The sequence below is a fragment of the Ictidomys tridecemlineatus genome, chromosome X (genome assembly GCF_052094955.1).
Source record: "Ictidomys tridecemlineatus isolate mIctTri1 chromosome X, mIctTri1.hap1, whole genome shotgun sequence".
Taxonomy (NCBI): Eukaryota; Metazoa; Chordata; class Mammalia; order Rodentia; family Sciuridae; genus Ictidomys; species Ictidomys tridecemlineatus.
In genome coordinates, this window is record NC_135493.1 from 4,926,413 (window position 1) to 5,070,591 (window position 144,179).

Below are 144,179 nucleotides of genomic sequence, written 5' to 3' on the forward strand. Positions count from 1 at the left end.
AATCAACAAATGGGACTCACTTAAACTGAAAAGTTTTTTCTCAGCAAGAGAAACAATAAGAGAGGTAAATAGGGAGCCTACATCATGGAAACAAATTTTTACTCCTCACACTTCAGATAGAGCCCTAATATCCAGAGTATACAAAGAACTCAAAAAATTAAACAATAAGATAACAACCCAATCAACAAATGGGCCAAGGACCTGAACAGACACTTCTCAGAGGAGGACATACAATCAATCAACAAGTACATGAAAAATGCTCACCATCTCTAGCAGTCAGAGAAATGAAAATTAAAACCACCCTAAGATACCATCTCACTCCAGTAAGATTGGTAGCCATTATGAAGTCAAACAACAACAAGTGCTGGCGAGGATGTGGGGAAAAGGGTACACTTGTATATTTCTGATGGGACTGCAAATTGGTGTGGCCAATTTGGAAAGCAGTATGGAGATTTATTGGAAAGCTGGGAATGGAACCACCATTTGCCCCAGCTATTCCCCTTCTTGGTCTATTCCCTAAAGACCTAAAAAGAGCAAACTACAGGGACACTGCTACATCGATGTTCATAGCAGCACAATTTACAATAGCTAGACTGTGGAACCAACCCAGATGCCCTTCAATAGATGAATGGATAAAAAAAATGTGGCATTTATACACAATGGAGTATTACTCTGCACTAAAAAATGACAAAATCATGGAATTTGCAGGGAAATGGATGGCACTAGAGCAGATTATGCTAAGTGAAGCTAGCCAATCCCTAAAAAACAAATGCCAAATGTCATCTTTGATATAAGGACAGCAACTAAGAACAGAATAGGGAGGAAGAGCATGAGAAGAAGATCACCATTAAACAGGGTCGAGAGGTGGGAGGGAAAGAGAGAGAGAAGGGAAATTGCATGGTAAAGGAAGGAGACCCTCATTGTTATACAAAATTACATATAAGAGGAAGTGAGGGGAAAGGGGAAAAAAACAAGAGAGAGAAATGAATTACAGTAGATGGGGTAGAGAGAGAAGATGTGAGGAGAGGGGAGGGGAGGGGAGGGGGATAGTAGAGGATAGGAAGGGCAGCAGAATACAACAGACACTAGAATGGCAATATGTAAAAAAGTGGATGTGGAACCGATGTGATTCTGCAATCTGTATACGGGGTAAAAATGGGAGTTCATAATCTGCTTGAATCAAATGTATGAAATATGATATGTCAAGAGCTTTGTAATGTTTGAACAACTAATAATAAAAAAAACAAAAAAGAAGACATTGCTCTGGGGCTGGGGTTGTGGCTCAGAGGTAGAATGCTCACCTACCATGCATGGGCCACTGGGTTGGATCCTCAGTACCACATAACAATAAAATGAAGATGTTGTTTCCACCTATAACTATAAAATAAATATTTTTTTAAAAAAAGACTGTGCTCTGAAAAAATAACTCTCACCCTAAACATAAGGAATTGTTACAGGAAATTTAAGCGTATTGTGCATGGAGGGTAGACACAACTAGGCTGACTCAAAACTCTGTGCTAAACACCTAGCAGAAAGAAGTATGTAGTACCTGTTTCTAGGTCTAAGAATTATTTACCTCCATCTCTAACATCCTACATAAGATGCTTGCCTTAAAAAAAATCAAGACATACAAAGTGTTAAGAAAAATCACAATCCCAAGAAACAAAGTAATTGTCAGAACAAGAATCTGATATGACACAGACCTATAAGGCAAGGGCTTTTAAATGATTATGATTAACATGCTAAAGGCTCCCATAAAAGTTTAAAATCATTCAAGATCATCAGATAAATGAAGCAGTGAAATGAAAAACCTAAGAAAGAACTAAATGAATATGCTACAAGTGGGAAAAATACATAGCAGAAATATCTAATACCTTTAACAAGGTCACAAGTAGTCTCAAAACTAATGAAGAGACGGGAATGGTGGCACTTTCCTAGCAAGTTAGGAATCTGGGGCAGAAAGATCAAAAATTTGAGACCAACATGGGTAACTTATCAAGACACTATCTCAGAAAAAAAATTAAAACTCTAAAAAGGGATGGGATATGGTTCAATCCCCAATATAAAACAAACAAAAAACAGCCAAAGAAAGGATCAGTAAACATGAAGATAGGTCAACATAAATTACTAATATTGAACCACAAAAGAGAAAATTAAAAAACTGAAAAGAGTTCTAATATAACCCAGACTAATATAAGTTTAATTAAATTCCAGAAAGAAGAAGGGATGGAAGAGAATTTATTTTATTTTATTGCTTTTTAATTTATGAAGGCATGAGAATGTCTCAAAATTAATTCATACACACTATACCATAGCTACAAGCAGTTCAGAGCTTCCAATAAACCATTCCTAGGCACATTATATTCAAACTGATGAAAACAAAACATACAAAAAAATCTTGAACGCAGCCTATATTAGTTGGTTTTGCATCACTACAATGAAATACCTGAGACAGACTAACTTTATAAAGTAAAGAGGTTTATTTAGCTCACAGTTTGGAGATTTAAGAGTTTAGTTCTGACATCTACTCAGTCCTGGTGGGGGGCCTACTGGCTATATTACAGTATTATGGAGGTAATTGGAGGTACATGTATGGAAACAAGAAATTTCTTGACAAACAGGAAGTTAGAGAGTTTAGTGGGACCAGGCTCAGGTGTTTTATAACAACACTCTTGTGAGAATGTTATGATTGAATATCAAATGTCCTTCCAAAGAACATGTGTTGAATGGTTGGTTCCCAATGCAGCAATGGTTAGAGATAGAGCCCTTGGGAGGTGATTGGATCATGAGGGCTCTAATTTCATCAATGGGATAGTCTACCAATTCATAACAACAGCTATTGGGAGATTGTGGAAACTTTGGTAGGCAAGGTCTAGTTGGAGGAAGTGGGTCATTGGGAGTATACCTTCAAAGAGTATATTTTGATACTGTCTCTCCTTATTCTCTTTTTAAAAAGTATTTTAATTGGTGCATTATAATTATACTTAATAGTGGGATTCATTATGTCATATTTTCACATGCATATGACATAATTTGACCAATATTGTTCCCTAGTTTCTTTCTTTTCTCTCTCCTCTTCCCTTCCCCCATCCACATGTTCTTTGTGCTACACACCTAGCAGAAAAAAGTATGTAGTACCTGTTTATAGGTCTACTCTACTGATCTCATTATTCTTTTAGTGCATTATAATTATTTATACAGATACATACACACACATATTTATATATATATATATATATATATATATACATACATATACATATATATGTAGGATTCATTGAAGTATGGTCATACATGGACATAACTTGGTATATTTTATAACTCATTACTTGCCCATGCCCTCCCATCCTCCCTCCCTTTAAATCACCTTCCTCTAGTCTTGTGGTCTATCTTCTATTTTGGTGAGATTCCCTTTTGTATTTCTTCTTTATTTCTGTCTTTAGCTTCCATGGATAGAGAAAACATTGACATTCTGAGTCTGGCTTATTTTACTTATCGTGTTGTTCTCCAGCCCCATACATTTACCAACAAATGACAAAATTTATTCTTTTGTATATCTGGGTAAAAATCCATTGTGTATACACATTTTTAATTCATTTTTCTGTGTATGGACAACTAGGTTAGTTCCATAACTTGGCTATTGTGAATTGTGCTGCTATAAACATGGGTATGCATGTATCACTTTAGTATGCTGATTTAAGATAATTTGGAAAAATACCAAGAAGTAGGATAGCTGCATCAGATAGAGACTTCACTTCTATACACATACAGATAGATAAATAGATATAGATAGATAGATAGAGATATAGATAGATGATAGATAGATAGATAATTATTTTGGCACTAGGGTTTGAACCTAGAGGTGCTTATCCACTGAGCCACATCCCCTGCCCTTTCCTTCTATTTATTCTATTTATCTATATAGATAGATGATAGATAGATATAGATAGATAGATAGATAGATAGATAGAGATATATAGAGATAGATAATTTTTTTTGGCACTGGGGATTGAAGCTAGAGGTGCTTAGCCATGAGCCACATCCCCTGCCCTTTCCTTATTTTTAAATTTTTAGACAGGGTCTCACTATGTATCTTAGGGCCTAAGTTGCTAAGGTGGGCCTCAAATTGGGATCTTCCTGCCACAGCCTCCTATGTCCCTGAGATTACAGGCATGTGCCACCATGCCTGGCTTCCTACCTAACATTTGGAGGAATCTCCGTACTTCTTTCCAAAGTGGTTGTACCAATTTGAAGTCCCACCAGAATGTGTAAAGGTACCTTTCCCCTCACATTGTTACCAGCAATTATTATTTGTAACCTTGATGATTTCCATTCTAACTGGAATGAGATGAAATAATTTTATGTTTCCATGATTTCTAAGGGTGTTAAACATGTTTTTTTTTCATATATTTGTTGGCCATTTGTATTTCTTCTTTGGAGAAATGTCTTTTTTTAGTTCAGTTGCCCATTGATTGTGTTGCTTATTCGTATTAATTTTTTGAGTTATTTATATATTCTGGATATTAACCCCTTATTGGAAGATTATGTTCTCCCATTCTGTAGTCTCTCTCCATGCTCTTATTAATTTTTTGTGCAGAAGCTCTCTAATTTGATGCCATTCCTATTTGTATCCCCTTTATTTCCTTCTCTTGCCTGATTGCTCTGATTCTTTGCTTTATTTCTTGAGCTTTATGGGTCTAGTTAAAGAAGTCAGTACCTGTGCCAATATGTTGGAGTGTTGGCCCTATGTTTTCTTCTAGCAGATGCAGTATTTCTGGTTTAACTCCTAATTCTGGTCTTGAGCCACTTTGAGTTGACTTTTGTGCAGAGTGAGAGAAAGGAATCTAGTTTTATTTTTCTACATATGGATATCTAGTTTTCCAACACATTTGTTAAAAGACTGTCTGTTCTCCAACATATATTTTTTTCAAGTAACAGATGACTATAAGACACAGTTTGTCTCTGTTTTCTATTCTATTCCATTGGTCTTTGTAACTGTTTTTATGCCAATGTCAAACTACTGTTGGTACTATACCCCTGTAGTATAGTTTGAGATCAGGTATTGTGATGCCTCCAGTATCACTCTTATTGCTTAGGATTCTGACCAGTTTCACTTTGGCTATGCTGGGTCTGTTGTTCTTCTATATGAATTTTATTTTTTTCTAGCTCTGTGAAGAATGTTATTTGTATTTTGATGGAATTTACATTTGCCTGATTTCTTTCTTAGCAGAGTCATAATTGGAGTACAGGAAAGCTATTAATTTTCATGTTAATCTTGTAATCTATGTTTTAACTACTTTGCTGAGTTCATTTATCAGCTCTAGAAGTCTCTTGGTAGAGTATTTTGAGTCTCCAAGATACAGGATCGTGTCATCAGCAAAGATAATTTGGCATGTTATTTTCCTATTTGTATCCCTTTTATTTCCTTCTCTTACCTGATTGCTCTGGCTAGAGTTTCAACAAATATATTGAATAGATATGGTAAGAGTAAGCATTCCTGACTTGTTCCTGATTTTAGAAGAAATGCTTTCAGTTTTTCTCCATTCAGCATGATGCTGGCTTTGAGTTTGGCATATATTTCCTTTTTGATATTGAGATAAGTTCCACAAATCCCTAGCTTCTTCAGTGTTTTTAATATAAATAGGTGATGGATTTGGTTAATGGCCTTTTATTATTTTTCCAATTTTTAATTTCCAGATTATAGTTATACATGAAGGTAAGATTTTTTTGTTACATATTCATACATGCACACAATATAATTTGGCCAATATCACTCCCAAGCACTTCCCTCCCTATCCCTTGCTCTCATTTCCTGGTCCCTTTCCTCTACATTTGGGCAAAAGTAGCAAACTAGAAGTGATCAGAAGGAGGTCAAAGCAGTGTTCTATTGAGTACTGGTTACTTGGTTGTATTAACTTTGTGAATATTTATTAATCTATTCACTTAATACTTGTGCATTTTTTTGTTTGAAATCATATTTCCCTTTAAAATGTTTTAAAAGTGGTCTATGTGGACTTAATTTTCTTTTCTTTTTAAAATTCAAGTTTACTCATACTGACTCCAGGGAGGAGAGTGTGAATTATATATGAAACTTTTGTTTTTGATTAGACAGAAAGAAACTTTTGATCACCTGCACTATCATAAATAATGCCAGATAAATAAAATACCTACATTTTATTTCCATTTTATAGATGAGGTATTTTATTTCCATTTTATAGATGAGGAAGACCCATGGACAAGAAGATGACAGTTTCAATTATGATTCTGTGATTCCAGCAATTCCAGACTGAAAAAATGAGGGTACATCAAAGAGAGTAAGGTCTCTACAGAGCACATATTCCAACCCCTTTGTGTTAAAAAAGGGGAAAATGTGTCCCAGATGGGAAAGGGATTAGTTCAAGATTGACCATTTATTGAAAGAAAAAGGACTAAAACTCCAGTCTCCTGAGTGCCATCCAGTGTACAATGCACAGTGACAGTAATTAACAGACAAACCATCAAAATACTTTATGGAATAGAAGGAAAACACTAAATTGGGACTTGGAATGCCTAGAATCTGTCCCAGTTTCGCCAAGTAAGCTTGACTTCCCCTCTCAGGATTTTAATTTCCCCACCTGTGAAATATGAGGTGACAATAATAAAACCAAAAGGAGGTGGCAAATCTCGGATTCAAGACAGAGGCAAAGACAGGTTTTATGCGGGCTGAAGCTTATAATATCTGGGACCCTCTTTAAGAATATGAAATTACCAAAATAAAATTGGGAACAAAATAGATATTCACTTAAAATGAGAGAAGAAATATAAGGGACTGGGGTTGTAGCTATGTTATAGTACTTACCTGCTATGTGGGAGGCCCTGGGGTCAATTCTCAGCACCACATACAAATAAATAAAATAAAGGTCCATCAACAACTAAAAAATTGTGGTATAAAGGTGTATTAAGAATTGTAATGCAAAAAAATCAATAAGAGAGCTCATGTATAATGGCATAAAAATTAAAAAAATAAAAAGGAAAAGAAATATAAGAGAATATACATTTGAAAAAGTTAACAAATGTTAGCAACATTTCAAAACAAGAAAGAATAACATATAATGGCATATCTTCATTAATTAACTGTAATGTTATTTCTATTCTTCTTGTTTGTTATAGCTGGAAACTCAGAGGACTCAGCATTTATTACATTTATTTATTTATTACAGCAAAGTAGTCAGGGCACACAGCAGGATTATAAGGGGAAAAGGCACAGGTCGAGTCTGGAGGAATAACATGTAGACCTTCTTATGCTACCTCCTTCCCCTGAGAGACCACCCAGATAATACTTTTTTCTTGGCAACAAAAATGCAGTGATGTGTGCAATTTTTCTGCACAGAGCAGTCCAAACTTAGTGCTTACAATTTATATTGGGGGCTAGTCACATAGGCACCCTCAGCTTAACATGTGACAAAATTCCACTTTCAGAAGGAAAGTGGTGGTTCAGCATAAACTATGTTGTTTGTGCAAACATCTAAGCAAGCAAAACCAGTCTTAGTTGATTGGGGACATTCTGAGAGCCAAGTTCCCAGAAAACAGCAGAGAGCCAAGATTATAAGCAGGTTTTTCTAAGGTCAATAGCCTCAGGCCTGTTAGATTGACTATTTTCTGTACACTATTCAATGTTTCTAGCTACAACTTCAGGAATTCTGAAAAACGCCATTTCACACAACCACCAGCCAAATATTAAAGTAAATGTACAGGGTATTTATAGTTGCATATACAGCACACTATATTCCTGAGAGGATATATTTTGTTTGGCAATGAAAACTGAATTCTCCATTTCCAACATCATGCATCTGATTGATGCCTAGATTTTTCCACAGACTAGTTTCTGGCCCTATATCTTGTGAACTTTGATTCTTCCACTGCCAACATACCTTTGGTACAAAGTTATGTCAGACACAGTGACATCACAATATGTACTCCAGCTCTGCATCTCTTGTCCTGACACTGAATATGGTTGGCACAGCAAGTATTCCTAGGAGCTATTCCAATCTGGGGCAACTAGCTATAACTTGAAAATGTTCAGAATTAGTTGGGAGTCCCTGAAATATATCTTTCCAAATTCAAACTCAATGTACTCCAACTTAATGTTCCCTTAGTTAGAGTCCCCAAATGTCATTGCATTGCTACGCAGCATGAAAGCAAGAGTGATGGAGACAGGAGAGTGGAAGTGTCCTGAACTGTTTGAGTGAAAAATCTTTTGTAGGAAATGGGATTTAGTTCAATGGTAATGTGCTTCCCTAGCCTTCATGAAGTCCTGAGTTCAATCCCTAGCAACACGCATGATAGACACATACGTACATACACAGACAGTCAGACAGAGACTGACTATATTCAGTTGACTGTGCATTTGCATCTGCTCCAGAGAAACAATATGAAGGCCAAAACTACAAAGCTGTCTTTACTTCATGATTGAGGTGGGAAATCTAACATGAGGTTCTTTGGACAATGGGTAAATAGCAGGAGGAAATAGTTTCAGAGGAGGTGGGCTTCTTGGACCAAGCTAGAGTGAAGCTTTTCTGGGAAGACAGAAATTGAATTGAGCAATCCAGGAATCAAAGAAATATGTAAGACAGACAGCCTCCTAATTTTGTCGAGACTGAAGTCCTGAACTGCACAGTCACAAACAGCATCCAATGTCTCCTGAGCTTGAGAGGGCTTTTGTGTACTATGTTCCAACATCCGTCATCATCATCACCTAAAGGGCAAATTGCCATGTTTGTGGTGAAAAAGACTAATTAAGTCCTGCCTCAGTCACTTACTGTGCAAGCAAAAACAAATCACCTCCCCTCTCTGAATCTCAGCTTCCTCATTTCTTTTTTTTTCTTTTCTTGGGATTAGGCCAGAAGTCATTTCTCTTTCAAGTAATTTTATTTATTTATTTTTTTTTAGAGAGAAAGAGAGAGAGAATTTTTAATATTTATTTTTTAGTTCTCAGCGGACACAACATCTTTTTTTGTATGTGGTGCTGAGGATCGAACCCGGGCCACACGAATGCCAGGCGAGCGCGCTACCGCTTGAGCCACATCCCCAACCTCTTCCTCATTTCTAAAGGGGAGATAATGATAATGTGGCTTCAGAGTCTGGGGAGAAATCAGTATGAAACTAGGATGAGAAAAAGAACCAGCAAAGGTATTCTTTCTGAGCCAGAACATGACACAAGAACTTAAGAACATGCTGTAAACTTCAAGTCCCTGAAGAAATGTTAGCTTTGATTTACCACAGAGCAGACAACAGTGCAGAATCTCATACAGCTACCTATATACAGGTGGAGTGCTCAGAAAACATTCACTCTCACTGACTTTCTTTCCTTTATTACAAGCAGTTCAAAGCTGTGGTCTTGTTGATATTTTCAGGGGAAAATTGGCAGTACTATTATGGAATTAATTTGATATGATTAAGATTAATACTACAAGTAGAAAGTACACTAAAATGTAACTTTGCTAGAAAGGGACCAGTAAAGGGGGATAAAGGGACAAGAGTAAACATCAAAATTTCTAAATGAGAGGGATGATACCAAGGGTTGATCTGCTGACTACAGATGATACTTGCACACCATACAGTTCCCCTACCAATCCTGCCCCAGCCGTGCTTTATCCTAGGAGGAAAATGAATAGGGGAGGAATTAGCAGCAAAATAAAGAGGTGTATGGATTTTAAAATCATATGGCAATGGACTATTTATGGAAGAAAATTGGCAGTACTATTGTGGAATTAATTTGATACAATCAAGAATAATACTGCAAGTAGAAAGTACTCTGAAAAGCAACTTTGCTATAAAGGGAGCAGTAAAGGGAGACAATTCTATTCCACAGAAGCAAGTGACAAACTGGTTGATGAAAACTTTGGCTCCCCAGTCATTCTGGAGAATTTATCAGCATTGTCTCTAAAGTGGATGGATAAAATATGCTGGACTCAGCAGTTCCCAACTGTGGTACTAGAGATAAAAGGATGTAGTACTAGGGATTAAGGATGGTTCCTTGGGACAGTTGTGCAATGCAACACACCTTCAATCTCCTTCCAGATTTGGATTCTCCTCTCAATCTACACAGCACTATTCATAATTAACTAAATAAGTTGACTCTATTGGGTGTCATCATAAATTTTATTTTTTGAAATATACACTTTTTTGATTCAAGTGCACCAGCCCTTCCTTGAATCTGAGGGAGATGTGGACCAGCTCATGGACAAGCAACACAATTCAAACTCCTCAATCTCTTTGTACTGGTAATAGAAGTTGAACTGATCACTGAGGTAGAAAGCAAGGGAATAGAAAACAAGATGTGTAGCAAAGTGGTTTGGACCTAGGACAAGCCCCACACCTCAGGCTTGCAGAATTAGAGTGTACATACTCTCTTACCAACTGTTTGGCAGCTCTACAGACTGGGTTGGCCAATCCTGAGTTTAAATCCCAGTTCCCCCTGCCAGCCAACTGTGAGAACTCAGCCAATTCCCTTGACCACCGAGCTTTCAGTTTCCTCATCTGTCAAATGAATGTAATGGCACTTATCTCAACATTATGATTCAAGGACCAAAATAGATAAGATGTGGAAAACACTTTTGCTCCCACTTCCTTCACTTGATTACCCTTCTTTTATACTTCTGATCTTCTGTCCTCCCAGGCCAAAGTTGACTTCTGAGGAATAAACTGCTGTAGCACCACCTTCAAAATACTGCCCATTCTTCAGTGCACAGCTCAGAGCCAGGTTCCCTCTGAAGGCTTCCTGATCTCCCTATGAGATAGATCTTGGTCTCTTCTGAGGCCTTATAGCACCTCACAGATAACGCTTTCAGTGGACAGCGTCTAATCATACCTCAAATAAGAGTAACTGACATACTTACCTTTCCTACTCCAAACAGTACACAATAAACTCCAGTCATAGTCTGTCTTATTCATGTGGCAAGTCTAATGTGGTGTGGTTAGAATTCTGATGACTGCCATCATCAGTCAACATCTCTGGAAGAGGCAGAGTCTTACAGTACAAAGGTGAACTGAGCAGGATCCTTGTACTGAGAGATGCTAGTCAAGTTAGGCTAACAGGGTACACACACACACACACATTCAAAAATCCAAAATCACCTGAGGTAGCCTTGCACAAAAGGAGTGTTATAGTCAGCTTTTTTCACTGCTGTGAATAAATGACCTGTAGAGGAGGAATAGTTAATTTGAAGGCTCAGGGTTTCAGAGGTCTCGATCCATAGACAGCTGGCTCATTCCTTAGGGCTCTAGTTGAGACAGGAATGACATGGTGGAAGAGTGTGGCAGAGAGAAGTGGCTTATGTGGTGATCTGGAAGCAGAGAAAGAGTCCAATCACCAGGTACAAATATATAATCAAAGCCACACCCCAACTCCCATCTCCTTTAGCCACACCCTACCTGCCTCCACTTACCACTCAGCTAATCTCTATCAGGGGATTAAATCACCGATTGGGTTAAGACTCTTACAACCCAATCACTTCTCCTCTGAACCTTCTTGCACTGTCTCATATGTGAGCTTTTGAGGGACACCTCATATCCAAACCATAACAAGGAGCAACTACTCACAGGTTTCAGAAAACACTCAGGAAGAAGGAGCCCTCACTGAAGCTTGGGGGTCCAAAGTCCAAATCATTTCTCCTGAATATAAACTGGATCTCCAGAAACAGGAGCATCCCAAGGAAGCTGACCAAGGATCAAGGAATTTCCTATCAAAGCCATTCAGGATGGAGAACTTTGCCTGTTTCAGGAACTAGGCTAAAAGCTTCTTGATGGAGGATGATTTTGCCCCCAGGGAGTCACTTGGCATTGTCTGATACTACTTTGGGCTTTCATAATTTTCATAAAGTGCCACCTTTATCCAGTGAGAAGAGACTAGGAGTGCTGCTAAACATCCCATAATGCACAGGACAGAACCCACAAAAAAGAAAGATCTGGTCTCTTGAGAGTGCTAAGGTTGGGAAAACTTTCATAGAAATAGGAAATTCCCCCATTAACAATTTCTAATTACAATTAGTACATTTCACACCAGTAGCAGTTTCTTTCAATAATGTCTTATACCACTCAAGAAAGCAAGGAGTATTACCCAGAGTAGAAAAGTAGGGCTGAGTCTGGGACCTGTAACTATCCAACATAGCATGCTGTTAGAATAACTGGTTGGCAATTTGTGAGATCAAAACTGACAATTTGGTCAGGCGTGGTGGCACATGCCTGTAATCCCAGTGGCTCTGGAGGCTGAGACAGGAGGTTTGTGGGTTCAAAGCCAATCTCAGCAACAGCAAGGCACTAAGCAACTCAGTGAGACCCTGCCTCTAATTAAAATATAAAATAGAGCTGGGAATGTGGCTCAGTGATCAAGTGCCCCTGGGTTCAATCGCCAGTACCCCACCCCCCAAAAAACCCTCTCAATTTGCCCAAAGACACCACAGTTATAACTTTAACCCCTGCACACTTCAGAGGCTCGACAGTGATATGAAAGTTTATACCTGCACTCCTAAACAGATATTTCAAAGCAGTCTACTTACAGTGGTACACTTATCAATTAATCAAGCTTATAATTATGATAAACAAAAGTGCACACAAGGCAAATGTTAAAACTATTGTCAGGAGTGTAATAATTTGAGAAGAGTAAAACAGAATATCCATCTCCTTTCAAGTTATTTAACCTATTTGTATTCCATTAATCTAACAAATAGAGAAGATGAGCTAGAAAGCTAAAGTTCCCCAAGGAATTGTTAATGCACAAAGCCTGAACACCAAGAGTTTAGCAGGGGCTTTCATACCTTACTTTGCAATGAGAACCAATCAATGGAAACTGCTCCAAGCCTCATTTCTTGATTGTTTTCATCTGAGTTCATGCTTTATGAAGGTATCTTCAAGTAAGGGGAAAATTTGTTCCCCAAAGCACATTTGGTAATATCTGGAGGCATTTTTTGGTAGTTACAAGAAGGTAAGGGAAACTATGATTGGTATCTAGTGATTAGAGTACAGGGATGTTGCTCAATGTCCTACAATGCACAGGGCTACCCACACACACAGCAAAGGACGAGCTGTCAATGACCAGGGGCAAACACTAGCTAGTGTCCTTTCATGCACTATGTGTATCTCCTTCCCAAAGCTTTTCCTAAGCAGTATTCTTGATGGGTGCTACAACATTCCAAGGCCACCCTCCCTAATCATTGTCTTCACTCCCTACTCTCCTCCTTCAGAAGCAGCATGTCCAGAGACAGGGGGTTAGGGGCCCACATTGCCAAACCCCACCCGGCCCTAGACATGGCTTCAGCTCAGCCATGCAAGAAAAACCTGAACAAAACCAACTCCTTCATTTGGGCCATAAGCAGCAGCCACCCTGTTGCATAACTCAGGGCATCACACGGGGAAAACTGCCCCACAAGCCTTCTTTCTCCTGCCCTCCCTGGAATAATGTACAGAATTAGAGATCTCATGTCATCTCTCCAAATATCACTGCAAATTCAGGAAAAAGAATTAGAAGCCTCATCACAAGCCAAGAGAACAAGTAACCTCAAGTTTTCTCCAGAGTAAAGAGACACATGTTCAGATCAGTGAGGAAAGAAATACGCTGCAGGGATGAGCCTAGTCATCATAGAAGGCTGCTCCTGAGCCACAGAGGCTGCACCTCATCATCTCTGAACCTCTGCTGTCTACATACCCCTGGCCCACCAGAGGCACACAACATTTTGCCAGACAGTTGAGTGGCCAAATGAGATGATCAATTAATTTTCCTAGGAAGAAAACCAACAGCTTGCCAGTACATTGCTCATAGTGACACCCAAGTAAAGGCACTGATGGCAGTGATCAGCATACAGCTCACTCCTTTGCCCAGCCTTATAAGTTGGGCCCCATCCAGTTACATGGCCTCCTCTCCTATAGCCTCACTCTACAAATGGGTCTGCTCCAGCCAAAAACCCTCTTTAAGTCCCTGGGCTGTATCTAACCCTCTCAGGTTGCCGTCCCCAGGTCCCATTCAACAAAAACCTCTTAACTCAAGATGTAGCTAAAGCCAGGCACAGCTGTAATTCCGTGTACTCTAGAGAATGAGGTAGGATCACAAGTTTGAGACTGGCCAGGGCAAATTAGTGAGACCCTATATAAAAATCTAACTCAAAGGTCTGGAGATACACCTCAGTGTTAGAGGAACCTGAGGTAAAAGAGAGAGACAGAGTGTGAGAGAGCAAGAGTGAGAGAGTAAGAGAGAGGCTGACACTCGGCTGGAATATCGGCTCCTCTGGGAGACCTCTCCAGCACCTAACCCAGAGGTAGCCATTCTTTCCCTCTTAAGTATCTAACTAATGCTGCCTAGCTTCAGATTCCAGGATTCAAAGGTAAGCCTTAAAGATGACCCTAGCAGCCCTGGGGATAGCACAGAGATGAGTATATATATCCAGAGAGCCCCTGCTAGGACAGTACTGCTGACTTCACTCTGCCTTGTGTCATGATGCCATGCATGCAGACTGCCCTTAACAGCAGGCTGTGCTCACACCCCTGCTAACAGATCCGGAGATGCCCTGTGAGCAAATGCCCTGGAGACACATCCCTATGGGCACCCACATAGCCGTCTAAAGCAACAGAAACCAAAGCACCTCCCAGGAAGCCTGCTGCAGCGGGGCAGGGCATGGTTCTGCCTATGGGAAGATAGCAGCCGGGCCCTTCCTGGAGCTGCTCAACCCACACCTGCCCTCCAGAGCATCCACTGTGGGTGCTCATTCATCTAAACAGTCAGTATGGACTGCATGACCTACTGTGTGCCAGGTACCAGGAGGACCCAACAGGGTATGCCCCATGCAGGCCCCTGAACCGGGAATCCTGGCTCCACACCACCCTGTCACACTGGTCAGGACTGTCAAGTCAGGCCCAACCTGCTGTCCAACCCCGCTTCCTTCCTGTCCCTTCTGTGGGCGTTAGTCCCAATAAATCTGTGGCTCTGCTCGCTCCCTCGCATGCTCTGCTTCCTGGACCCAATGTGACACAGCTGGTTCTGGACTGCTGCAGGTGGTAATCTGGGGTCTTGGTGCAGGATCACCCAGTATCTGCCTAGCTGGTGATGAAGACCCCTCAACAGGCACGTAGGGAGTGTGCAGACAGACCCAGGCATAAGGGGGCAGCCCAGGTGCCAGACCTTTGGTGTTAGAATTTTACTGGGATGGCTACCTTGTGCAGAGGAACCTTCTAGCAGGTGAGGACACCTAGGCACGTGTAATGCATGGGAAGGCAACTGCCAAGACAATGGAAATGATCAGTGGCGATTACATTGTTGGATGACTCCCTGTGGATTAAGGAAGGCAGACGGCAGTTAACCTATGACTAAAAACTAAGCAGAAACACAAGCTTCTCCTCTAGGGTCATAAAGTAGCTCCCATGTCAGGCACAGTGAACTGCAGAAGTTGAATATCAAAAGCACACTTTGAAAAGGAGGCCGGCCTCCAAAGATGGCTGGATGTTCAACCAAGGCAACTCAGTCTTGCCAAGGGCAGAAGCACTGTGCACAGACCTGCCTGTCAAACACGGGGAGCAGGGACAAGCAGAAGATCCCAAATGTCAGACTCCCCAAATGTCTCTGAAACTTGTGAGCCTACAGTATGACTCACCCCGCCCCCACCTCACGCCATTCCCAAGGGAGTTATAGGAATCTTTTCCCCCACAGCAGACCTCCTTCCTAGGAGCTGTCCTCACTGTATCTGGCCGGCAGGAAGGGTGTCCAACCATCCCAGCTGGCTGTGGGGCCTGCAGTATTACAACCAGGAGAGGGCTCAGAATAGCAGGATGGGGCCAACCTGCTGCCACATGTCTGAGCAGAGTTAGGACAGTACAGCACAACACGGACAGGGCTGCTGGGCCTGATAAGGAAGACACAGAAGATACCTATAGATGAAGGAACAGCACACACCCCCACCAATGGCCAGTCGGAGTCCCTAGAGGATAGGACACTAAGGGAGCCTGACCAGGGGTTCTGAAAACTCAGATAAGCATTCCCTAATTAGACACATAACCTAAAGCCCTGGCAAGGCCCCTAGGATGCTGCAAACTCACTACTGGGATGGATCCTAGAAACCAGGAAACACCACTGTTCTAGGAAGAACAGCCTTGAAAAGCTAGCAGGGCCATGGCAGACAGTAAATAAAAGAAGGGAGACAAGGGTGAAAAGAGTGGGTCTGCTGGAACTGGACAGACAGGTGAAGCCAGAAGACTTCCCAGGGGAGTATGTGCCCCAGAGGGCTCAGAAGACACATCCTGTACCAAGAGGTTCAGGGATGTGCTGAAGAAAGGACACCAGCATCACTCAGAAGCTTGGCAGTTGCTCCTCTACAGGCCAACCCCAAGGGAGCCTCGTATAGAACAAGGCTCCCAGGGAAAAGCCCAATAGCCTGCCACCCTCTCCTCCTCCTCTTTCTTAGCCACAGCAGCAGCAGCGGGAATAGAGGTTGGGGCAGCATTGAACAACACTGAGCACACAGAAGCTGAGCTGAGGGCTACACATCCTCCACAGTTGAGAGCAATGGAGACCACCAGCACAAGCCAGCCTCCCTTAGAGCACAGCAAAATCACAACCAACACGGTACAGCTCAAGGTGGACACTCAAAGGGAGCAAGGGTGAGTGAGCAGGAGGCTGAGGGCAGCCATGCCAACAAACCACTCACCTTGCCTGCTCAGTTCCTGCCCCAGTCCAGCTTCCAGAACTGGAACACATTGAATAACATGGTGGCCAGGTCCCCAGGAAGGAAGCTGCGGTACCATGGCAAGTAGATGCTATGATGTTCCCCCAGCCCTGCCTGAAGGCAACAATGGCTATGTGCTGGGTCACTGAACAGCAGGGAAATGGGAATAACCAGAGAAGGCTCTTGCACACAGTGTCCCATGAGACACTCATATCTGGAGTCTCAATAAGCTCCATGGGAAAGGTGGCCTCAGTAAGAACTGCTGTGCTTACCTAACTAGACAGAGGATGTTGCTGGATCCAAAGTGGGATGATTCATTCCCTGAGGATTTGACTGCTGTGAGGTCTTGAACATGGAGGGGTGGAATTCACAATGGGCTGCAGAGCTACTGCCATATCGGGTCAATTTCCTGAGTAACCTTTCAGAATATGGGCGAACTCTTATCATAATAATAATAAAAAAAAAAGGAGGAGGAAAAACTGCAATACAGCATGTGCTCAATTGAATAACCAAACACTGTATAGGAGGAAAAAGCAAGAAAAATAAATGTTCCTGCCTCTCAGAAATGACCTCAGGACCGTTCTTTGCTTCTGATTCTCATACACGTTTCTGTACTTTCCAAAGTTGCTACAGTGAGTGTGGAGGCACATGTCAGCAGAATGGGTCTTCTGTAGAGAGCCCACTGATCCCAAAACTCCAGCCTAGGAACCATGGAGAGGAGTTGACAACTTGTCTTCTGGCATCACCCTCCAATCATGGAAACAAATAATCTGGATTTGTCACTAGGCCATGGCATGACATTCCAACCCTCCCCAGCTTTGGAGGGCACATCACATGGCTCAGTGCTTGTTTGCATAAAGACTGAACTATTAGGAGAGTAAAGAATAGAGTGTGTCAGGACCAGGCACAGTGCTACATGTCTGTAATCCAAGCTACTTGAAAGGCTGAGGCAAGAGGATCACAAGTCCAAGGCCAGCGTTAGTGAGACCTTGTCTCAAAATGACAAAAAAGGCTGGGGATGAAGGTCACTGGAAGAGCATCCCTGGGTTAAATATTCAGTACACTAAAAAAAAAGTATAGTCTGATTAAATTAAAAGCTGCTAATAATGTTTTGGCACCATAAATTCACAGAAACACACAAAGGTCATACTTGGCTCTTTACTATCTGCATCTGTTTTAGTTTGAATCTGGAATAGCCCTCAAAGGCTCCTGTGCTGAAGGCTTGGTCTGGAGAAGAAAGCAGAGCTTGTGGAGGAGACTCAATCCTGATCCCAGGAGTTGAGCAAAGCTCAGTGTTAGTGGGGAGTAGACGAGGAGAAGGTGCTTGAGAAGGAGCAGAGGAAGGAACCCCAAAAGGTTCCACATATCTGCAGGCTACTGCTGGCCTGGAGGCTCTGGAGCCCCTGCAAGAAAAACACAGTGGAAGGAGGAAGAGAGATGGGTCTGGGGAGGGGAGGGCACAACTGACCCGTGATGGCCAGAGAAGGTGGGAGTGAGTCCCCATCAGGATATGGTCCATGAGAGGAGACAGGGAGCCGCTGGTGAAGAGAATGTGATCAGGAGGTCAGACATCAGACCATTTCCAGGGCTGCCGTTGACTTTTTATGTGTAATGAAAATCAAGGTGGAAAAGCATCCTTGTCCTTTTCTCTGTGGCAGCCAAAGACCTCCCCACGCAAAACCTAGTGAGGCGATGCTTCCAAGGCCCCACTGCTGCAGCACAGAGCTGGACTTGCCGCTGCTACCTTGGGACTTCACCTCCTGATCAGACAACAGATCAGGCCTCTGCTGGGCACTCTTATGCCCAGGGAGATGGTGCATCAATCTGTGAACTGCACCCCACTTCTCAGCATATCCGAGAGCAAGGAACAGCCCAAAGAGTCAGAAACAGGAGCGCTTACATTATGTCCCCATGGAGTCCCCCACTAGCAGCCATATGCTATGAGAATACAGCTCCTTAGGCAAGTTCCAGCTCATCAAACAACAGGGCCTAAGAACAGGAATGGCACACATTCATGGGACCCTCACTTAGATTCCAAACAGCTCTGAGGAGATGCTGTGGTGCTGGGCAGGGGCTGGAGCGATTTGTGGAGGAAAGAGACCTGGAGGGGACACCACCTAGGTGGGAGTCCCATATGAACTTTAAAGCTCCTTGAGGCCTGAGGCCTCCCTCATGTGAACAAGGTACCCTCTCCCACTCATTTTGCCTCCAGCTTTCCTGTTTTCTTGAGCTTCTCCAGGAAAAGTGTAAGGACCTCTCACTGGGAGAGACCACACCTCTGTCCATCCAATGTTTACTAAGCAGCTACTATGCCCGGCACCCAGCTTACAGAAAGGAGTAAAAGCACCCTGGCCTTCCAGGAACTTAGAGATGCTGCTGTGGCCACAGACTCCGGGAGAGCAATTGCAGCTCTGGGTTACAAGGACCTAATGCTTGGAGCATGGGTCTACCAGAAATAGGATACTTGATTATGAAACAGTGAAGGTGAATTGAAAGTTGTGCTCTGGAGGATAGGTTGTCAGGATAAGAGGGGATGGACATTCTATTCTGTACGAACCATAGCTTCAAAGCAAGGAGTCCTGTGGCACAGGTTGGGTCAGGGACCAGGTACCCCAAAGCACACTTTGACTCTGGCCAGTGTTAGTCCAGAAGAGGGGAGAGAGCTCAGGCTGAAACTTGAGGCACCTGCACCCCAACAGGAGAAGGCTTGGCAGGTTTTCAGTAGGGGACTGATTTGCAAGGTAGAGAGTGAAGGGTACTGTGTGGAGGACCAACAGAAAACACACAACACAGGACTCTAGGCCAGTCAGGAAAATCAGGGAATAGCACAGACACCAGAGAATGTGGCCTGACCTCAGCAGGTAGCAAAGGGAACAAAGGAAGAGGAATCTGTCTTCTTACATGTAAGGTAGAGGCAGGGACCTAGAACTTGGCTCTCCAGTCCCTGGGCAGGACAGTGTAAGGAAGCATGGTGATCCTGAGGGAAGGCTGTGGTGTGAAAGAGGAAAAGCCAGGCTGGCACGAAGTTGGGATGTGGTTTTGGCAACTTAGGTCTGAGGGGCAGCAGCACATAGGGTGGTGCTATTCGGCTCCCTTCAAAACAAAAGATGGTTATTCCCTGCCTCACTGGCAGGAACCAACAATGCATCTAGGGGAAAGGAAAGCTATGGGGGTTCATCCCTGTGGTGCAAGCCTCAGCCCCGAATTCTGTGGACACAGGCAGGCGTCTCCCTTCTCCCAGTTGCCATTCCTCTGGAGTGCACCCTAAAGTACACACTCAGGGTTCGGTTAGGTCCATGAGGACCCTGGTTTGGCCATTTTCCCCTCTTGACTAAGCTTCCTCCTCAGTTCTGCCCTGTGCCTCTGGAAGCTCCTCCCACAGCTCTGTGGGCTCCTCCAGAGCTCCTCCCCCAACTTGACCACAGGTTCCCCCTCCCTGGTGCAGCACTGTCTTTCCCCAGCTCTCTCCAAAGATCTGCCTGCATCTCTGCACCAGCTCCTTCCAGAGTGCTTGAGCACTCAGCAACTCCCCCAATTCTTAGCCACAGTTCTGCCTATTCGCTATAATCAGCATCTCCTCAGCCACATCTGCCCCCAGTTCCGCCCTCCTTCCCCCAGTTCTGTGCTAGCGCCTAGCTCACCTTTCTCACAAGTCACCCTGTTCTTGCATAGTTACTTCTCCCCCAGCTCTTTCCTATAAAGACAACCTCAGAGACAGGTCAGGTGGCATCCACCTGTAATTCCAGTGGCTTGGGATCCTGAGGCAGGATGGCGAGTTCATCAGGCTCAGAAACCTAGTGAAGCCCTAAGCAACTCAGTGAGAACCTGTCTCCATATAAAATATTAAAAAGGAGGGGGGCTGGGGATGGGCTGGTTTCTGGCTCAGCGATAGAGTGCCCCTGGGTTCAATCCCTAATACCAAAAAAAAAAAAAAAAAAGAAAAAAGAAAGAAAACCGCAACTCTTTCCCATAAAACTCTGTGCTCTTCCCTTGCCCCTCCCACAAAGCTGCCCCCCATCCTGCTCCAGTAAGGGCTCATAGACCCACCCAGCTCTTCCCACACTCCCCGCCCCCCCCCAGAATTCCTAACCCAGCTCTCATACCTGTGCCCAGCTCCTCATAGCCATGCTCCTCATCTGAAATCTTACCACTCATAAGCCCTTCCCTAGTCCTCCCATAAATCCACCCCACTCTACTTGGGTTTCTCAACCCCACCCACAACTCCTGCATAGTAACTCACAGCCCTGCCCAGCTCCCAAGTTCCAACTCCTGCCCCTGAACGTAGCCCACAACTACTCCTACCTTTGCATTTGAGGCCAGACTCCCATGACACATTAAAACTCGGCCCCACCCCAATTCCTACCTGAGTAATAATAGCCCTACCCAGCTCCACATTTTTTGTTGTTGTTGTGTTTTGGTACCAGGGACTGAAATCAGAGGCACTCAATCACTGAGCCACATTCCCAGCCAAATTTTGCATTTTCAGAGACAGAGACTCACTGAGTTGCATAGCCCCTAGCTGTTGCTGGCTATGAAGTCGTGATCCTCTCAACTCAGCCTCCAGAGCCACTGGGATTTTGCACCCAGGCCAGCTCCAACACTTCTCCCTCAGCCCAGTCCCAACAGGAACTCAGGAACTGGGCACTCAGCCCCACCCAGCCGCCTCCTACAGAGGCCAGCTCCCAAACAGTACACAACTCCTTGAGCCCCGCCCAGCTCCTCCCACGCTATTTCATTACTCACAGCCCCGCCCCAACTTCTACCTTAGTCCACAGCTCCATCCTCAACTCCACCTCACTCCTTCGCACCACCCCTCCCAATTCCTCTCTCATTCCACGTAGCCCCGCCCAACTCTATCCGCAGACCTGCCTCCAACACCTGCTTCACTCCCCGCAGCCCCGCTGCCAACTCCCGCCCTACAACTCACCGTCCCGCCTGGCTTCTCCCACATCCGGTCCCCACCCCTACTCACCCCGCCCACCCTGCTCCACCTGCGGGCCCGCCTGGCTCCACCTGCAGCCCCAAACCCACCTCACTCCTTGCAGCCACGCCCCCAACAGCTACGTATTCCCCATAGGGCCCGCCCCAACTCCTACCTCCTTGCAGCCCTGGGCTCGGCTACAGGTTTCCCCACCCCCGCCCAGAACTCTCTCTCCTCACAGCCAAGCCCAACTCCACCCGCAGCCCCCCCTAACGCGCCCCCAACACTTACGTCACACCAAGCCCCGCCCCTACCTTTCTCATTCCTTACAGGCCCGCCACCAACTTCCACCTCACTCCTCACAGCCCTGCCCAAAACTTCTAGGTCTTGCAGCCTCGGGAAACTCCTCCTTGCAACCCTGCCCGGAACACCCACCCCACTGCTCTAGGCCCAGCACACCTCCACCCCCATCTCTTCCCGCAAACAGGCCCGCAACTCCTCCCTCACTCCTGAAAGCCCCGCTCCCAAATACCACCTCATTCTTGCAGGCCCGCCTCAACTCCTACCTCACTCCTTGCAGTCCCGCCAAGCTCCTGTGGACAAGCCCACCCAGAGCTCCTATCTCACTCCTTGCTGTCAGGCCCCCAGAGCCTAGGTCACTCATGGAAACACCGCCCCCAACTCCTACCTAAGCCCCGCCGAGCTCTTCTGGAGAAACCCGCCCACAGCCCCTCTCTCACTCCTCACAGCCCTGAACAGCTCCACCCGCAGCCCCGCCCAGCTCCTCCCACTGACACGCCTCCAACGCCTACGTCACTCCTCCCGCCACGCCCCCAACTCATCCTCATTCCTTACAGCCCCGCCCCAACTCCTACCTCACTCCCAGAAGCCTCGCTCAGCTACCCTGGCGGCCTCCCGCGCCCCCAGCTTATACCTCAGCAATGTCCCCCCTTCCTACCTCCATACTCAACCCGCTCAAAACTCCTACCTTAGCACTCTCTCATGGCTGGCCTTTCTCTAAGCTCCAACCCTCCCCGCAGCACCGTCCCTAACGTTCTCTGAGGCTGGCCTCATTCCAACCTTTCCTTTGACTCCCGTGGGTCCTTTTCTAACTCTACTCCCTCTTCCTGGTCACGGGACTGCAGAGCTCTGATCCTGGCGGGATGGGCCAGGGCGTCAGGGCCTAGGGAGTCCCAACAGCATTTTCTCCCTGCCGCTTGGGGAGGAAGTGCGTGCTGGCATAAGTGCATGACTACGTACGCGCGTGGCTCCCTATCCGTGGCACGTGGCTACAGGCGGTCGGCCTGATTGGCTGGGTACAAACAAGCGGCGAACCGACGTGAGTTGTACGTAATCACGTGTCGGCGTGCTTGCATGCGTGGGTGGGTGCGTGCGTGCCTGCCTGTGCTCCTGCTGGAAGGGACTTTGGGGGCTGGGCTAAGGCGCCAGCGTTAATGCCTGCGAGCCCCTGCCCACAACCTAAGGTGTCCCAGAGGCGGCAGCAGCGCAGCCCCAACACCGGCCCAGCGCTCTCCTGGGCCTCATCATCTCCTCACCAGCCGGCGGAGCCCTTCTCAGGGCTGGTGGCCTCTCCTGGGCCGCGGTGGACTGTGCGGTCTGATGGTCGCAGGTCGGAGTTGGACCAGTGCCAGTGAGTCCAGAGTCCTGAGACTGCCCGCGACCTAAGAGCCAGGATCACCCCTGCGGGCGCCTGTGTGCTCCTCGCTTCTCCTAAGGTGCCTCTGGACTGGGGTTTCCCTGGAAGTGGGACTCAAAACCCATGCATTGGAGCCCTGGTCAGCTCCTACTCCGACAGGCTTCACGCCCTATCTTGGGCCAAGTGCGTGTTTGTGATGTGCTTCTGCCAGCACACAGCTAGTGTGCTGCTCCACTGACACCTGCCCCACCTTACCTTGAGCTGTGGACTCCCTGAGACCCCAGGCGATGAGATGTTCAGCTCTGCACTGGGTCGCTGTGCCCTGTGAGGTCTGCCCAGAATTAAAGTGAGGGTGATGTGATTTGGGGCCTCCAAACCTTGGCCCCGAGACCATGTGAGGAGAGGTGCCAGTTTTCTGCTCTTGGATCCTGGGTCCTGGCCTAAGAGCAGGGCTCCTTTCCCAAACTGACTTCCCACCCACCTAACTGATACATCATGTGATCCTTGACCCAGAGGGGACTAGCCGCACTGTCGTGGGCATCGGTAGCAGACCCAGGCTCTGGTGAGGTGCACATGTGTGTTCCCCTTGAAACATGCCCTCCCAGATAGTCCTGGTCTTTGGTGCTCGCTGAGTAGGAAAGCCTTCTGGTGCCACTATACGGCATTGCTGTCTTATCCTTCACCTGCCCTCCTTATCTCCTGTCCTTGTGCAGGTGAAGAAGCTGAGACAAGCAGAATGGGGCTTCCCCCTCAAGCCCCAGGCAGGTACCCTCTGCAGCCCCAGGCAGGAGGGGGCTCAACCCCCTGATTTCCTTTAGTTGTCACTCGGGAGTCCACCCACGCAGGTCATGTTTCAGAGTTGTGGTTTTGTGGTGTCCATGAGGAAGGTGTCACCTCAGAAGCTGAGTGGTGGGAACTAGGCAGACCTTCACTCTGGTCACATATCTCAGTAGAGGAGATAGAAATGGCGAGGCCTGGTGAGAGGCATTCTGCCTTCCTCATAAGTCATGAGGATAGGGGATCCTTTGTCACCCATCAGCAGGATGATGATGCTGTGGGCTGTGTGTGGGACAGTGGCACCACTGGTTGGGTGAGTCTTTGTGGAAGGCCACTTGCTGGCCTATTTCAGCATCTTTGATGTGTATGCCAACAAGTTTGTGACAAAGAATATCAATTCTAGTGGCAGAAAGTGGGAAGCAGCTTCTAACTATCCATCAGTAGAGCAATGCGTGATTGTGTAAATTATGGGACCGCCAAGAGTGGGATGCCATCCAGAGGACGAATAATGACGCAGATCAAGAGGTACAGAGAAGGAAGAATGTGCTTGAAGTGCTATTGAATGGAAAGGTCTGGCCCTACTTTGTGGAGATGTATGGGTGGGGAACACCTCACACCTATCTATTATTTTGCCAAGATAGCCGTAAGAAAGTGCCACAAATTGGGTGACTTAAGGAACAGGAAGATATCCCCACACATTTCTGGAGGCTGGAATGTGAAACCAAAGTGTCAGGGGCCTCTGTGTCTTCTGTGGTCCCTTGGAGAATCTGCTCTATCCCTCTCCCAGCTTCTGGCTGTCGGTTGGCAATCTTCGGTGTTCCTTGACTTGAGGAAGCATCACCCCGATGTCTGCCTTCATCTTCTCATGGTGTTTTCCCTCTGTGTCTGCACACCTCTAAATTCCTCAGTTTTGTAAGGACACCATCTATACTGGATGTGGGCCACCCTAGACAGTTGAATTTTACTGGATTCCATTTGTAAAACATCCATCTTTATATTTATGGTTGTGGTTTGAGGTGCTGGGGGTAAAGCCCTTCAAGATAGGGTTTCTAAGGGGACACAGGGAAACCCTGAGGACCCAACAAAGGCCCTGGGGTAGGAACTGGCCCTGGGATGGAAGACAGGCCTGTGCAGCAGCAGCAGCAGGGAGGTGGATAAAGGGGAAAGAGGGCTGATGGCAGGGGCAAGGAACCAGATCAGGAGGGAGCTTGTGGGCCTGGTGAGAAGTGTCCATTCTGCCCTGGTTGGGCAGGAACCCTTGGAAGGTTTCAGCAGAGGAGTGCCATGATGTGGTTGCCCCTGAATTGGGGTCGCTCTGACTGCAGCTTGGATGCCAGAGAGCAGTGCCGCATGCTGAGCAGTGATGAGGATACTGCTTGAGAAGCCAGCAGGTGGTCGGAGATTGGACTGGGATGATGGCCATGTAGACCGACCATGGCATGGCATGAGATTGGGGATAGACTTTGGAGATACGGCCATGGGACATAGGTGGTGGATGAGGGAAAGAGAGGGAGGAAGGAGAGCTCTAGGTCTGGGGCAGAGATATGGTATAGGTGGTGACCCCACCTACAGATGTGGAAGGGAGGTGGATTTGGTGTGCAGGGGTTGGGTCCTCAGTCTGTTGGCCTGACCAGGAAAGGCTGAGGCCAAGAAAGTTTGGCCAGTGGGCCATGGAGTAGAGGGGCCAGCAAGCACTCTGGAAGCCAGGGAAGGAGTTGGAAAGGGGATGGTCAGCCAGACCTGGGCTGCTGAGGGTCATGTGAGGTGACGACAGAAGTAGCCAAACCCATATTCAGTGCCTGTGGGATACCAGATACCCAAAGGGGAGGGTTCATGTAGCGAGGGCTTGAGTTCGGTGAGGTGAGGAGGGAGATGTAGAGAGCTTTGCTGAGGTCTGTGCTGTGCAGAGTTATCGCGGAGGGAGACAGAAGCTAGAGGAACATCCTTCACGTGACGCAGCATGTGCGGGCAGAGGAGTCCTTTTGTGTCAGGGGGGAGTAGTTTTCCTGAGTGAGAGCACAGAGGCGAGGCCCAGGCCCTGGAGTGAGGTAGAGAAAGGATGACTTGTTAGGGGAAGCCCAGCCCTAGGAGGAGGAGGAAGGCAGAAGATCTGGCACAGAAAGGGAGGCTGTGGGTTGGTGGAGGAATGAGTGCCAGGCTTCTTTTGTCCTGACGGGGCCTTGTCTTTGGAGGGTGGGCGTGTTTCCTTAAAACCATAGGAGATACTTGGGGTGAAGTGGATGGGCTTGAAGAGGGTACAGGGAGGCACTAGGCAGAGTGGAGGGGGCAGCTCATGGGTGAAGGGCAGAGGCGCCAGAGGACAGGACCCCAGGCTTGATGTTGCTGCCGCTACCAAGAGTAGCCACCATTTGGGACTGTCCTACTAGGTGCTCCCAGCACCTGGCCTGCCCTCACAGCCCCAAGGAAACCGAGGCGGCATGACCTTCAAAGAGTGAGCTGAGGTTCTGCCATCAAGCCCTGGTGGCTGCCCTGATGAGGGCCTGGGCTTCTCACTGAGCATAGCACAGGCTTCCTGTGGAAGGGGTCCGTCGTCTCCTGAGGTACATGCGTAAAAAGGTGAGGGCCTCGTCAGGGAGTGCCTGAGGTCAGTCTGTTCCACTGTGGGCAGTTGCTTCATCTTTCAGCTCCTCCTCCTCTCAGCCATAGAGGGGGCCTAGCAAGTGCTACTGGGCCTGCTGGGTCATTTGAGGATTAAATTCCGTCTGAGCATTCCAGGGCCGGGCACACGGAAGGTGTATGCACACTGGGTAATTGTTCTTATTCTCAGGATTCCCTTGCCTTGGCTCAGGTGGGTGGGGAATGGGGCTCCAGGGGCATGGCACCCAAGTGGGTCTGGAGTAGATACTGACAGGCCACTTGACATCACAGGGAGTTCTGACACAGGAATCGATAAATGTTGGACACCCAGGAATCGTGCGCAGCAGCCTGCAGGGGTGGGAGCCAGACACTGAGGGACGGCAGTGCTTGTGGTGGCGTGGCCAGGTGCCGAGAGTGGTGTTGGGGCGATGTGGGCAGGCAGAAGAAGAGAGATCCAGGCCTGTTCCTCTGTGCCAAAGGCAGCCCACTCAGGGTGAAGCCCCATGTGGGCCAAAGGGGGCCTCCCTCCTCTGTTTTCACCTAGGACATGGTGACTCCGGTCATGCTACTGACCACACACTGCCCTGCCTGTGCCTTTCTCTAGCTGTTGCCATCCTGCTCCACGTGCTCGCCAAAGACTCCACAGGATGGAACCGAATCATCCAAACCCCAGCACCCTGCCTTGAGCCCATGGTGGAGCAGGGCCTCAGTGACTGTGTGGTGACAGGCAGAAGCAGCGAGCCCTCAAGGTCAGTGCGGTTTCAGGGCCCGGGGGAAGGACGGCTTTGCTGGCTGTGAGCCCAAAGGGAAGAAGATGAAGTTTTCCTGCCTGTCCTTCCGGCAGCCTTATGCCGGTTTTGTCTTGAATGGAGTCAAGACCCTGGAAACGCGGTGGCATCCTCTGCTGAAGAGCCACCAGAACTGCACCATTGCCATCCACATTGCTCAGAGGGACTGGGAAGACAGCTCCTGGAGGGAGCTGCTGGTGGAGAGGCTGCAGATGAGCCCTGGGCAGATCCAGGCCTTACTCTGGGAAGGGGAGAAGTTTGGCCGAGGAGTGATAGCTGGTAAGTGGGGGCATGCCGACCAGGGTCCAGAGAGCTCCAGATTTGCCCCCCAGATGGTACTCTGAGGTTCATGGCTTCTGTTCTGTTTTCCCTTGAACTGGTGGGCACGTTGGCTGCAGTTTCCCTGAGCAACACAGCTTTGGAGGAGCCGCAAGAGGCACTGGGCTGGGGGTCTGCGGGCCTGGCTGCACACAACCTTGGTAAATCACCTCCCTCCCCTGGGCTGCAGTTGCTATTTGTGATCTGAAAAGTGTCTGTCTGTGGCACGTGGCCACTGAGTGCGTGCCTCCAAGTCCAGAAGGGGCAGCACTGCATGCCCTTCCAGTTGAGTGGCCTCTAGAGTGAGGCTGCCTGCCCGGCTTCATGTGCCTGCCACACCCGTGATGTTCCCTGGGCGCGTGCCCAACCTCTCAGCTGTCCAGGTCCCGCGTTGGCACCTGCCACCTGGTGACCTCCTGAGGCGTCCCGTTGGCAGTGGTTACCCCCGCAGGCACGGTGCCCTTCTGATATGTAACTGCCACCTCAGCAGTCTTATGGGGCCCACCCATCCCTTGTGCATCCTCAGTGAGGACAAGGCTCTTTCCTATTCCTGTCACCCTGGATTTCATGAACAGAGTGTGGCAGGTCACCAGTGTTGAGTGAGAAAGACTCAACTTGCCTCTAGTCTTTTTAGTGATATTTTGGGCTCCCGCAGTGTGCCTTTCAATCACCCTGTCATCACACGGCCGGCCTTGGATGATGGAAGGGAAAGCCTTCTGTGTGTTTTCTCTTGGGCACAGGGCTCGTGGACATCGGAGAAACGTTGCAGTACCCGGAAAACTTAGCTCCCGACGAGGTTGTGGAACTGGAAAATCAAGCTGTTCTTACCAACCTGCGGCAGAAGTATTTGACAGTGGTTTCGAACCCCAGGTGGTTACTGGAGCCCGTACCCCAGAAAGGGGGGAAGGATGTGTTTGAGGTGGACATCCCGGAACATCTGATCCCCGTGGCACACAAGGTGTGACCGCTGTGGGCTCCAGAGAGGAAAGTTGTTGAGACACCCAGTAAATCACGAAACAGACCCATGAAAATCAGGTTAGGTGTGAATCGCCACAGCCCTCAGCACTGCTCGTGGACACAGATTGCTATGCTCACTAGAAGGGAACGGGGGAGGCGGACTTTCCCTGGGCAGTGCCTCCTTGGGCTCATTGAGATCCTGTGTGGTACCTTGACCTTCAGGGGACAGGCAAGGCCACCAGGAAATGTCTTGGCATTGCCCCTAATTTTGGTCCAGCTACTTTCTAGATTGTGCAAATAAATGTCCAGATGGTAACTGTTTAGTGCTTGGGGCACCCTTGTGGGTTTCCCCGGCTCTTTCTTTGAGTCAGAGCTCTGGGGTGCATGAAGAGCACCCAGGGGCATGGTGGGAAGTCTGGGACCTGGCACTGAATCCTGCTGGAGAATGACCAGCAGTTCATGGCCCAGTGCATCCCAGGTGAAGAGAACATTGGACTTGGAGCAGCCATCTGTTCCCTCTTGTCATTCTCACACTGTGGGAAAAGTGTCCCTGGGTTCTGCATGGATGTCATGCAGCTATTTCCTTCCCAAGCAGAGGATCCTAAATACTGCTGTGATTGAGTCAGGTCGACTCTTGTAGAGACACGTGTGCTGTTTATTTTGTAGCAATCTCTGGCGACTTTGTAGCACAGTCTGTAGTGGTAGTTATCTGTGGGGACCAGGGGCTCCCCCCACCCTCATGGAGACTGGCATGGCCTGACTCTTGTGAGGCAGGATATAGTACCGTCCATCCCCTCCCAGATGGGAGCCTGACTTTAGGCCTGCAAAGAGGCCCACTGTGTGTTGGGAGACTTCCTGGCAACTCCGGGGTGGGGTTGCCCTGTCAGGAAGGAATCTCCTGCGTTGACATACCTGAGTTGTGTGAGGCGATTCCCAGGTCAGGAGCCAGGCTCTTCTTTCTTCTGAGCAGCAGGCCATTCAGGGACCAGATCTTGCTGAGCTCACACTCACCATTGCCCAGCCAGGTCCTCCGCTGGGGGCGTGGAACAGCTGCTGCTTCCAAAGGAAAGGGGTTAGGGGAACCTAAGCAGCACCAGCCACCACATTGTGCAAGAGTAGCCCGGGAGGTTACAAAGAACAGGACTCGCGGCTCTTCTTTAGATCATTTATTGACCCCTTCAGAGTTTTGTTTTCCTCTGTCAAGACCAAAAGTGGGTTCAACATTAGAAAAGGTTGACTTTTATCACTGGTGCTGCGTGGGCTGAGTTCAAGGACCTGTGTTGTCCTTGAACTGCTCACAGAGTGCACATTTGTAATCTGAGGAGCCCTCCTGCACCTCCTCCTCATTGTCATCATCCTCCTCACCCTCGCCTTGGCCTTCACCTTCACCATCCTCCGGGGGCTCCCTTGGGGACATGGCTGAGAGGGCGGCCAGCAGGATGGAATAACAAGTGTTGTACAAAGACATGACTGAACAATAATCAGGGTAAGCCTGGGGGCTTCCGGGCACTTCCCCCTCGCCTTCCATTCCGGCAGTAGCTTGGGAGGAAGGTGTGCCGTCTTCATCCCCATCGGGGCCACTTGGCTCCTGCGGGAGCTGCTTTTCCAGGGGTTGTTCAGAGACACTGCTCATCGCCCACACCCCAGAGGGCATGAAGGGCTGTGTGCCTCTGGGCCCCTGGTCGTCCAGGGCTTCCCTCTGGGGCAGCACGTGCTCTGCCTTGACCTCATGGTGGAAGCGTGGGGAGCGTCTGGTAGGGACCAGCTTCTTTTTCTTGGCAGATGATGCGCCGCTCTCTCGCCCAGCCGGGTTCTTCAGTGGCCTTGGTATGCAGGTCCCACCCTGAGCAGAGCTTCTGGCTTCTCCTTTTTTACAGATGTTTTCCAGGAGCCCTGGCTTGTCCTTCTGGAAATTGGAGTTGCGGTAGATCTGAAACAAAAGGAAAAGTTTTAGCCTTCCTGGGGTAAAGGGTGCCTTGCTCCGCCCACCCCCACCCAGCATCCTAATGGACTTGGTTTGAAATGGAGGAAATCATTTTCAAGTTCCTGGCCAGCGTGGCTGCCCTTCCTGCGTGACCCCACTAAAGAAAATTCATAGATCAAGGGGGTCAAACACATGCTTGACAGTAACTGGCCTCTCGGCCCTTTTTTCCTTGCCTTCAGATTATCTCTAAAGGGTTGTTGTCGCTTAACATGAAATGCTGATTGTTCATCTTTCCATAGGTGATCTACCACACTAGACCAGTGATCCTTGGAAATGAGCCCTGTGCAGTGGGATTCATCTGGGGGCGCTAGGAAGGCATTCGAGAAACAGGTGACAGGAGTACTTTCTACTTTACCATCATTCTCTTCTTCCCCCGAGAGTAAGCTGATGCATCTTTTGGGCGGATCTTGCTGAATCCATAGAGGTTCAGCTGGCGAATGAAATTCTTCAGGCTGTCAGTTTCAAAAATCCTCTCTGCACCCCTCCGGCCAAGGACCTCTCTCTGGAAAAGGTCAGCCTCGATGACCATGATGTCTCCTTCGCCACCCCAGCACACAGACCTGAAGGTGTCATCCTCCACTATTGCCCAAAGCTTTCTGGGGAAGGAGAGCCTGAGAAGGTTCTCAGTGCCTTCCTCGCTGGTCACCGGCCGCCTAGGTTCTTCTGGTGGCTGGCTCCTACCTTCTGGTGGCTGGCTCCTACCTTCTGGCGGCTGGCTCGGTTCTTCTGGCGGCTGGCTCTCTCGGGAGCCGGGATCTTGGCTCAGGGCTCGGTCACCATACGGGTCCAAACCCTGTCCTGAATTCACCTTGGGATCAGGTGAAGGATGAGATAGGGGCTTGCTCGCTGGCTCTTTGCTGACCAGCGAGGCCACCTGGACTGCAGAGTGCTCTTTGACACACTCACTGGCCATGGCACTACACTATCAGGAGCATTTCCTACCCAAGACTGGTGTAGACTTCCTAGTGAGTCTAAAGTGCCTTCGTCCAGGGAAGAGGCTCTATAAATACAGTCCGAGAAGTTCTAGAGCCTCGTAGCAAGGCAACTAGGCACTGACATCACCGTCCTCTTTATTTGTCATGCGATGTCACAGAGCTGACAGGAAGCCAGGCTGGAGGGGGAGTGCTGGTGGAGGGGAGAGGAGGGGAGGGACAGCGGGCGGGGGGGGGGCAGCTTCCCTTTGCTCAAAGTGTACAAAGGTGTGGTTCACATTTCTAGAGAAGTCTCCCTTATGCTGACAGGCACATTGTGTCACCTGCCAGCCTCTCCCTAGAAGAGATGAGAAACCAAGACCCCATAGCGGCTCCACTCCCAGAGACAGAGGAGGCCTGTTGCAATCCTCTGTGATTTGCTCAAAGACCAGTCCCCAGTTAGTTTGAGCCTGGGTATTACTGAGCCAGGCCTGGTCATGTGGGCTGCTGGGTGACCATACCTCCGAGGTACGGTGGCCCAGCCTTTGGTGGGTAGCCCCCTGCTTTCCTCCCCCCTCCCCTGCCATCTCCTCCCTACTTGGTATCTTCCAACTGCTCCTGTGGGTTGCTAGGATCTTCTCCCATGGGCCCAAATAAGGAGTGTGTTTCATTGCCACTTGGTCAGGTTGTCCCAAACTAGGAGTAGAGCAGTGCCAAGCAGGGCGGGAGCGCCTCTAGTGTTGAAGGATCGGGTTCCTTCCCCCTGTTGTGTGGTTGGAGGGCAGCGTCTCAGCTGAGCTTGGGAGGCTCCTCTGGAGCTCGGCTTACTGCCAAGCGCAGATGACGACAAAACTGCCCTTAGTTTCCACTGCTCCCCCCCCCCCCCCCGCTGCCCTTCTCATTGCCCAACACGTGCACAATCTTGAGGCCTGGTCCACAGATGTTCCTAAGGAAAGTTGCTTCTCATTTAGCTAGACATGACAGAACCATCCCAAACAGGCACCTGACCACGTGTTTTTGAAGATTGCACCACTCTGAGCGTGTGGGTAGCAGTTAAAACCCCCAAAAGTCACCCTCCATGACAGATGAGGACACAAGGCTGGTTTTGGACATCCATGGGAGACAGTTTGTCCTTACAGTCACTGTACCGGGGGCAAGGGTTTACAGCGGAAGACACCTACCCCAGGCTGAGAGGCACTAGGGTCCTCATCCCAAAGGACGTGGTCCCCTTTGTCCTGTCCAAGGCTCAGCCCATTGTTTATGTGCGGAGCACAAAGAGGGATGGAAAGAAATGCTACCCAGGGGCCCTTTCAGTCCATGGGCTCTAATGCCTCATCATGTCCCTGTGTCTGGATTCAGTTCCCGTGGAGAAGATGCTTTCAAACAAAAAGCATTCACCCAAGGACTCAGTGTCACTCACACCTTAGCACGTGCACTTAGCGTCTGTACAATAAAATGGAGGTTGTGGGTCGTGTCAGTGAAGGAGGCTTCTGGAGTTTTCAGTTAAACTGCCACGGACCTTCATTAAATGCCAACGTCTCGTCTCTTAGGCAAATTCTCGTGACTAGGAATGATGATGGTCATTACAGCCTGTGATGGTCAGCGGAGTGTTATGACAGTGAAATGCTCCAGGCGGCTGGTCTATGAGGAGAAAAGCCCATATTTAGCCCCAGGTTCTGCCAGCTGCAGGCCTTGGACCCAAGTCTCTGGACCTCTGTTGAGGGTGGCACATCATGCCAGGAGCATATGTTGGAGCAAATTGTTGATGTCCCCAGCCCAGAATGAGAGACATGATGGGCCAGGGTCCCACAGTCCCCCTCCAGTGACCCAAAGACCTCCCAATGGTGCTGCACTGGGACTGAGCCTTTGACACACAGACCCTTGGGGGACATTTAACATCCAAACACTAGCGCTGGCTTCTGGAGGACTTGGCTGAGGACTCATAAAGGGATTGGGCCCTTGGGTGGGAGGGAGGTGAAAGTGAAGAACTGGACTGGGGAACCCACACCTCTGGCCTTCCACAAAGAGCCAGTGTTTATTTGATTTGATGTAGACACCCTGGTGTCCTGTGGCTTCTGTAGGACCCTTAGGTAACCATCACCTGTTTTAAGTCACAAAGTATCTGCTGGGATTAGCAGTGCAAGACACCAGGCTCCTCTTAGTCCTGAGGAGGAATCATCGCTCACACTGCTGGCTGCTCCTTGAGGAGCAGCATCCCTGCACTCCCCTCGGCAGTCTGGCCCACAGGTTCGGCTCCAGACCTTCAGCCACCACTCGGACAGTCTCTGGGCCTCAGCATGCCCAAGCCCCTTTCAGTGCTCCTAAGGCCCCCAGGCGCCAGACTGGGCACCGCTGGATCCCTGGTACTGTCCTCTGAGCTCCCTGCCCTTGCCCTGCCCATGCTGTCCTCTCATCTGGGAATGCCCTTCTCTACTCAGAGGGCACTCAGCTTTGTGAGCAGCTGCGTATTAGTGAAGACCTTTTGGCTGATATCACAGACAAAACTCGGGACTTGAATGGCCAAACACAAGTTTGTGTTTTGTGTACAAAATTCTTTTTTTTTTTTTGGTCCCAGGGATTGAACCCAGGGGCCCTTAAACACCAAACCACATCCCCAGCCCCCTTTTATTTTTTATATTTTATTAGAGACGAGTTCTCACTGAGTTGCTTAGGGCCTCGCTAAGTTGCTGAGGCTGGGTTTGAACCCTTGATCCTCCTGCCTCAGCCCCCTGAGTCACTGGGATGATAGGCGTGCACCCCCAGCTCTACTCTCAGGTGACCCAGGGATCCAGACTGCTTCCATCCTATGTTTTGTTATTGAAAGGAGGAAGAAAACATGGAAATGCATACTGGCTCTCAAATGCCAGGTGGGAGGGATGTAGAACTGGACTGGGGAAATGACCAAATGACACTGTCACTCTTGTCTCAATGGCAAGGAAATGTCACATGTCCCTTCCTATCTACGAGCCAGTGGACAGGAGTGTTGCCCCATGCCCAGGAAGGAGAGAGGATATGGCTGGGAACTTGAACTCTCTCCCCAAATCTGTTAGAGAGTAGGAGCTCAACCGGGAGCAAACACTGTCCTTGTTAGGCCACCACACTCATTTTTTTTTTGGAGCAGTTTCTGAGAAGACCAGATTTGCCTTGAAGTTTTAGGTGCCTGCTGTGGCTGATGACTTCAGTCCAACAGTATCCCATGGAATTGAAGAGGATCACGTCAAAGCTACCAGATAGGGTTCCCCTTCTTCACCCCACAGGACATTTCTGCACTTGCCTCTGCAATACCGTCCTCTCAGTAGGCTGAGGGTTACCCCTTTCGTTTGATGCAGGGTAAAATCTTAACCACTGAGCCTCTGCCACCCTCCACATGGCCATTCTTGCCTGAACACCTGGACAGGTCCATTAGTCACACTGAAGCCAGCATTTTCCTGTGAAGCCAGTGGCAGACAGGTGGTAAAAGGATGGTGAGTTGCTTTCTCTTTGTGTATATGTGATAAATTTTGAGCCAGCAGGTGGGCATGGGGGGTGCACACCCACAATCCTAGGGACATGGGAGGCTGAGGAAGGAGGACAGCGAGTTTGAGGCCAGCCTGGGAAATAATGAGACCCCGTCTCAGAATAAAATCAGACAAGGGCAAGGGATATAGCTCAGTGCTTGGCTAGTGTGAGTGAGTCCCTGGCCAGGGACTGAACAAATTTCAGCCAGCATCTCCACCAAGGAAGCACTTTCAGCTCCTAAGAGGATTCCAGGGTCTCCAGAGTTCAGATTCATTAGATGCTCGCTCCTGATCTGCACTTCCAGGGAGATGTTAGGTACTGACCACTTAAAGAAGCCCATCTGTTTGTGTTCACTTCCTAGACAAGTGTCAAACAAGAAGCTCACTAAAATCCCACTGCCAATATCCAAGTGGCCTCCAAGGGCCTCCCTCCACCCTCAGGGTTATATCTCAAAGACCAATGGACAGTGGGCCAAGTCAAAGTCTACGTGAAGTGCATTGGGAAATCAAAGAACACGCTAACTCCCTGGTAGGGATTGCTGGTGGGTCTAAGACCACCGTCCCTAGACAACTGTTCTGACCAAGGGGCTGTGGCTATCAGACAGGAGTCGGGTGAGATGTGGGAGAGCCAGGGGACTTCTGCAGGCAGTAAGAATGCTGTGGGTCACATGACACAGGCTCCAGAGGAGGCAGCAGGGAAGGGCTGGGTAGCAGTCCAGGTACCAGAGTTGGCACATGGGGGACAACAAGGGAAATGGTGACTGTAATGAGGGAAACTACTGGAACTGGGCAATCAGCTCCCAAGGAACCAACTGTAAAGAACCCCACCTTCTCTGGAATTGCTGTCATTTATGTACTAATTTAGGTACCAAGGATTGAATCCAGGGGTGCTTAACCATAGAGCCACAACCCCAGCCCATCTTATTTTATTTTCAGAGACAGGGTCTCACTAACTGGCTTAGAGCTTCGGGAAATTGCTGAGGCTGGCTTTGAACTAGCAATCCTCCTGCCTCAGCTCCGCAAGTCACTGAGATTTCAGACAGGCTTGTGCTAGGATTGCTTTTTAGTATTTTGGCCTCCCCTAGGGTCTTTCTTATGGGTCACCAGAGGGACATTATGCAGTGCTGAGAAACTATTACTAAGTCAGAAGTTCACCCTCAGCCTGGGAGTCCTGGGAAAACCGTGGGCTCAAGATGAATTCAGACCAAGGGTCTCTTTGCAGCCCCGTCACTAACCAGCTTCTCCTGTCAGAAGTCCCCCGCCAGTCAGCCTCCAGGTCTTCTTCTGCCCAGGGAGACTGATGAGACCTGTCCAGTAGGACAGGTTTTGGGACATGGGTACAGAATGGAAAGCTCCTGGGCTGGTGCCTGCCCTGGAAAGGAACGGTAGTGAGTGGCAGATAGCTGCAGTTCCTAATAGTCCTGGATCCCAGCCTCTACCACTCCGGGGCATCCTTGGCATTGGTTGTCACCAGCACACACTGGAAATTATGCAGCTTAGTTCGATATGGAATACCCCATCAGCCAAAGCGGAAGCTCCCTGACTCAAATTCAGTAAACATTTCCTCTGGGTGAACATATTGCAAAATGTGGGCGTAGAGGAGTCTTCCCCACTGGGAGAATGTTAGGATTTGAGTCAGGACTCACTCCTACCCTCCCAGACTCTGTTCCATCCAAACCACGATTTCCATTCATTCCATCGCCATGCAAAATCAACTGCTTGGTTACAATGGGTGCAGTTACACTGGTACCCTAATTAAAACACCACTTTACTGCAGAGTCAGCTCTGGCTCTCCCAACCAAGCAGAGGGGGTCCTGGCCAGGGACTTCTAGGCCTCACTTCTTTAGACATTCAGTCTTCTCTCTCTACAGATCCTTGCAGTTGATGGTAACTGAGCACCAAGCTCTCCTGTTGTGTTCAACCACACAGCACCTCTCACACCTGCCCCAGGTGGAGATTCTGCTCTGCTTCGTTCACCATCAAAGGGAACGACTCAGAGTAGTCTTCCATTCTCTCAGCCCTAAGACACACCATCTAAAGGTCTGGCCCTGGCCTCCATGCAGTGTCCTTGAAGTCCAACCCGCAGAAGGCACTGCCCCAAACTGCCTTGGCTGGCATAGGATATTGGCACTCGGCTGCTCTACACTGGAGGTCCACCTGCTCACCCTCCTTCACATGTTCTTTGGGTCTCTGGGGACACCTCACCCCGTCTTCCTGACATGGTTGCTGTATTAACATTCAACCATGGGATTCAGTCTGGCTAAGCCTACTGTCTGATTATTCTCACTACTCATTCTCTCTCTTTTAGAAGAGCAGAATTGCACGAATGTTCCATGAATCAATGAGGCAGTGAGGAGAGGGCCTTTTCATTAGCATAGAGCTTCTCCTCCATTCTCCAATACACACAAGCAAATCCAGGTGCACACCAACTTTCTTAAGGATACAGGGAAGACAGGTAATAAGGGAAGGCGAGCATTCACCTTTGATTTCTCTATCATTTATTCATTCTTTTTCATGACCACGTTCTTTTCCACATCCAGAAATTATCTTTTACACTCCCATGTGATCTTTGTTCAGGCCCCAAAAATAAAGAATGAGATGCTAATTAATGAAAGAAAAAGCAAAACACCAAAGTCCTAAACACTATGTTCACAGCAATAAATGAATGAGTATGGTCTTCATAACATCCCATTCAGAAGTAAATTAAACTTTCAATCAACAGGAACATTTGAAAAATTCCATAGGAAACAAAGTTCAATTTCCAAGTCGCACAAATACAGAAGCATCAACATGTTAGACAGCAAGATCTCTTCCACCTTCCCTGGCCCCTCACTACTTAGAAAGGTGACTTCTCTCTTCCAACACAGATTGAAAACTGGGCCCTATCTCACTTGGGGGGGTGTGGAAGCTTCGGGATGCGACCCTGCCGTGTTTCCTGGACCTGGGCCGTCCCCTGGGCACCCTAGTGGCCCTGGCTACATTTGATACTTTGGCACACTCTGCCTCATCTCTCAAAGCCTTTTCATACAGGAAAGGGTAGGACCTAGGGTCACTCCCATGGACCTGGGTCCAGTACTCCAGGACTTTCATCTTGCTGGTTTCAGCACGTGCTCTTGGACCCCAAAGGAACTCATAGCAAGCAGGATCACTCCCAGGCACCCGTCGATACTCCAGGTACTGTTCCTGCACCAAATCTTCAGTGATGAGCTTTCTAGGCTCCCCGTAGATGAAGTGTTCCCTCTCAGGATACACCCCCATCACACTCAGCATTTCCCAGACATCTTGCTCACAAGCACGGTCCCCCACCATGAAGATGATGCACAGGATGATTACCAGAAGGCCCGTCTTGGGCATGCTCTGGTCATCGCCCTGCATCCCATCATAGGTGAGGCCCAAAGCATTAACAACAGCATAGGAGTGGTTGGAGGGGTCCACCTCCTCAACATGAATACCAAAGACCAGGTGCATGCACTCAGAGGCCACACTGAAGACCACAGGGAAGTCCTCCTGGTTATTTTTGATGACGCTACTCAGCATTTCGGCCTTGGTGGTCAGCTCCTTCATTCGATACTTGAGAAGCAGGAACTGCACCAGGTCAGCCATCTTCTCATCCAATGGGTCTCCCAACAAGGACCTATGGCCTTTCAGGTTCTTCCAGGAGAACCGACCTTCTGCTTCTTGGCTGCTGGAGAGGTGGAAGAACGGGAGGCCCGGAGTGGGGGCCATGGCAACAGAGAGAGCGGAAGATCTCTCAGGCACCTGTGCACAAATCAGTGGCTCAGGACAAGGCACCTTGCTAAGGGTAGGTGTGGACCTGGAGGAGATGCAGGCAGAGGAGGACCCCTCCTCCTCAGGCCTGAGAACCTGCACACCATTGAGGCTTGGTGCCTCCCTTTGGGCCTTAGGTTCTCCTTTGTCCTTGTGGTGCTGGCGCTTCTGACCGTGAGAGGACATGGCTTTCCTTGGGCACAGCAGGCAAGACAGTGGGCAGGCGATCAGTCCTGGGAAAGAAAGGGATCCAGCCAACTGAGAACCACGCCCTTCTTGGTGCTCACAAGGGCCCAACCAGTCATCTGCTAAGGTGGTGATCTAGGGCTACTCAGGCTCCTGTCCTTAGGTGGGCCTGACTCCTTGAGAAACCGAGGCAGGAAGTGAAACAGCTTCTCAGGTGAAGCTGGCTTGCAGAGCACAAGGCCCCAGGGCTGACCTAGGCTTGTGGGCTAGGTACACTGTTCTGCTGAGTTGGGCCCTTGGCATACACTCCCAGCATGCACATCACCAGGACTCCCAGCTCTGCCTGGGCCTCATCTGCTCTGTGACTGGAGTGAAGACTGCAAGCACAACCCTGGACCCCTAACCATAACAGGAGGGACTGGTCCACCTCTGTGAGGCCTGCAGAAATCTCAGTTGGATGGTCTTATTAGTGGTCACTCTGTGCCCTCAAAACTCCCCTGGAAAAGCCTGGAGTCAAGCTCATGTTGACCTGAGGTGAACACTCTGAACAAACATCCACTTCTGTGAGACAGAATAAAGGCAGTGAGGGGCCAGGCGTGGTGGCACATGCCTATAATCCCAGGGGATGGGGAGTCTGAGACAAGAGGGTTGCAAGTTCAAAGCCAGCCTCAGAAAAATGAGGCACTAAGTAACTCAGGGAGACCGGGTCTCTTAATAAAATACAAAACAGGAGTGGGGGTGTGGCTCTGAGGTTGAGTGCCCCCGAGTTCGATCCCCCATACTCCCCACGAGAAAAGCAGCGAGGGGGCTCACGTCTGGTCACAACTGCCCAGTGGTGATGCTACTAGCTAGCCAAATTCATTGGGGTCCATGTGTCCTGGCGTGGAGAAACTGGATCAGTCCTAACCTTAAGGACCATCAAGGTGTGAGACTTGTTTCTCTCTCTCTGATGACCTGAGGCCACCTTCCTTAAAGCAAAGTCAATCTCTGCGAGACTCTGGGAAAGAAAGTGAGGGGAAGGGGAAGCCCATGGAGTGGTGGTCCTGGTTCTTCCCATGGCTGAAAGAAAGGTCACGTGGAGACTGTGTGTTCACGTGCAGATGTTCCCTTTGTCCCCACCTTGACTCCCGGCTGTGCCTGAGACCCTCTCTATGCTGATGTGAGCCCAGCCTCCTCTTACCAAGCCTTCACCTCGCGGAGACCAATGACACACACTGAAGAAGAGAGGGACCCTGACAGCCCCGCCTGGGCTTCCTGGGTTGAAGGCAGGCTCAGGGCAGATTTTTGAGGGGCGCCTGTCCACTCTGTGCTGGGGGTTCCCTTGATCCTCCCTTGGGGTGCTTACCTTAACCTTTGGGAGGCCCTGGCACCCCTGTCTGTGATAATAAGATGGAGTTCCCTGTGCTCATCTGAACCCACACTGTCCCATCACCACCCTCAACTTCCTGAGAGACCTAGATCTCTCAGGAGAAGGGAGCAGATGTCACAACCCATCACCCCTTTTAGGGGCTCTCCAGAGCTGACAGCCAGGCTTGCGCCCCATGGATCCTAGATTTGGTGCTGGGGGAGTTCCCCAAGTCCCGTAGTTTATGCATCTTGCTCATGCCCATGCCTGCCCTTGCTTACTGCCATACCACCTGACAGAAATTGATACCTTTAGACCAAAGCTCCATCTCCATGAACACGCCCCATTTTAGTGGTAGAAGTGACAGTACCACTTAGGGCCTCTCGTGGCTGACCACAGTGGAGAGGCAGACTATGTAGGGTTCCTTGTTTCAAAGCCGGGGATGCCTTCAGTCCTTATGAAGGGTCCATACCTTGGGTCTGGCAGGTCCTAGGATTCCTCTCTGTGCTAACCACATGTGGCTCCTCCTGCTGGGCTGTCATCACCTCTTGACCAAGGTCCCTACCCACATAAAACCTCTCAGCTGAACTAGGAGGCAGAAATGAGAGGGATTTGCTTCCAGTGACCCTGCATGGGGCCCCACAGGGTAGATTACAGGGGAAGCCAGGCTCTCTGAGGTCCCTTCCTTTGGGAGGTATGGCATTCAGTGCCTGTCACCAAAGTTCCTCACCTTGATTCCCGGCAGATGCTGGAATCCTCCCTCTGCTGACCAGCTGTGGCTCCTCTGCCGTCCTGACGAGCTCTCTCACACCAAGGCCTCACCTCCCTGATTTGGAGGAGACAGAAGTGAGGACAGCACATTTGGACACGGCTGCATGGGGTTTCCCCAGGTTAACAGACCAGCAGGTTCCAGGGGCCTCCTTTGTCTGGAGTGTCCTCAAGGTACTCATATTCACTCCTGACAGGGTCTGGGCCCTTTCCCCTCTGCTGACCTGTAGATACAACTTGCAGGCCAAGGCCACCGTCTCTTGGAAGGTCCAAAGGGGGAAGAAGGTGTGGGATCCCTTCCCCAAAGTCCCGCCTGTAGCCACCCCAGGCTGCCAGCAGGGGCAGTTTTCCCATGTGTGGATCTGGGCTGTTACTGAACTTCCCAGAAGCCCCTGAGATTCCTCCCTCTGCTGACCTGAGCACACACACTTCAATCATGGTCACTCATCCCTGACACCCAGGAAGCACAGGAAGGTGCTGCCTCTGGCCACCCTGCCCTGGCCTAGCAGGGTAGAGGTCCCCCTTTGATCTGGAGTCCAAGCCCCCCTCCTTCCGCCCTGAGTCCTCCCCTTGACTCCTGGCAGCAGCCCACTCCTCTCCTAAACTGAGTCCTCCTCCCTCAGATTCCAGAGTCAGAATGAAGGACAGGCTCAGTCTAAAAGCAGGGGCAGGACTAGGTGTCCTAGGGCACTCAGTCCTCCCTCATTTCTAACCCTGACTGCCAACAGGCCCTCCTTCTTCTACTGAGGCCCTCAGCTCCCTCAAACCCAGATGCCAAAGTCAGAAATCACAGTGCCTGTAAACCTGTCCCAGAAGTGAAAGCACAGTCTGAATCCCCATCCTCTGCGGACCTGAGCATGCTCAGTGAGACCAAGACTCTGACTCCAAGCCTTCCTTGAAGATGACTGAGAGGGGCTCACACCCACCATCTGTACCCATGTGCTGCAGAGCTGACCACACAGCAGATCAAGATAATTTTCTTGGAAGTATGCTTAATGAACTCGGAGGCACTCTATCCCTGAGCAACACCTCTGGCCCTTTACATCTTGTTTTTAAAATTCGAGAGAGAGGGCCTAACTGGCCCAGGGTGGCTTTGAACTTGCCATCCTCCAATCTGAGCCTCCCAAGTAACTGGGATTCCAGATGTGCACTCCACCCCATCCAGATATGGATCATTTGGATATGCTTTATGTTAGATATGGAAAATGAAAAACGTCAAGATAGTGTGGCCAGGGAAAGGGTTAAAAAATAGCCATACATTGCTAGCTTTCATCTCTTTCAAGACAAATCCTCTTCAGATGCTGGCTACTGGTGGGGAGAAAGTGTTCCATCAAACCTAGAAAGGTAGTCTCTGAGAAATACTCATCTCTTCCAACATAAATCCTCTCCAAGTGCTGGCCACCGACCTCCAAGCCCCAAACCCAAATTCCTGTCTTCCCAGACTGACACAGTCACAAAATCCCCTCTCTGTATAAACTATATAAGCCCAAACTCCTCCTTTGACCAGTGGCTCATTTTCCACCAGGAAAGTGGGTATACGGGAGATGCAATCATGTTTCTGAATAAAAGGCTGAAATGATCTGTGAAGTCTGCGCCAGGCCCAGAACTTTGTGCTAACACTTTAAGTGGGGCATTTTCAGTTCATACCAAGCATCTCACCTTGTCTTTTTCTTTTCTCTTGCAAGCAATGGCAAGGTCTCTTAACACTCAGCTACACCCACAGCCCAAACCTTGACCCCCAGCCCAGCCTGAGCCCTGTATGCTCCACCAATCTGGAGCACGGGCATCAAAACAAGGTCCTAAGCTCTGTCCAATCCCCCAAAGCAGATCTCAGTGAATATAAGAATGGGCCAAGTACATGGGGCCTCTTATTGCAGAGAACAGGGATGGGACATGACTCTTTGGGGCCACCCCTATGTCCCCTAGTACTCCTCAGCAAGGCCACAAGAAACTTAAAGAGACCCAACCTCAAAAAATGATAATGATAAGGGCTGGGATTGTGGCTCAGTGCTTAAGTGCCCTGGGTTCACTCCCCAGTACCAAGAGAAAACAAGAGTTCAGCCCACAGGGGAAAGGGCTGGGCACAGAGGCAGCTTGCTTCCTTTGGGCACCCTCCAACTGGGGTGGGGCCTCCTCCATTCATGCCAGCTAGCAACCTGTCACCCACTGTACCTTGGTACTTACAGTGCAGGCCTCAGGTCAGTTTGTGGGACTGACAGGATCCTCTGCAAAGGACCAGGCTGCCCTGCAATTCTGCCCCCCACCAGAGGGAGCTGCTCTGGCCACAGAGGTAGCCTGGGTGCTTTGCTGAGCCTCCTCCTGGGGCGGGGCCTCCTCCATCTTCCCTAAGCTCTCAAATGGTCTCTCAGGGACCCTGTACCCTCCATGCTGAACTAAGCCACTGGGTGAAACTCCCAGGGCCCCCTGTGGCAGAAGGGGTCCCCTGGAATTCTAGCACCCCAGCTCCTGGGTTGCGCTCGTAAGAAACCCGGCTGGTTCGGTCACCTTCTGTGTAACAGGGGCCTCCTCAGGACTGCTGCAGTGATGGGTTCCAGTGCTTCAAGCATGGGCTGTAAACCCCAAGGTCCCCTGTGGCTTCGCCCTCACTCTGAAATTCTTCCCCTCACTACAGGGAGCAGGGCTGGCCAAGATGGTTCCGGACCTTCCTCCTAGTGCGAGCCTTTTCCCTTCACCTTCATCCCTCACCTTGACCCTGATGGTTCCCAGACCTTGTCTGCTCCCTGCTGACCTAAGCCATGTACTTACCGAAAATCCCAGGGTCTTGTGCCATGGAACCTGTGGCTCTACAATTCTTTCCTCCCAGGGTTGGGCCAGGACAGTCAGACCTCAGCCCTCACCTCTGCACCAACGAATTGTGTGGCTCTGGCAAAAGGAGGACACTCCCAGGGTCCCTACAGAGAAGGAGTGCCCAGGAATGCTAGCCCCGCCCCCAGACCAAGGCCAGGAAGAGGGAGCCTGTGTGATTTGCACACTTTCAATTTAGGGAGGGGCCTCATCAGCCCACAGCTCCAGGGACCTCTACCACTTGGCTCAAGGATGCCCTGCAACGCCCTGCAGCACAAAGCTTAGCTCTACAAGTTGGACCGCCCCCCAACCCCCACAACTTCCGGGGAGGACAGCTGGCCAGAGGCAGCCTGGATGGTTTGGGGGCCTTGCTGCTCATTCCACCCCTGCTCTCACTGGACCACCAGCAACCCCAGGCCCAGTCCTCTCCAGTGACCCCAGCCAGCCCTGTGGCTCTGGCATGGGGCATAACTCCCTGTGCGCCCGCGCAGGACCCGCTGCCCTGGAATTCTGCCCACCCGAGGTGAAGCGCTCGCTGCTCACAGGGCCCACCGGGGTTTCCGGAACTTCTCTTGGAGGAGGGGTCTCCTCGGTCCAGAGCTCCAGGGCCTGCAACACGTGGCTCAAGCATGGGCTGCAAATCCCAGGGTCCCCTGCGGCGGAATGCTCCGCCCTGCAATTCCGCCCTCCTCCCCAGGGACTAGGGCTGGTTGCACTGGCAATCTGCACGGTTTGGGGACCCTCCTGCTGGGCTAGGGCCTCCCCAGTCCACCCTCAGCTCTCACCTGATCAGCGCCAGAGCTCAGGAACCATCCACTCTGCTCATCTGTATCTCCTGGCTCTTGCTTCCGGGTGTAACTCCCAGGGTCACCTGTGGCGGAAATGTTCGCCTGATTATTCTTAGAATTCTGCCCCCTTGCAGGAGGTGGTGGTGCAAGCCTGCAATCCTCCCATGATCCCAGGGGCTCTGGAGGCTAGGGCAGGAGGTTCGCAAGTTCAAAGCCAGCCTCTTCAACTTGGTGGTGCCAGAAGCAACTTAAGGAGACCCTGCCTCAAAATAAAATAGTAATAAGGGCTGGGATTGTGGCTCAGTGCTTAAGTGCCCTGGGTTCACTCCCCAGTACCAAGAGAAAACAAGAGTTCAGCCCACAGGGGAAAGGGCTGGGCACAGAGGCAGCTTGCTTGGTTTGGGCACCCTCCAACTAGGGTGGGGCCTTCTCCATTCATGCCAGCTAGCAACTTGTCACCCACTGTACCTTGGTACTTACAGTGCAGGCCTCAGGTCAGTTTGTGGGACTGACAGGATCCTCTGCAAAGGACCAGGCTGCCCTGCAATTCTGCCCCCCACCAGAGGGAGCTGCGCTGGCCACAGAGGTAGCCTGGGTGCTTTGCTGAGCCTCCTCCTGGGGCGGGGCCTCCTCCATCTTCCCTAAGCTCTCAAATGGTCTCTCAGGGACCCTGTACCCTCCATGCTGAACTGAGCCACTGGGTGAAACTCCCAGGGCCCCCTGTGGCAGAAGGGGTCCCCTGGAATTCTACCACCCCAGCTCCAGGGTTGCGCATGTGAGAAACCCGGCTGGTTCGGTCACTTTCTGTTTAAGGAGGGGCCTGTCACCTGGAACCTTGGTGGCCCTCTATGGTGTGGCCTTGTCAGTCCACCCTCATCTCTCACCTTGACCCCAATGGTTCCCAGAACCTGTCTCTCACTGCAGGCCTCAGGCCAAGGCTACAAATCCCAGGGTCCCTTGCATTAGATCGTTTCACCCTGGAATTCTTTCCCTCACTCTAAGATGCAGGGCTTAAAAAACCATTGCCAGGAAGTGTCTGACTCTCTATGGTGGGACCTCCTCAGACCACCCAGCTCTCACCTTGACACCCACAGGGCCCTGGCCCTGTCTGATCACTCAGCCAGTGGCTTTAACTCCCAGCATCCCTTGCGGTGAAAGAGGCTCCCTGGAATTCGGAACCCCCACCCAGTGAAGAGCCGGCCAAGGGAGTGGGGTGGTTTAGTCCCCTTGGTTTAGTCACCTTGTCCCCTTCTGCTAGGGCCATGTCCCTTCTTCTGACTCTGTGCCAGAACAAGGTCCTCACCTCCATCTGACACCCCCCAATGGAACTCAGTGGACGTCACTTAGGACCACCTGCCTGGGGCCTACCATGGTGAACAACAGGGGCACAACCTGATTCTTCAGGGCTCACCTTCCTTCCTCAGGCTCCTCACTTTGGTTCCTGGCAGAGTCTGGAGCCTTTCCTTGGCCCACTGACAGTCCCCTGCAGTGACAGTGAGGGTGGGGAGTGTCAGACTGACAGCTGGGCCTGCCTGCTTCTCCCAGGTCTGAGAGAAGGACTGGAGCCCCTGTCCCTGTCTGCAATGGCTTGCTCCAGGAGAGCCATGCCTTCCTGGGGGTCCCCTTTTTCAGCTTCCCTGTACTCCACAAACCTGACCTCCCAGAGGTTGACTAACACCACAAGCTGTAACTGTAAGCAGCAGCAAGCAATTTGGCCTACACTAGCTTTCTCTGAGTTGATAAGGACTAAATCCTGGGTCTCACACTGGCTCGGCACGTGCTCCATTACTGAGCTACATGCCCCAGTTCTGTGCTTTTTTTCTTCTTCTTCTTCTTCTTTATAGAGAAGGTCTCACAAAATTGCCCAGGCTGGGCTGGAACTTGTAGCTGGGATTACAGGGTTGTATTCCTGGGCCTGGCTAAGTCTTGATTATTTTGAAGTTATCAATCAATTCATAGTTCATGCAGTAGTTTTCATCTGTAATCTGTTCATTAGCAGCCGAGAATAGATACTGCATCTCTTGCAAATATATGAGTACTTTATAAATACCTCAAGTATACATGTAGGTTATACTGACATTTATCTGTAGATACTTAAACATGTATGCAGATGCATACATGCATGCATTATCTGTGTATACTATATACATTTTATGTGCACATATACACATATTTATGCATGTACATAAGCTATATATAATTACATGTGGTCGTTTTTTGCGTTTTAATTTTTTTTCCTAGAAAAGATAAACACAACCGGAGGGCTTTTTATGACAAACTATCAGTGTCAGGATGGCAGGGAAAGAAAGGCCAGAGGCAAGGGAAGCCAATAAAAAGTGGAATCATGTGGAACGGTCCACAGGGCCGTGCCCGGGTCCTTATGAGATGACTGTTCACTTTGGCATGCGAGTTTGTTGCCTGGCCTTCTGGCCTGCTCGCTCAGACACCCACACTCAGAGAGAGCTGGCCACACCTCAGAAACCTGCCAATGACAAACTCAGGACTTGACAGACAGACAGACTTATTAACTCAGCTCCTTGGCTCTGTGCTCAGGCGTCACTCGGCAGCCTCTCCTGCCTACGGAACAGGGATGCAGGAGCGGGGGCGTCACCTCAGGGCACGCTTTGGCATCACAGCAGTGAACTCCAAGCAGCCACTCACTCGTGTGCAGACTTGGTCCTCACCCACACAAGCATTTGTCCAGACATCCTTGGTCAACCTGGCCAAAGGCGCCCAGGGGCATGACAGTCCCCTTCTGCCACAGCTCAATGGCAGCACCCATTCTGCATTCTTGCTCCAACTGCCTATCATCTCAAGGATGGGAGGAGACTGGACGATGTTCCCTTTTGAGCTCAGCACTGGACAGGGCTCCAGAGAACTGAGTACGGACAGCTCAGTCGTCTGGATCCACGCTGAGGGTCTCTCCCATTTTCCCCACGCGATGCTCCAGGTCTCAGGCAGAAAATCCTGCTAGATCCAGAGCAAACAGGGTAGCCAGAGCGATGGAGGGCAACAAAGAGCCAGGAGCACACTGCGACCAGACTACATTCAAGAAGGGGGCAGGGGCATGCAGCGAGCTGTAGCCCAAGTCACATTCTAGGGGACACAGGGAGTCTGAAGGCTGCAGGCAGGCCTGTTGCCTGGTCCGAGTCCCTATGTGGAGACAGGAGGGTCCTGCCCTGCTGTGGCCCCTGTTCCTGAGCTGAGGCCAGGTTCCGTCTCAGTGCTGCAGTCCTGAGGAGCACCACGCTGGCCAGCCAGCCAGGCCACAGTCCTCAGCCCTCTGAGGCGTGCAGCAATGGTTCCACAGGAAGGCCCCAGGGAGCCAGCATTACTGGGACGAGGGAGCCAGGAGAGAGGGGCTGCATTCTTCTGGGAGATACTCAGGGAGGGCCACCAGGGCTCAGAAGGAGCTGTGGTCCAAACTACTGCAGAGCCCAAAGGGATGGGATTCATTTCTGGAAAATGACAACAGCTTTGTCCCTATTTTAAAAAGAGAAATTGGTGGTTCTTGCTTGGTTTTGTTTTCTTCCTCGCATTTTAAAAGGTGAAGGGGCTGGGAGATGGAGTCCCCTTCACACTGGTCCTATATAGGCACCAGAAGGCCCGGGCTGCTGCCAGGCCCTGCTCTCCTTGCCTGGCTCCCACCACAGAAGCCAGGGTGGGCAGGGAGGGCGGCCCTCCACTCCCCGATGACGCTGGTTCCTTCTCCCTTTAAGTCAGAGCCCGCGAAGAGAAGTCCAAAGACTAAAGTGCAGAGAATCCTGGGAGTGGGCAGCCTGGGACTAGGGCACTCCAAGGAAGAGGGAGGTGGTCAACCTGGAGCCACAGCTGCGGAACAAGCTCAGAGCCTGGTGACTCGAGCCTGCCAGCACAGTCTCCTTTTTCTCTCGGGCCCTGTTGACAATTTCTCTCTCTGGGAATGTCCACTATTAGCAGCTCCCCAGGGAGTCCTGGTCCCAAAGATGTGGCCCACGATGGGGGAACACTTGTCTGACCATCCCCGGTTGGTAGTGACCCAGCTTTGGGGAGGAGGGACACGTGGACAACCCTAAAGGCAGAATCTCTCCTGGGGAAGGTTTGCTGAGGATGGTCAGGGTCCTACTGGTGAGGCCTGTTGGGGAAGCAGGCCCTCTGGGTGTGAGAGGAGCTGCAGCGCTGGGGGAGGGGCTGTGGAGGAAGAGCCCAGCTGGCATCAGGGTTGTGTAGGCAGGGGGTGGCTGGAATTGGTTGATGGCCTCATACTCTGCAGGATAGGCTCCTTCTCCTCCATCTCAGACAGTAGCTCCAGAGCCTGCTCTTCTTCCTCTGTAGGGTAGTGGCGCAGAAGATTGGCTGCAGTGGCCAAGACTGAGGCTCCACCAGCTCCTGCCACCAGGTAGAAGCTAACTGCAAAGGTGACGTAGACCTGGGAGCCATGGTTCTTCTTATGTCGCTGCTGCTGGACCAGGATGAGTTCAGAAGCCCAGTAAGAAAATGGGATGCCCAATGAAGGTGGCACACTGCAGGACGGTGAGCATATGGGCGACGGCAGAGCCAGGTGTGATCTTCAGGGCTGGATGCTTGGGCCCAAAGACATCTAGAAGGAAGGCGGAGAGGCTGCACAGAATGCCCAGGAAGCAGAAGGCAGCAATGACCTGCAGGAGCAGCACTGTCTGGGGGTTCATGCAGGTCCGGGTGCACGTAGCCCAGTACGTTCAAGACCCCCAGCTCCTGGCCGGAACAGGTGCCTCCGTGGCTGTGCAACCAGGCGGGCTCGGCGAGGGCAGTGCACAGTGCCTTGATAGACAGGGCGCCAGGCAGGGCGGAGGCCAGGCTAAGCTCCGGCTGCTTGGGCAGAGCGCTGCCTCTTGGACTCCTCCTCTGGCACCCGCTGGGCTGCCCTGTGCCTCCATGGGCATACAGGACCGGGCCACCCACCATCGCTCTGCGGTCGCTGCTGATGGCCACCGACCTCCGCGGGGCTCGCAGAGCCTGCCTGTCCTGCTTGGCAGGCCTCAGGGCTGGAATGGTGCCGCTCGGGTCACGTCATGGGCTTCTTAGCTGCCCGGGGCCTTGCTATCCCAGGCCCCAATCCCACAACGCCCAGACCCACCCAGTCCGATCACATGTGCCTTTGATTAAAGAATATTCTTTATGTCAAGGTGTGGTGACTCACGTCTATAATCGCAGCAACTTGGGAGGTTGAGGCGGAAAATCCCGTGTTATAGGTCAGCCTCAGCAACTTAAGCCCTAAGCAGGTTAGTGCAAACCTGTCTCAAAATTTAAAATCATAAAAAGGGGTGGGGTAGGACTCCGTGGTTAAGTACCCTTGGGTTCAAACTCCAGTACCCTTCCCCTGAAAAAAAGCAGGGATACTTTTTGTGTTAATGATTCACCCTTACTATTCTATCTCTAGTGCATGCTTTCGATTCTGTTAAAATAATAACTGTTTTGAAATGCCAGTCGTCTTAGTCCACTTTTCTGCAGCTGTGACCAAGAGACCCAACAAGAACAATTAGAGGAGGAGAAATTTATGTTGGGGCTCACGGTTTCAGAGGTCTCACCCGGAGGCCGCCTGACTCCATTCCTTGGTGCTTGAGGTGAGACAGAACATCTCTGGTGGAGGAAAGCAGCTCAGACATGATGATCAGGAATCAGAAAGGGTTCTCCTCACCATGACAAAATATGAACTCCAAAGGCACGTCCCCAGTGACTTGCCTCTTCCATGACATCCACTCGGTTAATCCCTATTAGGGGATCGATTCACTGAGTGAGTTAAGGCTCTCATTACCCAGTCATTTCACCTCTGAACCTTCTCACATTGCCTCACACATGTGCTCTTGGGGGACATGTCACACGTAAACCATGACACCAGTCCTCCTGCAGTACAGAGATTTCCGGTGGTTACTAGCAGACACTCTGGATCCTTACTCTCTCCATTCTCTTTGTGTCCCTGGGTTCCTGGCACCTGTGGTGTGATGTACTGCCTCAGATTGTGCAGGGAACTTGCAGCAGCAGCAGCTTGGAAACTGTTCTCCCCCTCATCCTGTCATATGCCACCTATGCAGGTCACAGGCCCTCAGCAACCTCCCTGCTGCAAGCCCATCTCCAAACCACACATTCTTCAGTCTCCTCCAGGGCTTTCACATGTTTATTTCTTAAATGTTTTATCTACATCTATCTTTCTACACACACACACACACACACACACACACACACACACACACAGTTTTTCAGGGTTGATTTTGGAAGCACAAGGCAGTAGCCCATAATGGACTGTCATTTTGGCAACTACAGGTAAGGCACAAAATTATAAAGAACTTAAGTAAAATTGGGAATTTCCCATTATTCCGTAGCCCTCAGTGACTCTGGCGTATTGCACTGTTTAATTCACTCCTGTTTGGTTATGTTTTCATCAGTGCATTATAATTATACTTAGGAGCGGGGTTCTTTCTGACGTAACCTTACATGCCACTAACATAATTTTCTCGACTTCATTCCCCAGTACTTCCGCTTTCCCTCCCTTTCCCTCCAACTTCCCCTTCCTCTAGTGGTCTGGGAATGTAAGCCAGCAGAGGGAAGGACTGCACAGAGCCCTCCCTCCTGCAGGTGGAAGGAGGGGTTGCTGTCACCATGAGCACATGTAGATGGTTTCAGAACCCACATTAACCCCAGTGGTCTGCATAGTGTCTGAGTGCCTGTGACCTCTGTCCTAAGGTTAGATGGTGCCATCCTGACACCCTGATTTACTCAAGCCTCACCTATGCACCTCGCACCCGTGAGCAGGAAGGAGGAGTCACCAGTATTTAGGAAACTGGTGGGTAGGGTGGATGAAAGCTGGGGGCCTGGCATGCAGCGGGCATGAGCTTCAGCTACTGACAACAGCGGGCCTTGCCGGGATTGCTCCGGTCTCTGAGCAAAACTGCAGTTAGGAAATGGAAAGGCCATGGCCCCACAAGCGCTCCCCACCTGAAGTGGTCTGAGGAGCCCATTTTCCTTTCCTGGCTGTCCCTTTTCCAGCACAATCCTTGAGATGGACTCACAGACAAGTGAGGGTGAGTGACTGTGTAACTTTGCAGTCCCAGTTCATTCCACCTGTTCACCTGGGGAAGGTGTTGGAGGTGGGAATGTGCATGCAGGGGGCCTGCACCCAGGGGTTCCTGTGCAGCTAGCAATGAGTCTCATTCAGGTCCCAGGGATGCTTCTGACAGCCTCCTTCTGGGATGGTCTGGTCCTGAGCCCCCCTGGAGGAACTCAGGGGCGTCAGGGAAGCCAGTGGTGCTCGAGATGCTGTGGTGGTGCTCCAGGACAGCAGCTCAGACCTGGGTGGCTGAAGGGGTGCATTCCCCAAGCTTTATACAGGGCCCCTCTCGGCAGCTCAGTCCGGGACCTGGTCTGCATGAGGTCTGCCTGGCACTGTGTGGCCTGCCCTTCCCTGGCCTAAATTCCCAGCCTAAATTCTGTGAACCTGGGGCCAGTCTCTGCACCAGAGAACCTGACTTTGCTGGGGGCAGAGTGGAGTGTTTGGAAAAGTTTCAGGCTTGGCCTATAGTGAGCCCGGCCTGCCGTGCCGGTCAGTCGAGAGGGATTTGGTTCTTTGCAGGGCCTTTCTTCAGGAAGGTCCTCGGCAGCCCACATTAGTTTTCCTTCCTGTACAGGGAACATACTCACCGTCACAGAGCAGAAACTCAGTCACAGTACAGGTGAAGCAGGCTGGGTCAAAACCATCCACTTTTTTTTTTTTCTAAACATAAGGTTGGTTTTTGAATTTTACTGTAGAAATAAGAGACTATGGACCTAACGTGAAGAAATGCAGTTCAGAACTCAGAAACTCAAATGACTCTGCTACCCACGTCCGACCTGCATCAGGAGAACTGTTGCTTTCCCAGGTTGCACAGCTTGAGCTCTTTACCATCAAGAGCCTAAGCACTGCTCTGCAAAAGTTCCCCTGAGGGGCTCTGATTCTGTCCTCACAGTTATCTGCACTGTGGCGTATCCCCCATTTCATCCTCACCTTTGCCTCTCGAGTCTACCTGGAAAGTGGAGTCGTCATGAACAGTGTCTAGGGGCAGGGTGGGGAGAGGAGCAGTCGGGAGGGGAAGCAGATTGCATTCTGGGGGGCGCAGGGCCTCCCTCCCATGGAAGGCATGGTTGATATTTGAGGCTGGCTCTCTCTTTTCATGGGGTCTGTCTGGGGCCGTAGACGGATTCCAGCAGCAGTCCTGGAATCTGCCATGTTTCTATATAGATTGTCCATAAACAAGGGGCCCACGCGATTTAGGAAGAGGCGTTTCAGTGCCCACCTCCCCATGACATCAAGATCCGTGGGCATGGATAGCGTGGGTGGAGATGGGGAAAGTGGACCTGGTGAGAGTTAAGGAGTTCACAGAGGAGTGCCTCCTGGACACGTGCCCATGAGTGCCAGATGATAAGGGAGTGGCTGGAGATGGCCAGGCCGGGGGTTACAATGCCTGGTCTCGTCCATCCCCATTTTGCCTTTCTCTTAGCTGCTCTTCCCACCTCTCCCTGGCCTCTCTTGCATATGCTGTGGAGTTCAAAGCAAAGGACAGGGAAACCACTGGCTTCTGGGGTGTTGGTGTTCAGGCTCTCCCCACACTTGAGTTCACAGCATTTTGATGTCCTAACCCAAGGTTCTCTAGGGTAAGAATGTGTGTGTGCTTTGTGCCTGTGATCATTAAGGGAAATCACAAATGGAATAGACTCCCTGAGCACAGCATGTGTTTTCAGTTTGAGAGCCCCCAGGTGAACAGAAGATTCCTCCCAAGTGGAAATGTGACATTGTAGCACATGTGTGTGATGACCGGAAAGAAAGAAATGTCACCAGATCCAGCAGCTGGCATAAAGCCAAACATACATCCTGTAGGGCAGACCTGAGTGGGCTCCCTCTAATCAAAACCTGCAGGACTCCCTGGGAGTCTCGTACCTTCACTGTAATGATAAGGGTGCTGCAGTTCAGACCGACTCAAAGGGAGGCTTGACTTCCTCCCACCTATTTGAAGAAGATCCCTTTAAACAAAGCACACCACCGCCAAGGGAACCGCGTCAGCATGACCAGGAACCCAGTGTCAGTGTGAATGTCGGGCCGCAATGCCAGGTTTTCATACTTGCCAAGTATTTAAAGTGGGAAAGTTGTCATAAGCAAAATGGAGTCAGTCACCTGGGTCCACCCAAACCAAGGTGGGAGTGAATGAAGGAAGGGTTCTTACTCACCATGGCCAGAGACTAACTAACCATCACCAAAGACTCCCAGAACCTGGTGCTGGCTCAATGGTGACCACAACCTCCTACAAAATGCACTCGCGCAAGGACATCTGCCCAAACCACAAGGCAACAATTCCTTTGCTACTGGTCACTGTGGAAAGACATTGTCATGTCTAGTTTCCATGCATCATCCTCGTCTTTGTCACCTTGCAGAACGTCCATTGCCTGACCTCACTCTTGGAATCTGCACGCAGTTTGCTGAGGCCCATGAATTTCCGCTGCAACCTTGGCTCTTCCAGTGCCGTGCTATTCCCAAATGCGCTTCCTGTTGACTCTACTCTGCCCTCTCTGGACACAGAGTATTCGTCAGGAGTGGACAGAGGCTGTCTGGGGAACTGAATTGAACCCTGATCCACTGGAGTTTTGTCTTGGTCCCTGCATTACTCCAGGGCCTCATGGTGCTCAAGTCTTTCCCGTGAGAGCCAGAGATAGCCCAGGGTGTTGCTAAACTGAAAAGAAAGACATGACAGATACCTCGGGCACTTTTGTGCACACAGATTTCTCGTGCTTTTTGTTGACCAGCATGTGTCTGACTCAATGCTTGCTTTCACCTCTGGTGGTCCACCAAGGGGGATACATCAGACCACTGCTGGTGCCTGGCATGCATTCTGAGATACAGTAGCAGTTGGGACAGCAGCGTGGTGAAATGCAGAGAGGAGGGAACACGGCCACAGTGGTAGCAGGCGCCGTAGCCGCTATAGGCACTTGAGGAAAAGGCACACTCCTGGGCCTGGGCCAGAACCCTGGCCTCTCGGATCCCGTACCTCACACCTAGCCATACTCACCGATGGCTTGTCCTTGGTCCAATTTGATCTTAACACCACCCCGGGACATCAAAAGGGGTCTTGGGTTCCTTGGTGGTGACATCACGACCTGCCTGGCCAGTGTTCTCATAGACAGCCCAAGCAGGCCACCAGCCATGGACACTCTGGTCCACACAAAGGCATCTCCACAGGAAAGATCTCAGCCGTGCCCATTAGCGTTCAAGGTAACCTGCCAAGCCTTAAGGATGAGCCACGGACAGGCCCCATTTCCTCCAGCTCCTTTGGCCAACAGGGTCCAGGAAGGACTAACAAGGTGGGTGCTCCTTCCCAAACTACTGGCCACACGTTCCTCGAGAGAATCGATGTTCCTGATGCACAGCCAAGTCTAGGATGGCTCCCACGTTTCCAGCTGCGGCCCCGCCATCCTTTGACACTCCCAGCCACAGGGGCCAGTGACGTCCTCCACAGAGACCCTATTAACATAGTCACGGAACATGTTGGTCGGGAGGAGACAAATGGCGGGCAGGTCGCCACTTGAGCACACGGATGACCTGTTAATGTCACAGCCCACAGAGGTGTAGGTGTCCGGCTCCCTGCCTCTCTTCAGTCTGTACCCGTGCCCCACCACACAGACCATGTGGGTCTTTGCAGTCATGGTGGGCCAGGTCATCTGCCATTTCGCTTGACATACAGGCCTGATTAACCCTGACCAAGAAACACATCCATATGGACAAGTGTTGGTTTATGCCCAGTATTAGATCTCTGCAGTCATTCTTGTGCAGTGTAGCACCGGTCGGTCCAGAGGGAAACGTCCCATCTGAAGCTACCTCCAAATCACATTGGCCACACATGCAAGGCCACCTCCCACAGACTGTCCCCACTCCACTGTGGGCATGGCACTCCATGGTGTTCCAGGCATTTCCAGGAACCAATAAGTTCTCCACACCTGGGACCTCTGGACGCCAGGGCCTGAGGCCCAGGGCACGGTGGGTAAGGGTGTGGGATGTGCAAGCAGACAGCCCATGTCACCATCTTTACCCAGGATTTCCTAGCTGTGTTCTTGGACACATTAACTGACCTCTCCTGGCCTCCATTTCCTCACAGGGAGAAGAGTTTTGGCATCTGCCTCCCAGGGTTGGGGATTCAAGGGGCACACAGGAGCAGCATGGCACCTGGCCGTTGAGTCACAGCCTCCTCCGACGTTAATTACTAAGGCATTCCTCTGCACAGCGAGTCTGAAATCCAATGTGCTCAAGAAGGAAGGATTCATGTGTGCCCTGTGCTGCCTGTGGGAAATCCTTCAACCAGCAGCAACTGTGGCTTTCCTCTTCTGAAAGGCCACCCGAGTTAAGTTGTCACTGAACTGGAGGGGCAGCTCGGGCGAGAGAGAATCACAGAGCATCCGGGAGGTAAGCAACTCTCTGCTACCCACACGATCAGAGTGAGTGCCCCAGGGCCACTACAAAGGCAATTCCACGTGCACACTGCCAGCCAGCTCAGGGACAATGAGCAAAACCTCCTGAGATCTAACAATGGCAGTGTGGCATCACCCAGACAACCACAGAATCTTGACCACTCCCTCTTTCCCTCTGTACACCCCTGGCACTGTCCCTCATGGAGAGACTCCTTATAAAGGACATCCCCACACCCCTGCCGGTCTCGGCTGCCTTTGCCACTGGCTAAGCACAACTCCCGTTCCCCAGCTGTCTACAAAACAAGATGTACTCGGTGAATATGTAAAACAAGGAACTGGTTTATTGAACAACTACAGGGAGCAAAAATAGTAGACGTAACTACATTTTTTACACACCAAGCAGGAAAGGTACACCATTCCCCCCTTTCCTCTGAAACACAGCAGACTGGCAACAGGCCAGCGCCAGCGGCAGAGTCAGGGACGTGATGGACTTCCATTAGGCCTGCTTGAGGCCATTTAGCAGTTGCCCACATGAAAACCTGCACTTGCCTCTTGAGCGGGCTGGTCAATGGTCCTCTCCACCCACCTGCACGAAGGACCTATTTGATTCTCGGCAGAAGGCTACTCCACTGGCAGGACTGGACGTGTTCTGGGCTGTCACAGCAGAGGAGAGAGAAAATGTGCTCACAGGTGACAGCTCTGGCCAGGTGTAAAGTGCTCTCCTTGCCGGCAGGCAGAATGCTACAGACCCCAACCCCCATGGGAATCTGTGAATGTGTCTGCTCCTGGCAACCTTCCCTCGTGTCCTGGCCCGAGCACTGCTCTCTAGGTTATTCCCAGCCTGATTTCCCCAACGTGAGGAAACACACAGGTCATTTTCTGCTTGCTGTGGCTCTGCTGGCAGGAGCAGGGCTACGCACGTGACAGAATTCCAGGTGTAAGCGGTGATGTCCTGTGAAGGCCCGGCACAACTCTGAGGTGGGGCGGGGCTGGCACCGACTTCACCTTCTGCAGCAGAACACGTCCGTCTCGGGCACAAGCTCGTAAAAAAATACTTTAACAGAGTATGCTGTACAGAACTAGGATTTGACACTGTATATTACAATGCTAAAATAGTCGTATAAATACTATACAGGCATGGAGTCACTCCACTGGGAAGGGCTCACGGAGGAGGCCGTGGAAACCACTGTCGGCACGCCCAAAGGGAAAGCCCTCCACTGCAGGGACAGGGCTAAGCATGGCGGCGGGGCTGTGCGGAAACACCAGGTACACTCAGACCCAGTTACAGTCCCCACTGCCGACCTGCAGCGGGACAGCTCAGAGCTGTCCAGGGAGGCGGCCCTGTAGGAAGCCACTTCCACCAACACTCGCCACAGGAATTTCAGCCCTGTGAAGCTGTCCTGTAGACAGAATCTCCCCCTGCAGGTCTCAGGAGCAGCCATTCCCAGGTGGTACCATGGGCGAGAGAAGATGCCTTAGACACCCGCTCTCACGGAGTTGGGTTCTTCTCTCTCCTTCACGGCCCCTGGCATCATATCCACAGACACCCCCAACCCCCCGCCACCTCTGTGTCCCGACGTGGTGAGCAGCTGATTGGCACTGAATGCAAACGAGGCATGAGATGGACATCCCTAGAGGCCCAGCTCCACTCGGGGTCTCGGGGAAGGAGGGTGAAGGAGAGGCAGAGGGAGGGAGAGAGCGTGCGTCCCAGTCCACTCATGCTCTGGCCCTGCCAGCGTCCTTTAGTCTGGCATTTCGATATTTAACTTGGGAGGGGGCAGGACGTATTTTCCAGGGCTCTGTGTAATAACCACCCTGGCCTTCTTGCGAAACATAGGGGCGATTTTAGGAGGCTCTGGAGCTGGGATTTCATCAGTTTCTTCGTTGTCTTCATGGTGGAGATCATAGGAGATGTTTCCATACTCTCTCAAAAACGGGAAGACTTCAAGCAGAAACTGGCAGAAATCTTTGCGAATACCAAACCACCCTGAAAAAGAAGAATTTTCCTTTTCAAACGCTAGTCTCTGTGGATTTCCTTGTTGTTCTGTTTACTCAACAGGAAGCTTTACTCTCACTATGTAATGCTTCCCCAGCGTCCTCGGAGATGATGGCTGACCAGGCTCTGCAGGGCCAGTGGAGGAAGAATTAATCCCTCCGGCTCCAAGGTTCTCAAAGTGAGGATCCAACTTCTCGGCAAGGACATTCCTGGGGCGCTCTTAGGATGTGATTCTGCAGCTCAGGGGTTAGCCTTCCTGATTCAGAAGCACTGGGGTGGGCTGGGCTAGGGTTGGGCCACGAACACCACTTGAGCTGGCCCTCCAGGGATTCGGCTGGGCACTAGAGCACATGAACTACCGCTCATGGCCCTCCTCAAAGTCACTTCCCTGAGGTCAGCTTTCCCTCTCTGCATCTCAGGAGACTTGGCTCAGTGCTGGCTCTCCCAGGACAAGAGCAGCAAGCATGGCTTGGGCTGCTCTTGGCAGTGCCCCGGGCTTCTGCAAGGGCAGTGCTCTGGGTTCCATGCACTGGTGCTCACTGCCTTGTGAGGAAGGACCCTCTGCAAAGATGATTTTGAATCCATGTGTCGGCATGCAGGAAGAGATGCAGAGTGTTCTGGCCACGTACAACTGACCAGAATCTGTGATGTCCACACTGACACTGGGGAGGGGAGGCGCAAAAAGAGACCTGGGAGGATTCCCCAGGTTCTCTGGGCAGACGAGGACTTTTCTTCTAGCCTCACGAGACCTGGGTTGCAGAGGAGGGCACAGGAGCTCAGAGAGCCAGCCTGCCTTATATGGTCCTGCCTGTAATCAAGGCATGCACAGCCTGGAGGAGAGCTGTGGTGCAGGCCAGTACAAAGCAAGGGTGACAGCTGCCCTTGCCTTGGGAGGTGCCTGACCTTCTTCAGCCCTAGAGTCCCCATGGCTATTCCTAAATCAGAGCCCTCTGAGTCATCCATCCATAGAGCAGAGCCCCTCCCCCTTCTCTCTCTCTCTCTCTCTCTCTCTCTCTCTCTCTCTCTCTCTCTCTCACACACACACACACACACACACACACACACACACACACACACACACCCTTCCAGTGCCTCTCAGGCACAGAGTACGTACAGTGGTTTCCGCCCTTCTGTCCGAATGTGGTTGCCATCAGTGTGATCAACGACAGCCACAGGGGCACAAATATTGGAATGCAAGAGAAAGCATTGTGGCCGTCCAGTTTATGAACCAGCAAGATCTGGAGAAAGAGACACAGTCAGGGTCCTGTCAATGTGTCACTTGGAAAGGGACAAAGTCTGAAGCTGCCCCACTACACACCTCCTCCCTTATTAGGTCTCGGAAGAGGGAGAGTCACATGGCAAGGGCAGAAATGCATGCTTCCTGTGGGGAGCAACCAGGTGCCCGCCTGCCTGCTTGTTCAGGACCAAGCAAAAGTCCATCCACTTGGAAAACTGTCACCACCGGCAGAAATGCATGCTTCCTGTGGGGAGCAACCGGGTGCCCACTGGCCTGCTTGTTCAGGACCAAGCAAAAGTCCATCCACTTGGAAAACTGTCACCACCAGGGGTTTCATGGGAAACATTCCTGGTGTTGGTTGTAAGGAGCCAACTGTGTCCACTGTAGAATTCTCTACAGGACTCCAATACATAGTGATGACTTCAAACTCTCCCTTCCTAAAAGCAGAAGGTGCACACCTCCAGATGCATGGTGGCTGGAGAGGTGCACGGCTCTCTGCCCCGTGCCTAGGAGAAAGAGAGGACCTGGCCATGTCCCTGCCTTTCTCTGCAGACCTCCACGGGGCACGCCGCCATGTCAAGGGCTGGCGGGCTGCCTTTCCAGGTAGGCAGGATGTCGTCATGGGGGAGGGTGGGCTTGGGGGCTGGACAGATTTCCCAGGTGCTTACCTCGAAAGTAAGGAGAGGCACGACGATGGTCATCCAGCTCAGTGCCATGGTGATGTGCGTCCTGCGCTGTTCTGCAATCACATCCATGGAGCGCAGGAACAAGACCGACCACACGATGTAATAGAGGACCACGAGGCACAGAAAGGACATGAGGATCCACAGGGGCACACACACCACCTGCGGGGAGAAGCAGACAGGAGATGACTTTAGAGCTTCTGCCCAACCTCCAGCGGGTGCCACTGTCATCACCCTGCTGGTCTCTCAGTTAAGACAGTGCAAGCCTGACTGAGGACAGTCCCATTGCCCAGCACTGCTGTGAGGGCAGCATGGGAAAGAAACCTGTAGCATGTTCACCACGGGGCCTGCTGCAGGATACACTATGTCCCAGGCGCCTCTTCTTTGGGGGAAGGTGTTGCTTCTGGGCCTTGGCCTCTGGGTTCCTAGTCTTCACTCACAGTGCCCACTCCCTCACTCAGGACTCCTGTGCTCAGTGTCCCAGTCCCTGCTTCCCACTCACTCCCACTTTCCCTCCCTCACACATGCAGTCCGGCCCCTCCTGCCTCTGCGGCAGGACCATGTCCTCCAGCACCTTTAGCCACCTAGGCTTCTAGAGATCCTATACCCCCTCCAAGTTAGTGACCTTGGCAGATTCACGCTGGCTGCATCGCGCTACTCCAACCTTGCCACCATGCCAGGCATGCTCTCTGTCTGCATGTACTGGTCCCAGCAGAATGACATTGCCTCACCCACACTTGAGCCCACAGGAGAAGCCCTGGGGGCGTAGCCTGGCCAGCCTCCCTTGACATCTCCCCACCCTCCTACCCTGACCCCTCAGGCTACTTTTCCCTTGTTCCTTTCTTTCCTTAGGGATCATACAATAGAGCTGATTGGTTTGGGGCATAGACTTAATGATTTCTGACAACTGTACATATCTATAGCTGTAGGTGGCACACATAATAGTACTGTCACCCTATAAAACTTCCTTATGTTGTTCATTTCATTGTTACTTTATCACCCCATCATAACCCTGATCTGTTATTGATCTGTTTTTAGTCACTGTACTTTTGTTTTTGTTTTTCTAAATGAGAATATTATATAGATGGGATTATATACCAAGTACTTGAGACTAGCTTCTCCCAATTAGCATAATGTCTTTGGAATTCATCTAAGCTCTTCATATAGGTTGTCCACAGGTTGTCCCCTTTCATTGTTTATGACATTCCACTGTATGGATGACCAGTTTATCACACTATTTGCTGAAGTTAGTTTCTAACTCCTAGTATCACAATCAGTGCCACTATAAGGCTTTATATCTGTGTTTTTGTGTGGCTTTATATTTGTAGTGCTAGATCACATGGTAAGTACATGTTTAACTATATAAAAATTGCCAAACTACTTTTCAGAGTGCCTAAACAGTCCTGCTTTCCTGGCAGTAATGCAGGAATATGCCCCTTTCTCTGCAGTATCTCCAGCACTTGCTATTGCCAGATTTTCTTTTTCATCACTGTGATTAACTAGTAGAAGGACCTCACCATGGTTTTATTGTCCCTTTCCCTGAGAGGTAATGGTATTGAGCATCTTCCTATGCGTAGTAATCATGTATATATCTTCTTTGTAAATTATCTGTTCAATTCACAATTTTGTCAATTTTTAAATCAGGTGTTTGTTTCCTCATTGTTGAGGGTTTTTTTTTTTAAGTAATCTTCCTATGTTTTGAATGCAAAAAAAAGTTTTGATAGTTAAAAAATATGTCTCCCAGTCTGTGACTTGTCTTTTATTTCATTTTAATTTTAGGAATTCTGAATTTCTCTTTCTTTGTTTTGTGAACCACATTATTGGCGCCATTTCTTTTCTTTTTTTTTTTAATTGTTGATAGATCTTTATTTTATTTACTTATTTATATGTGGTGCTGAGAATCAAATCCAGAGTCTCACACATGCCAGGCAAGTGCACTACTGCTGAGCCATAGCCCCAGCCCTATCGGCACCATTTCTACAAACTCTTCACCTAATTGTAGGCCCTAAAATTTTTGTCCTATTTTTTCTTGTAATAGCTCTAGAGGTGTACATTTTAATTTTAGATCTATGATTTTTAATTGATAGATAATTTTTTTCCTCTTCTTGATTAGCTTGAAGTTCTTGATTGTAAGTTCTGCTAAAAACTATATGTAGTTTGTCTTTCTCCTTCTAAAGTACAACTGTGATGACTTATTTATTGGATTTTCTTTCATGGGTGGCATGACAGGGATCTTAACAGCCTCATTTGCTTTCACTTAGGAGATATGTAATCTGACTGCTTCATGCACTAGAAGCTATACAGGATTGAGGGTTTAAAATCCCTGTGTTCACTTGTGCAAATATATTCAAAATTCCAAATCTATTTTTTTCCTGATTGTACCTTATACTAAGAGCTTTGTCTTGGTTGGAAGCAGTTTTCGATCTAATTACCATTTTCTAGATGTATTACCCTGAAGATGTAGGATGGATGCCTAAGCAACATTTTTCATTACGTTTTATCAAAGACTTTGAGTGAAAGAGGTAAATCTTATTTCCTTATACTTTGGAGTCCATGCTCTCTTATTTTCTTCCATGTACTGAAATGAATACTTTTCTTTTTTAACTATATGTTTTATTTGGTATTGTATGCAAAAGTGCACAATCAAGCAGCAGGGAAAATAAAAGCATGTCCCAGAAGCCATGGAATACTCCTGCCTTTGCTCCCAATCTTCTTTCTATGCACTCACTAGTTGAAACAACACTACATTCTCTAATTTGTGGCTTGCAATTTACCTGTGTATCCTTCCCTCCATCCACACATGCACACTTTCATTCACAGTCAATTTTAACCTGATACCCATTAAATGAAAACACAGTTTAGAAGCTTGAGTTATGATCCCATCCCTAGCAAGAGTGTAAACTGTACAGGTTTTTGACAAAGCAAGGTGGTAGCATAATATTTGTATTTAAGAATCTTAAAAATCTCTAACCCTATAGCCCAGTAATACTGTTTCTGGAGAAATTCCTAAGGAGAGAGTAAACATACTGACAAGAATTTTTATGCATCAAATTATATACTTCAGATTACACAGGAGTATAAAATTCTAATTTTTATAGTATAGTAAGATAACTATGGTTAACAAAAATGGATTGACTATTTCATGCTGCTAGTAGAGGAATCTGACAGTTCCCAACACAAAGAAATGATAACTATCTAAGGTAACAGACATGCCAAATACACTGATCTGATCATTACCCATTGTAAACACTATTGGAATGTCACACTGCACCCCTAAATATTCATATTATGTGTCAATTAAAACTTTTAAAAACTTAAATACATATATGTGAATATATATATGATATATATGTGTGTGTAAATATATATATATATATTTACACACACATATATGTAAATGTAAATGTATATTGCCAATGCAGCATGTGTTAAAACTGCAAACACTGGCAACAACAGAATTATTTATAAATGATAGTATGATAGATATAACTGAAGAATGAATCAACTGAATTTATATAAAAATCAGGATATAAAACTTTACATGCAGTATAATTTTTATATAAAACAAGGGAATATAAAATACTGATCATATTATCTCCTAGTGACAATATTATAGGTGATTATTAGTTTATTACCTATACTTGTCTGTCTTCTCCAAGTTTCTTACAATGAACATGAATTACTTTTATAATGAAAGCATTTATTTAAGGATTTAAAAAGTTACATACAAGCCAGGGCCAGTGGATGATCTTGTCCAGTCTTAAGGCAATGAATATAAACTGGAGAATGTTGACAGAACACAGGATTTCTAACTACAAATGAAGAGAAGAATTGGTTAAACTATAAGTTGCATTCAATACTACAGTTAAAAAAGTTATAAAAGGCAATGCAAACTATAATACAGTAAAACTATATTGCATTACATTGGAAACTCCTGATTTTCCACATGAGAAGAGCACAGCAATGCTATACCAAAGAGAAATGTGCTCCTACCTCATCCCTCTGCTTAGTGCTTGCCCTGGCCTTTTTGTGAGTAAAGGCCTGATCATTGCTGGCTCAATGATGATATTGTTTCTAGGTATAGTGAGAAAGAAAGGCAATCCACAGTGGACCCCCATGCTTCTTTCCTATTCCTATCTATAATCATCTCTATTTGTAACCACCCTTGTAGTTCCTTTTTCTTATATCCAGGACTCAGCCCTACATCCCATACCTTCCTTTTCAGCTCCTTGAGGACCCTGTCATATCAAGCCATTAATTACAGATTTTTTTTACTGCATCATTTATCTTACCTATGTCTTTGATGCTTTCCAGCAAGAAACAAGTTAAACATTTCCCATTAAAAGCAAAAGCAACCCCAACTCCAAATAATCCCACCTCCCATGATTCAGTAACCCTCTCAGCCTTACTTCCTTTTTCTACTAGATCCCAGCTTTGTGAGAAAGAAATGGTTATATGAGCCCCTACTGCCTTACTACCATCCTAATCCCCCCACCATGTGATCTGGCCTCTGCCTACAACACCACCCCAGGAAACTGCCTTCATCAATGTCACCAATACCAGGAGGCAGCAGAATACTTATACTCACATCCTCCTAAATGTCTCTTCACATATGCTATGGCTGACTATTCCTTTCTTTTTGTACCTCTCCTTCAGAACTTCAAGGATTCCACTACATAGTCTTGGCAACCTCTAAGTGCTCTGACACTTCTTTCTTAGGTTCTTTCTGATACTACTCAGAACCTAAAACTCAGCCTTTTCATTCACTTCATTCTGGGTATTGAGAAGTTTCAGTCACTCTCCAGCTTGTATTACGGCCTAGTGGTCGGTTCTCAAAACTATCTCCAGGTTAGCCTTCCTGCTGTGCATCAGACCCAGCTGAAACAGATGTCACTAGGAACTAGGCTTTCCTAGGGGCATTATGAATGAAGCTGGTCCCCAACTGAGGTTGTTACCCCCAGCACTTTAAACCCTGTCCTTCTCCTTTCTTTAACTGTAAGTCACCATAGCATCCTGATTCCCCAAATCACAAACCTGGGAAGTGCCCTCTGTTTTTTCCCCCACACTCATATTAAGTCACCAGCACCTGTCCATTCTCCTGTCTAAACTTCTCTTGAGCCTGCCCCCCACTCTTTATCCTGATCAGGACTATCTCACTAGGCCTCCAATGTCATCAACCCCGCAAAGCACTTTCATAGCTCTAGCTGGATGACCCTCTGTTCAAATGGCCTCTGGGGTGCTCCTCTTTTTGGAGAAAGTCCTTGTCTTTGTCTATAGAACAAAAATCTGTGACCTGGCCCAGAGATTCCCCAAAATTCTCAGTCCATAGGACATTTGGTGACTTTGTAATTCTTTCACAGATCTCTAGGCCAAAAGAAATAACTAATAGTTCCATTGAATTAGGAAATTAGGTATAAATTTAGTATTTCCATACTAATCCATTTGAAAAATAAATGGTGCCCACTGGAACTTGGCCTTGGGCACTCATGCCAGGTCCCAGAAAACAGGGCTGATCAGAGATCAGGAGAAAGGAACAGAGCACTAAGGATAGAATAGCAGATTTCAAGAAGCTCGCCTGTGAACAGGAAGGAGAAAGCACGAGAGTGGAACCCAGGCCTCAGAGGGGCTTGCTCTAGCTGCTTTCTTTTCTTTTTCAGATGACAGAGAGCAAAGTTGGTGTAAGTTTGGCTAAGATCCAGAGCACTGAACAGATATGTCCACAAAAAGGGAAGGAAAAAAACAGACTGCTCTTTCAGATGGGCAGAGTGTTTGTGAATGGCCCTGAAAAATATTACCAGGCTGCACAGATACCATGAGGGTCTGCTCAATGCTGCTCAATTTCATTTTAATTACTGCATTCCAAGAAGCCACATTATAAATTTGTTTTCTAATTGTACCCCTCATGAAATTTTAATACCACAGATATTTGGTAGGTAATGTACTGCATGCATGCCTGCACTTTATTCATAGAAAGAGTAAGTGTTGGGAGTGACAAATAAATTATTGCTTTGAACTCCATAGCCTTGGACAGCTTGACTGCAGCATCTTGGAATCTTTCCATGCAAAGGTGTAGAAAGTCACTCCCATTTGCAGGTGCAGGTGTTAATGGGTGTTAATGGGGCTCATTCCAGGCATGGAATTCATGAGTTCATGGCCTTGAGTTTATATGCCTGCTAGCCTTGGGTAAAAGAGATACCAGTGTGGCCTAAATAGCCTTGAGGCACCAGCTGCCTGGAGGAGGTGCAAGTGATAAGGCCCCAACCAGGCCAACTTCCCACAGCCTCTTACTTCTTGTTTACCTTGAAGAATCCCTTCTCACAATAAGTTCCTTTGGTGTGTTTCACTACAAACAAAGCATTTGTGGGCTTTTCCCATTTATTAAGATCAGACCCATCAGGTCTTTTCCACCCACCAAGCTCTTACTTTAAAAAATATTTTTCGTGTCTTTTGAATTAATTCTTAATACTCCTCTTCAGACACTTATTTCCAGGAGGCCCACACCATCAAGGGTTACTTATTCCCTCCCAAGCAGGCCATGGGTGAGAAGTAAGACCTTCCCCACCTTTATCCCCAAACCAATCTTTACCCTTTGGGGGCCTGATTGCTATGGCCCTGTTAATGCATGGTCTGGCTCAAGATGGTTACTTAGTCTATGAGTCAAAGTGACTTTCTTTAGCAGTCCCCAGCAATCAGCCAGAGAGAAGCAGTGCAGAAGAGAAGTAACTGACTTGTCAAACGATTAGGGAACTGCAGGAGTGGTGAGGGTAGGGCTGAGAGAAGCACCTATTTTCATAGTCCACATCTACCCATCAGTCACATCCAGTGCTAAGGTTTCTGCCAGTTCTAGAAGGGAAGATCACCCCTTTCAAGGCCAAGCCCTTCCTGGTTTTCTTAATTCTGTTCCCTCTGGGTCTCACAGTGCCTTGTTCCATCAGCACCTCTCTCTCTCTCTCTTGGCAATTTCCTCTCAAACCTACACCTGGGGTAAAAGTACACCTAAAGCTAAGGCTTACCCTACAGCTTCTATGTTCCCTTCCAAACCAATATCAGTCTCCTTCCTATAATTCTTTTCCACAAGGCACCTAAAGTTTTTCTCCCTTACTCACAGGATTATGATCCAAGACTCCCAGAGGATGCCTGAGACCACAGATAGTGCCAAAATGACATACTCTGTTTTTTCCCCAATATATATATACCTATGATAAAGTTTACTCTATATATTAGGCATAGCAAAAGATTAATAAAAAACTAATAATAAAATAGAACAATTCTAATAATATATTGTAATAAAAGTAATGAACTATATTATTAAAATGTTATTGTAGTCTATTAGATTTTTGGACATTGGCTAATCACAGGTAACTGAAATCAAGCAAAGTGAAACCATGGATAAGGTGGCTTCCTGCACTGTCTCCAGTATCTCTTCAACACATTAGCTCACAGCTTTGGGCCCTCAGCTTATGTGTACAGGGCCTGGGCTTTGGAGTGTGATTTTTAGCTTTATGAATCAACTTGGCTGGGCTATAGTACTCAGTAATTTTATTTTTGGTACCAGGAACTGAATCTAGGGGTGCTTAACCCCTAAGCCACATCCCCAGGCATGTTTAATATTTTATTTAGAGACGGGTTTTGCTAAGTTGCTTAGGGTCTCACTAAGTTGCTAAGGCTGTTTTGAACTTGCAAGCCTCCTGCCTCAGCCTCCTGAGCTGCTGGGATCATAGGCGTATGCCACTGTGCCCAACTAGTATCCAGTTATTTAATCCAACTTTAAACTGGGTGTTGCTGTGAAGGTATTGATTTAAAATATAGGTGATTGCACTTAGTAATGTGGGTGGGCCTCATCCAAACTGCTGAATGTTTTAAGTGCAACGCTGAGGTTTTCCGGAGAGAAATTCTGCCTCAGGACTGCAGTCTCATCTCCTATCATGTTTCTAGACATTTCAGACTTGCCAATCTCACAATTGTGTATATGCCAGTTCCTTCAAATTTATCTTTTTTTTTTTTTTTTGTTGTTGTTGTTATTGGCGACTGAACCCAGGGGCGCTTTACCATGGAGCTAAATCCAATTCTTTTTCTTGACGTTTTGAGACAGGATTTTGCTACGTTACTGAGAGTCTTACTAAGTTGCTAAAGTTGGCTTTGAACTTGTGATCCTCCTGCCTCAGCCTCCTGAGTCACTGGGATTACAGATTTGCACCACTAGATTCAGCTAAAATCTATTGTTTTATACCTATATCTATCTTATGAGTTCTCTATCTCTGTAGAGGCCTTGGTGATGCAAATGGATTGGAAAACAGGAAGTTGGGAGAAGGCTAATGGCCTTGGCAGAGGACAGCTACACTTTGGTGTCAAGAAAGGAAACAATTATTTCCATTGTATTTTGTTGCCACATATGGCATGATCTAGAGTTAACAATCAATCTCTTCCTAACAAAGGGCAAGACACTGACATTCAAACAACTGTTTTGAAAACATTCTTAAATGTATTAACTCTTACTTCTAGTGACCTATCATGTCGAAAGCCCCAGACACAAGCTGCAACAGACACTGGAGAAACAAAGAACAGTGGCATGAAGACCAGAAGCCAGAAATGGCTCCCTCTCTCGATCCTGTCACAGACCAGAACTTCAAACATCAATAGGAGCAAGTGGATGCCCACGGCAATCAGCATGGCTTTAAACTCCACACACGTTTCTCCTTCTGCTCTAAAAAGGGAGAGAAGAAGAAAAAGACAAAAGACCCTCAGTTCAGAATCTCCATTTATAAGCAAGCAATCCATGGTGAATACCAACTTATGCTGGCACTTTGAATTTTACTTATAAATTTGTCAAAAAGAAAATGAAAATCAGGTAGAAAGCTAAGTTAAACCTGATCTTTAGTAAGATATTCACAGAAGTAATAGCCACAATTATTTCTCAGACAATGTATAATATAATTTTGTTCATAACTTTAAATTCAACTACAAGAATTATTTCTAAGATTATTTATACTGATTGCTTCTACTGTTAAAAAATGACAAACATCTCTTCAGTCTATGCTTTTCATTTGTCATTGAATTAAAAGCCATATAAACCACATTTCATGCAATACTACAAAAATAAATCTAGCTTTATTTATGAATAAGTGTGGTTTATTCTCAACAAGATATAATAACTATTTGTTAGGTGCTACTTTAAAATACAAATTAAAAGTTTAAATGTTTTTTTTATTTTCCTTTCTTTTCCATTAGGATGTATTAAAACCTGCAGATGAAAGATAAGGAACAAAATAGTTAAAATCGTTCTCAAACAAAATTAGTTCAATTAGCTAATTCAATTCAAGCACAAACTTAATACATTAACAGTTGAAAAATGGTAAAGCCACAAATCAAGAAATGCTTTATAATGCATTTAAAAGACCTACAATATTTAGTCAAAATATACACAAACATTCTGATATACATGTCTTGTCAGTGATAAACACACCTGAGATTAGAACACTGAGAAAACAAGGTCAATGCTTATTCCCTTAGAACCAACAGTGTTCCACCAGTTAATGTTAACACTGGAATGACCATATCTATACATTCCATATATTTAACCAAACACATAATTCTTTTCCTTGCTCAAAAAGTCTTAAAACAACAGATAAGAGTTCAAAAAGCTTCTAAATATCAATTGTTGAAAGCTAAAATAATAGTTAACTTTTAACTATTTCAGGAATAAACATTAAATATATAATACTATCTCATAAAAAGGAAAAGATGTGCAGCCATATAGGCAATCAATCTTTTTTGAAAGATATAAGGACTTTAAAATAGCTACACATCAATAGCCCTGACTTGCCAAGGCTCTTTGTGTAGCTATTTTAAAGCTCCTAGATACATATGAGATAATACTTACACCATCTAAATCTTCTTGTTATAGTTCATAACCAATAATTTTAAAAGTTGAAGGGGCCCCAATTTCTATACTCTTCAACCAGGAGTAGCAGCCTGTACCTCCTTCTCCCCTCCCTACTTGCCTACTGGGCATTGCTTCACTTCCCAAATAGCCCCCACACCCCATTACACCCTTTTTTTTCTTTAACAAGTTCCAGTCTCTGTGAAAGAGAAGAAAAATATTCTCACAGAGCTCAGTACCCGGCTCTAGTGACCCCCAAAACTCTGTCTTCCTTCTCAACATGACTCTCAACTTTTCTCATTCCCCAGCTCCCATCTAAAGGACTTACAGTCTTCCCACCAAACCACCTTCCAGAAGTCATTAACAGTCCTAAAACCCCAGTGCTAGGAGAGTAGGACAAGGGGAGCCATAGTTCCAAAAGTTATCTGGATAAAGTCAAATCCCTGTTGATCAAGGCCAGAACTATGTTTAGTCACCTGTGGCATAAAAATTCTGTAGTTTGGTTTCCTTTTGGATTATTTAGGCACTTGTGGGCTGGCTTGGCACTTAGCCAATCAAATTAGCATTGCGTTTTTAAGAAAATAAATACCAAACACCCAATTTAAAAAAAAAAACAAACACTAAAGGGTTCTCAGTTTGCCTGTACTATAGTTCTTATAAAACCCAAAATTGGTAGAAAAGGAATGGTTCTCATTTTATCAAAAGTGAGGAAAACAGAACAATAAATTTTTTAAAATGTTAATTATTTCACAATATGAAAAAACGTGAGGAAAAGCAAGATATCCTTAGGATAGAGACCAATGGGTTTTATAAAGCACTATTACCGATACTGAGGATTTCGTGCCCAGACTCCAGTTCCAACTGAGGCTCCAACAATGACCATCAACTTCCACAGCCATATTGGAGCAAAGACAGCCCAGTAACTCCACTGAATGATGCCATCCAGGCGAAGGGCCAGCAGCACAGAGAAGAGCAGCAGACAGGCATAGATGAGGAATTTACTAGGAGAAAAGTAAAATGATTAAAGGGGATTCACCTTCACAAATGGGATGGAGTAATAGCAATATATTTTAGTACATAAAATGTCATTAATTAAACAATCATTTATTGAAAAGTTTTAGATAGCAGATATATTTTATTGGGGAAAAGAAAAACATAAAGAAGACTAAAGTAAGTTCCCTGTCTTCTAGGGCTTCCGGGTAGGAGGAAGTCCACATAGAAACACATAATTAAAACACAGAATGACCTTTGCTGAACTGGTGCCACAGGCAGGGTGTTACAACAGCTGGGAAGAGGAAACACAAGTTCTGTCTGAAGCTCTGAGAAGCAGAGAAGTGTTGACTATGGAGCTGTTTCCAGAGGATACTTGGATACTTCCATGCAGAAAGGAAGTAAGTCGAGGAAGCATTCTAGGCAGAAGAACTATTTATACCAAGGCACAGAGACTGTAAAAGGTTGACATGTTCAGAATATGGCCAAGTTCTAGAACCATTTTTTTAAGAGAGAGAGAGAGAGAGAGAGAGAGAGAGAGAGAGAGAGAGAGAGAGAGAGAGAGAGAGAAAGAGAAGAGAGAAGAGAGAGAAGAGAGAGAATTTTTTTAATATTTATTTTTCAGTTTCTGGTGGACACAATATCTTTATTTTTATTTTTATGTAGTGCTGAGGATCGAACCCAGTGCCCAGCTCATGCCAGGCGAGTGCGTTACCACTTGAGCCACATCCCCAGCCCACCATTTTTTTTTTAGTGTACTTGTAAAAAGACAACCATCTGCTATGTTCATATGGCATAGACATTTTTGGCAAATGTATTATACTTCTCAGGGCTGAGTAAACACACACACACACACAGAGAGAGAGAGAGAGAGAGAGAGAGAGAGAGAGAGAGAGAGAGAGAGAGAGAGACTCTCACATCTCACATAAAAAGGAATTGTTATAAAGGAGGTCCTAAAATATTAATTAGAAATTACAGTTGAATGTGGTGGTCCATGCCTGTAATCCCAGTGGCTTGGGAGGCTGAGGCAAGAGGATCATGAGTTAAAAGTCAGTCTCAGAAAAAGTGAGGTGCTAAGCAACTCAGTGAGACCCTGTATCTCAATAAAATACAAAATAGGGCTGGAGATGTGGCTTAGTGGTCCAGTGTCCCTGAGTTCAATCCCTAGTACCAAAGAGAAAAAATATATTGTTGAAGATTTCTACTCACAGACTAGATGTAATATCAAAAATAGGATTTATCTCCCCATGTTAAAAAAGAACTGAACAAAATAAATAAAACCCCCATTTGCAGACACTGGGTGACAGGCAGTAAAGAACAAGGAAGGAGGAAGAACGGAGGGAGGAGGGGGAAACAAACAGAATAAACACTAGAATTGCCCCAGTTTATGGACTGGAGGTGATTTCCAGGATGAAGCAAGAAGGTAGTGAAAATCTAACCCTGACAACAGCTATGTTAAATATAAATGGTATAAATACCAATTTAAAGACAAAAATTATTATATTGGATAAAGAAGCAAGAAAACTATATACTACTTAAAAGAAACCCACTTTGTAAAGTCAGATTGATTAAAATCAAAAGGATGGGGTTGGGGTTCAGTGGCAGAGTGTTTGTCTAGCATGTGTGAGGCACTGGGTTCAATTTTCAGCACCACATAATTATCAATAAATAAAATAAAGGTATGGGTCCATCTGCAATTAAAAAAATTAAAAAGGTTGGGAAAAGTTGTACAAAACAAATATTAACTGGAGTGACTATCTTAGTATCTGTGTTAGTCTTCTATTGCTACAGTAACAAATTATCACAAACTTAGCATCTTAAAACAATACAAATTTATCATCTTACTTGTTGTGGGGCAGGTCACTCAGAAAACACAACAAGTCCCAGTTTTGTCCAACTCGAAGAGTTTTTATTTAGCCAGCCGGCTAAATAAATATTCTCCATAGGATCCATAACTGTCTCTGCAAGGAACAGCCCTGAGCTTGAGCATTTTAGGATATATAAGGGCAAAAACTGCAAAACCCATATCCAGGTTGACATAGCTGTAAGCAAGCAGGTACAGAAGCTAAAAAAAGCTGTTAGCAGAACAACTCAGTCAACCACATTTTGGGTCAGAGAAGGTGCTAGACAACCATCGAGCAGGTGGTCAGTGGGGGCAAGAATCTACTTCAAACTCATATAGGTCACCAAGACCACCATATCCTGGGTTGAGTACATTTTGTGGGGTAAAAAATACAGAAGACAATACATACATACACACACACACACACACACACACACACACACACACATATATTTTTTTTCTTTTTTTTTATTGTTGGTCGTTCAAAACCTTACACAGTTCTTAATACATCATATTTCACAGTTTGATTCAAGCGGGTTATGAACTCCCAACTTTACCCCGTATACAGATTGCTGTATCACATCAGTTACCCTTCCATTGATTGACATATTGCTTTTCTAGTGTCTGATGTATTCTGCTGTCAGTCCTATTCTCTACTATCCCCCCTCCCCTCTCCTCCCCTCCCCTTTTCTCTCTCTACCCCTTCTACTGTAAATCATTTCTTCCATTTGTATTTATATATTTTAATTTAGCAGAAAACAGCTTTCATTTTGTTTTCTCAGAAATGGGTCCTGCAGTTGTCTCTTCACAGAGCAGTAACAGAAAAACTAAGGTGGAATCTAGAATAGGTGAGATGGAGTCCCTACGGCCATACCTGCCTGCTCCTATAGCCATAGTGACTCCATTCTTGCTACTGCAGCAAGGAGGGAACTGTTACAAGTAATCAGGTAGTTTTACCACAACAATTGCTATTTTGTGTTGCCAAGTATGCTATGCTAGGTAACTATTCATGGGTATAGAGGTGGGGCTTTTCCATGGGAGAAACATTTTTTACACAATATGAGTCTCAGGGTAAAATGGAGTCTGTTTGGTAATTGTCCATATAGCCTGGCCCATAACATTACTGACCTGTATGGCAGAAGGCCAAGTGGGTATGGTCATTTTCTCCGCTTCGAGTCTCAGAACAGAGGCAAAAACCAAGATGTCTGTTGATGGGGCTCATACTAGGAGACTTTGAGCAGAATCTGCTTCCAAGTTCATTTCAGATTCTTTGAAGAATTGAGCTGCTTGTGATTGTAGGACAGATAGCCCTGTTCATTTGCTGTCTATCAGTTGGGGGTCACCATTGCATACTATAGGCCTCTATGTATCAAAGCCAGCAACAGCATATTGAATCTTTCTCATACTTGGAATTTTTCTGAATTCTCCTGCCATATCTCTCCTGTTTCCTAGAAAAGAAAGTTCTTTACTTTTAAGAGTTCCTGTAATTATCCAAGCATAGTGGTACATGCCTATAATCCCAGCAACTAGGGAGGCTGAGGCAGGAGGATTTCGAGTTTAAAGCCAGCTTTAGCAGATTATGGAGGCACTTAGCAACTCTGAGAGACCCTGTCTCTAAATAAAATATAAAAAAGGTCTGGAGATGTAACTCAGTGGTTAAGCGCCCCTAGGTTCAATCCCAGGTCCTCCCCCCAAAAATGAGTTCATGTGATTAGACTAGCCCCACTTAGATAAGTCAGGCTAATATCCCTATTTTAACCATGGTAAGCAAAATCTAAAGATATCTTAAAAGATTCCTGTCCTCTGGTTATTCAATCAAACACTAACCTAAGTTCTACTGTGAAGGAACTCTACAGATGGAATTAAGGATCTTAATCAGCTAACCTTAAAATAGGGAGATTATCCTAGATTATTCAAGTGGGCCCAGAGTAATCACATGAGTTCTCAGAAGAAGAACAGGAAGGGAGAAGACTTAAGTCAGAGAGATGTGGTGAAAGTGGAAATCAGAGAGATTCCAGATTAGGACTCAACCTGCTATTGCTGGCTTTGAAGATGGAAGGAAAGGAACCATGGACCGAAGAATGCAAGCAACCACTAGAAGTTGAGATTCTTGGCTGATAGCAAGCAGGAGAGGTAGAATCTCAGCCCTACAATTCCACAGAACTAAATTTTCACAATAGCCCAAATGGCCTTGGAAGCGGATTAATCTCCAGAGCCTCCACAAAGGAATGCAGCCCTGTTAACACTCTGATTTCAACCTGTGAAACTCTAAGCAGAAGAGCCAACTAAGCCCATGCTGTACCTAGAATGCTGATCTAAAGAATTCTAAGATAATAAGTTTGTGTGGTTTTAAGACACTACATCTGTGGCAATTTGTCAGAGTACAATAGAAATGGATAGTATAAGCTGAAATACATTTGGAAAGTCCCTTTTGCCACATAACATCACATGTTCAAAGGTTCCAGAGCTCAGGACATGAATTTCTTTGCTGGGAACCATTCTGCCTACCACAATATAAGAAAGTATATTTCTGAACAAGGAATATTATCAGGGAAAATATGGGCAGTTCATAATGACAAGGGTCAGTTTTTCAAGAGGGTCTAACAATCATATATATTTAAGTATCTAATAACAAAATGTCAAAATGAAGGTAGAAAACATACGCAAACAAAAAGGAGAAGTAGAAAAATTTGCAGTTATAAATGAAAATCCATACTTTTCTATCAGTATTAATAGAACATACTTATAAAAAATTTCTAAAGATATACAGGATTGTAACAACACTCAACCAAGTTGACCTGATTTGATAAAAAGAGTGAGTTCCTCCCAACAACCACAAAATACAAATTCCTTTCAAGTCCACATGAAACATTCAGCAAAACAGATTGAATTTTTGGCCTTAAAACATAGATCACCAAATTTAGAAGCACTGAAATCACATTTTAAAAGTGTCTAAACACAGTGAAATTAAATTAGAAATCAACAACAGACAGATATCTGGAAAATTCTCAAAATACTTCAAAATTAACTACCACACTTCTAAATAATCTGTAAGCAAAAGAAAAATTAGAAAGCATTTTGGACTAAATGAAAGTGAAAGCACAATACACCAAATTTGTGAAAATAATACAAAATGCTTGCATTAGAAAAGAAGTTCTTTAAATTAATATGCTGTTATAGAAATCTGTATGGCGGTTTTTCAAAAAAATTAAAAATAGAGCTAACTTGTGATCCACTAACCCCACTCCTAAATGTATACATAAAAATAATTAACTCAGTATGTCAATTGCAATAAACTTCTCCCATATTTATTGCAGCACTACTCACAGTAGCCAAGATAACAGAATCAACCTAAGAACCCATCAAAGTATGGATGGGTAAAGATAGTGTGGTACCTATACACAATGGAATACTATTCTGTCACAAAGAGTACAAATTCCTATTGTTTGCAGAAACACGCATGGAATTGGAGATCACTATATTAAGTGACATAAGGCAATCACAGAAAGATAAGTATCACATGATCTCATAAGTAGAATGTAAAAAAATGATCTCATAGAAGTTGTGAGGTGGTGGTTACTAGAGACTCAGAAGAGAAGGAAGGGAGGAATTGGGAGAGGTTTTGATCAATAGGGACTAAGTTTACAGTTAGAAAAGAGCAAGGCCAGGCTAGGTGGAGCATACCTATAATCCAGGTAGTTTGGGACCCTGAGGCAGGAAGATCACAAGTTCAAAGCCAGCCTCAGCAACATCGAAGCACCAAGCAACTCAGTGAGACCCAGTCTCTAAATAAAATACAAAATAGGACTGGGGATGTGGTTCAGTGGTCAAGTGCCCCTGAGTTCAATCCCTGATACTCCCTGCCCTGCCAAAAAAAAAAAAAAAAAAAGGTCAAGAAGGTCTGATAACACACCAACTAGGTTATCTATAGATAACCATGGTACCAGCCCCCCGTTTTTGGTGGTGGTGGTATTAAAGAATGATTCCAGGAATGCTTTACCATAGAGCTACATCCTTAGCTCTTTCTATATATATATATATATATATATATATATATATATATATATATATATATATATATATTTTGAGACAGAATATCACTAAGTCGTGAAGGCTGGTTTCAAATTTATGATTCTACTCTCAGCCTCTTGAGTCACTGGGATTACAGGCATGTACCACTGTACCCAGCATGACACCCCTTTTAATAAATGTACACTCTTAAGTTTTTATGTATCATTTTAAAATAAATTTAAATACAAATTAAATTAAATTTAAAAAAAGAAGTTCTCAAGTAAATGATCCAAGATTCCATCTTAGGAAACTAGGAATAGAAGAAAAATTTTACAAATAAACAAAGGGACAAAAATAATAAATATAAGCACATAAATCAATGAAATACACTAGAGATAGACAAGAAAAAGGGAAACTAAAAGCTATTTTCTTGAAAAAAAATTAAAATTGGTAAATCTATAGCCAGAGTGATCAGGAAAAAAAAGAGTACACACAAATTATCAATATCAAGGATGAAAGCAGGTATATCACTACAAAGTCCTATAAACATTAAAGGGATAGGAGTTAAGGGGTATTATGGACTACTTTATTCTAGGAAACTTCTAAAAAGAAAGACAGTGCCAAGGCAATTCAATGGAGAAATGTTTGTAATTCAATAAATGGTGCTGGTACAACTGGATAGATGAAAAAAAAATGCACCCTGATTTTTAAGTGAGCTTTTTTTTTTTTTGCTTCTGTGACCAAAAGATCCAATAAGAACAATTTTAGAAAAGAAAAAGTTTATTTTGGAGCTCATTGTTTCAGTCCATAGAAAGCTAGATCCATTCATTGGCACTCAAGGTGAGGCAAAACATTCTGGTGGAAAAGTGTAGCAGAGGAAAGAGGCTCAGGACTTCACCTCAGAAAGCAGAGAAACTAAGCTCAGCTCACAAATATATACCCAAAGGCATGCCCACAATGGCCTAACTCCTCGAGCCACACCCTACCTACCTATAGTTACCACTCAGTTAATTTCTATCAGGAGCCCAAATCACTGATTGTGTTAAGGCTCTCATAACCCAATCATTCTACCTCTAAGCCTTCTTGTGTTGTCTCACACATGAAATTTTTGGGGACACCTAATATCTAAACCATAACAACCTCACAGCACAATCAAATATTTATGTACAATAAACCACAGTCTTAAATGTAACACCCCACAATTATTAAACATCTAAAACATATAGGAAAAAAAGTATTTGCAACCTATGGTTAGGCAAAGATTTCTTAGATGGGACAAAACTGAATTTCTTCAAAATTAAAAACTCTTACTCTCCTAAAGACAAAATTAACCAAACAATAAGCTAAGGCATCAACTGAGAGAAAACACTCTAAAAACATATATCTGACAAAGTGTCTATACTCAGTTTATAAAAAAGATTTCTATAACTAAAAGTTAAGACAACGACTTGATAAAAATGGCCAAAACCACACTATCATAGAAAATATACAAAAGGCAAATAGGCACTTAAAAAGATGACTAGTTTTCAGTCACTAAAAAGTGCAAATGGTAACCACAGTGAGATAAAATTACACTTATTAGAAGGGTTAACATTAATATAATTGATGACTGTTGGCAAGGATATAGAGCAACTGGAACTCCAGGGCCCAGGAATCCCATACCTAGGTATTTATCCAAGAATAAGGGAAAAATGAAGACACAAAGGCTTCTATTTAAATATTCACAGCAGTTTTATTCTTAAAAACCACTGAAATCAACCCAAATATCCATGTGAGTGGTTAGCCAATCCTGGTACCTCCAATCAATGGAATAGTAACCAGAAGTAAAAAGAAACAAACTATGAATGCATACAACATGAATGAACCTCAAATGCATTATGCTGAATAAAATAATTCAGACTGAAACAACACATGGTACAATTCCATTTATTTGGCATTCTGGAAAAGGCATAATTCCTAGACATAGTAAACACATCAGTATAGTTACCAGTGGTTGTGTTGGGGGAAAGGTTGGCATTAAGGAATTTTCTACAGTGCTGAAACCATTCTATATCCATCTTTAGGTGGCAGTTGGACAAGTGTATGGATCTGTTAAATTCACAGGATATACACTGAAATGGATAAATTTCACTGCATGTAAATATATCCCAATAAACTTGACCTATCTATTGATGTGACTACTCATACACACATACATATCCTCAGCAGCTGACATTTATTGAATGTTTATGGTGTTTATAGTGCCAAGCACTAAGTTGTTCTTTATGCATTATCTCACTTAAGCCTCACAGCAACCCTATAAAGTAGGTACTTAGACTATTCCCATTTTAAAGATGGAGGCTTAGTTATTAAAACTTGTCTAAGAGCTCACAGAGTTATGATTCAAACTATGATCTATTTGACTCCAGTAACTCTTTAATTGTGTACTAGAATATACTGACTTTACACTGATAATTAAATATGCTTAGGAGACCATCTAAACAGTTTACAGTTACGTTTGCTGGGGAGAATTGCATGCTTTTGCTTGGGATATCTGATTTTTCTGTGAGGAGAATATACTATTTTGTACTATACATAATGACATAAGGAACTTCAATTGAAAAATATAGGAAGGTAGTAAGGAGATGGACCTACGAAATTTAACTCAGAAGCAAACCTCCAAGAGAGTTGGAAGACCATCAAATTTAAAGTGGTTGCTAAATAGAATATATCTAGTCTATCTGGGTCATAGTATTCTCATCTGTAAAACTAGGGTAACAATTTATACCTCATAATGTATTATGAATATAATATAAAAATTATGAAAAGTGCTTTCTGTAAAGTACTGAATTGGTAGGTCTTAAAATGTTAAATATTAGGACTCCTTTACACTCTTAAAAATTACTGAGGACCACAAAGAGATGATATGGTTATATCTATTGCTATTCATCAGATTTTAAAATGGCTACTTTAAAATATTATTTAAAAGTAACAAGAGTGGGCACATTACATATTAACATAAATAACATACATTTATAGAAAAAAACTATTTTCCAAAACTAATACAAACTTAGTGAGAGGAATAGTATTATTTCTACAGTTTTGCAAAATTTTAAATTTCTAGCCTCCCATAGGTATGTACCTTTACATCCATTCTGTTACAATGCTGTTTTGGTTCAAGCATACAAAGAAAACCTAGCCTCATAGAGATAAATAATTAGAACAGAACCCAATATTTTAATGACTCTTTCAGATAATGGTGGATATTCTTTAATGGGACACCACTATTCATGTGATAGTTTCTTAAAGTTTAAATACATGTGAAGTCTGGAATCTTGTCAATGGTCTTTTTATACTCTACCGCATGTAAATCTACTCGTCGGTCACATTTTAAATGACTCTTATCCCTGTGTGATTGTATGATTACATGAAGGTCAACTGGAAAAAACTGATTCACTGATGAAAATCTTTCGAATGGTGACAGCATTGTAACAACAGCAAAAAACAATTCACATTCATTATTATCACCACCTACTTTATCAAGTGTTTTAAGTCCTAGAAGCATATCAAGCTCATGGTGACAGATACAGTTTTTTAAAAATCTGATTTTCTCATGAATGCTCAAATTTTAACATTTGCAAAATACTGTGAGTTGCTTTCCTTGAAGTGGCAGGTTCACTTCTGGTATTTTTGAGAGAATATCTGCTAATTACCCTAATACACAGAACCACAGGCTCTGTTATTGTCCTTCAAATTAAAAATGGTGTTCCATAAAAAATTCCAGAAGCTTGCAACTCACATAAAGTTTTTTCCTTGAGTCAACTGTTGGATGTCAGTCTAGAGCAGAAGGCCTTTATGCATTTTCTCCATTTCATCACCTGGAATGTTCAACTAGATATATACTCAGGGGTTAAGATTAACTAAGATTAACATTTCTTACTGCTTTTGAAACTGGCATTTTAAAGTGAAAATGTGTGGCAGTGAAGAATCCCATGACTAATGCAGCTGGTAGTACTATCCTCATTCATACCCAAGTATCTGCTATTTGACCCACCACTGCTTATGCACTACCAGTGCCGATTGTCAACCCAGAGAAAAAAAGTAAACATCATCTTTATTATGAAAATAATTTCAACCTTGCAAACCTGATGGAAAGGGTCTCAAGGTCCTCCAGGGATTTGTGGAAAAGTTTAATATCTACTATATTAAGTACATGTTATTATTATTAATAATCAAAAACAAAGACAGGTTTTTATTAGATGCTACAAAGCAAAAGGGAGGTAACACTGAAAGAAGCCAAAGAATGACTTTGTCCCTTAGACCTTGGAGAAGAAAAAGGCCTGTGGTGGATGGTGGTGTAGGGGATTCACAAGCTGATTGATAAAAACAGAGTCATCGCAAATATAATAGAGCACAGGCAAACTTGTAAAATCAAAAACAATCTGTCAACCTAAGCTATGGCTACAAATAACATTAGCAGAAACAGTGGTCTTAAACACAATACTTAAAACAAATCAAGGAATTGGAAAGTTAACAAATGAAAGGATAATGACAGACATAGGATTCATATATAAACTAGATAATATAGAGAGGCATTTTTTCTAAAGTAGTATAAATTTAAAAAATAGATGGGGGGGGAGATAAATGCTGTAAGCATTATTCCCTGTAAAAGAATTTTCTTACCTAATAAGAGTAGTGGAATTAATGAAACTATAAGTACTGAAATGTTTTAAGTATTAGAAAAGTGACTATTTTATGGTTTTTATATAATTAAAAGATAAACCTATGAGCTTTATGTCTATTACATGAAAAAAGAAAAATGGAAAGGAAATAAGTTTCATTTATAAGAAGACAAAATTGTATAAAATACAATTTATGATTCGATTACTGGAGTTAGAAATATAAAGTGGCTGTATGTCCTTATGTTAACTTCCTACTGCTGCCATACAAATTTAAAAAACTAAAGGCTTAAAAGCACAAACTTATTATCTTATAGTTCTGGAGGTCAACAGTCCAATATGGGTCTCACTTGGCTAACTAACCTCAACGTTTCAGCAGAGTTGCATTCCTTCTGGAGGCTTGAGGAGAGAATGCTTCCTGGCCTCTTCCAGCTTCTAGAAGCCACCCCATTAGTTAGCACACAGCCCCTTCTGCTACCTTCAAAGACAGCAATGAAGAGTTTGGAACTGCTCACATTGAATCACTCTGACTTCTTACTTTGTATCCCTCTTCTATATTTAAAGACCTAGTAATTATATGGCACCCGACAAGAGAAACCAGAATAATCTCCCTATTTTAATGTCAGCTGATTAGCTAATTTAATTTCATCTGCTACTTTAATTCCCTTTTGCCATGACACAGAATATATGTGGGTATACATGGAAGACATCATTATTCTTCCTATTAGAGCTATACTTAAAAAAGGCCACTTAGAAGATTTAAAAACAAATTATAAATATTTTGTATTCAGTAGTCATACTTGGAACCAATGTCAAAGGTTAACCCAACTACCAGAAAGGTATGAGATGAGAAATCTATCATACCTGGGTGGGGATGAGATAAGCAGTTTATTATCACAGTAATTTGATAAAGTATATTTCAAGCAACCCCCAACTGGAAGACTAAAAGTACTACTAAGAAAATACTAAATAACAAAAACCTAACTGCATAGTTGCAGAATATGGAATTAAGATGATAATTTTCTTTTAATGATCATATGGAAATATTTTCATTGTGAACTTGTACATGCTGCTAAATCATGACAGATAAAGTAGACAAAGTTCCTAGGACAACTATGGAAATGAACACTAAGAACAGATAAAAATAGCATGGCTATATTAATAATTAATTAATAGGAAAAGAAAACATACTTTCTTTATATACATATAAATTTTTTCCAGGGAGAAATAAATAATCATGGGACAGGAATAAACAATACAAATACAACAAATGCATTCAATCTATTCCAATAGTCTCAAATAACTTATTCCAGTTTTAACTCAAAAGTCCAGTGTCTCATCTAAATTAGACATGGGTGAGATTCAAGCCAAGATTCACCTTCCAGTTGTGAAACTATGAGATCAAAACAAATTACCTAGTCCCAAAAAGCAATGGTAAGACAAGGGTAGGACAGATGTTCCCATTCCAAAAAGGAGAAATTAGGCAAGGAGAAAATAATAATAGGTCCCAAATCAGTGCAAAACCCAACAAGAAAGACATTCAATTTTTAAAACTCCAAAATAATCCTTCACTCCATATGTCACCTCCTGGACACACTGCTTTGACTGTTGGGCTCCCATGGCCTCCATTAGCCCTATCATTATGGCTTTGCTGGGCATAGTCTACTCAGCATTCTCACAGTCTGGTGTTCCATGCCTTTAGTTTTCTCAGGCTGGTTTTTTACTGATTTTTTAAAAATATATGACAGCAGAATGCATTACAATTCATATTACACATATAAAGCATATTTTTTCATATCTCTGGTTGTACGCAAAATAGAGTCACACCAATTTGTGTCTTCATACATGTACTTTGGATAATGATGTCCATCACATTCCACCATAATTTCTAACCCCATACCCCCTCCTTCCCTTCCACCTCTCTGCCCTATCTAGAGTATGCCTACTACCATGCTCCCCTCCCTACCCCACTATGAATCAGTCTCCTTATATCAGAGAAAATATTCAGCATTTTTGGGGGGTCTGGCTAACTTCACTTAGCATTATCTTCTCCAACTCCTTCCATTTACCTGCAAATGCCATAATTTTATTCTCTTTTATTGCTGAGTAATATTCTACTGTGTATATATGCCACATTTCTTTTATCCATTCATCCACTGAAGGGCCTTGCACACTTTGGAGATTCCAAGGACTTAGGAATTATATGCCATAAAATAGGGATGAAGACCACACAACAATCCATCCTTAGTATCCATGAATAATTGGTTCCAGGACCCCCAAGGACATAAAAAAATCCTTGTAAAAATTAACAAAGGAGCCAATGGTGTGGCGCATACCTGTAACCCCAGCAATTTGGGAAGCTGAGGCCATAGGATTGCAAGTTCAAGATCAGCCTCAGCAATTTAGTGAGACTGTAGGGAGCAGTTATGTCCTCTCCAAGTTACTGTGCGAGGTATAGAACAGCAGATTTTAGAATGTGCCTAAACCTTTGTTACTCTATTTTGTAGAGCAGTAGCTTGTCTTGAGCTACTCCACTTTGTGTTTAAGGGCTGAGGTGAAATGACTCTACACTTGTTTGTACAAGTAAACAACCACCATCCGCCTGGCACAACCATAAGGCATAAACTGATAAATAAATTAATTGTGCTAACAAGAAAGACCACCCATGGCTGGGTGCGATGGTACACACCTGTAAGCCCAGCAGCTCAGAGGCTGAGGCAGGAGGATAGCAAGTTCAAACCAGCTTCAGCAACTTAGCAAGGCCCTAAAGACACTTAGTGAGACTATGTCTCAAAAAAAAAGTTAAAAGGGCTGAGTATGTGGCTCAGTGGTTAAGCACCTCCGGGTTCAATCCCTAATACAAAAAAGAACAAAACAAAAAACAACAACAACAAAAAACCCAAAAGAATGACCACCCATGAATTTATCAAATTAATCAGAAGCACACAGACACATGGGCATATCAATCTCATATTGAAAAAAAAAAAAACTAGGCCCATGAGCATTGAACACAATAGAACACCAAACGGGTCACTCCAGACCCATAAAAGGAGGGGCACCTCAAAACTTGACATAGTGGCACCTTGACCCCATCACCTGTTCACTTGTCTTGAGTCTTGCCTATGAAAATCACCACAGCAACAAACCTCCAAATCTCTGGCCTCAGGCTTTAGTACAGTGTAGTTTCTCCTGTCTGTGTTGATCACTTAAGTCCCACTCACTGACACTGTGAACCTGCCACTGTCCAAACCTTAGCCTAGAATAAGTTCCTTCACTTTTTTAATATTTATTTTTTAGTTTTAGGTGGATACAATATCTTTATTTTATATGGTGCTTAGGATAGAATCCAGTGCCTCACATACACTCAGCAAGCACTCTACTACTTGAGCCACAAACACAGCCTCAAGTTCCTGCATTTTTGACAGCTCTGCACCTTGAATAAGTTCTGCTGGTTCCAGACTGTGATTCTGTCTGACCACCTACAGTTAGTTATTCTTTGCATCCATCTGTGTTCTCTGCCTTTGCTCTCAGTTCATCCCCTGAACCTCTGTGCCTGCCTGCCTTAACCCTTCTTGGCCTTTCTGTAACCCATATGTATAGTTGTGTGAAGTGTGATGTCTGCTGTGAGTGCTTAGATATTATAGACATTAAAAGTGAAATAAAAGACCCTGTGATTGTCTAGCTTTTGACTACCAAGTGATCCACAAGTATTCAGTGAACTGCCACTGATGAAGGTGGTGTAGCCTATAAATTCATTGTTATTCAATAAATTCTGACATTGTGGAATGACAATAAAAAAAGCCACTTCCACATTTTCAGGTATTTGTTTAAAAACAGCCCCACTCCTGGCACCACTTTTTTTTGTTTTATTCTGTTTCCTATGGTTAAAACTTAACAACTGGATAATTTATTTTTTAAAAAGAAAACTGATTTCTTATAGTTCTAGAGGCTGAAAAGTCTAAGAGCATGGCACCAGCAATGGATGATAGTATCTGTGCTGTATCATAATATGAAGGAAGGCATAACATAGCAAGATACAGCAAGTGTGTGAGCTTGGGTCTCTCTTCCTCTTCTTTTAAATTATTAATGCCATCATGGGAGTTCAAACCTCCTGATTTCATTGAATTCTTATTACCTCTCAAAAGCTCCACCTCCAAATACTATTAGCGTATGAATTTAGGGATTATGTTTCCAACACATGAATTTTTTTCTTGTTAATATTTTTTTAAAAAGTATTCTAATTTGTTATATATGATAGCAGAATGCATTACAATTCATATTACATATATAGAGCACAACTTTTCATATCTCTGGTTGTATACAAAGTATATTCACACCATTCGTGTCTTCATACATGTACTTGGGGTAATAATGTCCATCTCATTCCATCATCTTTCCTAACCCCATGCCCCCTCCCTTACCCTCCTTCCCCTTTGCCCTATCTAAATTTTATCTAATCCTCCCATGTCCCCCCCAACCCCATTATGAATCAGCATCTTTAAGTCAGAGAAAACATTTGGCATTTGGTTTTTGGGGATTGGCAACTTAGCATTATCTTCTCCAACTGCATCCATTTATCTACAAATGCCATGATTTTATTCTCTTTAATTGCTGAGTATTCCATTGTGTATATATGCTAAATTTTCTTTATCCACTCATCTACCGAAGGGCATCTAGATTGGTTCCACAGTTTAGCTATTGCCAACACATGAATATTTGAAGTACACATTCAAACCATAGCAATACCTTTAAAACAGAATATTCCTAGGGTTAGGATAGTGGTACAGCACTTGCCTAACATGCACACTCCCTGGTTTCATTCCTCAATAGAAAAAAATTCCTTTCTCATCTGAATCAGAAATTTTAGGGCATGATCACTAAAGTAGTGCGACATGGGCTTCACCAAAAAGCAGTATCCTCTCTAAAATTTATGCCAATCTTTCTGATCAGGCTTGAATTCCTTCTGTCAGCTTTGTGGTGGGAAAAAAGGGAGGAAGAAAGAAGAAAGGGAATATACACAGCAAAAGGATGTTTTGAGTATGAAAGTTCTAGTATCTGTTTTCTACAAATCAAAAGAATGTAACTGGACTCTCTTCAGACACAAGAATTTTCTCTAGTGGAAGCTTCTGGCTTAATGGAAGCATGTATACATGCTTGCCTACTATTACATATTCTATATCACACACATACACACACACTCTCACTCACTCTGTATGTCACATACATGTCTATGGCATGAGGGAATGGCTACAATTGACGAACTGCTAATTGATATTCTCACAAAAACTTTAAAGGGGCTGAACTTCTTACATTGAGCAGTACTAAATTATCCAAGTTAAAAATCTTTTGGTGAAGATTTTAATTGGTTTTATTAAGATGAAAAGAATTTTAAGAGCACCTAATCAGTAGCTATAAGAAAGCACAAAATTCAAATAAAAACAAATGACTCTTAAGGAGGACTAGAAAGAGCCCAGGACATTGGGAAAATCTACATTCAGGTTCCTTAACTGCCATTTAATTTATCAGCAGTGTGTTCTTAGGTGAGTTACTCCCCACTCCCAACTCTGTCTCCTCATCTGATTGCTCCTATACTGATTCATTAAGATAATATGAAAGTCCTGAGCAAATTACACATTTTGCCTACTGTAGCTCTAGTCGTATAATGAAAGAAAAAAATTCTGCCATATTGATGCAACAATTTCATTTTTCCAGTAGGTCAGAGCTAGGGAGTATGAATTATAGTTATAAATCACCTATCTTCAAGGTTCAATTCAATGCTTTTAACTGGAATTCTAGACACCTTGTAAAGGCACAAATGATCACCAGACAGAACAATCAGAAACCCCCAGTTCAATATTAGGAAATTTATCTCTTAGAGTCCTAGGAAACTAATTCTCCTCCAATCCACTCTCTCCTACAAGAATTTTCCAGTGATATATATCAAATCAACATCCACTCATTCAACACATTTATTCAGTGTCTCAAAATCCTGGCCCTCAAAGAACTCACTGCTAAGAAAAAAATATGTGTTAGTTATAAAGTAATGGGAATAATATTTTCAAAACCAGAAATTATACATTATAAATGAGACTTGTCTCTTTATCCAGCCTCCTTGGGAGGCAGAGCAATATGCCATTGCTCAAACTGTCTTTGAAGCTTTCCCCTACAGTCTGTTTATTTGAATATCCTAAATGGTGCCAAATCTTCACCGAGAGTGGATTTGATTTTTTGAAAACTGCCAAAAGCCAGCCAGAACCAAGTTTAGTGAATACGATGTGTGATCAAACTAGGTGGAACTATTTTGATTCAAAATGATATATGATTATAATGCAATAAGACAGCTTTTCTTATATGATTTGTAAAATTGACTCTAAAGGGAATTAGAGATGAGTAGCAAGTAGTATGATCAATGGAAGGGGCATATATCCTTTTTGCTCCCCAGTAACTTCTTTGAATAATAATACTCATTTGGGTATATAATCTTGAATATAAAGTTTGCTTTGACTAATCACTTATAACTCATAAATAGAAGGTTTCTTAGTATACTGGAACTAATGTGTCATGGGGGAAAAGGACTGTCACTCAACTAGAGAGAGAGCATGGCATGCAGGAAAGAGCACAGACATCAGAAGGAAACTCTCTTGGAATAGAATTACAACTTGGCCCTTTAATACCTTAATAACTTTAGGGAAGACACAAACTCTCTAAGACTCTAAAATGAGCCTGATAACTAAAACTCAATAAATCACAGCTATTGTTCATAAATTCAGTAAATTTAAGACAATTTTCTGACTATAAATGGCTTTATATGACAGAACAATAATCATTTGGGTGATGAGTAGTAAGCTCACTGACAATACTGACATTGCACTCATGCTGATGGATTAGGAACCTGCTTTTAAAATACAATTCATAGAGAATATCTGCAGTGACTGACACTATGTATTTTTATAATACAGGGCAGGTATTGTCTGTAGAACTCAAACCACAATGACCTTTCTACACTGTCTGAACATTCTAGGCTCTCTCAAAGCCCCATGTCTTTGCATATTTTGTCCTTTCTAAGATACTATTCCTGTCCTCTGGTCGGATAAAACCCAATATCATCCTTCAAAATATAGCTTAAAAGTCACTTTCACTGTGGAATATTCCCTGTCTGCTCTACACAGTAGCTCCACCCTTTGTACTCCCGTGGCTTTTGGATCTTATCTCTGTAATGCCTTGCACTTTGTTGACTTTTTTATTTCTCTTTCCATTTGTTTCTTTCACTAGGCTTGAGCACTGAAAAAGAGACTGCATCCCATTTATTCTTGTACTTAAGGCACCTAGCACATCTTTTGGGAGTTGCTCCATGTATTAATACTTTAATTAGACTTTGCAAACAACACTTAAAGACCTTTAGTGAACTATGCTATCTACAATTATATTCAGTTTTCCTGACTTTAAGTAAGGGATAGGAGGACTTTAGAAGATGCAGCACAGAGAAATTTCCAAACACTACTGACCTCAACATGTACTCTACACCCACACTACAGAACCCTCAGAGAGGCATTTCTCAGTCTTTTTTTATAGTGTAGCACACATGAGAGATGCACAATATTTCTACCAGGAGCTTGCTGTGGACAACTTCAAAGGCCTAGCAGTGTTCTTATATTCTTCCATAGCTGCCTGGCTACCAGGGCTGAAGGGTCTTTTCTGAGCCAGCAACTCTAACAAGGAGGTAGAAAATCTCAAGGCCTCATGGTCTTGGCAGGGTACTCATTTAATTCCACCTAATCCCAGATCCCTAACCCTTGGGAATGTCCCAGAATCAGAGTTTGCCAATTTTGCAGTTCTATTAGCTTATTTAGTCTAGGAATAGACCCCTAGCTGCTAGGAAGTGTAGAACATTCAAAGGAAGGACTTCTTCGTGGTCCAATGTGTCTCTTTCATCAAGTGTTAACCTGTGTAACTAAAAAGCAATTATGGGGGAAAAAAGTTCACAATCAACCATTTTGTGCCAGATGGAAATAGGCAGAGGGTCAGATGCAGCCCTACACAACTTAGTGTTAACACTTGTGAATAATTCTCTGTCATTGCAGTTTCCAGAGCTTCAGAAATACTGCAGTGGTTTCAGATTCACCAAGATCTACAAGGCAGGACAGAGATCTGGAGCCACAGCCCATGTCTTGGAAACCACCAAACCATGCTAGTAAATAATGTTGTGTCACATACATAATCTGCAAAGAAAGGCAGCCACATTCTGCTTTAGTTTCAAGGTCTTTCCCATGTCTCCTATGGAATAGCTAAACTCTGAAGGCAGGAAGAGGGTAATAGGAAAGAGAATCAGGCCACAGGCCCACCAGGAAAACAGTGATTGAAACAGCAGCTCTAGATAGCTCTTATAGGCTCAGGAGAGTTATTCACTCATTTAATCTACAAATACTGGTTCAATAATTATATCAAGGTATAATAATGGTATAGTAATGACCTTGGCCCCACAGAGCTTATAGTAGAAGAGAGTAGTAGCAATCAAATAGCACAGAAATGCAAGAGCACAAGTAATTGTCATGATGAAGGAATGTGGTAAACTACAAAGATTGTTCAAACAGGCAGCAGCGGCCCTGGTTGGGAAGTTAAGAAGTCTATCCTCAGCAAGAACCAAGTGACCAGAGATCTGAAGGATAAATAGCAATTAACTAGATCACGAGGAGAGGGAAATATTCCTGATGAAGAAAACTGTGTGTGTCAAGGTCCTGGGATAGGAGGGAGAGATTAAATTGGCTCAGAATTAGAGGCAGGGAGCAAAGCAGCAGCATCAAGATCTAAGGATCCAGCAAAAGGCATATTCCTGTCTACATCTTCAGTTTGCTCTCTAATTGTCTGGAACTAAAGAAAGAAGTTAGAAACCAGGCATGCCCACAATACATGCTTAAAAAGAAATAACTTGCCAATATTACTTGGCCCATGTCTTACTGAAATTTCTGTAAGGTAGTACTACTATTTCCTGTTAACAACACTGACTTTCAGGAAAAGAGTGCAGTAAAAAAGACCTTTAAACTTTTCAGAGAAAAAAAAAAGAAACTTTTCAGGCAGAGATGCATTTTAATTCAGGTAGAATTAAGGTATTGATAAAAGTTGAAGATTAACATAAATCTCTTTAGATAGAGTATTTCATGATAATTCCCAGATATTAGTATTTTGAGAAAAAAAACAAAGATAAAGGAAAAATGGTTATGGGTGTTTTCAGTGTAGCACTGTTCTGCTTTGGCAACTCTGTTAGCCTTTTAGATCACGTGAGGCAGTTCCCTGTGATTTCTGGATTATCTGTCACATTGGGAACAAGCCTTGGAACTTTCTATTTGTAAAGCACTTTGCAATCAATCATTAATCTAGCCTCACTATCCTACTTAGAGATTATACACATTCTACAGATTAAACAGACAGATAAGTGGGTTGCCCAAGGACAAAAAACAATTCAGCTTTTACTTATCTCTCTTATCATCCTCTCCAAACAATGAAGACACACAAAACATGTCCAACCCCAGCACCATTCCCATTTCCATGCACACCAATCCCTACTCCTAGAAGCAGCAAGTGAAGGGAATGCAGTTAGTTTTGTTATGTATTATGATGGTTTATGGCTTTAAATTTCACCACTCCTAAGGAGACTGCACGCCCATCATACAGAAATACTCTCCCAAGACTTCCTTTCATCCCCAACAAGCAAGCAAGATAATAGTTTCCACTGGGCTTCCACAATTCAGTACTGCACAGTACAAAGTTGCCTGTTTACGAGGTGTGCCCACAATACACACTTAAAAACAAAATGGGGTTCCCTCCTTCACCCCCAAGTTGGGACAGCCCAGCATTCAAAGTACAGAGCAGAGGACCTAGCACACAAATGGTTTATTAAGTGCATGGCTTCCCACTTGCAAATAGGAAACATCTGTGAAGTATCCACAGAGCAGCGGAATTAAGTTAGGCCAACCCCTTATGTTATAGATGAGTCAAAGAAGTGCAAAGAATCATCAGGTTACATATGGCCTGGTCTCCAATACAGGACTTTTGGTTCAGTTTAGTTCTTCAGACATTTCATATGTGTCTACTATGTTCCAGGGGTAGAAGGTGCTGGGGGAAAGGAGGAAAGCAGGAAGTCTCTGCTTCAGGGAACACACAGCCTGGGGGAGGGAACAGAGAGTTACCGAACAGTTGGACAAGTGCAAGGACGGACACTTGATTCCTTTGCCAGTGTTTTCTCCACACTGTCCACTGGGTGTTCCCCATCTGGGGAATAAGGACAGCAAAATTTACTTCCTGCAAACAAACTTATAGTGAAGACCGATGAGAAAACGCGTATGGAAAATCAGGCTCGCCCCCAAAGGCATTATGTAAGGTATTGCCATACCCTGATACGGACTCCAAGGACTCAATCATGTTTCAGATATCGAATAAACAAAGCATCAAACAAACAAGGGATGGGTATAAATCCAAGAAAAACCTCAAGGGCTGACAAGAACTGAAGGAAACAGCTGTGGTTGGGGTGTAGGGGTGTTGGGTCAAGTGAGATGGCCCTGGCACAGAGAATGGAGGGCAGGCGGTGGGTTGGGAGAACATGGAACCGAGAAGGGGACGTTGGGATATCAATAAGGGAAGGCAAGAGGAGAAAAATGGGGTTCTTTTGGGGAGGACAGGGATCCGGCCGGACGCCTTGGGCCGTGGTCGGGTGGTTCTAGTTGGCACTGGAGGAGAAGCGGGAAGATGGGTGCTGAGGCCCACTGCTTTCCCAGAGAGCCGCTGTCACCCGCAGGGACACTCTGGCAGTCTCCCAGGTCTTCGGGATGCAGCATCACAGCTGCCGCGTCTACCCGGAGCCCAAGCCTCAGCCTGCCCCCAAGCCCCCGGCGCGGACTCCCGGAGGCGCCGGCGCCGCCGCCGCCGCCGCCACCGCCGCCTCACCTCGGGTTGAAGTCCTGGAAGAGGCCCCTCAGGTTCATGGCGAAGAACTACACCGCGGAGTCCTCCTCTCCCCCCTCCCCCCGCACAGCGCAGCCTGCGCGTTACAGCGGATTCATGGTGCCAACGCCAGGCGCGTCCCCGCCGCCGCCCTGAGAAACCTGAGCCACCGCCCCCCACCCCTCCTTCCGGGCTTCCGTATGGCGGCTGCGCATGCGCCCGAGCCTCGCCCTGAGTTCCCGGCGTCTGGGCGGCCCCCAGTCCTCCGTCCCCAAGCAGCCAATGGAACCGACTGCGGGTTCTGGAGGTTGGAGTCGAGGTGGCCTCGAGGGAAGGAGCGGAGAAACGCAAGGGAATGCTGACTGGGTGGGGGCCTGCGGGGGGCGAGCTCACCGTCCAGGAGTTGTGCGGTGAGGTCTTCCTAGAGACCTGTCCCCTAGGCCTTTGCCGCCTTCTGGAGATTTTCCCCAGTGACTACTCAGCCCGGATGGCGGGGAACTAGGAGCAACTAGTAAGACTTTGCATTTTGACAATCCTATCCCAGGCTTCACCTGTCAGATCTGTCAATGAATCCACAGTATGAATATCAACTTCCTTTCCAAGCCCCAGGATAGCGCATCAAGATATGCTGGCTGTCTCAAATTCATGTTACCTAGTACCAAAGAAATCTCCCCTCCCTGGTGGTGTCTTCCCTTCCTGAATTCCTTCTCTCCGTTGGCAGCAGGCCTATTCAGGGAATGCCCAAACTGGAAATGTGCAACTCATCCTCACTTTCCTAACCTACTTCAGGTACTCCTTGGCTCCCTCTTAGACTTTGTGGTCACCTCAGAACTGGCCTCATCCTCCACTCCCAGTCATCCTACTTAAAAATGCCAGTTTCATCTTTCTTGGGGAAGTCAACCTTTATCCTCAGTTTTTCTCCTCTGCAAAAAGGAAATAATAAAACTGTCTTTCATAGCTTGTTGGGAAAATTGAATGAAAGCATGTATTACACACTGCCTAGTACATGTTAGGTGCTTAAAGAATGTTGTTGCAAGCTGGTACTGCCAAGCTCAGAGATTTTTTTTTTTTTTACTCCAAAAGCAGGACAACCTCACAGGAGGTTTCCTAGTCTAAGGTCTTAATTTCTGGTCAATTTAAGAGTTTTTCATGAACACAACAATACTTTAAACATTAGTATCATTATGGATAATCGTCATGCTTTGTCACAATAGCAGAGTTTCATGAATGGCAATTTTATACTGGTTACCCCCAGGGCAAGCTTGGGAGCATCACAATTGTAAGAGTCATACTTTGCTATGATGTATCAGCTTTCTTCTGAGAACTTGAAAACATTTCACAAGTGATAATTAGGCTTCCCCACAACCACTGGGAAATGGATATTATTATATGAGCTGGTTTTAACCATGAGTAACCTGGATCAAGCATTCAACTGTGGAAGCATAAGCACCGTGTCCCAGATATTTTGATCCAGCTCCTATACCCATCCTTCAAATGGTGTCTAGCATCTAGCCCTGAGGAGGATCCCAGTGAACACTGAAATACTGAAGGGGAACTAAAGCACAGGGAGATTTGTATAACATGCCCTGGGCCACCTAGCTCGGGGAGATGAAGGAGCAAAGATACAAATTTGAGTCCAGCCAGAACTGTAGGCCATACTACTGGAAAGGGGTACCTGACAGAGACCAGAGTGACCAGAACCATCTTAAGTAACAGCAGGCACCAAGAGGGAGATGGCTTGTCAGTTTAGAAATGTGAATAAGAGGTTCTCTCAAGACCTTGCTGCTCAGAATGCAGATGCTAGTTTGTTGAGGTCCCAAGGACTCCTAGAGCTGAACCATTGCTCTGCAGATCCAAAATTCAATTCTGGCATTTTCCTGAAGAGATGATTAGGCCATGGGGTTTATCTAGCCTGAATAACAGAGAACCAAAACATAGACCAGTGGTCAATGTATTGTTTTTCAAGCAAAATTGATAAGGGAAGTATATGAACCTGTGAAGACACACAGAAAGAAGTGGACTCTCCCATGGTTTCCAGTCCTTAGTCTCCAAGAGGTAGATTACAGTAACTGCCTCAAATACAACAAAGGACCAACACTGTACTCCTCCAGTCTCTCATGGAAAGAAAACCCAGAGATTTCCAGTGTCTTCTCTCCAGCAAGTGCAAAAGATCCTTCTGCTAATATGCTGCCTACCTCAGATCCTTACTTTGCTGTCCCACTCTGGAAGGGGGCTCAGAGATTTACCAGCTTGCGTGGATTGGACCATAAATGACCTTGACAGAGTGAAGACCCTGGGCTATATGCTGATGATACCCACATCATTTTCTTTTCCAATCAACATTTGGCTCTTCTTTGATTTTTATTTCCCTTGACTTTTCACCATATTCCAGGATCATATTCTAAGAGGCTCCACACATTCTCCACCCAAGGACAAGAAATGACTCTGGATTGAATTAAAAAGAAACGTGTCCCCCAATAAGCCAGAAAGTATATCCATTTAATAGCCATATATTAAAATGTTCTAGATGCATCAGTGCATATCCAGACCATGGTTCTAAAGATTATCTTGTGTTTATGTCACCCTTCTGATAAGTTGATGTTTGTCCAGTCCAATATTCACATTCACCAATGGATCATCTGTAAGAGTTTTTCTTTTTCTTTTGTGGCACTAGGGATTGAAACCAGGGCCTAGGGTTTGCTAGGCAAGTACTCTACCACTGATCTACATCCCCATTCCTGGGAAGATTGACTTCTGAAGAGCAGAGCCCTGGAGGAAAGAATCCTGGTGCATTCCAACTCTCAGGATTAGGGGTACTGGATTAGAGGAAGAAAGTGACTATGGCCCAGCTCTCCACATGATTAGGGCTTCTCCCCTGGGCAATAAAATGGAGAAACTGTGGAATTAGAAAACTTGCAGTCAACACCAGTTTCACCACTGCTGGAGTGGAGGAAAAAGGAGAGCTGGCATACAATCCTCCTGGGTGTGCAACTGTACCTTAGTCTTTCCAAGAACTACTTCCTCAAGGAAGCTTCTCTTGGAACCTGCATTGATGACAGAGAAGGAAAGGATGACAGTGCAAAGGCCCCAGTGGTGTTACCATCACTGTGTTTGGTACCAGGCCTACAAAGAGATCCTAGAGGTCAAATAGACAAATTCTTCAGCAAGAAAACATGAAGGTGCCAGTTCCTGAGGCTGACCTTCTCTCACTCTCAAATTCCCTATTCTGACTTCTCTAAAGTTCACACCCTGAATGCTACCAATTAGAGAATTTCTGGAGACCCCAGGACTTTGTTCACTTGCTATATGCAACCTACCTTTTCCCAAGAGAGCCCTTTGTAACTGGCAACTATAGCCCAACTTGAATAAACCTCTCGGCTTTCTGGTGCTGAGATCTTCCTGGAAGGTAGTTGGGTCTGGAGTCTGGACAAGAGCTTGGTGGAATGTATATCTGGATTGGGGAATTCAAGGATCTGAAGTTGGAGTTGGGAGACAAGTAGAAAAGATAAAGGAGGCAATACCTATGGTTCTGTTTGGGTGTGCAACTGTACCTTAGTCTTACCAAGAACTACTTCCTTAAGGAAGCTTCTCTTGGAACTTGCATTGATGACAGAGAAGGAAAGGATGATAGTGCAAAGGCCCCAGTGGTGTTCCCATCACTGTGTTTGGTCCTGGGAGAAGGTAGAAGATAACTTTCCACTGAAGGAAACAGGGGGCATTTCCTGTTGGAAGGCATGGATGAGAGACTGTGCCTGGGCCTGCAGAACCCCACGGTATTCCTATCCTTCCCCTCTGAAGCTCTTCTGCTGACAGAGGTTCCAGGGAAGCCTTCCAGGCAGAGGAAGGGGCTCCTGGGTTCCACTTATCCAGTGATCTGTGCTTCAAAGCCCGTGTCAGATGCATATGACCAGGCACATGGGGAAGTCAGAAGGGAATGTGCCTGCCAGAGGTCACCAAACAGCTACCCATGCAACTCTCTTATTCTTGTCCTCATTTTCTCTCATTTCTGAGTCTCTACTCTGTGTATCTTTCCCGCTTTGTCTTCATTGGCTTTCTGACTTTCCTCTGGAATCCCATGCCCTAACTCAGATACCTTCTTCCCTTGCCTTCCCCTAAAACATGCTTTCTGTGGGGGCAGCCTATAACCTTTAGTCCTTTGGTTTCCTTCACCCAACAAGTGTTTTCAGAAGTATCTACTTTGTACCAAGCACTGTGAGACACTGGGAACACACAGATGAATAATCAAAACACATCATTGTGTGCCTGATAAGCTTCCCGAACTTGGGAATCACTGAGCTGAACCTGAAAGGACAAATAAGATTTGAAGCTGGGAAATGAGAAAAGGAAATTCCAGGCAGAGGCAACAACACTTTTAAGGGCACAGAAGTCAGTGAATGGAGGCAAGTGGACCTTTCTGGGGATAATCTCCATCTCCCCTGGATCGGGAGACTGAGCAGTACTTGCCCAATGGCAACCACATGGTCAGGGGCATTTGATTGTGCTCCAGACTCTAGTCACAGGTCTGAACAGCTCCCAAATGGCCTAATGAAAATTTCTCTGGAATCTCTGAAACACCCTGCTTTTAGGGAGGTCCTCTAGCCTGGGCTCTAAGAGCTTATTACAAAACTATTTTCCCTAGACGTGTAAGACAGTTCTTAACCAAAGACTTGCTAGACAAACACAAGCTCATATGTATTAGCACATAGGTAGATTGTTTGGTTACAGTTTCCATTCTATCCATACAGGGATCCTGTAGTCTCCTAAACTATTTTTCTCTCCAACCCCTCAAGCAGCCCTCTGTGCCTCCTCCTGACTCCTACATAGACATGCATGTCCTCTTCCAGGTTTCTGTGCCTTGAAGACCCATCTCAGGTGGTCTCAGCTCTGCCACCTCCCTTCATCACTGGATCTTGGCACACAACAGATGCTCATGGGGTGTTGTGAAATGAATTTGTAGCCCATGTCTTCTGGAACAATTACCCTTTCTTCCTAAGTCCCTGGTGGCTTACAGGCCTTATCTGTAGGCACCCACATTTCCATTTTCCTATCAGATAATTTTCTGGTCATTGACACACTGAGGTTTTTTGGTCTTATTATAGAACAACTTATACTATGTTTGCACCATTCTAAGATGTGGTGTGATCCATACATTTTACAACAATCTTCAAAGGAAAAAGGCAACCATGTAAATTAATGCACATGTGAATTGTCAGATACATACTGATTTTGAAATACTAAAATCTAGGGCTGGGGATGTGGCTCAAGCAGTAGCGTGCTCGCCTGGCATGCATGCGGCCCGGGTTCGATCCTCAGCACCACATACCAACAAAGATGTTGTGTCTGACGATAACTAAAAAATAAATATTAAAAATTCTCTCTCTCTCTCTCTATCCTCTCTCACTCTCTCTTTAAAAAAAAAAGAAATACTAAAATCTAAGGAAGGAGGTGCATCTTAGATGTTCAGTAATAATATTTCCTTTGTGTTTGGCCACCTACTTTGGGTAAACTTGGATAATCTTTTCTATAGGTTGAATTGTGACCTCCAAAAAAGATATATTGAAGCCCTAATCTCCAATACCTGTGGAGGTGACTGTATTTGGGAATAGAGGCTTTGTAGGTATAATCAAGTTAATTAGAGGAAGTCCTTATCCAATATGATGATGTCTTTATGAAAAAAGGGAAACTTGGACATAGGCACATAGAAATAGCAGCCACACAAATATGAAGGCAGAGGCTGGACTGAAGCTCCCATAACCCAAGGAAACTTGAACACCTGGGGCTACCAAAAAAACTGAACAAAGGCAAAGAAGGATAATACCCTAGAGTCTCCAAAGAGATCAAAGCCCTGATAGCACCTCGATTTTGGATTTCAAACCCCCAGAATTATGAGAACACATTTCTGTTGTTTTAAGTCACCCGGTTTGTGGTACTTTGTCACAGCAGACTCAGGGAATTAATGCAATATCACATCAAGGTTCTGATGTTATACTGTTATTCTTCACGTTTTACAGATGAGGAAACTGACAGATCACTAGACATCAAGCATGGAAAATGTGCAGCCAGGTAAATTAACCTTTTGGATATTTTCAAAACTAGGAGGTGGCAGCTTCCAACTCATTTTAAGCACATAATTGAGTTCTGGGGACATAACTCACATTCTGGCTGCTATCTGGGAGGAAATGATTTTTAAAAAGGAAATTGGAAATGTTATAGACAAAAGAGAATTTTCAGTCAACAATTAGGCAACTCTAGGCTTTTTGAACCTTGAAAATTATGCGAGCGAGAAAGGTTTGTAAGTAACCATATAGAAGACTGCCCTGTAATTCCAACCTTTCACAGGGATTATTTGGAATGTCCCTCTGGCACTCCAGAGAAACATGAACCTGGGAGGCTGGGAGAAGGGCACATCATTGTTATCAAGTGTGTTCACCAAGGAGGACTATCTCTCACAGAGATTTGGGGTATGGGTTGGATGCAGAAAGATGGGACTCAAACATGCTAGTGAAAGTACACAGTGGAGGAAAATTTTCAGCTTTGGGGGCAGCTGGGAAGCAGAGAGAGCATGAGGAGCCAGACACAAAATTTAATCCCCAAGGGCATGCTCCAAGTGGCATATTCACTATAGCCATGCCCCACGTTCCTATAATTATCACCCATTAGTCCATTCAAAATTATAAACATAGAGCTGGGGTTGTAGCTCAGTAGTAGTGTGCTTGCCTAGCTCCAGTGAGGCACTGGGTTTGATCCTAAGCACTACATAAAAAATAAATAAAACAAAGGTATTGTTTTATTGTACAAATAAAATTAAAATTATATAAAAGATTATTAACCCATCAAATGGATCATTCCACTGATGAGGTTATAGCTTTCATAACGTAATCATTTCACCTCTGAGCATTGCTACATTGGCTATCATGATTCTAACACATGAACTTTGGGGGGGGATATTTCATATTCAAACCATAAAAAATTGATTACAAAGTTTATATTCAAAAGCAAAATACCCACGAGAGCTAACACAATATCAAAGAAGAACAAAGTCAGAAAACTGACATTATCTGACTTCAAGAATTACTGTAAAGTTATATTCATCAAAACTATGTAGTACTGGCAAAGAACAGACAAATAGCACAATGGAACCAAATAGAAAACTCAATTAACTCTAATATAGTCAAACTGATCTTTGACAAAACGGTAAACACAAAGGCAGGTCAATAGAGTGAAGACAGTCTTTTCAACAAATAGTGTTGGAACAACTGGACATGCATGTATTAAAAATAAAAAAGATTCTAACCTTACACAAAATTAACAGATTTTATCAACTTTTACAAAGAATTTCACAAAATTAATTACCTTTTACTAAAGTTAACTCAAGATGGATCACTGATCAAAGTGTAAAATACAAGCTATAAAGCTATAAGGAGGTGACATAGGAGAAAATGTAGGTGACCTTGGTTTGGTTATGACTTTTTAGATATAACACAAACAGCATAATCTGCAAAAGAAAAAAATGACAAGTTGTAAATTATTCAAATAAAGAAAATACTTGTGGTTGTTAAAAGAAGGAAAAGACAAGAAACACACTGGGAGAAAATCTTAGCAAAACACATATCTGATAAAGGACTGGTATCCTGAATATATAAAGGTAAAAATCTCTTAAAACTCAACAATAAACAGCCCAATTTTAAAAATTCACAAAAGATCTGCACACACACCTCACCAAAGAAGATATCTAAGAGTATGAAAATAAAAAATAAAAAATTGATTACAAAGTTGTAATAAGAGTATGAAAAGAATAATAATTAGAGTATGAAAAGAAGAGTCTGAAAAATTGTTCAACATAATATGTTGGCTTCATATTGTCAAAAGCTTCTCTGAAATGGAAATGAGGGTACTTGAGAAAAACTGGTGCCTAGCACTGAGAGTTTATGGATAGGGAAGCTTTTGCATTGGAAGTTCCTGATGCATTATGGTTCAGAAACTCCATACTGAACTGTGGCCCATTAACAGAATCCAAGGGAGCGAAAGGTGCAGGTATATTGGGTGGGAGTACATTAAAGACTTGAGTAGGAATAAGAAGGGACCACACTTGCTGGGTATAGTGGTGCACATCTGTAATCCAAGAGGCTCAAGAGGTTGAGGCAGGAAGATTGTGAGTTCAAAGCCAGCTTCTTAGTGAGAGGCTAAGCAACTCAGTGAGACCCTGTCTCTTAAAAAAAAAAAAAAAAAAGGCTGGGGATGTGGCTCAGTGTTTGAGTGGCCTTAAGTTCAAAAAAAAAGGGGGCCACACTCTCTGCTTTCCTGACCCACACTTTGACTCACAGTTCATTCAGAAAGAGGATGTTCGTAGGCTACAGAGAAGTATGTAATATGACAAAATAAAACACATTGCACAAAAATAAGACAAGGGAAGCCAGGGATAATTAAAGTGAGAAGGGTGGAGGGTGGAGCCTGCAGTAGCTGTAAAACTCCAAATGGGAGACAGGAGTCCAGCCTCAGGAAGACCTGATTTGAGCTCAGGTCTCTCTTGCAGCTCAGAGCCAAACCATGGATGTCCTAGGGAGGCCACATCTGCCATTTGGTCATGGATATTAGAGGTCTGGCCTATTGGAATCTGTGTTAATGTCCAGAGCAGGGCCCTGCACAGCAATATACCTGTCAGCCTCATCCACTATCTTTCCCAACAAATTGAGTGGTGCATGCCAACTCCACTGGGAATGTTGACCATTAGGGACATGGTGGGGACAGACGGCAACATCATAGTTCCAAAGGGGACATGGACTCTCATTTACATCCACTCAGACATCAATGTCTGCAGGGCTTATTTGGATTTACACTCAATGTAGATGCCATTCAACTTTGTCTTTGCCCTGAATGCTGTCTTATGGATTTCCCTTGGCTGTACACCATTAATCCTGCCACCAGCTCCTATTATACTGAGGCCTATCTCCATATCTGGGACGAAGAACAAGGGACACCTGGGACCCCTCCCTTGCTCAGGGGAAGCCTTAAGACACCTGCCAATATTTGGCTGGAAAAAAACCAGGCAGGAGGTCAACCCCTTGCCAAGGAGGCTGGAGCTCAGAGAGGGCTATAACCATGGCCAGTCAGACAGGGGCACTTGTCAGGGCAACAGTATCATGGCTGAGAATCCTCACAGCAGCCCCTCAGGAGGCAGGTTCAGGAAATCTGGAGAACCTCAGGACCTTCCCATGGTGGGTACTATAGTCTCCAAAGGCCTCAGAGCCAGAGAGCCAATAGTATAGATTCTAGCCCAGATCTGAGGGTCTAAAATCAGAAGTTCCAGAGCAGGAGAAGTTTGATGTCCCAGTTCAAGCAGTCAGGAAGACAGCCGATTTCAACTTCCTCTGCAATTTTGTTCCATGCTGACCTTGAATGGATTGGAGACTTCCCACCCATCTGCTCTGCCCTGCCCAGCTATTAGCATTAGCTCAGTCCCTGGGTGGTGTTTGTCCACGCAGCAGTCTGATGCAATAGAAACTGGACACTGGAAATGTCCCCAGGAAAGGTAATGGGGGCCACTTTGGCCATCCTAGCTATTATAATCTTGCTGTCTCTAGCCTCACTGGACAAGCATTCTCCACACGTCATCACTCTCCAAAAACTGCCATGTAGTGCCCTATTCCCAGCAGTGTCCTTGCTTCCATCCTGGAGTGCTACACAGGGGTCTTCCCTGTCCTTTCCCAGGACCACCTAGCTCATGATGTGGCCCAGGGACCCAGCTCACTTCCAGTCCCATTCTGCTCCTATGTCCCTCACCTGGCCAGTCCACAGATGTTCACATGGATCCAGTGGGGCTTCTTCCTCCTGCCTCTGCTGGGGCTGCTGATCCTCATCACCACCATCTGAGAACCCCAAAGCCCTCTCCTGCCCAGCTCCTTTCCAAGTCCTAAATTGGGTCTGGGGAGTGTCCTAATGACCACCGCTCCATCTTCTACATGCAGCCTTAAGTCTGCACAAACTTCCTGCCTGGGAACACCAGGGTCCTAGCTGGCTTTGTGGTGGCTGACAGAAGTACACTCTGCCCTAGCTCTCTGGATCAAACCTCAGAAAGCAAGACCTCATAATCACTCAAGTAGGGTGATCAGTCCATCAAAGCTTGGTCATTATATGGAGGATCAGCTAAATAATAACCCATAATCATGGTGAGTTGTTACTCATGCACAGAATGATCATTATTTACCAACCATTAGGAGACTCACCAAAAGGCTGCATCATCTCCTGCCAGTTCTACATGAACCACAACTCACTCTGAAGGGAATTATTATCAGTGACTTTCAAATAAAGAAAATTACCATAAGCATCATCTTGAGCAGCAGTTCATAGAGAACAGTAAAGGTGAGGCCCCAAGTAAGCAACTGAGGCCTGCCTGGATGGGACAGTGTGGGCAAATGTGAGCACAGTAGCAGTGGTGATGGGGACTCAGTGAGCATCCTCAGGAATAGGAAACTCCCAATCCCAATAAAGCATTTGCTCCTTACTGCAGCCTCCAACTGGAACATATATCTGTAGACAGTGAGGTAGTGCTCAAGGGTTCGAAGGGAATAGGTGGAAATCCTGTAATTCTTTGAGTCAGTTTCCTTGAGGTGCTGAAAGAAGTGGCTCCTGAGTCTACTTCTGTAAAAATGGCCTTATACAGTTTTATGGAACCTCAGGTTCCTGATCCCATGAGTACCTTGTTTTTCTGACACAGCCACTGATTTTTGCATGGGCCCAAGGGACCAACATGCTCTTCCTTCTTCCCCTTCTAAGTATCAAGTCTGTCTCTCAGAAAAACACCAGTCCAGGGGACAGGAATTCTGAGAAAATATCTTTGTCAGGAGTCCTCACCTTGACCCTCAATGAACCTTGCCTGGGCAGAGTTTCCATCAATTATCAAACTCAGAAACATCTTTTGCTTCTGTGTGAGCCCAGCCCCTTGGGTGGAGCATTGCCTAGTCCGCAAATCTTTCCCTATTCCCAGGAGCCATGTCTAGTGGTATTCTGTTTTCCCACCAATGTGTTACTAATATTTAAATGGAGCTTGTTTTCATTATTTGCATTTAAATAGTGATTTTAAAACACATAATTTTAAAAATACTTTTAGGACTGGTGATATAGCTTAGTGGAAGAACACTTGCCTAGCATGTGTGAGGCCCTTTGTTCAATCTCCAGCACTGCAAAATAAATAAATACATAAATAAAATTAAAAACACCTAAAACTACTTTTGCTTTACACTAAAGTTCCCATATCCACTTTATTCAGTCAGCTTCTCCTAATGCTAACAATATTATATAACCTTAGCACATGTATCAGAACTAGGGAATTAATACCATTAACTAAAAATTGCAAACATTCAGGATTCACTAGTTTTTCCAACAATGTCATTTTTCTGTTCAGGATCCCCCATTACATTTAGTCATGTCACCTGAACTTCTCCCAATCTGTGACAGTTTCTCAGCTTCTCCTTCTCTACTGTAACTGTATTACTTTTCTATTGCACATTGAATAAATTACCAAAGATTCAGTGACTTAAAATAACATAAATTTATTCTGTAGCAGTTCTGAAGTCAGAAATCTGAAATGAGTCTCCATGGCCTAAAATCTAGATGTAAGCAGGCAGTGTTCCTTTTTGAAAGTCTCTAAGAGAAACCTGTTCCACAGCTTTTCCAGCTCCTAGAGGCTGCCACATTACTTAGCTCATGGTCCTTTCCTTCATTTTCAAAGCCAGCAGTGGCTAGTCATGAATTTCTAGCACAGCATCACTTCTGTGCCTCCTTCTTCCACATTAAGTTCATTGTATTAACATTGGGCTCACCTGGATAATCCAGGATAACATCCACATTTTAATATCAGCTAATCAATTATTTAAATTTCCTGGGTAATGTTCATTCCTTTGTGCTATGTAATACAACATATGCACAGCTTCATGGGACTAAGATACAGAAATCATCAGGAGATCATTATTCTGCCCACATCAAAAATGTTGACACTTGTGAGGAGTACTACTATGTATTTTTGTAGAATGTCCCTCAGTTTGAGTGTGTGATGTCATCTCATAAATAGAATGGAATGGATGATTAGATTATGTTTTAGCAGGAAAGACACTATGGAGTACCTTCTCATAGCAGGTACCATATTTCCAGCATGTAAATCCATGCCTGAAGTATATTATGAGCTGGATAAATATTTAATGAATGAATGAATGAATGAATGAACAAATGAACAAAATAGCATTAAGTTACACCTTAGAGAACGAATAGGGATTTTTCAAGTTTTTGCAAATGCAGGGAGTTTTTGCAAATTCAGGGAGTTCCCTATGTTCTGATATTGGGGAGGAATCATGGTAGTTGGAGTATTTTGGTGTTTAAAGCAAACTTGCAAACAACCTTTGCCACTCCTCCTACTTTCTACAGGGAACAATCATTAAGGCTATTGGTGTATATAAATATTCTCTGTGATGATTGACCAAGAATCAACCAGCATATGCTATTGGAATCAGGTAGTTTATATAACCCTTCATGCCCCAGCCAAAACCCAGAACATGAGCATACTTAACAGTGGCCACTTGCAGATCTAAACAGACCAGAAAGAGGAATGAGACATTGGAACAAAGGCCACAGCAGGCTGCTGACAGGACAGAGTGTCCAAACAGCCATTGGTGCTTGGAGCTCTGCCATGCTAACTTTGCTAGATTGCTAGGAACACAGGCCTGGGGTTGAGATAGTGGGTCTCTAGAGTCCCTGCAATTCAAGTGCTTACTGTTTCATGCTCCAGCAATTAGAGGATGATCAGATATGTTCAAACTTTAGCTGTCCAGTCATTGGAGGGATTTAGTGCAGAGAAATTCCTACCACAAGGACCTTAGAGCTGGCAGTCATTCACTCACACAACAAATTGGTATTGAGGGTATACTATATGCCAGGCACTCATTTGGGATCTGAGGACACACCATTCAGCAAATTTCCTGCCTTTGTATAATTTATACTCCAGTGAGTGGATGGGTAGGGGCACAGGCATACAATGAACCATGGAGCAGGTAAATAGTGAAGTAGTTTTCACAGTGACAAATGTTATAGAAACAAATTTAACCTGGATAACTGAATAAAGAGTGTTGGTGACAGGTTGGAATAAGTGATTATAATTTATAAAAGAGTACTTATAGAAGTCCTAAAAGGATTATTTGGGGAGAGAAACCTGAGGGTATCTAGAAAGGAGTAACAATAATAGTATAGGAGCACACTTCTAGAAGAGGACAAAAGCATACAGTAGCTCATGATCCTGTAATGGAGAATGAGAAGCAGGGGTCTAGAGAGGCTGGTTTGTAGGATCTGGTAACCCAGATGAAAGGTAGAGCCTGATTCTCTGAGCTATGAATGATTGTGGAGTAAGGTAAGCTGCACTATGCCATGAACTATAGCTAAATGGACCAAAATTTCTATCCCAAGTTTCTAACTTGACCTGAGGGTTGGGGACAGATATATATCCAGATTTCTACTGAATGTTCTAAGATAAAGGGAAAGAAATTGCATTATCAGGAATAGACAAATCTATTGGTCTGCTGCTTCAGCACTGCAGCTGCAGCAGCAGGAAAATGGTGTGTGCCTTGCAGACTGGATGCAGAACAGAGTGGACATCTCTCTGGTGATGCCTAGTGCTCTTGTTACAGAGAAGACCTTGTGACTTCACTGAGGGGCCTGTGACCCAGTGTCAGACTCTTTATCATTGGCAAATCCTTTAAAGGGGAGGCTAGAAGCATATTTACTTTCCGGGGCAGGGGCGGGAATCACTCACACAAGTGGTGCTGTGTAACTCCTATTGCACTCCAGCAGGACTCATAGAAATTCTGAGTTTCCATTTTTTTTTTAACACAGGGGATTAAACATAGGGGTACTCTACCACTGACATTATTACTAGCTCATTTTATTTTTCACTTTGAGATAGGGTCTCGCTAAATTGATGAGGTTGGACTCGAACTTGCGATCCTTCTGCCCCACCTTTCAAGTCGTTGAGATTACAGGCATTGTGCCACATGCTTGGCTGATTTTTCTACTCTTGATTATATTGATTCTGTTCAGTGGGTTGGGGAGGTGAGAGCCTCAATCCCCTATTGTAAACTTTCACTGAATAGTTTCATCCATTGATAATCACACTGTGTCAGTTATGTAGCTGGGGTTGCAGAATTTGTTTTCTTGTTTCTTCATACCTTGCACTTTTCTTGGACAGAATTCTCCAGTGAGGAAGCCCTCTCTCCTATCAATTACAGCTATTGTGTTTCAGTAAAATACAATTTGCACAGGAAAAGCTGGAAAAAGCTTAGTTCTTCATCTTGCCAGGCCAATTCTCACAGTAAAGAGTGGTCACCCTTGTTACTTCCAATGGGCTCCAATGAGTCATTTTTATTCATAATTACTTTTGTTTTAGAAAAGTTTTAGGTTTCCAAAATTATGACAAGGATAGTACAGAGAATTTTTCCATAATGTATAACAATTTTCCCCATCATTATCATCTTGTATTAGTATTGTACATTTGTCATAATTATTGAAAGAGAAGACAAAAACAAGGACATTAGAGGACTTTGAAGACTCTGGCACCAGTAGTTTCAAGAAACAAAGCTCAATTCCAAGCCAGATGAGCATAAATTCTCAAAACAATGGCCAAAGTACTTCTCTTCCTACACAACATGTATGGCTCTCAAAAATAACAACAAAGGATGGGATTGTAGCTCGGTGGTAGAGCACTTGCCTAGCACTGGTGCTGAGGATATTCTATATGCCAGTGCATGTGTGAGGCACTGGGTTTGATCCTCAGTGCTACATATAAATAAATGAATAATAACATAAAGGTACTATGTCCATATACAACTAAAAATATTTTAAAACAATAATAACAAAATATTCAAGGGACACTGAGAAGCAAGAAAAGACATAGTCTGAAGAGACAAGGCAAGCATCAGAACTAGATTCAAATATGACACAGATATTGGAGTTATCAAAAAGGGGATTTAAAATAACAATTTTTAAAATGTTAAAAGGATATAATTGAATATGTAGACAATATGGAAAACGGATGGGTAATATAAGAAGGGAAGTATAGCATTTAGCAAAATCTAGAGAATAGAAAACTGGGCAGACACAAGGCACATTTTTTTTTATTTTCAATGAATAAATTGCAAAAAGGATGTGATATGCAGGGGGAATTATAGATTTAAGAAGATGCAAGGGAGCCAGGTGCAGTGGCTCACACATGTAATCCCAGTCACTTGGGAGGCTGAGGCTGGAGGACTGCAAGTTCAAAGCCATCCTCAGCAACTTACCAAGGCCTTGTCTCAAAATAAATCAGAAATGGCTAGTGATGTGGCTCAATGGTAAAGTGCCTCTGAGTTCAACCTGTGGGTAAAAAAAAAAGATGCAAGAGATCTAAACAATTACAATGTATATATCATATTTGCAAACTTATTTAAAGAAATTTCCTTTTATTTATTTTATATTTATTTATTTAGGATGGAACTCAGGGCCTCATACATGCTAGGCAAGTGCTGTACCACTGAGCTACATCCCAAGTTTCAAAGGAAGCTTCCATTTAAGAGGAGTATATGGCTACCAGATACACATAACAGATAACTAGACATTTGATTTTATTAAGGACTTAAATGTTTAGGAATAATAAAATGGGAATATAAAATTATTATAATAAAATAATATAATACAGCTTTATAAAACATAAATTTTTAAATGTTTTATAAAGCTGGAGCTATCTTTATAAATCACAGAGTATTAGTCAGATTTTTGTTGCTGGACAAAATAGCTGGGAAAATAAACTTAGTAGTGGAAAGATTTATTTTTGTCTCACAGTTTCTGTGCAGCTGGCTTCATTGTTTCTGAGCCTGTGGTGAGGCAGTACATCATGTGGGGTGAGTATAGTGGAATAAAGAAGCTGATTTCAGGGCTGGGGATTTGGCTCAAGCGGTAGCGCGCTCGCCTGGCATGCGTGCGGCCCGGGTTCGATCCTCAGCACCACATACCAACAAAGATGTTGTGTCCGCCAAGAACTAAAAAATAAATATTAAAAAGTTCTCTCTCTCTCTCTCTCCTCTCTCACTCTCTCTTTAAAAAAAAAAAAAAAAAAAAGAAGCTGATTTCATGGTGCCAAGGGAGCAGAGAGTGAGAGCAAAAGAAGTGAGGATAAGATACAGTCCTCAAGGACCCATTCCCTTCAACTAGGCCCCACTTCCTACACTTTCCTTGGCCTTCCAATAGCCCATTCAACTATGAATGCATCATCGGGTTCATCAATTCATGAGGTCAGACTCCTCCTGATCCAATAACTTCCCCAAAGCCCCACCTCTGAATGTTTTTTCACTGGGGACCAAGCCTTCAAATCATGAACCTTTGAGTGACATTCCAGATCAAAGCCATAATACACAGTGACATACTTAGAAATGAAATTGTATGGTCTCTTGGATTTGCTTGACATTATTCCAATTTCTGAGATGCAGAGTAGAGAGGGGTATGGCCATGTAGTGAAGATTGTTGATGCTGAATGCCTAGTGTATTGGATTCATTATATTACTAACTCTATGGTTCCATATGGTTGAAATATTTTGTAGTAACATTTTTTCCTTATAAATATGATATGATATTTTAAATTCTAAGTGAAATAGGCAATATTAAGAAAAAAGTACATGAAACAATCTGTGCATAAATAAATCTAAATATTTAATCAAATAATACAAAATGAAACTATTCTAAGTTCAAGTCATCCTCAAATGTTCCAGCTTGGGCAATTTTGGAGACCAGTTCTATAAAATTAACAAGGAAAGCTTATTTGCCACCTTAAGTAATCTCTTCCAGAGCATACAAAAAGCTGGGTAATTATTCAACACATTTTCTTAAGCTAGGATTCCACCACAAAAAGAATACTTCAGCAATGTTTACACAGCTATCTAGAGGCAGATATCCTAATTAAAATAATGGCATATTCAACATAGCATTATAATATATATGTCCATGTCAGGTTTGGGGAGTACATGGGGACTGAAGAAGAGACCACCTAGGAAGGTGTGGCTCTCCTGGAATAGGCCATTGCAGTCAGGGAACAACGGCTCCACTTCTGCTCTCAAACTTGGGAGACCCCAGGCAGGCACACTGTCAGACACTCTCCACCCTCCCCTGTCACTGCAGGGGTCTTTGGGTGGGCAGAGGAGGGGCTTCTTGCTCTGCCAAGAACCAAAGTGAGGAGCCTGAGGGAGGAAGTTGGGCCCAAAGAATCAGGTTGCGCCCCTGCTGTCTACCCAGGCAGGCCCCAGACAGTTGGTCCTAAGTGATATCTACTGAGTTCTAACATAGGGAGTCAGATGGAGGTGAGGACCTTGTTCTGGCACAGAATCAAAGATGAGTCATGGCCCCAACACTAGGGGAAGGTGAGAGCTGAGGGTGAACTGAGGAGGCCCCATCAGGAAGGAGGGTCCCCAAACCATCCAGGCTGACTCTGTGACCAGCCCAACCCCTAAAGTTGGGGGCCAGAATTCTATGGTGACACCTTCTGCTGCAGAGGACCCTGGGAGTTATACCCGATTCCACAGCCATTCAATACATGTCACCTGAGTGCACAGGGCCTGAGGGTCTAGGTGAAAGTCTATTGGGAGTCAAGGTGAAAGCTGAGGTAGACTAAGGAATCCCCTTCATAGAGCATCACTCAAATTCCTGGCTACTTCTTTTGTCACATCTGCACCCTGGAGGCTGATGGGGGGAGGATTTTCTGGTGATATCTTCCTCTGCAAGGCACCCTGAGAGTTACAACCTTGGCCTGAGGTCAACAGGGAACAGACAGAGACTGGGGTATGTTGGTGTCAAGGTGAGAGCTGAGGGTGGACTGAGGAGGCCCCGCCCAATATGGAGGGTCCTCAATCCTTCCAGGCTGCCTCTGTGCCCAGCCTTGCACCAAGGGTGGGGGGAAGAATTCCATAGTAATATCTTTGAGTACAGAAGTCCCTGGGGGTTATATTGGCCTGATGTCCACAGGGAACTCCTTGGGAATAACAAGAATCAAGGTCAGAGCTGAGTGTGGACTGAAGAGGCCCAACTCCAGAGAAAGGTCCCCAGACCATCCAGGGAAGCACCCTGGACAGTCCTACACATCACAGAGGGTTGCCGCTTCAGCCACAGGGCACAAAGGGAGCTACAACCATTGCCTGAGATCCATGGGGAGAGGACGGGGCAAAGAACTGTGGGATTGCAGGTGAGAGCTGAGGGTGGATTGAAGAGACCCCCCTCAAGAAGAGGGCCCCCAAACCATCCTAGATATTTCTGTGGAAAACCCCAACTGGTGGTGGTATGGCAGAATGTCAGGATAAATTCCATCTCAGGAGACCATGGGGGTTACAAAGTTTAGGAGGAGCTAGCAAGGAGTGGACAAGGCCCAGGCTCTATTAGGGTCAATGTGAGAGCTGACAATGAAATGAGGAGGGCCCATCTCAGGAGGAAGGAGGCCAGATAATCCTGGGAAGCCCTCTAGACTATACTGCATGTGGGGGATGGGGAGGAGAGAATTCCAGAGTGCCCTTTCTGCACAGGAGCCACTGAGAGTTATAGTGGTCAGCAGAAGCCACCTAGAAATGGACATGACTGAGGTACTGTGGGTGTCAAAGTGAGAGGTGGGGTGGACAGAGGAAGACCCCACCAGTTAGAGGACAACAATACAATGCAAGATGCCTGTGAGGCCAGTCTTCAATTTGGGCACAGAATTCCAGGGAGCCCATTTCACCACAGGGGATGCTGGGAGACAAAGCCATTGACTGAGTGAGGGAAAGGGCCAGGACACTGTGGGTGTCAGAGTGAGAGGTGGGGTGGACTGAGGAGGTCTCATCCTGTGGGGAGGGTCCTAAACCACTCCACTACCTTGGCCAGCCCTTCATGGGGCAGGGGGACAAGATAACAGGGAGTGAGTGCCTTGAACTGCCTGGGATGCTTGGAGTTAAAGCCTTTGGCTGAGTGAGTGGAGAGGGCCCAGGCATTGATAGTGCCAAGGTGAGAGCTGAAGGTGGTCTGAGGAGTCATCACCCCAGTGGGAGGATGTCAAATCATCCAAGAAACCTCTATGATCAGCCCACATCCTTGGGAGGAAGGATAAACTTCAGAGGAAAACCCTTACATAAGCCACCAGGTACACTGCAAATTACATCTTGGTATGATGACTGAAGTTTGAGGACAGGGCCTGGAAAATGTTGGTGGTCAGATCAAGGGCTGAGGGTGGAGTGAGGAGTCCCCCCCACCCTCTGCAGAGGAGGGCCTGCAGACAATGCAAGCGGCCCCTGTGTCCAATCCTGTACCCAGAGACGGGGGTAAGAAACATTGCAGTGGCTGTTTACACCGCTCAGTACCCTGGGAGTTATACCTGTTCCCTAATAACTGGGCTTCATGTGTTTGAAGCAGACAGGGCCTGGGTCTCCTGGGGATCAAGGAGAGGGATCAGGTGCTTCCTCCATGACCTTGGCTATCTCTGTGTACAGCGCTGGACGACGGAAGGTGGGGGGCAGATTTCCAAGGTGCAACCCTTCCACCATAGGGGAACTTGGTAGTTGCAGGCATTGCATGGTGCCTTCAGGGAATGGACAGGTCCCTGGCTCTGTTGGGGTCAGGGAAAGAAGTGGGGTAGATTGAGGAGGCACCACAATATGAGGAGATTCCCCAAAGCACCTAGGTTCCTATGTGGCTGGTCATTTCCCCGGGGGACACAATTCCAGGGTGTCACTTCCAGCTGCAGGGGATGCTGGGAGTAAAAGCCGGTTGGGAGAGTGAGTGGACAGGGATAGGGCACTGTGGGTTGTCAAGGTGAGCACTGAGGGTGGACTGAGGAGTCCCCACAACAGTGGGAGGGTTGTCAAATCATCCAAGTGACCTCTATGGTCAGCCCTGCACTTTGGGATGAAAGGTAACATTCTGGGACAAACCCTTAGGTCGCAAGGGACCCTGGGAGTTCCAGCCTCGGTCTGAGACCAAAGCTTGAGGACAGGGCCTGGCCAAGGTGGGTGGACAGAGAGCTGAGGGCCGACTGAAAAGGCCACCCCCCAGAAGGAGGGTCTGCAAACCCTCCAGGCCGTCCCTGTGGCCAGCCCTGTCACCTAGATGTCAGAATGGGAGTGAAGAAGAACCACAGTGGCTCCTTCCGCCACCCAGGACCCTGGGAGATATTCCTGCTGCCTTCTGAGTTGGCTTCAGGTGTTTGCACAGACAGGGCCTGGGTCTCTTTGGGATCAAGATGAGAGTTCAAGGTGGAATGAGGTGGCCCTTTCCTAGGAGTTGTTCCTCAACAATCTTGGCTGACTCTGCATTCAGCCCTGGACCCCAGGGACTGGGGGACAGAATTCTAAGGTGAAACTCTTCCACCATAGGGGGACCTGTTGCATGAGGCCTTCATGATTGCACAGGGCCTGGCCTTTGTATGGGTCATGGCTAGAGGTGGGGTAGACTGAGGAGGCCTCACCCCAGGGGTAGGTTCCCCAAACCCTAGGTTCCCTTTATAGCCATTCTTTCCCCAGGGGAAGAATTCCAGGGTGCCATCCACCTCCACGGCTGTATACCAGGGTACCCCTTCTGGTCGCAGGGGATGCTGGGAGTAAAAGCCATTGGCGGAGTTAAGGGAAAGGGACAGGGCACTGTGGGTGTCAAGGTGAGTACTGAGAAGTCCCCACAACAGTGAGAAGGTTGTCACACCATCCAGGTGACCTCTATGTTCAGCCCTAAACCTTGGGAGGAGGAGTAAAATTCTGAGGCAAACCCTTAGGTCCTAAGGGACCCTGGAAGTTCCAGCCTCAGTCTAATGACCAAAGTTTGAGGACAGGGCCTGGCCAGTAGGGGTGGACAGAGAGCAGAGGAGGCCGCACCCCAGAAGGGGGGTCCCTGTGGCCAGTCCTGTCCCCTGAGGGTGGAGATTGTGGTGGGGAAGAATCGTAGTGACTCCTTCCACTGCTCAAGACCCTGGTGTTAGAGCTGTTGCCTAATATTTGGGCTTGGGATGCTTGTAGCAGACAGCACCTGTGTCTCTTGGGGATGAAGTTGAGAGTTTAGGGTGAGTGTGGTATCCCCATCACTGGAGAAGTTTCCTACATGACCTAGGCTGTCTTTGTGTCCAGCCCCAGATGCCAGGGGTTGGGAGACAGAATCTAAAGTGAACCCCTTTCACCATAAGGGATCCTGGTAGTTACAGCCTTTGCATGTGGCCCTGGCTCTGTCAGGGTTGAGGCAAGAAGTGTGGTAGCCTGAGGAGGCACCACCCTAGAATAGATTCCCCAAACCACCTAGGTTCCTTATGTGGTTATTCATTTACCTGGGTCAGAATTTCAGGGTGCCCTTTCTGGCTGCTGGAGATGCTGAGAGTTAAAGCTATTGGCTGTTTGAATGGATATGGCCAGGGCACTGTGGATGTCAAGTTGAGCACTGAGGGTTGAGTTGAGTATTCTCCATGCTAGTGGGAAGGTCTTCAAATCATCCTAGTGATCAGATCTCCTGTGAACCTTGGGATGACGGGTAAAATTTTCAGTGAACTCTTCTGCTGCAAGGGAGTGTGGGAGTTTCAGCCTAAGTTCAATGATGGAATTTTGAGTACAGGGCCCGACCAATGTCTGTGATCAGAGTGAGAGCTGAGGGTGGACTGAGGTGATCCCACCCCTGAAGGAGGTCCTCACACCCTCTAGGCTGCCCCTGTGGCCAACCCTGTCCCCTAGGGGAGTGAATGGGGATGGGAAAAAAATTGCAGTGACTCCTTCAGGTGCTCAGGACCCTTGGACTTACAGCTGCTGTCTAATGTGTAGACTACAGATGTTTGTAGCAGACAGGACCTGGGTCTCTTGGGGATCAAGGAGAGAGTTCAGGGTGGAATGAGGTGGCCCTAACCCAGGAGGTGGTTCATGTACAGCTTTGGCTGTCTCTGTGTCTAACCCTGGACACAGGAGGTGGGTGGCAGAATTCTGAGGTGAAACCCTTACACATAGGGGAATCTGGTAATTGCAGCCATTGCATGAGACCCACAGGGAATGGGCAGGGCCCTGGCTCTCTCTGGGTCAGGGCAAGAGGTAGAGTTGAGTGAGTAGCGCCCCCCCCCACCCCCAGAGGATGTTTGCTAAACCATCTAGGTTCTCTATGTGGCCATTCATTCACTCAGCGACAGAATTCTAGGTTGCCCCTTTCACCTTAGTGGCAAAATTCCAGAGTGCCCCTTTGGCTACATGTCATGGAAAGAGTTACAACCATTTCCTAAGGCCCACACGAAGCAGAGAGGGCCAGGGTACTGTGAGTATCAAGGTGAGAGCTTGGGTAGACTGAGGATGCCCCACCCTGTTGGCAGCGTCCCCAAACCATTTAGGTTGCACGCCCAGCCCTTCTCCAGGGACAGAATCCAGGGTGCCCATTTCACTGCAGGGGACACTGGGAGTCAAAGCTGTTAGCTATGTTAGCCAGGAGCTGACAGGGCCAGGGCATTGTGGGTGTCAAGGTGAGATGTGCTCACTCCTCAGTCTACCCCTGCTCTCACTTGTACCCCAAGAGATTCAAGATGCTCCCTGTGTGCCCCAGAAAACTTCTGCAAACTCCAGCATCTTCTGTGGTGAAAAGGGCACCCTGGAAGTCTGTCCCAGTATACAGACAGGGCTGAGGCAATGTAGGTGTCAATGTTGAGGTGAATAAGCCCCATCCAGTTAGAAGGTGTCCAAATTACCCAGGTCTAGGTAAGTGCAGTGGCACCAACTTGTAATCCCAACTACTTGGGCAGCTCAGACAGCAGAGTGTCAAATTTCAGGCCAGCTAGGGCAAAATATAACAAAGGCCTGAGGATGTAACTCCATGGTAGAGGGCCCCTGAGTTTATTCTCAAGAACTGCCCTACCAAAAAAAAAAAAAAACAGTAATAATAATCCAGATCAGCCTTTTTCATCAGCTCTGAAGCACACAGGGTCAGATTTTGGGGACAAACCCCTCCCCAAAACCTCAGGGATCCTGATTATGAGAGCCTTGTTCTGAAGGAGCACACTCAAGCTAGCAGAGGATACCTAGAGTAAAAACTGAGGGAATCCACAGAATCCAACTCTGCCCCTGCTGTTAGATATTGGAAACTCTAGGCATGATGAATACATGTGTAGTTACTTAATGGCTGAGACAGGTGATGTCCTTGGTCAGGGAAGAGAGGTCTTAGGCTCCAGAACATCCAGGACTCCCCAGAAATCTGCCCCTGAGGTCAGTCCAGTGAAGCTCCATATTGGGTGAAGAGAAAGGTGGTTCCCGAATTTTTCCTGTGGATCTGTGAGAAGTAGGGTTTGTTAAAAGGAGCATAGCTTGGGTGAGCAGAGGGAGGTATCAAGCTCTGCTGGAAATCAAAGTGAGGACTGAGTAGGGACTGAAGTGACCTTGAATCAAACCCAGCCTGCTCTCAGCCCTGGGAAGCCTGAAGTAAGTTTATAGTTACTATGATTTCTGACTTTGGCATCTGGGTTGGAGGGAGCTTGGGGGCTTGGTAGAAGGAGGAGGGCCTATTGGCAATCAGGGTTAGAAATGAGGGAGGACTGAGTGTCCTAAGACACAGAATGGCTGGCACCCAGCCCTACCCCTGCTTTTAGACTGAGCCTGTCCTTCATTCTGACTCTGGAATCTGAGGGAGGAGGACTCAGTTTAGGAGAGGAGTGGGCTGCTTCCAGGAGTCAAGGGGAGGACTCAGGGAGGAAGGAGGGGGGCTTGGACTCCAGATCAAAGGGGGACCTCTACCCTGACAGGCCAGGGCAGGGTGGCCAGAGGCAGCACCTTCCTGTGCTTCCAGGGTGTCAGGGATGAGTGACCATGATTGAAGTGTGTGTGCTCAGGTCAGCAGAGGGAGGAATCTCAGGGACTTCTGGAAAGACAAAATAAGAGCCCAGATTAAAGACATGGGAATGTTTACCGGAAGCCCAGGATAACTCCATGCAGAGCTGTTGGGAATGTTTGTACCCACCCCCCACTTCCTTCTCTGGGCCTTCAGGGAGATGGTGGCCTTGGCCTGCAAGATGCATCTACAGGTCAGCAGAGGGGAAAGGGCCCAGACCCTGTCAGGAGTGAATATGAGTACCTTGAGGACACTCCAGACAAAGGAGGCCCCTGGAACCTGCTGGTCTGTTAACCTGGGGAAACCCTATGCAGCCGTGTCCAAATGTGCTGTCCTCACTTCTGTCTCCTCCAAATCAGGGAGGTGAGGCCTTGGTGTGAGAGAGCTCGTCAGGATGGCAGAGGAGCCACAGCTGGGCAGCAGAGGGAGGATTCCAGCATCTGCTAGTAATCAAGGTGAGGAACTTTGGTGACAGGGACTGAATGCCATACCTCCCAAAAGAAGGGACCTCACAGAACCTGGCTTCCCTTGTAATCTACCCTGCGGGGCCCCATGCAGGGTCACTGGAAGTAAATCCCTCTCATTTCTGCCTCCTAGTTTGGCTGAGAGGTTTTATGTGGGTAGGGACCTTGGTCAAGAGGTGATGACAGCCCAGCAGGAGGAGCCACATGTGGTTAGCAGAGGGAAGAATCCCAGGATTCAAAGTTTGGACCCTATTTGAGGACTGAATCAGGTATTCCTGGCTCTGAAACAAGGAATCCCACATAGTATTGCTGTCCTCTGTGGGAGGCCACAAGTGGTACAGTCACTTCTACCATGGGCACAAAGGTGGAGAGTATTTAGGGAGATAGGGTCTTTGTCTAAAGGGAAGGTGTCAGTTTATCCAGATGGTGTGGGAGTAAGGAAGATCAGGTGTAGGCAACAGTAAGAAGAATAAACCACAGGATTTGGGGAACCCCCCAGACAAGAAAACATGGGGCCTATGTCCAGCCGTTAGCCCTGGGGAGCAATATGATGAAATGTGGCATCTTCTCACTTCTGAGAGTTGTAATGTGGCATCTGCTCACTTCTGAGAGTTTTGGGGCTCTCAGGGTGCTTGATGGGACTTGATGAGACAGGGTGACATCAGGTCATCAGACACAAGGGTCCCAGGTTATCTCAAGAGTCAAGGCAAAGATCATAAAGGAGGATCATGTCCCTCAGAAATATGCTTTGTGCCAATTGTCAAGCTAGGAAGGACCCCTCTTTAATTTGTATATCTTTAATCTCCAAGAGGTGAAAGCCTTTATAAGGGAAGGCTGGACTCAGTTGAGCAGAAATAGAATCACAGGCCCAGCCAGGAGTCAACTGAGGACAAAGTGAACCTCCTCACCTGAACACATGGAAACCCAGTCCCAAATTGCCCCTTCTCTCAGCCAAGAAATTCCAGGAAACATGTGATTTGGCCATCTTTTGCCCCTGGGCAGGGGTGACCATAAATAAGGCCATCTCACTGCCTTTCATTCCATCTCTGGGAGGTAAACACTCATTCAGAGAGTTTACCTCAGAATAGCTGATGTGTGGTGTCCAGACCTTCTCAGGGGTAAGTTAAGAGCCAGAAGTGAGCACAGAGGGGCTTTTCCACCCCAGAACAAAGGGGAATCTCATGGAGTTTATCCCACCCCTCCTGTCGGACCTGGGAGTCCCAGGGTTTTGCTTACAGTCTGCAGCAAGAGTGCAGACTTCCAAGATATGTGGCAACCAGGAGGTCAAGTAAGGTCTTCTTTTGAAGCATCATCCTCAGATCACAGAGAAGATGAGGCCCCAGGCAATATGGGGAGTCATGTGAGGTGCACACCATGAAAGTGTACCAAGGGTCCTTATGACCCCAGTACTAAGAGAACCCAGTAGTCCACAGCCCCACATGTCCAACTGTCAGCCCCACTGCCTCACACTCTGCAGCCTGGCTGGCTGTTGAAGAGCAATCTCACTTTAGTTTCTCAAGGTACAGTCCTGCTAGAAGAATTGGAGCCTCTGTGGCCCTAGAGCAACACCCACTAGTAGACCTCTAATTGGGCTTTATGAGAACCACCAAGGGTGCAGTGCTCAGCTGAGGCCACTTACATGCTTTGTTTCTCCCCAGGCCTGTGAGTCCCCATCACCAAACTTCTGCCCATCTTCCAGCCTGCTGTCCAAGGAAAATCATGATGCCTCATTTCCACTGGAATCAGTCCTCCAAGCCAGGGGGAGACCCTAAAGCCAAAAGAGAGGCACTAGACCTGATGGGTTTTCAGGTTCCTACAGATGAAGAGAAGGAGGCCACTGTCACTGCCTCCTTCTCTACTCTGATCCCCACCACACCAAGAGAGGTGCCTGCTGCTGGGCCACTAATTGGTCCACGGAGTCCTCAGAGAGCCTCCTCTCCCCCTGCTGCCATGGCTCCCAATCCATGGAGCCAATCCATTGAGGGCTCCAGCAGCCAAAGAGAGGAGGATCCATTCCCCTGGCATAACCTGGAAGACCATGAGTCCTTGCTGCCAAATGCACTGGATGAGAAGATGGCTGACTTGGTGCAGTTCCTGCTCCTGAAGTATCGAATGAGGGAGCCGACCACCAAGGCAGAAATGCTGAGTAGCGTCATCAAAAATTACCGGGAGCACTTCTCTGTGATCTTTAATGTAGCCACTGAATGCATGCAGCTGGTGTTTGGCATTGATATAAAGAAAGTGGACCCCTCTGGCCACTCTTATGCCATTACCAATGCTTTGGATCTCACCTATGATGGGATGCTGGGTGATGACCAGAGCATGCCCAAGACAGGCCTCCTGATAATCATTTTGTTTGTAATCTTCATGGAGGGCAACAGTGCCAGTGAGGAGATTGTCTGGGAAGCACTAGTGTGATGGGGGTATATGCTAGGAGGGAACACTTCATATATGGGGATCCCAGGAAGCTTGTCACTGAAGATTTAGTGCATGAGCAGTACCTAGAATATCGCCAGGTGCCTGGTAGTGATCCTGCTTGCTATGAGTTCCTTTGGGGTCCAAGAGCCCATGCTGAAACCAGCAAGATGAAAGTCTTGGAGTATTTGGCCAGAATCAATGGGAGTGAGCCCAGGTCCTATCCATCCCTGTATGAAGAGGCTTTGAGAGATGAGGAAAATTGTGCCCATGCATGAATTGTAGTTAGGGTAGGGGGAGCACATGCCAGGGTGCATTCTAGGCTACATCCATAAGCTTCTCTCACCCTGTGCATTAAGGCTCATTCTTCACTCTGTGTTTGAAGAGAGAAGTCCCTCTCCTATGTAGTGAAGGGCCAATGGAAGTTTGGAGTAACACATTATATACCATCTTTATTTTCCTGTTTTCTGGGGGAGTTACTTAGAATTTGATCTGTTTTCCTTTTGGAATTTTTAAAATATTGTTCCTTCAAATGGAAGACTTAATTAACTTCAGCATATGATTTTATTAAAGATATTGATCACACATTTTTTAAAATTTTCCATTTCAACAGTAAGAGTTTGGTGTTTTGTAAATCAACTGGAAAATCTTCCATTTTATTTCATGATATGGAATAAGACACCATGGCATTGAATGAAATTTCCATGGAAATGTGTCATAATTTGCATTAAACTAGATGATCAAGAAATTTTTTAAAAAAATCAAAAACAATTCGGGCTTCTTATCCATTTTCTCATGTCATTCTGCACAATTATATATGTATATCTGAATTTTCTTTGGTTCTTCAAGCATGTTGGATAAATTTAATAAAGAATATCCAGGGCTGGTGCTGTATGTAGCTCAGTGGCAGAGTGCTTGCATTGCACATGTGAGGCACTGGGTTTGATCCTCAGCACCACATAAAATAAACAAAATAAAGGTATGCTGTCTAACTACAAAAAAAGAATACCCATTGATTGCTCACTGTTACATTTGAGCCATAAATTCTCCTTGAGTATCTGTTCTTGAAGAGCCTATTGTTAATGTTGGAGATATTACTAGGTTAGAAAAAGCCAGATCCACCCTTCCCAGTATGTTGGTCAAGTCTAGGAATGGCAACCATATAGGAAACCTAAAAGTAGGGTGAAGTAGGGTGAGGAGGTTGGGCTTCAGGGTACAGAAGTTGAATGTCAATGCTCAGTGCCAAACCAAACCAGTTTGGGAGTTGGGAGACTTGACTTAAATGAAACTGCATGGTGACCGAAGTCAGAACTCAGATGATGTGTCTTAGCACTGAGAGAATGGAAGACTGCTCTGAGCAGTTCCTTTTGGATGGTGGATGAAGCAGAGAAAATATCCACCTGGGGCAGGTATGAAAGGCATGGTGTGGTTGAACTAGATGATGTATACCGATCACTTACAAGGATTTCCTGATAAGGTTGAATCTCTCATATAGTAAAATTCTGAAGCACTTGTCCAGGTATTCCTGTGTCTCTCTTGAAGAGTGTCACTTTTGGGGGAGTCTCTATGTGGTCCTAGTTTATAAGCTTCCCTAGGGTGATTTCTCCATGTCAGTCCAACCAGCATTAAAAATGGGTTGTATATCCTCTGATGTGCAGACAGTTGATTTTGTCAGTATTCTTACAAGATGGACAGCAGGATCAGGCCAGTGGCATGGGCCAGGCTTGCCTAGAAATCAGATGATTGCCTAACCAAAAAGTCTTTGTACAGAGACCATTCTCAGAATTTGGGGGATTCTTCCTCCTGTTTAATACTATACTCCGACTGGGTCAATTACCAATTATTTGTTACATAAAGGGAGTTTAAGCTATTCTTGTAAGGATAAGCTTTTTTTAAAAAAAGTTCATGAAATTACATGTCTGCCAAGGTAGTCTTATCTCTAGGGCAACAGAATTTTTAGTTCTGTTTTCAAAGAAATCAGATAATTCCCCCAGCTAGACTTCTGGGGGAGATTATGTGAATGATATGAATGAAAATAGTGGTTTGAGTGGAAGAGAAGCTGCATGAAAGAAAGGAATGGTTCTTGACCTAAATTCTTGGAGCTTTGTGTTAGTTGCACCTATTGAGAAGACTTCCCAACACCTAATCAAATTCCTCTTGGAGGGAACATTTACTGAGCAGCATTATTGGCTGATTTCCTGTGAAGCTTCCTATTTAGCTTCAACTTCCTTAAGATGTCCTGGGAAACACAAATTCCCAGAGGAGAACATGGTAGCATCTGAGATCAAAATAACTGAAAGTAGCTGCCAATCACTAAATATCCATTATATGCCAGGCACCCTATCAGGTGTATTAATACATTTTCTACTTTCTACCTGTCATAAAAAAATGAGTGGTGAAGTTTAAACACTTGGGTATATACCTGAGAGTCAAAATGCACACTCATACTTTTCCAAATGTGTGACAAGCAGTATGATTTGGCAAATAATCTACTACTTGTTCTTGAGATGTAAACTAGGATAGTTTTTAAGCCATCATGATGTTTTGGTAGTATTTTAATGGAGTGTGTTACTAGAAACTAAACACTTCACATATACACAAATGACTGAGCTTACCTATGTGGTCAAAAATTGAAGGATCTTAATAAGCTACAAAGGGACCATGGAAATCACTATAGAGAAAACATCTAGAAAAGCTGAATTTCTAATAACTCTGGAGTCCTGTGAGGAGAGGAAAAATACTTCCTTTTTGGATGTGCTAGCTCTGATTTTAAGAAGAAAAGAAATCATCCTTCCACTGTCACTTGTCTCTATAGCTTTCTAAAGGCAAATCATGGTTTGTATAAGCCTCCTAGCATTTGTACAGGTACTCAGGCAAGTTCAGTCATATGAACTGTAAAATAACTCACAGGTTAAAATACTAACCCTTAAACAAATTAAGGAGAAAATTTTCAGCCTATCATAATTAGAGGTTATTGCAAAGAGAAATACACAAATGTGCTATTAAGTAAAGAACATGAATTCTGATATTTTTAGAATAATTTAAAAATTAGATGTGGTCTTGTATTTGAAGCATAATAGATAGTAACTGTCACATACTAGATAGTCACTTGAAAATTCTCAGGCTTATCTGACCTCAGAAAATCCTGCAAGAAAGGAAGATGTTGTTCTCATAACAAAAAAACTATTAGTTGCTTATGAGAGACACTATGAGTACTTATCCACAATTTGTCTTTCCATCCTACATGGACACATAGGAGCACTACAGTCCACTTGTAATTAGAAAATATCATGAAACAACTTTTTGCAACTTAAAATAATTATTTTGCAAGTTAAATAAATTGTCAGAGTTGGGGTTATAGCTCAGTGGTACAGCACTTGCCTAGCAGGTGTAAGGCACTGGGTTTGATCCTCAGCACCACATAAAAATAAATAAAGGTATTATGTTCATCTACAACTAAAATATTTAAAATAATTATTATTATTGTTATTTGCCACAGCCATGTCAACCTGGCAATCAATGGAGTGACAGATATCACAGCCAGATCACCCTCACATTAGTGTTAGAGCCATTTCTGTAGGAGGTGCTACAGGAACCACAGATCAGTTCTCAAGCCATAATCACACAAAACAAAGACCTCTTTGTTTTCACACTTAAAATATTAAGTCATACATATTTTCTCCCTTGGATGTGAGAAAGCAGATTCTGTGCCTCTAAGGTCTTGGGCAGAAGCCACCAACAGATTTTGAATGTGGGAGTGTCTTCATGCCACCTGTACCCATTGGGCTCCTAAGGTACCACCATCAATCCCCTGAGCATTGGGATATCCTCTCCAGTGAAAATGGGAAGCAGTGTCTAAAATAGCAAAATTCTATGTTGACAATGGGAGATTTCCTTCTCCTGTTGCTGTGCCCAAATTTTTCCACTTTCTCCTGGACCTGGCCTCAGTCTGCCCAGTTTGGAGCATTATCCTCTCTCCCTACAAAGATAAAATCAGTACAAAACAGGACCTGGTGCTAATGTTAACATGTACATATCTCTATTTGAAATACCCTAGTTAAGAATCTCCTTTTGGTGTTGGGGATGTACATTCAGTGGTAGAGTACTTGTCTGACATATATAGGGCCTTGGATTTAATCCCCAACACAGCAAAGAAAAAAAATCCCTTCTGAATAAGTTGTGATTTAGGTAGAACTGGCAGGAGATGATGCAGCCTTTTGGTGAGTCTCCTAATGGTTGGTAAATAATGATCATTCTGTGCATGAGTAACAACTCACCATGATTATGGGTTATTATTTAGCTGATCCTCCATATAATGACCAAGCTTTGATGAACTGATCACCCTACTTGAGTGATTATGAGGTCTTGCTTTCTGAGGTTTGATCCAGAGAGCTAGGGCAGAGTGTACTTCTGTCAGCCACCACAAAGCCAGCTAGGACCCTGGTGTTCCCAGGCAGGAAGTTTGTGCAGACTTAAGGCTGCATGTAGAAGATGGAGCGGTGGTCATTAGGACACTCCCCAGACCCAATTTAGGACTTGGAAAGGAGCTGGGCAGGAGAGGGCTTTGGGGTTCTCAGATGGTGGTGATGAGGATCAGCAGCCCCAGCAGAGGCAGGAGGAAGAAGCCCCACTGGATCCATGTGAACATCTGTGGACTGGCCAGGTGAGGGACATAGGAGCAGAATGGGACTGGAAGTGAGCTGGGTCCCTGGGCCACATCATGAGCTAGGTGGTCCTGGGAAGGGACAGGGAAGACCCCTGTGTAGCACTCCAGGATGGAAGCAAGGACACTGCTGGGAATAGGGCAGGCACTACATGGCAGTTTTTGGAGGGATGACATGTGTGGAGAATGCTTGCCCAGGGAGGCCAAGGATATTCCATGCACCACAGTTGAATGGACTGTTTTCCAGGGTCTGACATCCTCAGCAGCAGCCTTTTGTGTCAACACATAGGCTAGAACCTTTTACATGCATTGGAGACTCATTAAAGTTGATCTGATAAAATTATTTGATTTTTGAGCAATATATTATTTAAGAAATATATCATCATCTCTAACTGGGTGCTAAGGCTTATGGTGGGCATCAGGATTTCACAACATGGCATTTAATGCTTGGTCTGAGGAGCTCATTATCTAGTAGTGGTATATGACTACATAAAGAAACTTCTGTCTCTGTGTTTTTAGAAGACCTAAGATGTGTGTCCAACAAAAAATGTATAATTTAAAAGGCATTTGTTTCCATGTGAAAAGAGTTTAACCAGATTCATGTTTCAGAGGTACAAACTAAGAGCAGGTACTCTATAGCCAACCTGCCTGGATATGAGTCTTTACCACTTCATATGTGTGTGATCATGGGTAAGCTTTCAATCTCCCTCTACTTCAGTTCCTTCATCTGTCAGATGAAGACAGTAACAGTGGGCACTATAAAAACTAAACCAGGTAATATCTGTAAACCTAATGTGTTATTAATAGTGTCAAGTGAATGTTTATTAAAATGGCAACTCCTGACCTCATTAGCCACTGGTGTGTGGCCTCAGAATTAAGCAAAACAGCTTGTGGAAGTTTTCTAAAACATGCCTAAAACTTTAGTCCATGGGACTGTAATGAACTTGGAGCACTTATCCCATTGCCTGGTGTGATAAGTGATCTATAAATGGCATATAGTTATCCTCAGATTGAGGCAGCCCTGATCCTCTGGTACTCCAGAGGGCTCTGGTGCATCTGTGAAATGTTCTCACTGTCTGCAACTTCACAGAGAGGGCTGTCCTTGTGAAGTCGCTTAATGTCCATAGAGGCTTCTGTTGTTGTTGTGCGGTGCTGTGCAGCCATATACAGATCACAGGCTTTTACTCACCAGAGCCATCAAATAAATAACCCAAGTGTTTTGATTTCAGAGCCCAACACTTATCCATGACTATGCTGGCTTACTGTGAGATGGGTACACACTGTTATCACAACAGTAACAACCTCTTTTTAATACTTTTCCACTGATTCCATGGACTAAAATGATCATCTCATTTGCAAAAACAAGTAGCAAGACATGGTAGGCTTGATATCCTGGGTTTTGACTAAGCCCAAGTCGTATTCCTGGGGACCTCTGTTCCTGGAATTTCTGACACTGCATAGGGATGGCTCCTGCCTATGAATTAAGGCTCAAATTGTGAAATTTCTGGATCTGTTTTGCATTTCATTCTGCCATTCACTTCTTCTGCCATTTCAGAGCACAGTGGTCACAGTAATCATTTGAAAACAATTCAGGTAGAAAGTCCCTGCTGCAGTGATTCTATTTGAAATAAGGTAACAGGCCTTTGTGCTACCCTCATTAAACACTTGAACCTTTGATTAGTCACTGGAAGGGAGGAAACTCTAAAGAGCCTTTTCCTTACAACTGAGGGCAATGCCTGGAGAGAAATTTGACTATGAGTCATTCTCAACCAACACCCTTGGCAGCTGAGGGAATGAGTGCCTTGGCTGTAAAGAAGGGATCTGGATGGTACCACACCTTCTACTACCATACATATATTTATATCACTTCAGTCTACTACTTTAATATTTAATGTTCACCTCCTTTGAGGACAACTCCTCAAGTACTCCAGTTGATCTCTTCCTAAAAAGAATCTCGTGAGAAAGAATGGTAGAAAAATTACAGGCCCTCTATTGCAGCTGGCCTTTAAACTACAATTGATAATCCTTTGTTGTCTTTTGTCTGATCTAGCAACCTCTCTATCACAGCTAGCACCTTTGCTGTTCTCAGTGACTTACCTGGTGGAATAACATGGACCTTCACTCCTGAGAGTTCTGAATCACTGATCCCATAAAAATGAAGCTGGGACCACCAAGACACATTCAAATGGATCACCTGAATTCCAAACATATCCTTCTCTGTTCCATTATATAAGAGCATCCCTGCCTCCTCTTGATGACAAGGATCAATTACTCTTGATAGGAAGGTGACTTCTTTCTGTGCTTGTTGGTTAGTATGAGAAGCTCAAAGTATCCACGTGGGGGCTGGGAAATTAGCTTAATGCACAAAACCATAGTCTTGATCCCCAGCAGTAAAAAAAGACAGAAAGAATGAAAGAAAATGGCAAATGGCATCCAAAGCTTAAAGTTCAACAGGGATCTTATTGTCTTAGTGGAAATATTTTCACTTTAAGAATGATTATGTTTAGGGCTGGGGATGTGGCTCAAGCGGTAGCGCGCTCACCTGGCATGCGTGCGGCCTGGGTTCGATCCTCAGCACCACATACCAACAAAGATGTTGTGTCCGCCGAGAACTGAAAAATAAATGTTAAAAATTCTCTCTCTCTCTCTCTCTCTCCTCTCTCACTCTCTCTTTAAAAAAAAAAAAAAGAATGATTATGTTTAACCAGCACTTCTCATAAGGTGCCCAGCAGTCTCATGGCTACTGAGTACTGAATTGTGATTATGATTGCTGAGGATCTGAAGTTTTAATTTAATTATAATCTAATTTAAACTTAAGTCCAAATATCCAGAATGGCTAGTGTCTAACTTATTTGACAGTACAGGTCTAGAACTACCAAACCTAAATTTGTAGAGGAAGAAATAAAGTTCCCATGAAGGTAGCTAGAAATGAAAATAAATGGGGTCACTCTACAACTTGGTTTATGGGTCATGTATTTTACTTATTGGTGGCAGACAATGGCAATAGAGTAAGAGTATATTCAGTACTCTGTCAGGAGGTAGCACACTATCCTCACAGGCTACTACCTTCAAATTTGCATCTCATTTGCACTTTAAAGAAGCTGCTACATTGCTCCAGAGAAATAGCAGCTTCTGGGTAGTACACTATGAGAGCAAATTTGGATATCATGTTCAAGTGTCCATTGAGTCCCTGGTTCACTATAAGTGAGTTTCTTGGTTCTAGGTGATCATATGAAATATCCTGCATCAATAAATCTAACATTCCTCAAGCCTTCAGTTAATAATGCCAAACAAAATACTGCAAGCAGAAAAGTCAAACCCCAAAATGAAATGTGTACAAATTCTAGTAAAGAAGAGTCTATTCCCCTTCAGGATGGAAGTAGAGTAATAAAATCAACTAGCAATCCATGTGTCTATTTTGTCTCCTTTTGGAAGTGAGCCATATTGGGTATTTGGTACCAGTCTTTATTGCTGGCAGGTTAAGCATTTGATGGTAGCAGCACTAGTTAGATATTCCTTGGTGGGTGAGATTCCATGCTGTTGAACTAATGCATTCCTTCCATCATGGCTACACATAAAGCCATTGTACAAAACTGATGTGGTCAATGACAGAGGTGGCTGATGTTAACTAGTCAGGTCATTCTGTTTTAATTATTTAGTATCTTCTAGCATGGATAATCTTATAAACATTAAAATGCAACATAAATTTATTCACAATTAGTGCTTTCCCCATGGGTTCATCAATATACCTCTTCCACAATTCGTTTGTTTCAATCTTCCAATATTTTAAATTCTAGATCCCTGACTATCTGTATATTTTCCACTGTCCATAGTTTTATATATATTCTTAGATTGGACCACTTCCTTTCTGCATATAAATTGGATCACCAGATGTGCCATCTGAAGCTTTTCCCACTGGGAATATTTCTGCCTGTCATTGTCTTTCATGACCAAACTTGATTGAGATAGTATTCCAAGAGGAGTCAGTTTTCAGCTCAGATCCTAAATCTAGTCAACCCATCTGCTGTGGTTTAGATAAGTGTCCTTCAAAGGCTCATGCGTTAAAGGTTAGGTCCCAGCATATGGTATTATTGGGAGGTGGTATAATCTTTAAGAGGTGGGACATAGCAAGACATCTTAGGTTATCAGGCATTTGCCCTTTAAGGGGATTGCAGGAAACTGGTCTCTTCTTTTTGCTTCCAAGTGGCCATGGACTGAAACTCCCAAACTGTAGCCAAAATAAACCCTTCTCACTTTTAATTGATTACCTCAAGTATTTTGTTACAGTCACTGAAAATCCAGGGAAGAAAAGACAGTCTTTTCTACATGCAGTTCAGTGAAAATTGGATATCCACATGCAAAAAAATTAAACTGAACTCCTTTCTTACCAGTTACAAAAATCAGCTCAAAACAGATAAAGTACGTAAATATGATTTGAAAAAAACTACAAAACTAGAAGAAAAAAATGCTAGAAGAAAAAACATAGGAGAGATGCTTTGGGATATTAGAATGGGAAATGATTTTTTTTTGAGAAGACTTCCAAAGCACAGAAAACAAAAGCAAAATAGGCAAATTGGATTATATATAAAGAAAAAGCTTCTGGAGACCAAAGGGAACAATCAACAGAGTGAAGAGACAACCTACAGAATGGAAGAAAATATTTGTAAACTATATACACAACAAGGAATTAATATCTAGTATATGCAAAGAGCTCCAAAATTTCAATAGCAAAATAAATAAATAAATAAAATAACAAGATTTAAAAATGGATTTTATGGTTTAGGTGTGAGGTGTCTCCCAAAAGCTCACATGTGAGACAATGCAAGAAGGTTCAGAGAAAATGACTGGATTATGAAAGTTTTAACCCAATCAGTGAATTAATCTCCTTATAGGGATTAACTGAGTGGTAACTGAAGGTGGGTCCCCAGGGGCATGATTTGGGAGTATATATTTTGTATCTGGAGACTGGATATCTCTCTCTGCTTCCTGATTATCACGTGACATGATTCCCAGTGCATCACACTCTGCCATGATGTTCAGCCTCACCTTGAACCCCAAGAAATGGAGCATGCTGTCTATGGATGTAGACCTCTGAAATTTTGAACCCTCAAATAAACCTTTTACTCCTCTACAATTGTGCTGATTGGGTCCTTTGCAGCAGTGAAAAAGCTGACTAAAACAATGGGCAGTAGACTTAAATGAACATTTCTCAAAAGAAGACATACAAGTATCCAATAGGTGTATAAAAATGATCAACATCATCAGTCATCAGGGAAATGCAAATCAAAATCCTAATATGCTGTGCACCTCACCCTAGCAAGGATGGCTGTTATCAATAATATAAAAGATAGCAAGTGCTGCATCAAAGGAAACAACTCAGAGCATGAAGAAAGAACCTATAGAATAGGAAAAATATTTGCCAGCTACTTATCCAACACAGGATTAATATCCAGAGTACATAAAGTACAAAATTAAATTACCACCAAAAAACCCCCAACCCACTCAATATATGGGGAAATTAACTAAAGAGACATTTCTCAAAAAAAAAAAAACAAATACAAATGGCAAAAATATATGAAAAAAATTCAACATCCCTGGCAATCAGGGAAATGAAAATCAAAACTACACTGAAATTTCACCTCACTCCACTGAGAATAACAGCCAACAAGAAAATAAATAATAAATGCTGGAGAGGATGTGGGGGAAAGAAACACTTATACACTGTTGATGATATTACAAATTAGTACAACCACTATGGAAATCACTATGGAGGTTCTGAAAAACACTATGAATGGAACTACTTTATGATCCTGCTACAACACTCCATGGCATTTATTCTGAAGAATTAAAGTCAGCATACCATAGTGATACATGCATACCCATGCTTTAGCAGCATAATTCACAAAAGCCAAATTATTGAAGCAGTCCCAGTGTCTTATGAATTGATGCACAGATACAGAAAATGTGGTATATATACACAATGGAGTTTTATTCCATTACAAAGAAGATTGAAATTATGTGATTTACAGGAAAATGGAACTTGAAAACATGTTAAACAAAATACGCCAAACTCAAAGTCAAGAGTTCTATATTTTCTCTCATACATGGGCTGGAGAGAAAAGGGAGAGAAAAAGGGGATCTCACAGAAATATAAGGGAGACCAATTGGGTAGAGGAAGAGGACCAGAGGAGGTAAGAGGGGAGGGAAAGGAGAGATACTGGGAAATGAAGTTGATCAAATTATGTTGTGTGCATGTAGGAATATGTAACAACAAATCCAACTATTATGTGTAATTGTAATAAACTGATGAACAAAGAAAGAAGTTAATAATAAGAAAGGCAAAAATAAAAACAAGAGAGAGATAACAAGTGCTGGTGATGATATGGAGAAAAGTGAACACTTATAGACTGTTGTTGGGAATATAAATTGCCACTGCCATTATGAAAATTGAAATGGAAGGTCTTCAAAAAATTAAAAATAGAACTACCATAGGATCCAGTAATCCTATTAATGGGTATATGTCCAAAGGGAATAAATCCAGTTGAAGAGACATCTCTACTCCTGTGTTTATTGCAGCATTATTCACAAGAACCAAGAAATAGAAACAATTTAAGTGTCCATCAACTCTCCACAACCTCTGATATCCACAATTATACTCTCAACTTTTTTTACAATAATTTTTAATATTCCATATATGAGTGAGATCATGTGGTGTTTGTCTTTCTGTGCCCAATTTATTTAACTTAACATAATGATCTCCAGTTCCATCTATGTTGTCACAAATGTCAGGATTTCATTATTTTATGGCTGAAGAGTATTCCGTTGTATATATGTATCACATTTTCTTTATTATTCATCCAGCAATTCATCAATTACAGTTTAAATTTTCTACCTCATTACTGGTTTCAAAAATAGTTTCTGATCATGAATTTATTTTCTAGTAGACTCTGTATTCACTTTTTTTGTCTCTTCAGTTTTGGGGACAGCGGTATTATGATTGGTAGAGATGGGGAGATGAACAGAGTGTGATTTCATGATTCATATATCTTATTGCAAAACAAAGATTTTTTTCTTAGGTTCACAATGCTAAAAGAGGGGAAGCATACTACGAACAAAACTCACAGGGAAGACATTTGTAGATTAACCAAATAGTGAATGAGATAAAAAATTATTAAAGTCCAATTGCTCCAACAGAATGGATTATACTTTAACTCTATGGAAAGTATATTTAAAGTTCAAGGTGCACCTTTTTATGAATGGTTCTTGGGAAAAATTGGCTTGACCACCTCAGTGGAGGTACATCACAACACGTGAGGTTCCTTCAATCCTGGAGTACGATGCCATTGTTAGCAGAAAAGGTTTCAAATCTCCGTGAATTAAAATGGGTTACCCTGTCACAACCTGAGCTCTTAGTCTTTGGAAAAGCAGCCAACAATGTAATTTAATATAGACTAAGATCTCAAAATATTAGTCAAATGTTTGTGTTCATATGTGTTTTAAAGTCTAGTAGTTGAGGTCAGTAACACACATGTGGGATGATATGGTTTGTAACATCCCAAGTTCTTACATATGGAAATCTGATAAGATGTCCACCCTTAAAGCATCAAAACAGAAAAAAATAAAACAAAAGCAAATGCCAAACAAAAATATCACATAACAAACTATGTAAGTATATAAAATAATTTCAGAGCTATGTAATGAGTAGTTTCCCTCTGTGACCTCAGTGAAACTGAGAAGAGTTATTGATTTTTAGTTTGTTTTGCATTTTTTCTTGTTGTGAGGATAGAAGTGATAATTTTTGTTTCTTCTATAGTAGAGGAGAAAACGGACGTCTGCAATGAAGATGTTTTTTGAACTTTAGTGTAAAGGACTCAGTCTAGAACAGCTTATCTGGTTCTTTATGAGCTTAGGCCATGAAGATGTACCCAGCCCTGGAAATTCTCCACCCTGAAAGATAAAGCAGAAGCCTGGAGCCAGCAGCCTTATAAAAAATTCTGGGAAGGATATGGGAGGGTTTCTATAAGCTGTGGCTCAATATTTGTGGTTGAGAAAAAAAAATTGATGCATTTAAAAAAATTGGTTGTACATGGACACAGTACCTTAATTTAATTAATTTGTTTTTATGTGGTGCTGAGGATCAAACCCAGAGCCTTATACGTGCTAGGCAAGCACTCTACCATTGAGCTGCAACTGCAGCCCCTGATGTATGCATTTAGTCCATCATCGCAGAATGCACTTTTGTGCCTCTTGGCTACCTTCTAAAACCACCATCCTTACAACAGTGATTTTCTGCCCACAGACCTAATTTACTGTTACCATAAATTTACATACCAAGCCTCATTGACTGATAAGAGATCAGAATTTTGCTTTGAATCCCACCCTCCTTGCCAACAAGCCTTTTATATTAGTTGAAATGCCTTGATTCTTTAACTGCTGTAAACTTGAAGACAGCCAAGAGATCTTCAATAGATTAATGAATTCACAAACTGTGGCACTCCCATACAATGAAATGTTATCAGAAAAAAGAAGCTAATCAAGTCATGAAAAGACATGGAAGAACCTAAGTGAAAAAGCTACACTGAAAGGGCAACATACTATGTGATTCCAACTACAAAACATCCTCAAAATGGTAAACTGTAGAAACAGAAATGCCAGTGGTTGCCAGAGTTTCGAGACGAGAGGATAAATCTGGGATTTTTAGGGTGATGAAACTATTCTGTGTGACATTGTAATGGTGGATGCACAATAGTATGCATTTGTTAAAATTTATAGACCCTTGTAACACAGAAACAAACCCTTATAAATGTAAAATTTGGACTTTATTTTAAAAATAATGTATCAATATTGATATTAACTCATTATTGTGACAATAGTAACATACTAATGCAAGATGATAATGATGTAAGAAATTTTTGCAGAAGAAGGAGTGGGTAAATGGGAACTCTGTACTATCTGATTAATTTTCTTAAATTTAAAATTGTTCTAATAATAATATTCATTATTTAAAATAACACCAAATCTACAACTACTGTACAACCCAGAAATTACACCCCTGAGCATTTATCCCAGAGACCAACAACTTACGTTCACAAGAAGCCTGTATAAGCACATCTGTACTGGCTTCATTCGTTGGTGTCAATCACTAGAAACAGCCAAGATGTCCTTCAATGGACTAATGGATATAGAAGAAAGATCAGCGACATAGATAAAGGGGAATGAAGCAGGGGGTAGGGAAAGACAGTGGAAATGAATCTGACCTCACTTTCCTATGTACACATATGAATATACCATAGACAATCTCACCATCCCGTGCATCCACAAGTCACTAATTAAAAAAAAATAACAGCAGGAAGATCAGTAGAGGGAAGGGAACAAGAAGAATGAGGAGGAGAGGGAAAGGGGAAGTACTGGGGACTGAATTAGAACAAATTATATTCCATGCTTTTATTGTTATGTATAACTAAAAAGAACCATAAAAAAAGAAACAAAACCCTATGGCCATCCCTTGGAATACTACTCAACAATGAAAACAAATAATTCATATATTCAATGATCTGGATTAATCTCCTGATAACTATGCCAAATAAAATATGTCGAATACCAAAAGTTTTCATAATTGTATGATTTCATTCATATAAAATTATTAAAATGATGAAATTATAAAATGGAAAGGATTAATGATTTCCAGGAAATGAGTAGGAGGGGCATTGGAAAGAAAGACGATGTGTCAGGAGGATAGAATAGAAACTATGTTTTATATAACTGTAAATCCCTAACACCTAAATATAGCTTTATAAGAACTTCTTTCTTCAGAAATTCATCAACTGATCGAGATCACAAAGCACCTAGAAGAAATCATGCTGTACACGGATTATTTATACTATTAAACATGTACTAGTGATTTCTTAATTTTAAAAAAAATTTATTAAATTTTAAAAAATAAACTTGAAATTTTTATCTAAAAAAAAAAGAAAGACGATGTGTCTCTAAAAGAACAACAGAAGAGATTCTCATTGTGATGGAAATGTTATGTATCTTGATTATCAATCTCAATATTCTGACTGAGATATTATAAAATAATTTTTCAAGATTTTGTACAATGGGGAGGAGACTAAAGGGGTACACATGATCTATCTGTATTACCTCTCTCTCTCTCTGTCTCTCTTTTGGTACCGGGGGTTGAACTTAGGGGCATTTAACCACTGAATCACATCCCCAGACTTTTTTTGTATTTTACTTAGAGACAGGGTCTTAGAACCTTGCTAAGTTGTTGAGGCTGGCTTTGAACTGATGATCCACCTGTCTTAGCCTCCAGAGCTGCTAGGTTTATGGGCGTACGATATTTGCCCTGCTTCTGTATTATCTCTTACAATTGCATGTGAATATAGAATTATCTCAAAATAAAAAGTTGAATTAAAATAATGTTCTACAAACAATGCCCCCCTTTATTGCCTGTATCAGAGATGCATCTACTATCCCATCTTTGGTAGCCAACCACTCCATTCCCAGTTTCTCAGCAAGAAAGTGGCCACATCAGTGTTGAATTTGTGATGTCTAAATACCATTATTTTAGAACTTCAGAGAGCTGTTTCTTATTTTTAGCAGGAAGGTTTTTGGTTCATCTGAGGGCATTTAGTTACTTACCTCATGGGGTTGGATGCATAAAACACCACTATGAGGTATATGTCCTGGAAACAATTACTCTGTGTCTTTTTTCTGGGAGGGACACCACCACCTCTAATATAATATCTCCTTGCATCTAGGTCCACCGGTCCACATCCTGGCAAGCACACACAAACACACCATGCTTTTCTTCTCATGGGACACAATGTTAAGGGAGCAGTCAGTCTTAGCCCAGTCCTTAATCCTCAAGATCTGGCTAACTGTGAACCTGTTATTCTAACCCCCAACAGCACAGAATTTCCTCTCTTCTCACAATCATCCTCCCTCTTTCCTCCTCCATCCCCACCCTCAGAAAGCATGCATACACCAGAGAGGCTGATTTTATTTCCACAATCTCTGTACTCTTGGTGTAAACTTTCTCCTCTGCCCAGTGATCACCTTCCTGCAGCCAGACCTGTGCAGATTTCAAGGAAGGTCCTGAGGTCTCTAGTCCTGCTGGTGTTACAGGTCCTCACTTGAGGAAATGCAGCTTACCAAGTTCCATTTGCTCCTCCCAATGATTGACTTTCTTTCTTAGTGGCTGACGGTGGTTGGGTCAGGTTGGCCCTCTCTTTTTATTGAGTTCAGCTGCAAAGGCGGGAGCTCTGACAGGTTCTTTGTTCCTAAAATCTCCTCCAAGGGGCTTTCTGGCCTTCCATGTCATTTTCCCATCCTGGAAGGACAACAGGGAGATCACAGAGGGGCACTGGTTTGGGGGCAGAGGGTGGAAGACAGGTGGCAACAGGGGCCTCAAGGTTTTTTATTCATCTGAGGGCATTTAGTTACTTATCTCATGGGGTTGGATGCATAAAACACCACTATGAGGTATATGTCCTGGAGACAATTACTCTGTGTCCTTTTTCTAGGAGGGACACCACTGGATGAGGTCAGGGTAGGCGACCTCGGGAGGGGCAGTCCAGGGGAAGACAAGCAGGACTTGAATGGCTCACCTTGCTTTTTTTGCCCTTGGTTCAGTGAGGACTCATCCTCTTTTTCCCACTTTGGTACCTGAGTTTGATTTTTCATTGTATGAAACTGATGCTATGGGTTTCTTGGCCATGTTTCTTGATTCGCACCTCCAGGTAGTCTACCCAGGCTGCCTGACCTCCCTCCCTCTACTGCACTCAGGACAATAGGTGGCCACACCCTTGGATTTTGATTGGCAAGACACAACCCCCCTGGCCTGCCCACATCCTTAGGTCTAGAGGAGGAAGAGGAGGAGGAGGAGGAAGGGGAGGAGGAGAGGAAGGGGAGGAGGAGGAAGGGGAGGAGGAGGAAGGGGAGGAGGAGGAAGGGAAGGAGGAGAAGGAAGAGGAGGAGGAAGGGGAGGAGGAGAAGGAAGAGGAGGTGGAGGAGAAAGAGGAGGAGGAGTAGGAAGAGGGGGAGGAGGAGAAAGAGGAGGAAGAGGAGGAGGGATTTGCAGAGACAGACATCACAAAGCCCCATCCTGACTTCTTTGTGGCCAGGAGGGAGACCAAGATGTTCTGGTTGGAGAAAGGTGGAATTTCTTTAGCCCTCCTAAAGAGCCTTACAAACTGACCTGACACCCCTCCTTGCCACCCCCATATCAATACTGGCAGGGACAGACTTGGAGGAACACACCATTCAGTGGTACATTCTGATCTTTCCCACTCTTCATCATTGTCTAGTCTGTGTATGTCTTGTGACTATATTGAAGTCTTTGCAGATGTGAAGTGTTCCACTCTCTGCCTATACATTTCTCTTATGCACCGTGAACACTTCACTTCTTGGCTACAACCAGCAAGTTTTTCCATCCCACTCCCTTTCCCAGTGTCCAATGAGGTCTCCTCAGTTTTCTGTTTTCAAAGTTAAAATAACTACCTTCCAGCTGTCAAGATTTCAGTGCAGAGACTTCCCCCATTTGGTATCCTAGCCTTGTTTCAACTGTGGAGGTCTTGCTCATCTCCCTTGGTGTATTACCCCAGCTTTAGTTTTAATTGTGTGTGGAAAGGGAAATGAGGCAGATACTCATGTGCCAGAAGTTGTGCTGGGTGTTTTATTGCAAGAAACTATAACCTAACATTGTTGAGATGACAGTGGTGGGGTAGGATGGGGTAGTTATTCATGATTGTACTTATTGTTAAGTGAATAAAGAAAGAAAAGGGTCTACGAATTGAAAATGAAGAAGTAAAACTGTCTTTAGTCTTTGCTGAAAATTATACATGTCTAAAAAAGTGCTTCCAGAGTTACAAATTGAATTTAACATTGTCATAAAATAAAAGAACAATGTACAAACACTAGTTTTATTTTTTATATACTGTCAATGAACAATAGGAAATTGAAATTTAAAAATGGAATTAGAAAATGTGAAACACAGTGGGCAAAATATTTAGAAGATCTGTATATCACAATCTACTAATCATTGCAGAGATAAATTAAAGAAGATCTAAATAAATGGAAATATATACCTCAGTCATGAGTTGGAAGTCAATATTGTTAAGATATCCATTTTTCTCAAATTTCTCCATAGACCTTCCAGTTTCTCCTGGACACCATCCAGAAGAAAAGCAGGTCAAGGGACTTTCCAGGAAAGAAAGGATAATCAGGGAGGGTATGTGTATATCTAGAAGCTATTGCTCTTCAACAAAGCTGTAATCTCCAGGTTGGAGAGAACACAGGGCAGCCTCAGTTTGGGGCCCTTTACAGCTATAGGGGTTGTCATATCTATGGTTAGCATATATATTTTGCATTTTGTGGTGTCTCCAAGTACATAGCCTTGAAATGAATAAAATATATTTATTCAGGCTATAGTTAAATAAATTGAATGTGTGAGAATTTTAATTTAATGCAGTCAGCTTGGAGTTAATAGCCTTGGCTTACTGTGAAGATGTCAACAACATGGGGACCATTTTAGACCAATGCATAAGGGCCATCTGTGGCCCATTTATATGACAGTAAGTTATTAGATACAATAAAAACAATCTATCAATTAAAATGGATAATAGGAACAATCTTCATAAATAGTTGTAACACCTAAAGCAAACATGAAAAATACTATATAGTGTTTCTAACTTTATTTCTGTAAAGGTCTTGGGATTTGACATTACATTACTCACAATAAGAAAATGCTCAACAAACTGAAAACAAATTATTTCTCTTAAACTTATTAAAGAGTCAAGGTTGCAGAGCAAACTATCATACCAAAATCTGGAGAGTACAGTGCAGGGAAGCAATTCCAAGATCTGCTTATCTGGAGCAGATCATGGGGACAATAAGCTGGTAAAAAAATTAAATGGTAATTTTGATAAGTGTGTAGAGGCTGAGTGTGAAATACCATGGGAGTGGCAAACTACTTGGCAACCACACTCTTTGGAAGTAAACTGTTATGGAATTCACCTCCAGGAACATCAGCAGATCCTCACAGAAAAGATCTGTGAAATAGACCCAGAGCCTTCTACATAGCAAAGGGTTTGCCAGAGTTTCATCTCAGCTGGGGATACTGTATTCCTCCCAGTCCAACTTTCTGGCTTTGCTGTCTTATCTAAAGAATGACAAACAAAACAGACATAGTTAACAGGGCTCAGAATCTCAAGAAAGGAGACTGGGAAAGCCAACAAAGGAGTAGGGGAAAACAGGGGACAGCTATACTACTGGACAAACAACAATACTTGCAATTTAATCATAATATTATAAAATTCTCCTCTCCCCCAAGTCCTACAACCACATCAACATCAGACTATAATGGCAAAAGAGTGGCAAGACCCAGGCTTAAAATAAAGCAGGATTCTTATGAAAACTCAAAGACAATAGGAGGGGTATTGAAAAGGATACTGGAAGACATTGAAGACTGGTACCTACATCCACAACTGACATTAAGCCCAATTCAATTCCCAGTCAGATAACAACAAACCACTGAGATAAAAGAATTTTATCTCAGTTACTGTTACCAGATATATTAGATCCAGCTAGTAACAAACAAACAAACGAAAGACACAACAACAACAAATACACTACATGGCATGCCAAAAAACAAGGAGAAAATATTCTGAAGGGATAAAGTTAGCATCAAAACCAGACTCAGATATGACACATTTTGGAATTATTAGGAATGGAATTTAAAATAGCAAGAATTCATGTTTAGGAAAAAGTAGATACATGTAAGTACAGATGGAAAATATAAAGAGATAAGTGGAAATAATGAGAAAAAGTCTTAAATTGAATGTTAGGACTCAGACGTGATAAACAGAAATGAAGAATGACTTCAAAGGATACTTATTTGACCACTGAGCACATAAAGAAAAATGAATAAAATTTCTAGATAGTTAAAGAACAAAGTTTCCTCATAAGTAGTAGTGTTCAACCCTAGGGTTGCAAAATCCCCAGTGTACCCTTTTATGATTCCAAAGAAAAAACTCGGAGGACTCATTGTAAAGGGTTTGGATATTTTCTTACTCATGCTCTCCTCTCCAAAGCAGGCTGAGATACTATGGAGGCCACACCATCCCCACATATAGAGAGAATATAGGTTACATGTGCACTGCACAGAGGGATTTCTGCAGATGTTTTGTGAGTGCCTTCTTTACAAACGAGGTTGTTCTGTTTTGATTCTCATCTAAATATTGTAGACAAGGGAAGTGGCCTGTTTCCCCTCTGTTTCCTTTCTTATCAAATTCTTTAGAATCAAATGTATGAAATATGATATGTCAAGAGCTTTGTAATGTTTTTGAACAACTAATAATAAAAATAAATAAATAAAATTAAAAATCTGTAAAACAAACAAAAAAGAATCTTTTTTATCTCACTGCCCAGAACAACAAGCTTTCTTAGGTCGTGACTAGTGTTTACATAGGTAGATGAAGAAAGAGCAAGGAAATCACTGTGCAGCAGTGCAAGGTGAGTGTGCTGGGGCTATGATTTCCAGAAGATACTGTCTGGCAGAGAAAGTTCATAAGGTACAGACAAATGCACAGCGGATGGAAACCCCACAAAATGACACGTACTTCCTTGTTAAACCTCCATTAACCTAGTGTGTTAATTGTGGGCAGATGGCAACTTTGTAGTAACTTTAGTTACTATAACAAAGGGGTAAATTGGTAATATTGGTCACAAGCAGTGGGTGTTACAACCATAATGTACCCTGAATCTAACTAGTAGACTGCTGTTGACAAATTTTTGACATAGAACTGTAATGAAGCATTATCAATCCAGTGAGTCATTTTTCAAAAATCAAAAGTATTTCCTACAGTTCCTTAAAAAAGATGTTTAACCCACGTGAATCTAACGTATGAAATATGATATGTCAAGAGCTTTGTAATGTTTTGAACAACCAATATAAAAAAAGATGTTTTTCTTATGGTTACTTCCTCCTTTCTCAACCTTTCCCTAATTTATTCACCAACCCAAATGTTTGATATAGAACATCCCTTTCTCATAGTATTATAAATTCTAGAGGAAGCCCTCCAAAATGCCTCTCCTCAGGTCAAAAGGTAACATGTATCTAAAAAGAAAATCTAGATGATAGCTTGAGGAGTTTGAGATTTCCTTTCATATGATAGATGTTGAGAGCCACAGCCTAAGCAGCCCCAGCAAACTTCCAGCTGCCAGCTGATGATTGGCTCACCATGGTCCCAGCAAACTTCCAGCTGCCAGCTGATTGGCTCCTCTGTGGTGATGCTCATTGGGCTGTTTCCCTGCCCTTTCAGACCACGGAGCTGCTCACTGGGGGACTCTTTTGGCTCCGCCCACACGACCCAGCCAATCAGCCTCAAGAGTGGGAGGAGTGGGGGTTGAGAGGCTCAGCAGAAGCCGGTGGTGGCAGTTGGGCTCTGAGGGAATTCCTGAAGAGCTCATGTGGTGCAGCATGTGTTCTAAAAATAAAGTTCGTTTCTGCTTGACAAGTGGCCTGTGAATTGTGCCCAGCCAGACTGTGGCAATAAGGAGGCAACAATGACTTGAAGACTGAGATAACACATGCCTTGATGCCCTTTCAATTGGGAAAATCTGGTAAATTGGCTGATTTTTGTCCCAATGCACCCCTTTTTTTCCCTCTCATCAAATCTTTCCACATTCCTGAGCTCCTGAAGATGGAGATATGAGAAAGAAATATTATAAAATTCTCCTCTCCTGTATCTTCTTCAAAGCTGGCTTTGAATTAAACCTGTCTCCAATCATCAACCTGTACCTTGAGCTTTAATGGAGTGTGATGAGTGATTCAGCCTTCCTCCTGGTAAGAGAAACTCTTATTTCAACTAAAGATTTCCAAAGAAGTCTATTCCATGAACACAAGAAGTCAAAATAGTCTGAAGTGATTGTAAATCTCAGACTTCTCTCCACCCAGCACTCTTTCTTCCTCATCGCAGCAGTGAGCCCTGCACAAAATCATAGAACTTGAGGCTTCAACCTGAACACTGTTGGGAAAGCCCTCTGTCAGAGACTGTGCCTCAGACAAGGGCTTCATAATGTTTCTGCACAGGCACCTCTGTGGACATCATTCTGCCCATGCACTGCATTCCAGTTAGGCCTTCTGACTACCCATCACTGCCAATGACTTGTGGTCTCCCAACCTCTGCATCTCAAGCATGCCTTAAGATCCCATTTCTTATTCACTTGACCCCTCATACCACTCATTTATTCTCTACCCCAGAAAAGAACTGACTACCCTACACTCACTCAAATCCACTATCTTCTAGGCTTTTGCAGAGGATATTCATTTCTGTTGACTATAATCTTTGTCTCCAACTTCATTTATAGTCCTATCCAAACTGTCCTTTGTAAAAGAGGCTTATGCTACAGAATTTGCCCTATGGCATTATCAGCACTGTATAGCACAGTAGAAATTTTATGTTTCTTTCCTTGAAATTATTCTTAAAAACTCTTTGAAATTATTCTGAGGTCATATTCAAGCACCTTCAAGAAAAGCAAAGAGTGAAATGAAACCAGTATGTTGAAGAGACATCCACCCTCCCATGTTCATACAGTACTATTCATAATAGCCAAGAAATGGAAACAATTTAAGTGTCCATAAACTGATGAATGGATAAAGAAAATGTGGTACATGTTCACAATGGAATACTATTCAGTCACATAAAAGAATTAATTCCTGTCCTTTATTTCAAGTGGACAGAATTAGATTTTTTAGATTTTCCAGTTTACTGGAACATAAATTTTCAAATAGATTCTAATAATCGTCTGGATTTTAGAAGGGTCTGTGGTGATATCTCCTTTTTAATCTCTAATCTTGGTGATTTTCATTTTTTCTCTCTTTTCTTATTAATTTCGCTAAGAATTTATCAATTTTATTTATCTTTTTGAAGAACCAACTATTTGTTACTTTGATACTATGTATTGTTTTCTCATTCTCAGTTTCATTAATTTTGGCTATCATTTGTTTCCTGTCTATTAGTTTTAGAATTAGTTTGCCCTTCTTTTCATAAGGCCTTAGAGGTAGAGCATAAGCTCATTTCTTTGGGATCTTTATATATTTTTTTAAACATAGGCACTTACTGCTATACATTTTCCTCTTAAAAATCCTTTAATACTGCCCTAGAGTTTTCGTATGCTACATCTCTGTTCTCATTCATTTCTAAGAATTTCTTGATTTCTATTCTCATTTCTTCTTTGATCCATTCATTTAAGAAAGTATTGTTCAATATTCTTGTGATTGTTTCTATTAATTTTCTTGTTGTTGATTTCTAGCTTCATTCCATTATGATCTTATAGGATGCATGGGATTATACTGATTTTTTGTATTTTCTAATATTTGCTTTATGACCTAGAATATGGTCTATTTTGGAAAAAGTTCCATGTGCAGTTGAGAAGAAGGTAAGTTCAGCTGTTTTGGGGTGAAATATTTGGGGTGCTGCATTTGATTTATAGTATTATTTTGGTTGGAAATATTTTTATTATATTTTGACGACCTGCCTATTGATGATATGGGTGTGTTGAAATCTCCCAGTATCATTGTGTTGGAGTCTATCTGAGATTCAGTGCCATGGGTATTTTTTTTTTAACGTAATTGGGTGTGTTGACATTTGGGGCATAAATGTTTACTATCATTATAGCTTCTTGTTAAATTATTCCCTTTGCCAGGATTTAGTGGCCTTTTATGTCTCCTCTGATTAATTTTTGTTTGAAATCTGCTTTGTGAGATATGAGGATAGTTGCTCCTGCTTGTTTCAGGGGGCCCATATGTGTGGCATATTTTTTTCATCATTATACCTTCAGCCTGTGGATGTGTTTTGCCTGTAAGATCCATCTCTTGTAAATGGCATATAGTTGAGTCTTGTTTTTTGATCCATTCTGCTAATATATGTCTTTTAGTTGGGGAGTTGAGACCATTAGCATTCAGTGTTAGTATGGATATGTGTTTGTGGTTTCCTGCCACTTTAATTTTTTGCTTTTTTTTTGGTACTAGTGATTAAACTCAGGGGCACTTGGCCACTGAGCCACATCTGCAGCTCTATTTTGTATTTTATTTGGAGACAGGGTCTCACTGAGTTGCTTAGTGCCTTGCTTTTGCTGAAGTTGGCTTTGAACTCATGATCTTCCTGCTTCAGCCTCCTGAGACACTGGGATTGCAGGCATGTGACACCGTGCCCAGCAATTTTTTGCTATATTTAATGCTGTATTGATTCTCATTGAGTGGATTACTCTTCTCTTGATCTTCCTTTGTTTAGAAGATGTGGTATTTGTTTCTTTGTTTCTCTGTGTGCAGTTTATCTTTGAATAGTATTTGTAGTGTTGGCTTGGTGCTCAGGAATTCTTTCAGTTTATTCTTGCCATTAAAAGTTTTTATGTCTCCCTAAATTTGAATCTGAACTATGGTGGGTGTAGTAACCTTGACTGGCATTTGTTTTCTTTTGAAGTTTGGATTATCTCACTCCAGGTCCTCTGTGATTTTAGGTTCTGAATTGGGAATTCAGGAGTGAGCCTTATTGGTTTGCCTCTAAATGTGACCTGATATTTCTCTCTTGCAGCTTTTAATATTCTTTCCTTATTTTCTATATTGCGTATTTTGGTTATGATATATCTTGGAGAGCTTCTCATTTAGATAGGTCTATTTGGGGTTCAGTAAGCCTCCTGTATGTGGATGTTTATTTCACTTCTGATATGATAAAGTTTTCTATAACTTCCTTATTGAAAATATTGAAAATGTTCTTTATATGTTACCTTGTATCTTCATGTTCTCTTCTATCCCAGTGATTCTCAGGTTTGGTCTTTTAATATTGTCCCAGAGTTCTTGTATATTCTGATCATGTTCTATAATTTTTCCCTTTATTGCATTCTGTGTGCCCAAGATCATACACCCTGTGTTCTTTCTTCAAGGGCTTAAGTTCTACTTTCTATGCAATCTAATCTGTTAGTGATGCTTTCAAGTAAATTTTAATTTGCTTGTATCTTTCATTTCTAGGAGTTCTATTTGGTTTCTTTTCACTGTTTATACTTCTTTATTGAATTGGTCTTTCATTGCTTGTATTTACTTTCTTAATTCCTTCCTTAGATATTCTTTTAGTTCATTGAACACTTTTATAATCATTTTTTATAATCTTTCTCTGGGCTTTTGTCCACCTCACTATCAGTGAGATACTTTGTTGGAGGATTGTGAATTCGGGGGGATTCTTGTTTGCCTGTTTCCTCATATTTTCAGAGGTCTTGGACTTGTGCATCAATTTAGATGGATTATACTTCCTCTTTTTAAAAATTTTTAAATTTTTTTAGTTGTAGTTGGAGCTAACACCTT

General features: G+C 44.6%; 5 protein-coding genes, 1 long non-coding RNA gene and 1 pseudogene across 10 annotated transcripts; 2 read left to right on the forward strand and 5 right to left on the reverse strand.

Annotated features, from left to right (window-relative positions):
* Nucleotides 1-17,829: 17,829 nt before the first annotated feature.
* Nucleotides 17,830-22,927, reverse strand: LOC144371676 (uncharacterized). Of its 2 annotated transcripts, none has more exons than XR_013431639.1 (3): nt 21,921-22,927; nt 19,587-19,778; nt 17,830-18,223 (listed from the first exon to the last, which is right to left on the reverse strand). It is a non-coding gene; the product is annotated as an uncharacterized LOC144371676 (long non-coding RNA). The 2 variants fall into 2 exon arrangements; XR_013431641.1 differs by having other exon boundaries at nt 22,687-22,903.
* A 33-nt stretch (nt 22,928-22,960) lies between these two features.
* On the forward strand, nt 22,961-33,078 carry Eola2 (endothelium and lymphocyte associated ASCH domain 2). Of its 3 annotated transcripts, none has more exons than XM_013364367.4 (5): nt 22,961-23,342; nt 27,243-27,705; nt 27,825-27,905; nt 28,485-28,702; nt 30,925-33,078. In XM_013364367.4, the coding sequence occupies exons 2-5, from the start codon at nt 27,453-27,455 to the stop codon at nt 30,994-30,996; spliced, it is 624 nt and encodes a 207-aa protein (XP_013219821.2). In that variant the 5' UTR covers nt 22,961-23,342; nt 27,243-27,452; the 3' UTR covers nt 30,997-33,078. The 3 variants fall into 3 exon arrangements, with proteins under 3 accessions (XP_013219821.2, XP_040142638.1, XP_021591060.2); XM_040286704.2 differs by having other exon boundaries at nt 22,962-23,342; nt 28,485-28,614; XM_021735385.3 differs by lacking the exon at nt 27,825-27,905 and having other exon boundaries at nt 22,962-23,342.
* Hsfx4 (heat shock transcription factor family, X-linked member 4) lies at nt 29,853-31,598 on the reverse strand. The gene is made up of 2 exons (XM_005338533.5): nt 31,041-31,598; nt 29,853-30,631 (listed from the first exon to the last, which is right to left on the reverse strand). The coding sequence occupies exons 1-2, from the start codon at nt 31,596-31,598 to the stop codon at nt 29,969-29,971; spliced, it is 1,221 nt and encodes a 406-aa protein (XP_005338590.3). The 3' UTR covers nt 29,853-29,968.
* Nucleotides 33,079-37,574: 4,496 nt separating the features above from the next.
* Nucleotides 37,575-39,047, reverse strand: LOC144371673 (melanoma-associated antigen 8-like). The gene has a single exon (XM_078034157.1). The coding sequence runs from the start codon at nt 39,045-39,047 to the stop codon at nt 37,926-37,928; it is 1,122 nt and encodes a 373-aa protein (XP_077890283.1). The 3' UTR covers nt 37,575-37,925.
* A 2,075-nt stretch (nt 39,048-41,122) lies between these two features.
* Nucleotides 41,123-92,590, reverse strand: Tmem185a (transmembrane protein 185A). 2 transcript variants are annotated; one of them, XM_078034160.1, is made up of 8 exons: nt 92,432-92,590; nt 70,816-70,992; nt 68,608-68,815; nt 63,840-63,923; nt 60,097-60,273; nt 59,306-59,429; nt 44,751-44,836; nt 41,123-41,218 (listed from the first exon to the last, which is right to left on the reverse strand). In XM_078034160.1, the coding sequence occupies exons 1-8, from the start codon at nt 92,467-92,469 to the stop codon at nt 41,198-41,200; spliced, it is 915 nt and encodes a 304-aa protein (XP_077890286.1). In that variant the 5' UTR covers nt 92,470-92,590; the 3' UTR covers nt 41,123-41,197. The 2 variants fall into 2 exon arrangements, with proteins under 2 accessions (XP_077890286.1, XP_040140882.2); XM_040284948.2 differs by lacking the exons at nt 41,123-41,218; nt 44,751-44,836 and adding an exon at nt 56,515-58,182.
* LOC144371674 (transmembrane protein 127 pseudogene) lies at nt 48,290-53,811 on the reverse strand (annotated as a pseudogene).
* A 25,871-nt stretch (nt 92,591-118,461) lies between the features above and the next one.
* On the forward strand, nt 118,462-119,732 carry LOC101971897 (melanoma-associated antigen 10-like). The gene is given in 2 exon segments (XM_013366340.3): nt 118,462-119,146; nt 119,149-119,732. Coding segments are annotated over 2 exon segments (969 nt in total). The 3' UTR covers nt 119,433-119,732.
* Nucleotides 119,733-144,179: the final 24,447 nt, after the last annotated feature.

Excerpts from the sequence above, each read along its gene's own strand:
- Eola2 (XM_013364367.4), top strand. The coding sequence starts at position 27,453 with ATGAAGTTTTCCTGCCTGTCCTTCCGGCAGCCTTATGCCGGTTTTGTC. Across the intron at positions 27,706-27,824 it reads TGGCCGAGGAGTGATAGCTG|TTTCCCTGAGCAACACAGCT; the intron begins GTAAGTGGGGGC and ends CGTTGGCTGCAG. Across the intron at positions 27,906-28,484 it reads CCTGGCTGCACACAACCTTG|GGCTCGTGGACATCGGAGAA; the intron begins GTAAATCACCTC and ends TCTTGGGCACAG.
- Hsfx4 (XM_005338533.5), bottom strand. The coding sequence starts at position 31,598 with ATGGCCAGTGAGTGTGTCAAAGAGCACTCTGCAGTCCAGGTGGCCTCG. Across the intron at positions 30,632-31,040 it reads GGGGGAAGAAGAGAATGATG|ATCTACCGCAACTCCAATTT; the intron begins GTAAAGTAGAAA and ends CTTTTGTTTCAG.
- LOC144371673 (XM_078034157.1), bottom strand. The coding sequence starts at position 39,047 with ATGTCCTCTCACGGTCAGAAGCGCCAGCACCACAAGGACAAAGGAGAA.
- Tmem185a (XM_040284948.2), bottom strand. The coding sequence starts at position 92,469 with ATGAACCTGAGGGGCCTCTTCCAGGACTTCAACCCGAG. Across the intron at positions 70,993-92,431 it reads TTCCAGGACTTCAACCCGAG|TAAATTCCTCATCTATGCCT; the intron begins GTGAGGCGGCGG and ends CTTTTCTCCTAG. Across the intron at positions 60,274-63,839 it reads TCATCCACTGGCCCTGGCTT|GTGGTGTGTGTGCCCCTGTG; the intron begins GTATGTAACTTT and ends TTCTCCCCGCAG.